The 144,179-nt window shown below is 45.6% G+C and overlaps 2 long non-coding RNA genes across 2 annotated transcripts; both read left to right on the plus strand.

The window, feature by feature from the left end:
* The first annotated feature begins 22,504 nt into the window (after positions 1–22,504).
* Positions 22,505–84,711, plus strand: LOC129382967 (uncharacterized). The gene is made up of 3 exons (XR_008610932.1): positions 22,505–22,598; positions 70,322–70,419; positions 84,595–84,711. It is a non-coding gene; the product is annotated as an uncharacterized lncRNA (long non-coding RNA).
* Positions 84,712–110,186: 25,475 nt separating this feature from the next.
* LOC126524682 (uncharacterized) lies at positions 110,187–139,945 on the plus strand. The gene is made up of 4 exons (XR_007598036.2): positions 110,187–110,330; positions 130,287–130,384; positions 138,446–138,526; positions 139,863–139,945. It is a non-coding gene; the product is annotated as an uncharacterized lncRNA (long non-coding RNA).
* Positions 139,946–144,179: the final 4,234 nt, after the last annotated feature.

Genomic DNA, 144,179 nt, shown 5'->3' on the forward strand with positions numbered 1-144,179 from the left:
TTCGCACCCATTCTGTAACCCTAATGATCCCCCAGTTATCTAACCCACGCATTACATGACATGCCCAGCTCCATCTTATACAGCGAAAGCTGTATATGAATAACTTTCTGTAGTTTTTTAGGCGTCCAGCAAACAGAGATGGACTTAGCGATTTCTAACAAACCCATACGGTTGCAGTGCGGTGGTGTAGGTGTCGAAATGCGGAACAGATTAGAACGCTCGCCATGATAAATAGCGTGACATCATGGTTATCGCAGTATATAAGCAGGAGAGTTATCGGCACTAAAAACAGCTGAGTTATCGATGGGGTGGACACGTATAGTTCGCACACCCGAAGAATCGCATGCGTGCGAGGAGCGCTGGAAGGATCAGCAACGAAAATACAAATGCCACCGGCGGGAAACGACCACCCATTGAAAACGTTCCTGCAATCCTGACTGAAAACGGCAATCGCGAGCCCGGGCACCTCCGAACGAGCAGCGATGCAAGACTCGTAACGCTAAAATGAGAGCCGTTCCACTCTGAAGATGGAGTGGTAACGAATGCACTTTGCTTTTCTTTGAGAGCTTTGACTGTCGTCAACTTTCGCCGCCATTCCATCTGCATAGAGTGAAATGGTTGTCATTTTCCTCTTCATGTCAATAAGAATATAGGCTATACCCATTTCCTCTCTGATCCTAAATGCTCTCTTTCTGTCTCTTAACGTTATGCCCAGCATTCTTTGTTCCATCGCTCCTTGCCCGGTCCTTTACTTGTTTTCATGCTTCTTTGTCAATCTCCAAGTTTCTGCCCCACAAGTCAGCATCGGTAAAATGCACTGATTGAATACCTTTCTTTTGAATGATAATGGCAACTATCCATTCAAGAGCTGAAAATGTCGGCCATATGCGATCCAAACTATTTTTATTTTCTGTGCTCGCAGGGGCGTCTGCGTCAGCAGGCGTTTGGTGTGTTGCGACACCACGTACCCGAGCACACGAGGGTTGGACCCTCCCGCGTGTAGCCGTGCGCGGCTTAGCCGTGTCTGGGGAAAGGAGGATCCTAGGGGTTGAGCTGATGCTGGGTGTTTGGATCTTTAAGGCCCCCCGGCGCAGGCAACACGCCCCTTTGGCCTCTGCTTCACATAGACGGCACCCCCGGACTGACTCACCTGGGGGAAATCGGTAGTTGCGTTTTCCTGTCCCCCTCTCCATTCTGCGTCTTTCTCTCTTCCTTTCAATCTTTCCTGTCTTCTCCTCTCTTCTATTGACTTCCGACTTTCCTGGCAGCGAGGGTTAACCTTGTGTGGGTGGCCAACCTTGGGTACTCCAGATTGGGTTATAGTAGCACCGTACAACTGGTGAGGGCTTGTCTTACTCGTAAGACTTGCTCCGTCCCCATGTTGGGCTCGGTGGTGGGCGGTTGGCGCTGCTGCCGAGCTCAAGACCCCTATATGGCTTCTAGTAAACCACTTTCCCTTGATCGCCCTCTAAAAACAGGGCACACCGATGCAACGTTTCAATTGTTTTTGAAGAACAATCAAGAACATTTCCCTAATTACCAAGTAATCCACAGTGAAGGCAACAAGAGCGTGCGTAAATTCTCCCCCTTCTTGGTGGCGAAATGCCTCGCAAACACTACGGGACCTGGCTACAAAGCTACAAAGTTGTCGAATGGAGACCTGCTCCTTGAATTGAAGGATAAAACACAACACGATAAAATTAAAGACTTGAAACACATTGGCGATGTAGCAGTCACTGTGTCGGCACATCGAACCGTGAACGCGAGCCGTGGAGTAATCTCTGAAGACGACTTCTTAGACCTTAGTAACGAAGAGCTGCTTGAAGGTTTCCAGGACCAAAATGTGATCAAAGTGGAAAGAATCCTAATCCGCAGGAACAATAAACAACTTCCAGCAAAGCACATAGTACTAACCTTTGGTACCAGTCAGCTGCCAAGTACATTGGATGCAGGCTATATCAAAGTACGTGCTAGGCCGTACATCCCAAATCTTCGACGGTGCTTTAAGTGCCAGAGGTATGGGCATGGATCCCAGACATGCCGAGGAAGGCAGACTTGTGCAAAATGCAGCTCGAACGATCATCCATCAGACACTTGCGACTCATCTCCACATTGCGTGAACTGTGATGGAAGCCATCCAGCCTACTCTAGAACGTGCCCTAAATGGAAGAAAGAAAAAAAGAAATAATTGCAATAAAGGTCAAAGAAAATATAACATTTCACGAAGCAAGGAAACGTCTGTCATATTTAAATCACACAAGCTTTTCCGAGGTGGCGCGACGGGGGGCAGCGCCGCAAATCCCTCAGAAGTCTACCGCGGTCACTGATAGTGGTCCGGTAATAACTCCGCCTGCCCCCTGGTGGCCGCAGCAAGTGCTGCTCCATCAGCATCGAAGTTGGGCCTGCCGACTCCGGTTCCGCGGGTCCCAAACCTAATCCGAACTCCACGGCCTGGGACGCGAGTTTCAGCGCCTCGTTCACGATCCTCCAGCGCCTCTGAGAAGGTCATGGAGGTCGATCAAAAATGCCCGGCGTCATCGACGCCGAAAGATCAGCGGCTTTCAGGAGCGCGCTAGGAGAGAGAAAATTCATGTAACGGCTCAAAGAAAGGGACCGGTAACCTAAACGGTTACCGTCCTTGTATACATATCTATCTATCTTCAACACATGCTTTTGAACACAGACAACAAAAACTTCCCCAATATGGCTACTCAAATAATTCAGTGGAATGCCAGGGGCCTATATAATAATCTAGATGATGTCAAAGATCTGCTAGAGGAATATCAGCCACGACTGTTCTGTGTTCAAGAAACACATTTAAAGTCCACACACAAGAACTTCTTAAGACAGTACATCATTTTCCGTAAAGATAGAAATAATTGTAATTCTTCTTCAGGTGGGGTGGCAATCATAGCCCAAAAGTCCCAAAAGACCCTAAACTGCATGCCAACATGTATCACTCCAGACTTCATTTGAAGCAGTGGCTGTTGGGGCTATATTGTTCAACCAACATATAACTGTTTGCTCCATATATATCTCGCCTGATGAACGGTTTTACACAGCAGAATTTGAAAAGTTGATTGACCAGCTTCCAGAACCCTGCATAGTAATCGGAGACTTGAATGCTCACAGCACATTCTGGGGTGACTCAATATGTGATGCGAGAGGGCGGGCAATTGAAATGTTCCTTCTTTCATCTGGAGCCTGTCTATTTAACAAGACAGAGCCAACTTTTTACAGTCCTACCCACAACACGTATTCGTGTATAGACTTAGCCATAGGGTCAGTATCACTTCTTCCATACCTGGAATGGAGAGTTATCAGTAATCCATGTGGGAGCGATCATTTCCCAACACTCCTAGAAACAACGAAGTGGCACGGTGGACCAGCGTACCCCAAAAAGTGGAAAATTCATAGTGCAGACTGGTCAAAGTTCAGAAACATATGTAAACTGTGCCTGGAAGATATGGACCACCTAGGTGTAGAGGAACTGGCCAGCTACATCACTGAACATATCCTCTGTTCTGCAAAAAACTGTATACCTCAGTCCTGCACAGATAAAGTCAATCCAAAGCCGTGGTGGAACAAAGACTGTGAAACTGCAAAGAAACGCCGGAACAAAGCATAGAGTAGATTTTCACGCTACCCAACCACAGAAAACCTAATAGAATTTAAGCGGTGCAAAGAAAATGGCCGCCGCATCCGCCGAACATCCAAAAGAGAAAGCTGGTCACCTACGTATCCTCCATAAAATCATATATGGATGTTAGTAAAGTATATAGCAGGGTACGTAAACTAAAAGGACAACGTGCAAATCGTTTTCCTCTCATACCTGGCTCTGGCGATACAATAGAAGATCAAGCAAACACTCTTGGTGAGCACTTTCAGAGGGTATCAAGCTCCGAAAATTATTCTGAAAAGCTTTTAAACCATAAAAGAATAGCAGAAAATATTCCTCTGCGTCCAAACAAGTCATCAGAAGGGTATGACCGTTAAGATTTTATGAACTCAACTTGCCCTAGGCTCTTGTGGTAGCTCGGCTCCAGGTTCTGACATAGTAACATGAAATAACAAACAATCTGCCTTATGAGACCCTAAACTGCATTTTAGGCCTTTACAATAAGATATTTGCTACTGTCATATACTCTCATTTTGGAAAGAAGCAATAGTCCTAGCAATACTCCAACACGGCAAAGACCCTTCCTTAGTTAACAGTTACAGACCAATTGCACTCACTAGCTCCTTACTTATGGTATTTGAAAAAATGATAAACCGTCGCCTTGTGTTCTTTTTGGAATATAATGGTATACTGGACCCTCGCCAATCTGGCTTCCGAAGAGCGAGGTCTACAACCGATAATCTTGTTCTCCCTGAATCGTATATACGTGGTGCATTTGCACACAGCCAATACTGTCTATCTGTATTCTTTGATCTTGAGAAGGCATATGATATTGCCTGGCGATACGGCATTCTGCAAGACCTGTCGTCCTATTGAATTTGTGGTAGTATGCTGAACATTTTGCAGAATTACTTATCTGAAAGAAAGTGCCGTGTAAGAATTGGCAATGTACTATCACGCACTTTTATTCAAGAAAACGGTGTACCACAGGGAGGAGTGCTAAGTTCCACACTTCGTATAATCGAAATGAACTCTCTCCGCTCTGTTATACCGCCCATTGTGTCTTATTCTTTCTATGTGGACGATATCCAAATCAGCTTTAAATCTTGCAACTTTTCAATATGTGAATGCCAGGTACAGTTGAGTGTTAATCGGCTCACGAAATGGGCAGACGAAAACGGGTTTAGATTCAGTGCAGAAAAGACCTCCTGTGTGCTGTTTTCTACACGAAGAGGGGTATGTCCGGACCCTTGCATTACGATGCATGGGATAAGCCTGATAAATAGAAAAGAACAATAATTTCTGGGTGTAATTTTCGATAGTAAGCTAACCTTCATGCAGCATATAAAACATTTGAAGCTGAAATGAATTAAAACTATGAACCTTTTAAAAATTTTATCTCACCAGTCGTGGGGAACAGATAGGCACTGTCTCCTATCTCTTTTTCAAAGCCTTGTGTTGTTCCGCATAGACTATGGATGTAATGTATACCAGTCGGCTTCAAAGACAACGCTTAAGGTACTCGATCCGGCCTATCACTTAGGTATCCGCCTCGCACTTGGTGCCTTTCGTACGAGCCCTGTCCAAAGTCTCTATGCAGAGTCGGATCAATGGCCACTGGATTATCAGCGTACATATCTCGGAGTCACCTATGCAATAAGAACCATGTCCCTAAAACAACATCCATGCAAATCACTCATAAATGATCAGTGTACATGTCAGTTGCATTCAAACAGGCCTTCACACTCCCCACCGTTCCCGTTAGCAGTGAAATCTGTTGCAGAAAAACTCGGAGTAGATTTCTTAGATATGCAGGAAAGCGACTACGTTGAACCCATCCCGCCTTTGGATGAATGTACAGTCACCGGTGACTTGTCCTTTATTGAACTTAACAAAAAGAGTTGTCCAAATTCCCTCATCCAGCAACATTTCTTGGCCCTTGAAGACAAGTATAGATTTATGGCATTTTTCACTGATACTTCAAAGTCTGCAACTTCGGTATCATGTGCAGCCCATGGCCCAAACTTCTCGAACCCTAAAACCTTACGTAAACATAGCAGCGTATTTCCAGCGGAAGCGTACGTTATTCTGATAACTGTTGAGCATATAGTACAGCACAAAATACAAAAGTCTATAATATACACAGATTCTTTAAGAGTTTTCACAGCCCTGTCCTGTGGCAATGCAAGCCGAAACCCTGTATTAAACATGCTCCTTAAGAACATTCACGTAGCGTATAAACAGCTAGCTCTTGGTGCATGCTGGGTGCCAGGCCACTCTGGGATCGCAGGCAATGAAATGGCGGACAAAATGCTGGACAAGCGGCTCATCGCAATACCGTTGATGTAAGCTGGATACCTGGTGTGGACATAAAACCTGTGGTACGAAAGGCGCTCCGTAATCATTGGCAAGCTGAATGGGACAAGGAAGTTGAAAATAAGCTCCACCTGCTTAAACCGCAGTTAACCAAATATTTCCCATTGAATTGATAGACACACTGAAGTCACACTGGCACGACTCAGAATAGGACGCTGCGGTGAGAACTTAACCGTCCTACATGTCCTCATTCAATGTCCTCAGCTTCACCGAGAGCGAGTGGCTCATTTTAGGGAACTTTTCTGAAATCATATACCCCCCATCCCTCAATGTCTTTATCAGAGGAAGCATTTTTTAACTTTAAAAGAGTGCTTAATTATCTTGCAGCAGTTAACTTCCTAGACATCACCTCATATCATCCTAACCATCCGATTTTACCTCACAGGTGAGGCACAATCTGATGCACAAAAGTATGTCTCAGCTCTCTTGCACTTCTTGCGTAAGCAAGAATTGTACGGCAAGGGACTCGGGCAATCCGCAATAATTTACCATGTGTGCCTATAAACAATACATTTAGGGCTTTATATTTATCTTCGTTTGTTTTATTTTAGAATTCATCCACTAGTATTTATAGATTTGTCTTACCTGTCTATACAGCCTCTATTTAAGTCATAGCACTAAACCCACAATTTTACTAAACCAAAACACATGTCCTGGCGCTCTTTGGCCGTAGATGCCCTTGCGCCAACAAACTTCAATCATCATCATCTTTATTTTCTGTAAATAAGGGATCTCCGTGAGTTCTTGACCTAGGTAACCGTACTCCTTCACAGACTCTAGAGGTTTACTGGCGATCCTGAACTATTCTTCCCTTGCCCGGCTATTCATCATTATCTTTGTCTTCTACATATTAATCTTCAACCTCACTCTTGCACTCTTTATGTTAAGGTCCTAAAACATTTCTTCTAACTCGTCTAGAGTGTTGCTGAGCAGGACAACGTCATCTGCAAACCAAAGGTTGCTGAGATATTCGCCGTTGATCCGTACTCCTGAGCCTTCCCAGTTTAATAGATTGAATACTTTTGCCAAGCAGCAGTGAATAGCACTAGAGAGATTTTTTGCTCCTTCCCTGTCCCCATCCTTTATAGTTATCTTTCTACTTTTCTTGTGAAGAATTGAGGCAGACGTGGAATGTCTGTAGATATTTTCCAAGATATTTACATAGGCCTCCTGAACTTCATTACATGCCTTTGTGACTGCTGGCATCGCTACTGAATCATATACCTTTTCGTAATCTATGAAACTCATACAGAGAGGCTGATTGTAGTGTGCGGATTTTTCGATTACGCAATTAATGACATGGATGTGATCCATTGTACAGTATCGCTTTCTGAGCCAGCCTGTTCCCTCTGTTGACTAAAGTCCAGTGTTGCCCTTATTCTATTGTAAATTATCTTTCTGAATATTTTATATAATAGTGGAAGTACGCTGACGCGCCTATCATTCCTTATTTCTTTAACGTCTGCCTTTTTGTGGATTCGTATAATGTTTGCATTCTTCCCGTTTTCTGGGACCAATGAAGTCGTTTGACACTTCGTATAAAGAGCCGCTAGTTTTTCAAGCATTAGGTCGCATCCATCTTTGATTATATTGTCTGTTACTCCACCTTCTCGGTCGCTCTTCCCCGTTTCATGTCTTGCAAGAGGCCCTTCTAACCTTTTCGCTAGATATAGGAGTCTGCAACCTCTTAATTATTGCTTCCAATGAAGGTATCGTGGCTCCTCTGGGTAATGTACAGATCAGTATAAAATTCTTCAGCTGCTTTAACTATGTCTTCGAGATAGCTGTGATATTACCCTGCTTATGTTTAAATGCATAAACCTTGGTTTGCCCTTTGCCAAGCTTCCTTTTCGCTGATTTCATGCTGCGTGTATTTCTTACGGCTTCCTCAGTCTTCCTCACATATAATTTCTAATATCTCATATTTTTTTCTTGTAAATAAGTTTTGACGATTCCGCGAATTCTAGCTTATCTGTTGAATTGGACACGTTAATTCTTTCTCGTTTCGTCACTGGGTACTTTGTTACTTGGGAGAGTTTGCCTACTCTTTGCTTTAGTGCCTTACTTCCCCCTTCAATTCCTGTCTCTGAAGCCATCCTAGGTACGGTTTTCTTCGTTACTTCAATGTCATCTGCATCTTTCTGTTCTAGGGTTGCAAGTTTGTTCTTCAAGTAGCAACCTGAATTGGTGTGTTTTTACCCTCACAGCATCTAGTTTGGCCTGTTTCTTCCTGACCAATTTTAATCTTTCTCTCTTTCTTTCTTTCTTCCTTTCTTTAAATTTTAGGTGAATCCTAGACCTAACCAACCTACGATCACTGTACTTTACTCGACTAAAAATTCAACACCCTTCATTATGCTGGGATAGGCGAAAGGATGGAATCTATTTAATTTGTTCTTTCACGATAGGGCTTTTCCAGGTCCACTTTCTGTTGCTACGTTGAGTGAATAAACTTTATTGTAGGTGCGGCGAGGACGCGAACTCGTCGCGCACCCCGCTATTCCCACGTCGGGACCGGCAGGTCCAGCCCACCGGCCCAGTCGCGGGTACGCCGGACGGCCAGTATTTGCTTTTCTAGAGCGGGGCTACGCAGTAGGGAGTCCCACTCCTCCTTGATGAACTTCGGGTATGTCGACCCGCCCTCCCAGAGCATGTGAGGTAGAGTGAAGGTCTGGCCGCAGGATGGGCAGGCGTCGTCGCGATACACGTCGGGGTAAGCCTCGTTGAGAGCGGACAGACACGGATATGTGCTGGTCTGTAGGAGCCTAAGTGAAACGGCTTGCGCCCTATTCAACTTGGGGTGAGGGGGTGGAAAGACCCTTCTGGACATGTAGAAATATTTAATAATCTCGTTGTGAGTAGCGTGAGCGTCCCTGTGACCGTAGAGAGGAGGGGAGTCAGTGCTCCTTATAGAGGAAGCGCGGTCGGTGAGGTAACGCGCAGCCTCGTGGGCAGACTCATTGAGGTTCCGGGGAGCACCCTCGACCGATCCTACGTGACCGGGAAACCAGTGAATTGAATGGTTTTTGAGAGCATGTGGACTCCAGCCGCTAAGAAGGCGAACAGCTTCCTTGGCGATGCAACCCTTCTGAAAAGCCCTAACTGCTGTTTTGGCATCACTATAGATTTCGGACCCACGACCGTCTATCAGGGCGAGGGCGATGGGGACTTGCTCGGCGACTCCGGGGTCTGAAGTGCGAATCGAGGCACTATTGGAAATGTTTCCGCTCGAGTCGACCACAACGACGGCAAAGGTCTTCCCGTCACTGTACTCCGCAGCGTCGACGAAGCTTGCGCTAATGTCGTGCCGCTTGATCTGTTTGAGGATGGCTGCTGTTCTGGCGTTGCGTCTGCCCTCGTTGTGGACGGGATTGACGTTTCAGGGCACAGGGGCCACTACGAACTTGTCTCGAATGCACCTAGGGATCGGGGTACTGACCTTCGAGAATTCCGCAGGGTGGTAACCCAGCTCTTCGAGGATGCGTTTACCTGCCGCTGTGGTGGCCGGCGACTGAGTTGTGCGCGTTCTTGGGCTTCGGCAATCTCCTCGGCGGTGTTATGTACCCCCAGCTTCAAGAGATCTTCGGTATGGGTCCTGATGGGAAGCCCGAGAGCCCTCTTGACTATTTTGCGGATAAGAACGTTGAGCTTGTCTCGCTCCGCTCTGAGCCAGTTGTGCATAGAAATCGTGTACGTGAGGTTGCAAAGTACGAAGGCATTGATCAGCCTGAGAAGGTTGTTTTCCTTCATGCCTCGATGCCGGTTTGCGATTCTGCGAACGGGGCGGAAAGCGTTGTCCGTCTTTGCGATGATCTTGCGGAGAGCAGTTCCGTTCCCGCCGTTGAATTCGACAAACATGCCCAGCACCCGAATAACGTCGACCCGAATAGTGTCGAAGTATCTCAATGAAACTCTTGGTGCAGGCTATAAAGCATCAAAAATGGCTAGCGGCGATCTCCTTTTGGAACTCCGTGATCCGAAACAGCTTGAAAATCTTCCTAAAGTTGAGTCATTTGGGGAAATCCCAGTAACAATAACTCCACACCGAACTATGAACACCAGCCGCGGTGTTGTTTCCGACGACGATTTTATGGAGCGAACAGAAGCCGAACTGTTAGAAGGCTGGAGTGAGAAAAATTTGATCAATGTTAAAAGAATCATGCTAAGGCGCGATGTGAAGGAGATAAAAACCAAGCATCTTGTACTGACTTTCTCCTCGAGCATATTGCCTGAGACACTCGAGGCCGGCTATGTAATGCTACGGGTCAGGCCGTATGTTCCAAATACTCTCCGCTGCTTCAAATGCCAGCGTTTCGGCCACAGTTGCCAGAACTGCCGAGGCCGGCAGACATGTGCAAAATGTAGTTCCCGTGACCATGCCTCTGAAACATGCGAAAACGCTCCACACTGCGTGAACTGTGATGGCGAGCAAGCCGCATACTCGCGGTCATGCCCGTCTTGGAAGAAAGAAAAAGAAATAGCCACAATCAAAGTAAAGGAAAACATATCATTCAAACAGGCACGCAGGCGGGTAGCATACCTTCCAAAGACCAGCTTTTCCGAAGTAGCGCGTCAGGGGGCAGCGTAACAACGGCCTCCGGCGGCTGTCCGACCCACAAGCAGTGAGTCGGCAGTTACGCCATCTGCCCCCGTGGCGGTTGCAGCTAGCGCTGCTCCGCCAACCGAGCAGAAGGGACCATCGACCCCGAAGGTGGGCGCAGCCGAGGCTGCCCCAACCTCCCCGGCCCCTTCCAGGCTGGCAACAGATGGCACAGCCAAATCCCTCAGGGAGCCTCATCGACCTCCGTGCTGCTGGGCGCAGGGGTCTCGCCCTCCAAGGCGGGAACTTCTCTGGTAACTTCTCGCTCGCAAGAGCACGTGTCCGGAGCCTCACTAGAGGCAATGGACGCTACAGCTGTCCTCAAGGCGCACCAAACGCCTGAGGAGCGGCGAGGCTCCCTCGACCGCTTCAGAAAAGGCAAAACCCCGGTTACAGGGCCTCGAAAGAGCTCTGTAATCTAAGGCATCATTTCCGTTTCCGTACACACAGCACGTATTTACTTCCGATATGGATACACAAATTATTCAATGGAACGTCAGAGGTCTCCTTAGAAACCTTGATGATGTGCAAGAACTCATCCACAAACACATTCCGAAAGTGCTGGGTTTACAGGAAACACAACTAAAACCAAAATACAGAAACTTTCTTCGATACCATGTTACTTTTAGCAAAGATCGCGATGATGCAATCGCATCATCGGGCGGCGTTGCCATTGTTATTCAGAAAAGCATTGCGTGTCAGCGCTTACAGCTACGAACGGCCATTGAAGCTGTGGCGGTCCGTGTTGTTCTCCTAAACAAACTCCTTACTATTTGCTCCGTTTACATACCGCCCCCCATTACAAATTAAACAAATATAAATTTCAGTCCTTTATAGATGAATTGCCAGAACCTTACATTGTTCTTGGCGACTTGAAAGCGCACAGCTGCCTTTGGGGCGACTCTCGTATAGATGCGCGAGGTCGTCTTGTTGACCAGTTCCTTTTTTTGTCTTGTGCGTGCCTTCTGAATAAGAAGGAATCCACATATTACTGTCTTGCAAGCAAAACCTTTTCTTCAATTGATATCAGCATAGTTTCCCCGTCCAGACTGCCTGAACTCAAATGGGAAATTACGAACAATCCTTACGGAAGCGACCACTTCCCCATGCTGCTACGAACACCTAAAGAAAATGAATATAAACCAAAGACACCTAGGTGAAAGATTGATACAGCTGATTTGGAGAAATTCCGAACTCTCACTAGTATCTCATGGCATGACATGTCCTCGTTAGGAATTGATGATGCTGTGGAGTATTTTACAGTCTTCATAATAGATGCCGCATATAAATGCATATCACAAGTAAATGGCTTGGCATGCAAACGGCGTGTCCCGTGGTGGAACGACGACTGTAGGATCTCTCGTAAGAAACAGAACAAATCGTGGGGGTTGCTACACACCTCTCCTACTGCGGAGAATCTGATTAACTTTGGGCAAGTAAAATTCCAAGGCAGCAGAACGCGCCGACAGGCTAGAAGAGATAGTTGGCAGAGGTTCTTATCGGGTATCAACTCGTATACAGATGAGGCTAAAGTCTGGAATATGGTTAATAGGATAAGAGGGCGACAAACATATTCACTTCCTTCCAGATTCACACTGAAAGATCATGCAGACTCACTTGGGGAGTACTTTGAGAGCGTATGAAGGTCAAACCATTATTCGCAATTCTTTCTGAAATATAAACAAAAAGAAGAATGTAAGCCACTCATAAGAAAATGTCGACAGCATGAACCGTACAACTGCCCTTTTAGTGTTGCCGAGTTGAGAGCTGCATTGAACACATGCAAAAGCACTTCACCGGGACCTGACAGAGTCATGTATGACATGATCAGGAACTTACATAATGATACACAAGTTACACTACTTACACTTTTCAACACTATTTGGGCTGCGGGATACCTCCCATCCACATGGAAAGAAGCCATTGTGGTTCCTGTTCTGAAGCAGAGAAAAGACCTTTCCTTGGCAGCAAGTTATCGTCCGATAGCTCTTACCAATTGTCTGTGTAAGGTTTTTGAAAAAGTGGTTAACCGGCGACTCATACATATTCTTGAAAGGAACAAAATACTTGATCCCTATCAGAGTGGCTTCAGAGAGGGCCGGTCCACCACCGACCATCTCGTGCGTATTGAGGGAAATATCCGCGACGCGTTCGTACACAAACAGTTTTTCTTATCAATATTCCTCGACAGGGAGAAGGCGTATGACACAGCATGGCGTTACGGGATCTTGCGAGACTTGTCGGGAATGGGAATCCGCGGAAGTATGCTGAACACCATTGAAAGATATTTGTCGAATCGCACTTTCCGTGTAAAAGTCGGTAATGCACTGTCACATCCTTTTACGCAGAAAACTGGTGTACGCCAGGGAGGCGTGCTCGGCTGCACTCTCTTTATCTTTAAGATGAACACCCTGCATGCTTCACTGCCACCGGCCATTTTTGATTCCGTATATGTAGACGATATACAAATAGGCTTCAGATCCTTCAACCTCATAGTGTGCGAGAGAGATGTACAGCAGGGTTTAAACAAGGTGTCCAAGAGGGCAGATGAAAACGGATTTAAAATCAACCCCCACAAAAGCACTTGTGTTCTCTTCACAAGAAAGAGAGGCCTGCTCCCAGATCCTTGTGTGGAACTGTGTGGACAAGAAATAGCTGTCAAGAAAGAACACAAATTTCTAGGTATAATACTTGACTCTAAGCTTACTTTTATCCCAGATATAAAATATCTCAAAGTTAAATGACTAAAAACAATGAACTTGCTCAAAATACTATCAGACACAACATGGGGTAGCGACAGGAAGTGTATAATGAATATTTACAAAAGCCTCATTCAATCACGGTTACACTATGACGCCATAGTATACAACCCTGCCGCCCCCAGTGCACTAAACATGCTGGATCCCGTCCACCACATAGGTATCCGTCTGGCCACAGGCGCATTCAGAACTAGCACCCTTCAAAGCTTCTATGTAAAATCGAATGAGTGGCCACTCAATCTGCAGAGATCTTACACCAGCTTCACATATTTCCTTGAAGTGCACTCTAATCCTGAACAACCGTGTTATGAAACTGCTAACGATTCGACATTTACTGAACTCTTCCGTAATCGACCCTCTGTGAGACAGCCTTTCTTACTCCATGTGAGGGAGCTTTGCGTGGAAATAGATGTTCCACTTTTCGAACCCCGCTTGATGCCTCCAGCGAAGCAACTACCGCCTTGGGGCTGGCAAGTGATAGAATGTGACACATCTTTTGTAAGAGTTACAATATACGCACCAGAACTGGAAATACGAATGCATTTCCATGAACTCTAATTGAAGTGCTGTTGTCCGGAATTCTACACCGATGCGTCAAAATCGCATGTTGGTGTGTCTTACGCGGCTGTTGGACCCCCATACAAGCATCTTTACCGCAGAAGCCTACGCAGTACTGTCTGCGGTGAAACACATAAATAAATTAAAGTTAGAGAAAGCGATAATATTCACGGACTCGTTAAGTGTTGTAAAAGCGCTAATGTACTTAAGAAAACACACACAAAAATAATGTTTTCATTGAGCTTTGCTGTCTCTTGCGAAATATTTATTCGTCTCGTAGACATGTGACAATATGCTGGGTCCCTGGTCATAGATGCATCGAAGGTAATCTGCTGGCCGACCAAATGGCTATATCAGTTACACCTCAAGCTGGTAATACCACCACTACTATTCCTGCCACAGACCTCAAGCCTTTCTTGCGAACGAAACGCTGAAGCTACCGGCAACGCATGTGGGACAATGAAACAAATAATAAGCTCCATTTGATTAAGCCAAGGATAGGTTTCTCGCCCCCGGTTACAAAAACAAGACGGACTGATGTCCTATTCTGTAGACTCAGAATAGGACACACATATGGTACTCACAATTTTCTGCTTCCTGGAAACGAACCTCCTACCCGTGGCAGATGTGCTGAAAGGCTCACCGTCCTCCACATCCTCGTGGAGTGTCGGGAAGCCGAAAGAGAAAGAAGGAAACATTTTCCTCTAGCATACCGGTAATGTATTCCTCTCCATCCCGGTATGCTTCTTGGTAAGGAACCCCTTTTTACTACCAAGCTGTTCTAGGTTTCTTGAATGATGTGGTTCTGCATATTAATAGCCCAATAGTATCGTAGCACATCCTCCTTCTAGAGGATGCTGCTATGATAGTAGTTCTGGACAGCACCCGCCTTCAGGTCCTTGCGGTTCAAGGACTCTGTTAGGGTAGTAGTGCTTCCTCAATTTTTTTATCGAAATGACCAATTTTAGCACATTGTCATTCTTTTACAATGCTTCTATCGCGTCCTTGGCACGCTTCATAGTCATTGTCATAGTTTTATTACATGTAGCTCTTACACATTTTATAGTGGCCGTCTTTTAGGCTCCTTTACAGCCTTATTACAACCATTGCTCGTAATTTACTGCTTCACTTTCATTTCATCACCATTGGCTTGGTGATCTTTGGCCATACCTGGTCCTTGCGTCATAAAACACCATACATCATCATCACGGGATTGGCGGAAGGTGAGTGACATCACAACGAGGACAGAAGGGTAAACAGATTAGCCGATATTGTCCGTTGTTCGGCACCTTGAAGTGAACGTTTCCGCTTCATTATTTTTATATGTTCTTCTGAATTATGTAAATATATAAAGCTGACTCACATGCCATCCTGCACGTCAGGCGGAGACCGCGATCCTTACTCCAGCACGAACATTAACTTCCCACATCTTCGGAACCGGGTGCCACGTTTGCAGACAGTGTTCTTTAGCAAATTAATGGTCGTCTGTCAGATGAATACGTTATGCCTACATGTTTACATATTACGCTACTTAGTTATATGAAAGGCACTTACAGCTTCGATATGAATACGATACGAACAGTTACGAGTATGAGTGAGCTACTTTAGTACTGGCATCGATTTTAACAGGAAATAGACCTCGCACCTCCACCAAACTTTTACGAGTACGGAGAAAATGTTTATTTAGGCCTTGCAATCTGCTACAAGTATTAAGAATGGCCGCTGCACAGTGTCGTTCTCCTCTTCCTTTCTTCCCGACCTCCACGTCTTTTTTTATACCTGGAAACAACAATATTTTCCTATGCTGTGGGAATTAAAAAAGATGTTCCACTGCACATTTTCTTCTGACTACACAAAGCATAACGAAATAACCTTCGCCCACTGTACTTTCCTTCAAGTGCAACACACCACCGCACTCGTCGGGCGCAAAAATTGAGCTACTTTTAACTTGTTCTTAATTACAATGAATAATTGGGTGACCAGTGTTAGTATAATATTACCGGTGCTAAGTGGGCAGACCAGAATAATTCATATATAAATCTGATTGTTCTTTTTACTTATGCGTTTTGAGATCGAAATCACCGCCACGACTGGCAGTGGGCTACTGTGTTCAGCGCCTTCGCAGAGGGCGGGGCATTATGAGAACGGTGGCATGATGAGCAACATAGGAGCCAGCTGTGGAATAAGACGATGACGAACGCGCGAGAAGTGACACGAGCCCGCTGGTGCAGTGAAGCCAGGGGACGCCGCCGCTCAACCCAGGCACGGGTGCCTAAAAAGTTGCTTTTTTAAAAGAAGCATTCACGTGATAGATGACAGAAATGGAATAAACATGAAAAAAGGGGGTTAACCGAGGGGCCCCATTTTCATTAGTCACATTATAAGAAGCCAATAAACACTGACCCCAAGGACAACTTATGGGAAAATGCTTGTGCTTAGTAAATTAAAGAAACGATAAATTATTGCAAATAAATTGGATTAAAAAACAACTTTCCGCAGTTGGGGAACGATCCCACAACATATTAGGCTCAATTGGTAGAGCATCGCACGCGGAGTGCGAAGGTTGTGAGGAAAATTTTGCGAAAGGTACAGAAGCGGCGGTAATAAATAAATAAATGGTAAATAGATTGTGGTTCATTACACAAAGAGCAGAGGTTAATTATGGATAGACCACATATGTGAAGGTCAAAATTCTTGCGGGGAACTCGACAGCTTAAACTGGCTAACGTCACCTCGCATTGACGCAAAAGGCATTCGTTCGTTTTCCACTGAAATTTTAGATGTTGGCAATTAACTACGTTAAGTATGGACGATTCATTAAAAGTCAACAATAAAAGGTGTTTCAATCTGGCTCCTGTTCTAAAACAGAAATAAGGAAAAACACTAAAGGCCGGACCATTTAGCCATGACGATGGGAGCGAGTCAGCTGATTCATTTAAAGATTCCACTATGTCCGGGGACACAGATACATCCGACTTGCGGCAAATTGTGGGGAACAGGAGTAGAAAATATGCTCAACAGGCGTGACCGATTCGTGGAAGGTAAATGTGTACAGACCATAGGCGCGTCTGCAACCACTATTACCTTATATGTCTGCGGACCGAATGTTTGGATGGACATAATTACTGCCAGGAATTGAGCAGAGAATATTGGAGTGCAATTGGCGAGATGGAGAGCAATATACTAGATAAGCTAAATTCAAAATATGCCAACACCGACTTTCTCTAAATTTTCTGATATGTCCGTCGAAATTATCAACTGAGACGGAAATTGATTAACACTATCTTGAAGGAGACCTTCAAGTATGAGCGCAGGAAGAAGTTTTGCGTGTTTTCGAAAACTATCAGCAAAGGTCAGTTTTACCTTGAACGAATTAGATTTTGCAGAAATCAGGTTTGGGAGACAATCTTGAAGTTTCGATGACAGCCCCTGACAAAAAAAAATCTTGTGGCTGTTGGTAACGCCGCCAACCTGTTATGAAAAATAGTTCGGGAGAATTGATGATAACGGATTGCAAATGGAAGAGGGATACATCATAAAGCTTCGGAAAGTTCAGGACAGTAAGTTGCTTGATTGTGGATTAAAGCGGGATAATTCCAGACTCCAAACAATATAACTTGTTAGCCACGAAACTTGGCAGTTGAAGGCAGAGGCGTAGCCTTTGCCTTCTAGCAATATTAAAGATCATACTTTGTATGCTGCATATTCTGAAAAGAGAACATAGCGTAATTCGAGAATGGGGTGGACGTAAGGTTTATGAATCATAAGCAACGCACCTCTACGTATTCTTGTATTTTGATTACTGAACCAGCGCAACAATGGCGTTGCACGTTCCCCTTTTCTAGCACTTGATTGGATTTGTTGCTGCCAGTTTAGCTTACGTTGCCATCATAAGTTATCCCTGAGTACATCATAACAGCAACTTGCAGTATCGGTTCACTTCGGTCATGAAGAGAAATAAAAACGGGATTTGGCAATGGAAACAAAAGTAACGAGGATTTCTTGACGCTAAGCGAAAAATACAGTCCTTCCAGCCAGGACTCTAGGTGAGACAAATATGATTGCTAAATTTTGTATAACGTATTAATATCCCCTGATGAGGAGAAAATTGCAATCTCAACAGCATAGACATAAAGTTGTACATCCTGGTGAACTGAGACAGAAGATAAAATATTAAACAAAAGTGGTGAAAGAAGCAATCCCTGTGGTACGCCTCTCCTCTGTGTATAGATACCCGATGTCACCCAATTCTTGACACAAAAAAAATCTCTACGCGAAAGGAACTCTTGTATCTGGGCCACTAAATAATTTCGAACAGCACGTCTTATTAATCTAGAAATTAAAATTCCATTTTCGACACTCGCATATGCGTTTGCAATATCTAAAGTTACCAATGCTAATACTTATCCTCATTGTCCTGCGAGGCGAAAGCGGCTTTCTAAATCAACGTGAGCTGACCACATGGAGAAATGAGGTCTAAATCGCCTTTGTCGCGAGCACAGAATACCCTGAGAAGTGAAGTCATTGAGCCAGACATGGATTATTTTTTCTACAATTTTGACTACATTTGTAGTACGGGCAATTGGGCAAATTTTGCCCCGGATAAATCCGACGTTTAGATTTTTAAGTAAAAGCACGAATTTAGCAATTTTCCAAGAGGTCGGGTTCCATGCATATTGCAGTGAACAGTTAACTATATTCAATAGTTCGTTTGAGGAAGAGTTAAACAATAATTTAATCATAGCAGTCGTGATATGGCCTGGTCCAGGAGCCGATTGCTGTGTAGTTAAGATGACACCGGATAATTCCTGACACGGAAAATTTTACAAACTCAGATGCGGAACATTTAAACCTCCTAGGTCTGGGACACTGTCAAGGAAAGCGTGCTTCAAGACATCTTTCGATCTCATTTAGTGAATCTGCCGCTTCTTTGGGGGATGAAGCAGCAGAATGGGACTATGCTGACTGTTGAACAGATTTTTTTGTTTCGTGGAAACGTAAAGAAAGTGCCGATCTTCTTTCTGGATTCGACAAAGTTGAATGTAGTGCCTGTAGCTCTCGCCACAACTCTTTTAAACACAGCTACGCTTTTGAACACAAATACGCTCCATGCATAGACGCGAAGTACAGCTTCACGTAATCAGGGTTTCATAGTACTATTGTTGGTATGTCCATATCTAACGCACGTCCTTGACGCAAACATAAACGCTGGGTATTTACAAGCGGTTATATGCCTCTGTAGACAACTTGGAGATAGGCAACCTGAGGCATTTGATATATCTGACTGGGAATTTACCACTGCGTGTGTGCCTGAAAAGGCAACTTGGGACATTGGGTGTGTGTAACTGGGCAATTGATGCTAAGTATGTGAGCAGTCGCGGCCAACCTTCCAGAGTGGGTATAAGCCACTCATAGGTTCCAGGGTAGAGAAGCAGAGCAAGGGATAATAAATGACGAATTCTCAGCAACACTAAATTGAACAATTCAGCTACAGAAAGTGAAAAAGTGGGCATCACAATCAGCGGAGTGTTGATCCGAAAGTGAACAGAGCAGAATCGGACTACCGCGCACATTGAGCTTCAGAGAAGTGACGAAGCTGTCGGAGGAGGAGAATGAGCAGGAGGAGGGGGGATGAGGAGGAGCAATAAACGTTTATTTTCGAAAGAGTATCCCGGGGTAAGCCCCGGTTCTGCTCTAGGTGGGAGCTCTCATTGCAGGAACGCTCTCGCCTTCGCTGCCTCTTTGGCCCTGACGACGAAGCGTCCTTGCTCTTCCAGATCGTCGGAGACGAGCTTAGCCTCCCACGGTTCGATGAGGCTTTGGCTTTGTTGTCGGCGTTACACTCTTTCCATGAAGGCGATGCGTCTGTGCCTAGATGCCATGGACACTCGAGAGTCAGGTGCGCCAAAGTGTCCGGTACACCACACATTGGGCAGTAGTATCTTTGTAGGGTTGGGTAGAGTCTGTGCATGAGCATTCCGTGGGTGTATGTGTTACGCTGTAGTTTTCTGAGTGTGGTACTTCCTTCTTCGTTGAGCTATGCGTGAGGTGGTGGGTACACCCTGCATTCTTGCCTGTGATGAAGGATCACTGAGTAGGTAATGGGTACGGTCTCTGCCCGTACTGGCACAGACCGTAATTGAAATTTCAAGTTATTTGGAGAGAACCGAATAAGTTCGCAATGCAATTTGTACTTTCGTTGCTTCCGTACTTATCCTATTAACGTCGACCTTGATGGTGAGGCGCGCTCTGGCCAATTTGTTTAATGTTGAACTGATGCGACCACAAGTGCTATTCTGGTGTTCATCTGTATCTATAGGGTAGGAATATGATTTTCGACATTCACAACCTCACCACCAGAGATTTACATGAATGCTGTTTACGGACAACAATGTAGCCTTGTAAGAAGCTGCATTTCTGGAGACCAATATTTGTGAATGGAGGCATAGATCTACATGTGTATTGTGCTTTTGTGTTCTGTATTTTCCGGGCAATTCTTCATACGCGAACACTTTCGACTCATTTGCCTATGAAAGTCATTGTTTAATTGACTATTGGGAGAATGTATATGCCGAACTTGTGCATATTCCGCTTGTTGCATTGTGTTCGTAGGAAAAGCCATCCTCTTTAGCTGTTACACCGCTTATGCTGTATTGGATCCCTCTCTGGGAAATATCCACCAATAATGCAGAATGAAAGTGAACCTTTATTTTTTCCTGTGCGAGGCCGAATACATTTAAGCATGTAAATGTCAATCATTTAGCGTCACCTCGAAAAATAGCTCTAGAATGCTTGATTTACGAATATCTGTTCTTGTGCCTTATTCCAACCGAAGACGACGCAATAAGCGCAGATAGAAGACATTAGAATGGCAAAACCTCCAACGCATGATTTAGCATGCAGGGATGAATCGCATCCGACTGCTACCGGGTTTCGTGGAAGGGGTGCGACGTTAAAGTGTAGCTGCATGCAATGCTCTGAGATGATCCAACATCGCGCGTCGACTGACACTCTCTCTACACTATAACCGAAAGTATCCTTGACTGGTGAAAAATGCAGAGTACCACAATGTCTGCGTTCGTGTACTCATCGGAAGGCTAAGTTAACCTGGAGACCATTCACAGGCAGTGAATGCAAAAGAGCACAATCACTGTCAGTGCAGGACTCGCCATAGAAGTTGCCCAAATAAGTAAATTCGTCTTCTTAATATTGCTGTGCTTCAATGTACTTTATTTGCTCCGGAACCTGCTGTCTACATTATAGACAAACTAAAACGTTCTTAAACGTTCAGTGCCCTAACTGTGCTGTCGCGTGTGGTGGAAACCAAGCATCCGCGATAAAAGACCACCGATGTGCATGACCAGTCGTCCAAGCACACCAACAGCACGAGAACTTATTCACGGCCATTTCTAGAACCCCCTGCCATCATTAGCATGTGCGCCCCGTGGACGCAAATAAAGAAGATAACGTAACGCATTGCAGCACATGCGCGACACGAGGAGCGCAGCAACGGTCGTAACTCTTCAAGCCTTATATCCCTGTGATATTTTCTGTTGTGTGAATATGTGACGATTACATGTTATATTTATCCCTGACATGAATTGCACTAGAGTTCTTGAAAGGTAACTAAAGACAAATAGTTATTCAAGATAAAAACATAGAATGGTATCCTAATCCTTCTAAAGTGTCACAATGTCACCAATAATACAGCTTTAGTAGGTGAAAACTGATGTACATGCGGGACAAAATGAGACTCAACTGCGACATTCTAGGTACTTGTCCAATTACTTAAGAATTCCTGATTATATTTCTGTAACTATTATTCTACCAACTATAATCAAAATCTGCAGCATGTGACATTCCTGAACATCCATCACAGCCACCCTGTAACACCTGAAGGCGAAGGCCTGCCGCGCACTTGGTAATACATTAAGTTATGCTGTCGGAGGCGCCAGATTTGATGCAACACATAACGAGCCTTAGTTTGAAGCAAACGTATGGTGGTGTAGGTCGAACTCCTCAACGACACATGCGAGCAGCGAATGAACTATCTGAACATTCTTGCATTCTTACTTTCATTTTCTATTTTTTTCTCTTTGTTTCTGTCATTCTTTCTTTGTTCTCTCTTTCTTTGTTCTTTCGTTCATGCTTTTTTTTTCGTTCCTTCTTTCGCTCTTTCTTACTTTCGTTTCATGCTGCATATTCAGCCATTGAATCTTTACTTGCTTACGGCGGTATGAGCAATTCCTGATGTTACATTTTTTCGGGTATTATCCATTGGGACGTGCCACTTAAGGCTTTCTTGTTATAACATAATTACAATTCATTATTAGACGTAAGAAAATGCTACTTAAGTTCTATTCGATCCGTAGAGGAAGAGGATAAAATATTTATTCCAGGAAATAAAAAAAAAACGCTTGTGTCGAGAGCTTCTGCTTCTCCTTGCTTCTGCGTTGCGCCAGCGAGGTGGACTCATCAGTCAAGCAGTCCTATGACAAGCTTCGCCCGTCGGGCCTACCACACCAGCTGTTGCTTGTGACGCGGGTTCGAAGTGGAAAGCTTGGCCTCTCACTGTTCAGTGGTTCCGTTTGAGATTAGCAGAAGGGTGGGAGTGTTGGGGCAAGCCCATGTGGTGTCATACAGCGAGGCATACTCTCCACAGTCCGGACACTTGTGGCAGTACAAGGTGGGTTGTATGTTTTAATAGAGGCTTATGTGAAGTGTTTGGTTGCCGTTTCAGCCAAACACATTTTTCATCCCCAGTTAGGGTTTTATGAGGAAGGGATCTTATGTAAGATGTATGGGTTCCATGCGGTCGCCAGTTTCCTCTCCGTTGCACGGGGCCGGGATGGTATAAACTCGCGCAAGAACGTGGTCCATTGGCTCCCGCTCAGAGATTCGTAGCCAGTAGTTCATAACAGAGTTACGTGCTGTGGGAGGCAGGGTATGTTGGCGAGGGTGCACTGGTCGCAGATGACTGCGTCGTATATCGTTCCATTAGAAACAGCGCAGATATTAATACTCTTTAAATCCACTTCAGCCTTATTGAGTCCTGGTGTAGCACATGGTAATGTCCTTAAATATAAAGAAACTTTCATTATTATCTTTCCACCGCAGGCCGCATTACCATCCGGCCCAATGTATCATTTCCAGCTCCGCAGTACCATCCATTGAATCTTATAAATATCTTGACTCAATATTTTCAAGCAATCTCTCCTGGTCAACTCACGTTACAAACATAGCTAAATGCGAGAATCGCGCTTTGGGCTTTCTTCGTGGGCACTTGACAGTCGCTCCCCCATAATAGCTTCTCTTGCATTTGTTCGGCCAAAGTTAGAATACGCATGCATTGTCTGGGATCCTCATCAATCTAACATGTCTAATATTCTTGACTTGTCAAAAATCGCGCAGCTCCTTTTATTTACTCTGTGTATTCTTACCATTCCAGTGTTTCCGAGCTCAAGGCTCGTGGTCGGCTTACCAACCTTGAATTGCGACGTCGCATATCTAGACCATGCCTTTACCACAAATTTTGTAATGCTCCCTTCGAAGTTCCAGCTATCTTGCCAGTTCCTCACTTGCCCAGCCGTACAATCTATCCCAGAACGGTTTACCCTCCCCGAGAGCAAACCACTACTCATCTTCACTCCTTTTTTTGTGACAATAGCACGGGACTGGAACCATTCACCTGCAATTGCCTTGCAGCACTCCGATTCACATGAATTCAAGGCAGAACTGGAGTAACTTTCACTGTAGGTAAAACACATCCCTCATGTAATGCCTCAACTGGGGCCTTCGATGTTTAATATATGAAATGATATGCGGAAGCGGAGAGCTGACCTAAGAGGTGAATTCTAGGAAACAAGAACTCATTGACGTTATTGGTGATAACAATGGGGCGCATAGCAAAAAGTTTTTTTTTCACTCGGTCACGCGCCCCTCGCGCTCTCCTGTTGAATTCCCCTGACGCTCCGCACGCGGATGCGACATCTGGAAACAAATAGCGGCAAGCGTTCATTGTTGTCTGAATAAATACAATTGTACGCCCGTGAAAAGTAATCTCGAATCTGCATGAGGCCAGATTTTACCAGAGGATACTAGATCTACTTTTATTATGCTGTCATCGGCAATATAATTGCATTTCGTAACGCCAGCGGTAAATGCTGTGGTGCCATGGGATAGCTAGAAATGAAAACGCTTTCGTGACTCGACGGTCTCACAAATTGAGCGCGCACGATCTCGGATACCTTGTACCCCGTGTGAGATAAGAGAAAGCGTAGGCTGACTCTTGCAAGCATTCCTTGCTGTCAAAGAGGAAAGCCAGCAGCAAGAGCGAGTTTGGATTGAAGTGGATGCACTGGTTGCAGTCATTTTGCTGGTTGCTCTGCCGTGCGGTCTCCCCGGCCACAAGGGAAATTTCTGCAAGCAGATGAAAAGTTATGACTTCAGATGCTGTCAGCTGCGCCTTTGCTAAGCTTCTGGTCGAGCTGTCGCGCTTTACGCGAGAAGCCGCAGTGCCGGCTGCTGGACGATGTCTAACTCACCGACTTTACTAATGGCGGTACAGGGTGGTGACGGCGTATGCAACGTCCCACCTGTTTGCTCGTGCCCGGTAAATGGAGCTGTGCTAGAGCACTCGGGACACTTCGGATTACATTTTCCCTAAATTAAGCGTTTTACTGCGGTGTTCGCCCTGCAGTGTTATTGTATTCGTAATTTAACCGTCCACGCTGACATAACATTTGTGCTTGGCGTCCTTAAGTAAAGGACCTAAATGAAATTAAAAATACAGTTATTATATCTTAAGCCGAGCACTGCAGCAGTACCTCCGGTGCAAGAACTAAACGAGCCTATTCATATAAGCAGGGGCACCTCTGGACTTTTCACTCCGTATTCTGATGTTTTGCGTCAATAGCATATCTCGAATTCTGAGAACACATAGCAGACAAATATCATTAGCCAAACTAATTTGCAAAGCAGATTGGGAGAGTTACAAATATGCCTCATTATTGCAGACATATTGAAACAGGTCCTAAGTTTCGCTACGATATACTTACTTCTCAAATGGCACAAGAAATAATGAGTATGGGAGACCTTGTGCTAATGAAATATTATAACTGCATTCGACATAATACGCCTAGGAGCACCTTCAATATTTTGCAGTCATAATTGTAGTAATGAGGCATTTCATACATAAAATGCATTCCCACTGCTACTTCCTTTTTTTTCCTTATTCTTTATTCAATAATTAGTCCTCTTAGCCCTAAGGCTCTATAGCAGGGGGTACAATTTAGAGAAAGAAAGACACATCTTCCTTGGCACAGCATACTTGTGGACTTGATAGGCGGTTCCATTCACTAATGGAAGGACCAGAAAATGAAATATTATACATATTAGTTCCAGCGTTGTATTCTAGAATCTTGAAACGATGATCAGTACGTGCAGACACATAATGAGGCCTGTGTATGTATATTTCCTTTCGAATGATGGTTTTACCATGAAATACTTTGAGTTTGAGAAGTTTGAGTCGCATTTTTTTAAAACTACAGGAAAGAATTTCTCATCCTATTTAATTTTACTAATTGGTACAGCTATCGGTTTTCCAGTACCGGCATAACACAAACCTTGATGCTCTGTTCTGGAATTTTTCCAGTTTATCACTTAGTGGTTTTTGCCAAGGGTCCCGCACGGCACAAGCATATTCGAGCATTGGTTGAACGTATGTTAGGTAAGCGGTTGATTTCAAACAAGGCGGTGCGTGTCTCAGATATCGCTGTATAAAATTTAAGATCCTGGCGCCCTTAGTAACCACTGTATCAACGTGAGCATTCCATGAACAATCGCACCTAAATATTTATAGCATAAATTTTGCCTCACTGTGCTATTGCTGATGACGTACTTAGGGATTAGCCTGCGTTTTTTACGTGTAAAAGCATCATTAACGGATGTTTTAGTATTTAAGTTCATTCTCCATCTTGAACACCATACTAGAACACATGACAAGTCACTTTGTAAAAGGGCACCGTCATCTTCTTTTCTAATTTTGCTATATAAGACTGTGATGTGTGGTGCGCGACATGGTGCGGTGATCGCGACGGTCAAGAGCAGACGACACTGAGTGCACGCGCGCCGAGGTGGAAGAAGGAAAACAACGACGACGAAGAGCGTCCGGCACAAGAACGCGCGGCGCATGAAAGACAACTAAAACAAGAAAAGCCTCACAAATCAAGAAAGACCACGGAGCGTCGGGCAGCCAATCCGAAAATGCCAAATCGGCCAGACCAAAAGAAAAAGCGTGGTGCGCCGGCAGAACGGGGGGACACGCAAAAGGACACGCAGGGAGACGCCGGGGAGACGCCAGGAGAGTCCCAGGAAGCGACGGCAGGAGGAGGTCAACCACCGGAGCGGGCGTTGAAGACGGGCCGTCGGGTTCCGGACCCGAGCCCACCAGGACTTCACCCGCCCGGGGCCTCCTGCCAACCTGTTCCTGTGCGTCGCCCGTCTACCCGAGCGTGCTGTCAGCTCCTCAACGCCGGTGAGCTTCTGCGCCAGTGGGCAGGACGAGAACAGTCGGGCTACGGGCCCGAGTTCTACGCCAGCTGCCCGGCCAGAACGCCGCCCCGTCTGTCGTGCCGCCTGCTGCCCGAGGCCGGCGTTCGAGCTTCCGCGCCGTGGGCGAGAGAGGAGCAGTCGGGCTACGGGCCCGAGCTCTACATCCAGCCGCCCGGCCAGAACGCCGCCGCCGTCCACTCCTGCCACCAAGCCGCCCACTTTACCTCGCCTAGCCAGAGCTGGCGCGCTCCGGTCGCCCGGTCGGTCAGCTTACACCGCGACCTAGGGTGAGACCGGCATCACTGCTTTCGCCAGCTTGTCGCCGCGTCGCCGCGTCGAGACTGTGACGCGTCCCCGCCCTCGGGGCAAGCCCGGACTCGCGCACTCGTTAACCACATGCAAGCCCTATATGTGTTCGTTGCCGCAATGTCTTCGTGAGTGTTTATTTTAGGCGTGTTTTCTATTTTCTTCTATTTATCTTAAGCCTTTTCTAGTTTGATTAAAAGTCTTTGTGTGTGTGTTCAAACCAACGGCTTTGTCCTCAATTGGGTTCTCGGAGGCTCCGCCTAAGAGAACCGTTAAAACATTGAGTACGCGAACCTTGGCCCCCATAAGTGGGTCATCACAAAGACACAGTCATTCGCAAACAACCGTATACCTGAATTAATTTCCTGAACAAATGCCATTTATACATAATAAAAACAAAAGTGGCCCGAAACCTCAGTGCTGTGGGACACCCTATGTGGTATCTACGAAAGTGCATTTCCTGCCATTTAATACTACCGACTGTCGGTGGAACGATAGATAGTGCATGATCGAAACTAGAATTGTATGGTCAATATTTAGTTATGCTAGTTTTCCTGAAGGCAAAGGGTGTGAAACAGTATGAAATGCCTTTTGAAAGTCCAGGTAAAGGCAATCAATTTGTCCGCGGCTGTCGATATGAGATAAAGGTCATGATAAAATTCAATCAGTTGTGTTGTGCAAGATGGACCGTTAAGGAAGTCATGTTGTTGTGAAGCCAGTACGTTGTTTGTCAATAAATGTGTGATTATCTCTTTATATAAAATGTGTTCTAATATTTACATGGTACGAACGTAAGTAAAATGGGTCTACAGTTATTCACGTCTTTTTTAGAGCCAACTTAATGAATTTTCGACCCACCACGGGGTGTTTAATGTGAAATTAAGAGTTTAGATATGGTGCCAACACTTTCCGAATTTGGAAAATAAATCGTATGAAATCGCCTGCAGAACCACGCTGAAATGATTTTGTATGGGTTTTGCGAAGATATCAGTGAAATATTGGTCACACGATAAGGATAGACATTCCATATGTGCTACTTGGGTTCCCCCATAGAAATTATAATTATTACACTGCTAAAAAGTCGAGAAATATTTCTTGCTTACTTGCAGAAATAAAAGGAAATCCGAGGACAGCTAAGCGCTCCTTATGAAGTGGGAACGCGAAAGAAGCATTCTCGAATTGAATGCCGCTGAGCGGTTCTTCGAGTCATTAACTTCTCGCAGGCAAGCGAGTACGTTGAGACGCTTGACCTAGATAGCACACAGCCAGTGCACTTTGGTCCGTGACGTTATGCTACCTTGCCCGACTTTCATAGAGTCAAATGGGGACATCCCGAGTAAGCCGCGGTGATGTTGACATCGCAGCTTTTGGCACGGTGCGCATGGAATTGACAATTTCGGTCCAAATAGCATGACCTCATAAGGCAGAGTGCATAGACCTGCTATCTGTGAGGCGTTAACTTGGCGCTACTTGATTTGGCCTTACCCATGCGCACTTTAGAATGCAGGCCAGAGCTTGGGCGGAAAGGGAACGCGTATAATGCAGGCTTCTGAGAGCGAGGATGACATGGTGTCACGGCGATTTTCTCTCCCCTCAAGCAACACGTCCATGGCGCTCTGTCGCAGCAGCTGGTGTTCACATTCGCCCGTTTGGCTCCGCGAGGCGCGCTTGTGATATGGCGTCACATCCAATGGGAATTCAGGTGCCCCGTTTCGCTTGTCCAGCCGACAGTCGGCGTCTTCTTCGCTCAACGGGACATTTGTTGTTTTTGCATTGAAACAATAAATGGAAAGAGTCAATTGGCTTCCTATACAGCACACGGCCAGTGCACTTCGATCCATGACGGCAGGCTAACATGGCCGAGTGCCATAGAATATAATGTGAATCTAATCTAACCTAATCCCCTGAATACGCCGTGCTCACTTCGACGTCCCAGCTTTCATCAGGACAACTATGGCCATGAAACTTTCGGTGCATGTAGCATGACGTCATTAGGTAGAGTGGACAGGCCTTCTATCAAGGGGCCATGCGGTGGAGGTAGACAACAAAAGTTTTGCTGTAAAGGTTCGCAGTTTAGGTGAAGTATTGACAGCGACAACAACATTGAGAATATTACAGAAAGGTTCTATTGCTATGGGTAATATTAATTAATGTAAACATCGATTAGCTAATCGCTCGGGGCGTCACGTGCCGAAAAACACATCTGGGAAGTGTTTATGCGATGACCGCGTGCACCGCCTTTTGAAGTGTCTTCGAGACAGATTTCGCAAACCATCATTTGGTGCTACAGCTCGCTTTCACACTTCACTGTGCTGTGTCAGCCAAACTACGACCATGACTCTGACTTTGACAATCGAGGCGCTAGAAGACAGCTAACAGTAGCTGAAAAAACACCTTGCCGTCGGTGGGGAACGATCCCACAACCTTTCATTTACATTAATTTATTTTTTCTTTATTTCATTTAATAGGCACAAGTTCTTTGCCCTATGTTGTCCTTGGCGTCAGTGTTTGTTGGCTTCTTATGATATGACTAACAAAAATCGGGCCCCTCGGTTGACACCCTTTCTTCTCGTTTATTACATAACGAGGGTCTGGAATCCGGCAGCATTGATGCCATCCAGTAGCATGTGTGGGCTTATTGACCAGTTGCCTTCACCCAAACGATCACTCTCTCGTGACGCCTGCGGCAGAAAGGACGTTCCACGTCCGCCGCCAAGGGCTATCGGTGGTGGCGCCCGCTAAGACTCCCAGGGCTCTACTAGCAAACATAAATACCCAAGAAAGTGGATCGGGAAACGGCGCCACGGTAGCTCAATTGCTCAAGCATCACACGCGAATTGCGAACGTTGTGGGACCGTTCGTCACCGGCGCCAAGTTTTTTCATCCACTTTCATTTCCATTAATTTATCGTTTCTTTATTTCATTTATTAAGCACAAGTTATTTCCCATATGTTGTCCTTGACATCAGTGGTTGTTGGCTTTTCATGATATGCCTATTATATATATATATATATATATATATATATATATATATATATATGTGTGTGTGTGTGTGTGTGTGTGTGTGTGTGTGTGTGTGTGTGTGTGTGTGTGTGTGTGTGTGTGTGTGCAGTGTTGTCACACAGCCTATGGCCGTCTATTGCAGCAACCACCAGGCCAAAAGTTGGAGCCAAGAAACATCGAGCGCGCTCACAGGATTGGCCGCATCCAAACAGCGCATCTTGTGAATAAGAGCGCAATTGATGGGCCCTGACAACAGTATCACAGCAGGTTTCTAACTAAATAACGACTTGCAAGCAAGAAACTCGCCGAGTACGGAAATACACTGCAAGAATCATTCAAGCTTTCTTATAACAAAGTAATAATTGGAAATACAACCTACATTTTGGATCCAATTGAACGGAAAGTCATCGTACAGCCACGACAGCTATCGCATGATGCTAGATCTACTGACAAAAACCTTACGCATAATAATTTACCACTAATTTATGCCAACATCACAACTATCTCGCCAAAGCGCGACTCTATTTTACACATAGCCGAAATAACTGATTGTAATCTTATAATCTTAAACGACACTTGGCTGAATTCGTCAGTCACAGATACTGATTTGGCTTCTTGTTTACCTTATTTCCATATCTTCCGTCATGACCAACTAAACAAACGTGGCGGTGGTGTGCTGATAGCCGCTCACAGCAGCCTTACGTGTAGGCCGTCAACGTTCTCTTCCCCTTAGAAATGTGATACGCATGCTGCCACACTTCTGACCCACCCATTATAATCAGCGCGTGGTACCGCCCACTGGACCCAGATGCCACTTTTGTCAGCCATTTCCACGACGCTGTTCATTCCGTTACGACAGCATATCATAACGCTCCGTAAATCTTACTCGGTGACTTGAGGTTTCCGGGCATAACATGGTCAATCAGCATAAAATCATAATAACAGTGATAGTCGATTCCTCAATTCATGCTTAACGTTTGGATTATGAGAGCTAATCTCTGAGCCGACCCGACAATCGTATCATTCTTCTAACATCCTGGACCGTTTACTCACAACTCATCGGGATAAGTTCTCTTATATTTCACATTTCTCTGCTATAAGCGATCACGACGTTCTTCACGCAACATTCAAATGCTACCTACTTAACCCCCCAAAGATAAAGAAAACAGCAACATTATTAGATAAAGGTAACTACGCTGCCATAAATAATGTACTGTCAATATTTCAAGAATCATTTGTCATCGATCTTGTCCTGCGTTCTATCAAAACTAACTGGCACCCCCTTGAAGCTAAGCTGTAGCAACTAATCCGAAGTCATGTCCCCATTATCATAATAAGCGTACGATGAGACTTCCCTTGGTTCAACGCTTCACTGAAACGACTTAAAAACAAAATGTAGCGTCAATTCCGATGCGCAAAGATAATAAGTACTAAATGCACTTGGGATACATTTCAAACCACAGAAACGTTATTCAATTCTCTAGCAGCTCAAGCCAAGCGCTCATTCTACTCATTAGCTTTACCCGGCATGTTACGCAACAACCTCCCAAAATTCTGGAAAACTATCAACCCATCATGAACTACGTCTTCATACAACATCCTGGTGAGAGACGGACGTACTAATTTGGTCCCAGAACACTAGGTCGCGCAAGTACAAAATGCGAGTTTTTGTTCAGTGTAACAGTTGGACCTGATAATGAACGATTTCATGCCTTTCATGTGAATCATCCAAATATGCCTGAAATCACGTTACATACCAATGGCATTGCCAAAATGATCGATCCATTAAAGCAGACATCTTTCACTGGTACGGTAGCATCAATGCTAATATACTGAAGAATACTAGAACCGTAACAAGTGTTACCTTATCGCATATATTGCAGCAGTATCTTTATCTGTAGCGGTGCCGCGACATAGGTAGGTGGGTAAACTCATTCCAATCCCAAAGAAAACTACGACATCCTTGTCTAAAAATTTTCGCGCCATATCCTTCACATGTGTCTGCTTCAAAGTAATGGAACGTTTGATCTCTTCTCACGTAGTCAAGTTTGTAACATGAATACCAAGACGTTTTCCAGAACGGTGTTTCCTGCGACACTGAACTTTAGCTGTTTATCAATGACATTACCTCTAACACTGACGTAAAGATACCGGTCGACGCCCTTCTTTTTGGGACTTCGAGACAGCATTTGATAAAGTTGCCCATAAACGCCTGTCTCTAAAACTTTCGTGCCTCAACTGTGATTGTTTTTGAATGAATTTGTGACTTCCTAACTTAGAGCCAGCAATTCATGCACGTCAGTAATAAGTCTTCTCCCTACCGTCCTGTCATCACAGGCGTGCCTCATCGCATGGTCCTAGGCCCATTATTATTCCTAGTATTTACCGAGTAACATTTCTTCTAACATCAGACTCTTCGCAGAAGACTGCGTCGTATATGGTCAAATTAACAACCAGTGTGACATTCAATCACTTCAGTCTGATTTTCATCAAATCAAAATCTGGTGCAACAAGTGGCTCACGTCATTATAAACGAATAAAACATCACTACGTATCATCGCCAGCGATATTTCGCATCAGCAAATAATCTGATACCTTCAAAATGTCATGTGTAAGTGATACAAATACGTAGTAGTTAATTTGTCGTCAGATTTAACATGGTCCCTTCACATAACACACGTTCCTAATGAAGCTAAACGCGTTCTTGGTTGTCTGCGTCGTAACCTTTACCTAGCATCGCCTTCTCTCCGGCTTCTCGCCTAACAGACACGAATCAGACCAAAACTTGAATACGCATGCGCACTTTGGGACCCTCACTAAAGTAACCTCAATAAAATGCCAGAATCTGTACAGACCCGCAGAGCCCGACTCATTTTCTCAGAATACACATGTCATTCAAGTGTCACCGAACTCAAATGTCGTGCAAACCTTGAATGTCTTTGATGACTCCGCTAAATAACATATCTGTACCTATTCTTCAAGTTTTAGCAAACGTCATAGCGTACTCCTGCCTTCAAGCTAGCTCATCTCCCATTCAGATCTCATCAATCACGGAAAAGCTGCATACCCGCCATCTGCTCCAACCACTGCCCGCCTTTATTCATTTTTTGCTAAAACATCACAAGATTGGAATCGGCTTGCCTCTGGCGTTGCGCTCCTCTCCAAGAGCGCCGACTTCAAGATAGCGATCGCAAAATTTTATAACATTTAACACATCTTAAATAGCCCGCCCCTCATGTAAAACCCCTTCACTGGGGCCTTTGAGGTATTCTAAATAAATAAATGTGAAAATAAATAAATAAATTATTATTAAGGAAATAAATAAATAAATATTGTGGTCACGAGATAGACGTACATACAAATAAACTTAACTGACATATTTGTGTTATGTTGATTAGTTGTTTTATTTTATGTTATTTTTAGTTATATACAGCTCCGCTGGTCTTGCACATTCATTGTGGAATGGCTCTGACTTATTAATAGTCAATTCAGAAGTGAAATACGATCTGAATAGCAAATACCCTTTCAATTAAACTATATGTTTCTACATCCTTTCGCCTGTTCACACCCTGAAGGAGATCGCCAGACAAGCCACGGAGATTACATTGGTTAAGAATTCCCGGTCTTCCTTATTCAGTCTGAGTATACACAGACAATAATATATTTTCCCTAATGCTGTTGTTCATATTAACTTCCAATAATTGCCTTGATTCATTTTCTCAGAAACTCGATTGGTTCAAGTGGTGCTGGTGAAGCTTTTAAAGGAAACACGCTTATTCCAGTCGGGAGTGTTCACTTTTGCAATCAGCGTATTTAGAATATTTGATAATTTTTCTCTTACATGTATAAAGTCGATATATATGTCTATATACCGTCAGATTTACCAATATGAACATTTGTCATCTGCATCTCTTCGCGTCACAAAGTTAAGAAACCTTGTGTATTTCGCTATAATATTCTTTTCTTTCATATTTAAAACAGCGCCAAAAAACACGGACAAGGGAGGACACAGGAGGAGCGCTGACTGCCAACAACACCTTTATTGGAGCCTGCGCAAATATATACAGTTTGCAACAGGCATAAAGAGAGTGAAAGAAGGGGAGGGGAAGGCGAGTCTTCTTTCTTCACTCTCTTTATGCCTGTTGCAAACTGTATATATTTGCGCAGGCTGCAATAAAGGTGTTGTTGGCAGTCAGCGCTCCTCCTGTGTCCTCCCTTGTCCGTGTTTCTTGGCGCTGTTTTAAATATGAATGATCCGTACCAACTAGCTCGCACGCAAACCCTTCTGATTCTTTTCTTTGCTCATTGTCAGTGATCAGTATTCCACCAAGAAACGCGCGTAAAATGGCATGATGTCAATGAAATTTCCTTACGTACCTTCATGTGGCTTTTAAGAAGTTTCTGTGGCAAAATTGCTTGTTACATTTAGAAAACAATGTTAAAAATAGGAACTCACATAGCTAATGTACAGTTGCTACCAGCTGACAAGAGTCGTAGGCGCACGAAACAAGTAAAATTTAAAAAAAGAATTTTGCTGCACAGACTTCCTGCGAGTAAAACTGAGTAAATTTTGTACTTTAGCGAAATTTTTGAAGAACGAAAACTGACCACGGAAATCTAGGATCTTCGTTAAGACCGGGCACCGGTGGCCTTCGCGAAGCCAACCAAGCCTGTGACACCGCTTAATTGACGGACATTGCATCATCAGTATCTCTGAAAATAGCTGCGAAGCATTAGCTATAAACGTTTCTCGAGTTTCGCCGGTCGTTTCATCAAAACCGTGCAGAATTATATTGTTTCAACGGGACCTGCTTTCTAATTCCCCATTCTTGGAAAGTAGCCATGTCGCAGTTGTCGAAAGCGAAGCTACCCCTGCCTGTATTTTCGCCACAGCTCAGTGACCGCAGGGGCGTTATCCGCTGCTGTCCTGCATTTGTCTATGTCTTCAAGAAATGAAGAAACAGACTCGAAGTTGTGTTGACAGAGACAAGCTTCGAGTTCACCATTCTGCGTGACAAGCTCGTTCAGTGTCGCTGCGAATGCCTGAATATTATCTTGCAGCTGATCAGACAGAGTTACAGACCGGGAATCAAGATTCGAGAGTAGCTAGGCGGCTTTCAAAAGTTTCGAAATGAGAGTCAACGGACGTCTCATGATCCTCAATATCTTGCGCAATTGGGTTCGGGCGCGCAAGTACCTGCGAAATCATATCACAAACGTTGCGATTGGATTGTTCTAAATTGTGTGGGCCAGTAGCCGCCGCTGGCGAGCTATCGACGGTAGGGGCGGATTCGGACCATGTGTTTAGCCCTGTGTTAGCTTCAGGGTTCTTTTTGGAGGGCCCGGGTTCGTCTGAACGTCACCAGTCAACGAAATGCTACTAAGAGGATGCACAAGCTTCGCTGAAGTCTACGCAAACAAGGAGCTGCAGCATTGTGGGGGCGGCAGCAGCAACAAGAAAGGGTCGTCAGATCGAATGCAGTAAGCATTATGAAAGTGGCATACCTACACAAAGAGTCGAATTCCTCTCAGCATGATTACGGCGTTGCTGTAACCTTGCCCACTGAAAAATTGGCCTGCGGTGAGGCTCTTTTAGTAGCAGACAGGGACGTCACTGCGTTGGGTACCAGCAGGATGGGACAGACCGTGATTACGTAATCGAGCGAAGAGAAGTTGAAATCGGCGACGGCAGGGACAAGGCTATCTTCAGTAGAGAAGATAAGGCACACCAGGCACGGGCAAGATGAATCTTGTAACCGTTGCTACGGAATAGACGATGCATCCTGGACTGCCGGAGGGGGCACACAGAAGCAGGGAACGCGGTGAAAAACTGCATTAAGAGCAGAAATCGTCTTCGCATGGTTACAGCGTTGCTGTCAAATTGTCCACATATGAAATCAAGCATGTACTCAAGTGAAATGTCCACTTCAGCCTTTTGACGTGCCGTTCACGTCTTAATGTGCGAGGGGGAATAGGAAGCTTCAAGAGAATTTTATTACTCTCAAAAGTGCATTGCTCCACACAATCGATTCCACATGATTTAAAATTAGATGAGTATACCTATTTGTAGCGAAGTCTCTATAAGGTTTCTCTCCATACCCTGAGATTTTAATGAGTGTAACCTGGAAAACGTTCAGAATTGTGAATGCGTATTGAAAAATATTCCCCTAGATATACAGACAAAAGACGGGGAATGCGGGAGATGAAAATTCAAGACGATGAGCAAAGCGTGAACAAGGTGAATGCAGGAGCCAACGTTTCAACAAGTGGACTTGTCTTCTTCAAGGCAAGTCCTGAAAAAGACAAGTCCACTTGTCGAAACGTTGGCTCCTGCATTCACCTTGTTCACGTTTTGCTCATCCCCTAGATATAGTGATATTTGTCTTTACCCTTGCAGAAAAGCTTATGCGTATCATGCTTGCCAAAAATTCTTGAAAATGCAACTTGTATTTTGTTCCTGGTACATTGATACAGCGTGTCGGTAATTTAAATTCTTTTCCCGCTAACAAGGAGAGCTGTTGCTGCTTGAAGTAGCAGTGCCTTCATATTTACATTGTGTCATCCGTGTTTGCACTGCTTATTACATGCAAAACGCGGCTTTTTGCGAGGTGCTTCGAACTACTCAGCGCTTCCGCTGGCAGAAAATGTCTTTTGCGACATATTTACTGCTATTCACAATGAATTCGAAGCGATTAGAGGAGATATATTTCACTTGTCGTGTAGAGGGAAGTCTGCTGCAAAAAAATGGACCTTGCTCATTATATTGCACGTATAGACTTTTAACAGTTGGTTCAGATTGAAGAGCTTTATCCAAGGAAAACTTCCCAATTGAAAAACCAATAGCTTGATGGGTTGACAGCTATTTGTCTATTGATTTTGCATTTGCATATGGGAAACATATAGGTCTACTTGGTTGTGCATTTGCGTGTTGTAACTGTAGTTACCTATTGGTTCAGCATTTTCCTATTGAAACTATATTTGCTTATTGGTAATGCATTGCTTCCATATTTGCCTAATGGATCACTGAGACCTATTGGTAATGTATTTCCCTATTAGAATTATTCTTTGTTCACGCAGATGGTCCACAATGTGGCCAATGAGCAATAAGCAGAGTGGATGATATTGTCGAAATCTAAACAACTACAAATGCTCCTTCTTGCCCTTCATAATGTCGGCTATTTTGAAAGCGACTATTTTGCCAAAGCAACCACGTCCTGTAGCAATTTAATTTATATAGGAAATCCTTAAAATAAACAGGGCGATGAAATGAGAAAATTGAAACACTCTCTTCAGTCCATTTTTTAACGGACAACATGTCAAGACTGGTCCATTTTAAAAGCATCATAAAGAAGTTTAACTATAAATATTATGCAGGCTTCATAGCTCTACTTTGGCATGTCCGAAGGCCACAAACGTGCAGTACGTCATTTGGTGAATCCGTGCTCCTCATATTTCTTGCAAATAAACCTAACAGCCTTAGGTTGAACAGTTTCTAGTTTTTCAGTGTTCATTTTCAAGGACACAAAGTACACTACGTTAGTAAGGATGTTGAACCCAAACCAATAGTAGTTGGGTTGTGGTTCAGCATGCTTGAATTTTGTTTGGTTGCAGGTTCATTACGAAGAAATTAAACATTAAATGGACATTAAAGCGAAACGATAAACCAGTTTAGACTATTGAAGCATTGTTTGAGATCCGTGCAGGCAGTCATTTCAAAAAAATAGTTTGATTATTAGATGAGAAAATGAAGGTCCAATTAGCAGTATTTGAATTTCGCGCGGAAACCCCAGTGCCGGTACGTCAGCATGACGTCAGGGATTCCAAAGAATGCTTTTGAATTTGGGCCGCGTTGGCTGAATAAGGATTCCCGAAACTTGCCATGTTTAATATTTAGTTCCTTTAGATTCGCAACCGATATTCACAACCAATATTTAAAAAAAAATGCGGCCCCTATGCAACCATATAGACTACTGGCGTATACTGCACAGTGGTTCCCCGATGACCTTGTATAAACTGAAATATCGTAGATTTTTCGGAGAATAAGCTAATGAAAACACCTCCAAATTGTTACGTAGCACGCCACGGCCATACATTGAAGTAGTGTCGCTCGGGCTTGTGCAATCCAGAGGAGGAAGGGGTCCTAGCGCGCCCTTCACTTCTAGACCGATGAAAAGTTCTATACCTGATGCCTCACAACTTGAAGTGTAGCAGAAAGCTGGAACAATGCCAACATTATACTATTCTATAAGAAGCGAAACGTTAATGAATTGAAAAAACAACAGGCCCATTACCGTGCTTTGATCATTGTATTATTACCCACCAAGATAATTTCAAGTAGAATGAGTACAATATTTGACTTCAGAGGAGATATTCCACAATCTATTGCGTTAATGTCATGGATCAGCTGATTGAGAAATATGCGGAGTACAGTCAACCCCTCTATATGGCTGAACGACATTTCGCTAATGCATGCCGTGCAGCGAGCTTCTTCATGCTGACTATGGTGCACAAGTCGCTAAGAACGAAGCAGCGTCATGAAGTGGGTAATATTCCGCTAAAACATGCCCGACTCTGACTTTTCACACCAAGAGGGGCCACCATCTTATCCTCCACATACACCCTATCGTACACGCACGGGATCTGCCTAACATTTGGGAAATAAGCAGTACAGAATCGCACCATAGGAAAGCAAGGTGATCACCCACCAAGTTCACGAAATGCTCAATAATCGTGTAACGCACGGGTCATGTAGCCCGTGGGCAGGTGCAGTGATTCTCGCTGAAAATAAAAATGGTACAAGGCAACTTATTATTGACGACCCGCGTCACAGCACCATCACTAAAGAGAACGTGTATCCTCTTCCACGTATTTATGGTGCTATCGAGTGCCTTTCATCAGCATCGTTGTTCCCGTCTGTCGACTTCAGCTCGGGGAACTGGCGATTTCCTATTCGTAAGGCAGACAGAGAGAAAATGGCATTAGTAGTATCAGCAGGACTTTTTCAATTTAATATGATGCCGTTCAATCTCTGTAAATGCGCCTGCAACTTTAGAGCGCTTCATGGACAGCATAAGGCGTAGTTTGAAGGGAAAATTGTGTATGTGCTTTCTAGTTGATGTAGTGATTTTCTGGTGCAAGTCCAATGGGCACAGCGCACGTCACGATCTTGTGCTAGACGGCTCAACTGGAAGAAATGCCATTTTTGGTATCTAGGAAGAAATGCGACGGAATAAAATGGCATTTTTTGGAGAGCGCCAAACACTGTTTCTGGGCCGTCTAGAGGGTAAGGAAGGCATATGACCCGATCCTGCGAAGACTTATGCTGTTGAAGCTTTCGAACAACCGCACTTAGCAGAACAGCTACGCAGTTTCCTGGGCCTTAGCTCGCACTTCCGCTGGTTTATTCGTGGATTTTCCAAAGTCGCGTATCCGGTGACATGCCTCCTTCAGAAGGGTGTGCCCTTTGAATTGAATCGTGAATGCGAGGCCAGTTTCTTGAGCTGGAGTTTCTTCTGACGTTTCATCCCATTCTCTGACGCTCAGACCGTGCAGCTCCCACAGAAGTTCACACGGACGCTAACGGTGTTGTAGTCGCCGCTGCCCTTATTCAGCGCGTTGCTACCAGAGGACACGTCATTGCCTGTGTGAACCCGCCGTGGTTGCTCAGTGGCTATGGTGTTGGGCTGCTGAGGATGAGGTCGCGGGATGGAATCCCGGCCACGGCGGTCGCATTTCGATGGGGGCGAAATGCGAAAACACCCGTGCACTTGGATTTAGGTGCACGTTACAGAACCCCAGGTGGTAAAAATTTCCGGAGTCCTCCACTACGGCGTGTCTCATAATCAGAAAGTGGTTTTGGCACGTAAAACCCCATAATTTAATTGCCTGTGCGGGTCGCTCCTAGGGCAACTGATAGAGCAACTACACCATTACAGGGTAAGCAGCAATGCCATCCAGTGATCTTGAAGTACAGATCTTCCGGTCGTGCCCGAACGGGAGCCCCTTCACCGTGTTGACGACCATTGTTCTCTCTGCTGGCCGGTTAATCTCCGTGATCCGTCAGGTCATACTATGCGTTGCAAGGTAGCACGCAAGGTTCGTCATGCAAAGTAGCGTTACGTCATCGATCGAAATGTTCTTCGATGGATAAAGTCGGGCTACCTTGCCCGATTGCCATAGAATCTAAAGGACAGGCTCCCGAGTAAAGGCTGCTTCAGATGACGCGATTTTGACTCAGCGACACAGCGAATTCTGACGCTCAGCGACCGCCGCAACGTCGCGGGCTCTCCGCGACTGGATTCTAAGTTGGTCGCGCCGACGCGGAGTCGCAGCGATCAGCGCGATGTTCGAGGGGCAATGTGTGACGAAACAAAGCGCCGTCAAAATAGGCGCTTTCCTGTTTTACCGCACGTTGGTAGCTCTGGGGAGCAATGTCGCGTGCCAGTTTTAGTTATGTTTGAATAGAGCGTATCCACCAGCACCTGCGGCTTAGGAACTTCACAACCATTTTTTTCTTCTCCTTACACAATTCGTTTAAAAGGAGAAGCTGCACGCTATCCAGGTCGGTAGAAGGATGGCGCTTCCACATGAGGGAGGTAATCACTTGACCACCACCGTCGGCAACCTCTTCATCGCTACAAATTGTGTCAGCTGCTTATACATGCACACTCAATAGTAGCTAGTACTTCTGCAAAACCAAATACTCAACCAGGAAAAAAGTTGTGGCTTTCATAGTAGCAACGAAACTAGAGTGTACTAAAAGAAACCACTCCACCGACGCCGCCCAAGCCGTACGCTCACATTTGCTGTGTTGTGCAGCGTCTCACTCACTGCATCTGGAAGTGGTCGCAAAGTCTCAACGCTTTTAAAGGTTGGAAAATGGTGTATTTCTTCTATTATCGAATTCTAATAGGAAAATTCTAATATTTGACTAGTTGCAATGTTATGTTTGTTTAACGATGCAGGCATGGATACTTCGTGAGCCGGGGACAACCTTGCGCATCGCTGTGATGGAAATCACGCTGCCTTAAAAGCATATGAAATCTATCTATCAGCGAAAATAGCTCTGCGACGTGCGCGGCAGAACAACGTTTTTTCGCTACAATCGTGCCATTTGAAACAACCTTAAGCCGCAGTGATATTGACGTCACCGCTTTCGCCCCGCCGGGTTTAGCAACAGCAATTTCGCTCCGTGTAGCGTGATGTCATCAAGCAGAGTGCAGAGGCCTGCTATCTAGGAGGCGCTGGTTGGAACCCAGTAGCTCAGTCACTGCGCTTCTGAGCGTGGGGTCGTAGGTTCGAAACTCATAACGGCAAACGTTTTTTTCTTTCGAATTTATTCTGTTCTCTATAGATTCATTTCATTATTGGGATTACTGAGGCGAAGTTAAAACGCTGGCAGAAGCTTGCGCGAAAGAAGACAACGAGGATAATACTCCTGTCACACAGCACCTGTCAGGTCATTCACAATAAATGACATTCATACCGAATGTCACTGCAATCTTGAGTTCCCTGTCTACACGATTATACAAAATGGCATTCGCAATTGATGGCGATGTTTATCGGCACCATGCGCTCGCAGTTACTCGGTATGCTATCGACATGTATATATTCAGGTTGCGCTTCGCCCTGCACAAATCGCTGAGGTGGTCTTCCCACACGTCAGCAGCGCCCGCGTCTTCTCGTGGGTTCAGTGCGCTTTTCCTTCCTATTCTCAGCTGACGAAGCTGCGGATTTGGCTTGCGTCGTTGGCGGATAGGCTTCAGCGCGGCACTACCTTGAAACCAATATTCAGAAATGAAAAAGAAAAGTTGACAAACGTTTATAAACATGGCCGACAAGAGGTGCTAGCGTCCAATCGGAGACTGGGAACAAGAATATAGCTGCACAAACTACTTCAACTATCGTGCTGTACGTCATAAAATTATAAAAAAGTTCATAACAGCAATTATGAAAACCTTTACTCTGATTGTATTTCGTTCTAACTTATCGATTTGGTAATCTTTTGCCAAGCCCATCGCGTCGAGATTACACAAGTCGCGCTTGCAAGAGTTCGAAAAACACATTTAAAGCGCGAATGCCATTAGCCGTGAATGTCGTAAGCCGCGTTTACACGAATGCGACAGTGGCGAATCGCATCACATTTCTAGCGCATCACATTCATGTAAACAGCGGTAATGCGCTAGGAAGGTGCATCGCATTAATGCGTCAGGCGAGGGTAGATCTGCGGGCGCGAATCGACTCACGCGTCTGGCGCGGCGTTCTCGGGAGCATTCGTGCGCTACATGTAAACGGCGTCGCATCTCCTTTCTTAAGTGCGCTTTGAACTTCGATGCGCCAGTGTCCCATTCATGTAAACGCGGCTATTGGCCGCGAATGACATTACACGTGCAGCGTTACATGGGTATAACACAGGCTTCCGAGAGCGATTGTGACTTGGCTTCACGGCGATACCTTCTCCCCTCACGCACTACCTGGCGTGTCAGCATTGTATGAGGTTTTCCCTTGCGCCCGCTCTGCCTGATCGAGGCACGCAGGTGGTGTGGCGTCGCAGCCAATCACAATTTAAGTGCCGTTTTGCTGCTACAGACGCCGGCTTTATAGTCCAATGGTCCATTTGATGCTTTGACATCAATAGAATTCGGCGATGGAGATCGCGGGAAGCACAAGAAGAATATTCATCGCATGTGCCGAAGGTACTGTGTATCGGATACCGCTATCGTGTGGCAGAACGAACGTAGGCCTGACGGACGGAGCGATGCCGAAGTGAGCGGTTAAAGAAGTACAGGAGGAACGTGATGAAGGGTGGACAGGGACACTGCCGTGACTCTGGCTGTGCTCTGTAACTTGACAACATTGCAGTCTTGTTCACATACAGACATTGCTGCACCCCCGACACTTTGGAAGCTGCTGTAATGAATGGTGATGATTGTGAGTGCGTCAGCTCACCGTCTCTTTCGTTTTCTGGCAAAGAATTAAGCTTTCTGGAGGGAAGCTGTTACCAAGCGCTTAGTAACGCAAACGTGTTGGAACAATTAGGTGATTAGTCATGTTCCTTCATTTCCTTTATCTGTTTTGCTGTATAGGTTCAGAACATCTGACACTGAAGGTTATTCGGAAGTTAACGCCTGTTCCGTTCCTGTCTGCGCGTTTTCTTTTTGTCGATTTTTTGATAAAGCACTAATAACAATAAAAATTGGATTTCTCAAACTTTCACTAAATTGATGTTTTTTCATGTGAGTACGCCCACTAGTTCCAATTTGTAGTGTCTTCAGTTAGAAACAGCTGGTATGTTCTTTTGCCTATTGCTCTACGTAAAGGCGAAGTAGATGATTATATTATTTATTTAGTGCAAATGTCACAAGGTGCTAGAACATTCTCTATCGTGAACTCCGATTGATGGTCATATAAAATATTTAATTGCTGTTTCAAAGAACCACACTTACTCATGCTGAAATTGCTCTTTTAAAGCTATTTAATGTCGACTAGGCACAGGCGTCCAATTTATGTCGCTGAAATTGCCTTCACGGTATACTTTTTACGTGTTCTTTCATCAATGAGATCGTTTAAAGAAGATAAGCCACACTTTGTATTGTCTAAAATAACACAGAGATGAAATTATAAAATATATTAAAACAATGCACATGGATGATAGAAATTCCCACCTCTCGACGCTATACAGTATATTAAGGAAATGCGCCATACGCTTCTTTTTGAAAAACAATTACAATCGCTTTACATTTTGCTGAATTAGCATTGGGCATGCGTCGCCCAACTCATATGTCACGCCGGACTGTCGGCTTCCTGATCAAAGTAAGCGGATGATGGGCCCCGTATGATTAAATGCCACGTGCATAAAAAAATGTACGTAAAACGAACCAGCCTGGATATTGTTAGCAGTAAAGCAGCAGCAACATCAGTAGGACTGCGGGAGTCCTATATAATCGTAACCTTTGATCCGAAGCTGAAGCCCACTGCGACAACGGTAAGTACCCAGGCACCGACCATTCGAATGAAGACGCCGTTAAAGCAATGCCGCAAAGTGAACTTAATGATAGCAGAGTGAAGGTGAGGGGCTAGCTTGAGCTTAATGCACCCGTTCTCCTATTTTAACACTAATCGCCTTTCGCCGGGCTCCACCAACAATCTCTCTCATATAGGCGTGTCGCGCTGTGATCACACAAATGAACAAGGTGGCTATACTTGGCCTGCGTATGCCTAGCAGATGATTAGGAAAGTAGGCATAGAGAGGATCGGAAGGTCTGCTTTAATAACAGACTTGTGCTCTTGATGATATGTATTTGTTGCAGTTAGGTTGTATCTTTCATTCGGTGGTATAGCGAAACGGCCCAGCTGCCTGGGCACATATAAGGTTAGTAAACAGGACAAGGTTTGGAAGTGTCTGGAGGTACAACGCAGTCGGCTCTACGGGTGACTGCTTCACAGGCGCTTTTATTGCGATAGCAATCGGACACTAGGTGAATTTTCGGCGGCGTCGTCACCGTGACGTTCCTTACATTTTGATGTATAAGTATGCTATATTTTATTATGTGTCGTATATGCGAAGTAGATGCTATATCATGCAGCCACAAAGTTACTGCGACCAGGTCTATGTTATGATTGAATTATTGCTTACAGTTTTTTCGAATTGCCGCACGCAAAGCAAAGTTGCGAAAACATTCATTCATACGCTCTTGCGTCGTGTCGGCATTCATCTGCTCCTGGCCCTGACGGGATCTCGTACTCGTCTCCCTCTCACCTTGGCAGGGCTGGTCGCACTGCGTTGCTCAATTATTACAACGACACATGGGTCTCCGGTATTGTTCCGCAGCAGTGGAAGATGAGCCGCCTGGTTGCTCTCTTGAAGCCTGGAAAGACTCCTTATGAGCTTACCTCATACCAGCCAGTTGCATTAGCCAGCTGTGTTGGAAAAGTTATGGAACGAAAGGTCCTGGCGAGGCTCGAATGGTTTCTGGAGAGAAATGATCTTTATCAGAACATGATGACCTGTTTTCGGCGGGGTCGTTCTTCAATTGACAGCGTCATTGACCTCGTTACGACAGTTGAACATGAAAAACGTCAACGCCGACTCGTCGCCGCTGTTTTCTTAGATATCAAAGAGGCCTACGACAACATCCTTCATGAAGCCATTCTCGATCCCCTAGATGACATGGGTATTGGCGGCCGGCTCTACCTGTGGACTGTGAGCTACCTCAGCGGCCGTTTCGTTTACATGTCCACGCCTGACGGAGAGACTAACCGTCATCAGATATGCCGTGGAGTTCCTCAGGGAGGAGTTTTCAGCCCAACATTATTTAATGTGGCACGGATTGGCCTGGTGAGCTAACTTCCACCTCACATCGACATCAGTGCATATGCAGATGACATCTGCATCTGGGATTCTGGTACAACACGCCCACAACTACGTGCGAAATTACAACTGGCTGTGTCATCTACCTCACGATACATACCCACTTGAAAAACACAACAGGAAATTTTCGCAGTCTGTCGTATTTTGGGACGCTGTTTCTGTAGTTCTGTTGTCTGTAGTGTGACGTCCTGTAGTAGAAAGTTCTGTAGTTCTTGGTCAATATTTAATTAAAAATTGACAGAGACCTCCTTAAGGCTACGTAAATTTGTTAGTACAAAAAAGAAACATAAAAGTAAAAAAATAAATAAAAAGAACGTCCGCGGCAGGATTCGAACTTTCGACCGCTCAATTCCGAGCCGGGCATCTTACCACTGCGCCACCGCTGACATGCCTTTCCGGCGTACATTTTGGCCATGTCAATAGTACGATGTGCTGATGCGCTGATGTTGAGATTTGCATTTTAAGGGCCAAGATCCGCTATCACTCCACCGCGTCAAGTGCCGCATCTCTAGACGAGCAAGAGTGTTCTTACCATCGACAGGTACATCGTGGAGTGCTAGAAGATCGATTTTGATGTACGATATCCATATTAAATAAGAAATTCAGAAATAGACAACGGTGACGGTTAGGGTTGTTACTGCTAATTTCGACAGCTGTCTCTCGTTCTTTACACTTTCGAGCGCGCATATAATTCGTGTGTTCAATGCAAAATAGCTACAAAAACATTCGTAGATGAGTGCTCTTTCTGACAGCATACTGGCTTCTCACGGCAGCGCTGTACCAGATTAATGTGACCCGAGCGAGACAGCTTTTCACGCAACTTTGTGGAACAACCCAAAACTTCTTTTCCGCTTCGCATAAGCTTGTGAAATATTCCTGGGAAATTAAATAATGTGTCAGTGTAACAGCACATGTAAGTCCACAGGCCTGTATGCCACATTTTACCAAATAAAACAAAACGGATACGCAGCCATTCCCGCAGCTGGTATGATTTTGATCAGCGGCCGATTTTGAGGAGGCCAGTAAGGCGTTGCTGGTGCCACGTAGTCACGGCACAATTATAACTATTGGCCACGTCGACTTCAATACCGGTGTGGGTGCTATCATCATTGCCGGCTTCAGAGAAGCGTGATTGAATACCGCGCAAGAGAAAAGTACAGTGTACATCACAAATTGACATACAAATTTAAAGTGCAGCGACGGAAAGCGCTTCTGTTGCGACTTCAGAACTCTTGGCCGTCGCGACCGAATGTTTCTGTTGCGACGTCAGAATTGGTGTCGTAACGTCGGAGTCGCTGTCACGATATAAAGCTGTTGTTCCGACTTCAGAACTCTTGTCGCGACAGAACGTTTCTGTTGCGACTTCATAACTCTTGGCCTTCGCGACAAAATGCTTCTGTTGCGACATCAGAATTTCTGTCTTAACGTCAGAAATGTCTCTCAATTAAGAAACGTCAGAAACTTCTGTCGTACAAAAGAATTTCTGTAGTTGCGACAGGAATTCCTGTTGTCGTTTTCAACTGGGCAGTACAGAAGCTTGTCGCATCGCACAATTTCAGTGCACTTCTGTTGCCATCATTGGGTACTTGTTGCGACGATAGGTTTCCGTTGTAGAACAACAGTTCTCTGTAGTACAACAGAAGTTTGTCGCATTACTTCAGGAACACTTCTGTTATGACAATTGGGGGTCTGTTGCAATGATAGGTTTCTGTCGTACAACAACATTTTTCTGTCGTACAACAGAAGTTGGTCGCATTACTTCATGAACACTTCTGTTGTGACAATTGGGGGCCTGTTGCCACAATAGGTTTCTGTAGTATTTCAACAGCTCTCTGTAGCACTACAGAAGTTTTTCGGGTTACTTCAGGAACATTTCTGTTCTGACAACAGGGTGCCTGTAGTGATGACAAATTTTTCTGTAGTACTACAAAAATCTGTTGTAGGGCTTCAGCTTTCTGTTGTAACAACAGACATACGACAGAGTGTACTTCTGTAGTCACAACAAGAAATGTCTGTTGTACATCAGAAAAGTCTGTTGCTCCGTCAGGAATCTGTAGTTACTACAGAAAAATTCTGTTGTACAACAGAAATTTCTGTAGTACTGAACAGAACCTCTGTTGTCATTTTCAACTGGGTACGGTGTCAGGGTTTGCTCTTAGCTGCCGAAAAATGTGCTGTGGTTGCATTCACGCGCAAATCCGTCTGCCGCTACCCAATCTCCATTAACGGTGTCATAATACCTTATGTCTCCCACCACAGATTCTTGGGCATAATCATCGACTGCGGTTTGTCATGGTCGAGGCATGTTAATATGTTGAAGCAAAAACTTAATCTGTCTAGCCATGTTCTTCGCTTCGCAGCAGGCATGAAATGGGGCCCCACGGAAGGCTCATTACTAAGACTTTATCAGTCTCTTTTCGTAGGCTACATTCGATACAGCCTTCCGATACTCTCAAACTTGAGCATTTCCTACTTACCGACATTAGAGAGCGTTCAAGCGCAGGCACTCAAAATATGCCTCGGGTTGCCACGGCGTGCCTCCAACAAAGGCACAATTAAGGAAGCCCGCGAATGCCCGTTATCGATATACCTGTCCCACGAACCACTTCGTGTGTATTTAAGCTTACTGACACGACACCATTGCCATCCATTGACGTCGGTTCTACATGAGCGGCCGGACAGCAGTTTCACAAGTGCACTCCGCTGCCATCTACCCCACGTAACATCAGGCTATGCCCTTCTATATCACCCCGTCAAACCACCGTGGGTGATGGTTCAACCTTCCGTATGTGTACATGTCCCCGGCATACTAAAGAAATCATCGGTTCCCGTCAGTGGACTACAAGAACTTGCTCTCGCGTACATCTGGTCAGAATACCAGACATATGTTCATGTTTACACAGACGGCTCCGCGTCACCAAAGGCATCAACAGCAGCTGTGGTGATACCAGCCCAACAGATGACTCGAGGTTTCATACTAGACCATAATTCTACATCAACCGCTGCAGAGCTTGTGGCTATTCGGGAAGCGATTCGCCACATCTGCGGGGAAAGACCTCAAGAGGGGTGCATTTTCACGGACTCGAAACCCGCGCTGCAAATTTTGCGATGCTTCCTGCGTCACACCGCATATCAGCTTCTGGCACTGCAGATCACCGAGCTACTTATATGCGCTCAAGAAAAACACCACCGCATAGTGTTCCAATGGATCCCGGTACACTGTGGGCTCAACGGTAATGAGATAACCGATGCTGCAGCAAGGCGCTCCCTCAGCAATGGCCTGCGAACTGTATTACCATTCTGCAGACCGGACATCACATGCCTCCTGTCGGAATTAATGAGGAGTGCGACGAGAAGATACTGGGCCCAGCAAGACGCTCGTCACGTCCGCCTTAAAAGGCTGGATCCCGATATAAAATTTCCTATTTTGCGTGGAATTCCACGACCGCATACATGCCTGATACACAGACTGCGATTAGGCATCACCTTCACGTGCAAATATTTGCACATTATTGGACGAACAGACTCCCCGGACTGTTCAGTGTGGCGCTGTAGATACTATAGAATATGTGCTCGTGGTGGTGCCCTGAGTATGCGCGTGAAAGACTAACAATGGCAGATACCTTGAGGCATTTACACAATGGACCACTGTCGGAGGACCCCTTGTTAGGCGCATGGCCACAGAGTTGGCAGACGACAGAGACAATGCGTGCTCTTTCGCGTTTCCTAGGTGACACGGGCCTGGACTCACGCCTGTGATACCAGTTGTGTAATGTGTCCTTCACCTCGTTCCTTCCATTATCACCCCCCATTGTGACCCTTTTTCTTCCCCTCTTCCGCTTACCTTACGTAGAGTAGCAGGCCAGATGCTCCATTATCTGGCCGACCTCTCTACATTTTCCAGTCATTAAAATACTTCGTCTCACTATTAAAAAGCGAAAAAGAAATCAATTGTACTCGTACTCTGAAAATTAATTTATTTCATTGGCACTGCCCTTTATGGGCAGCGCAGTGGCAACTGTGCGATGAGATTGCAGGCCATACAAGGCGTGTTAAAGTATTGAATGATTTGAAGCTAGATTTCAAAGTACAATTAAAAGATTCCAAGCGCAACGACAGACCTTGCTGTGGCTGGCAGTGTTTCGCCCTTCGGGAGAATCTTGCAATTATTTTTTCTCCGGTGATCCGTGATATAATAATAGTAATAATATAATAATAGTAATAATAATAATAATAATAATAATAATGATAATAAACTTGTTCGCATCCCGCGTGTACATGATGCTGGAGGCCTGCAGAAAAAGCTGTCGTATAGGCAGCTTGACAAGGCCACAGGCCCCCGCACTGGCAACTTCACGTAGCGGTCAGCAAATCATGCAAAATGTAGCATATAAATCCACAAGCATTGAAATTTCTGCATACAAAAGAAAAATAATAATTTGAACATTTATGGCATCTTGTTTCAACCCCCAGAAGTACGAACCACATAAATTCAAATTTCACGACACCTTACATCTAACAAAGTTTAAAATTAAAATAAAAAAACAGAAGTTACTACATTAACAAAGATAAATCCACACAGACCCTTTGCTAAAATGGAGAGCGTAACTCAGATAATAGATTACAGCGGGAATTATGTACCAAAACATTGTAAAGAATCTAAAGCAAATAGAACAATAGCGAAGTGATTTCGTGTTTTCTTTTTTGTTGTTTTTAACGTAGTCGCGAAGTTTGTTGCAAGGAATGTTCTCATCTGTCATCTCTCGGAGAGGCTGCGGCAGCCTACGCGGTGGGGTGAATGCGGAGCCACACGATAAGCAGCCACACGACACGTGCTCAAGTGAGCGCTTCATTGCGCGTAGCACAGTGTTCCAGATCACTTTCGGAAGAGACGTTGGTGATTAGGATTGTGGAACGATTATTCTCAACTTGCGCAAAAGAGTCAATCAGCGATCGAAAAATCTGATCCCGATCAGACTCGATCGCCATTAAGCGACAGCCATATAAAACTTTGATCACGTCCATGTTATGGCAGCGTTTCTGCGTTGGGTATCACATTTTTCGCCACATCAACCATCAAGCACCTCGTCCCGAATTTCTTCTTATGGTGCTTGAGGTTTGCTGATCAAAGTGCAGGCCGAGGCTGAGGCAGGCCACCAGAGTTGCATTACTGATAGGCTTGATCGCTTCTTTGCGACACGGAACCGGAAGGGACTCTCGGCGTCATTATCACTGCGGCGTGCCTTATAATGAAATTGTGGTTTTGGCACATAAAACCTCAGAATTCAATTCAACTCGTGCCATCTCAGAACAATTCCGAGATTTACTCGCACCGCAAGTTTACAGCTGGCCACGTGACGATGGCACAGAGGCTGCCACTTCGGTTGCGCACTCTCAAAGTGACGCTCAATATGAACCGCGGCCTTGCTAGATGCGTACGACAAGTGTGCACGCCCTCGCGGACGCATGACGCGAAGCCAACCGCATACGATTACCCACGTGTGGTTCGACCTTTAGGCATCCGACTTGCCACAGGTGCCTGAAGGACAAGTCTTGTGAGAAGTATCTAGGTAGACAAAAGCATTGTGACTCTATCTGCAGAGGTGTTACTTCAGCGTCGCATACCTTCTTAAAGCAAATGCCCAACTCTGAAGACGTTTGCTATTTAACATTAAACAATATGACCAGTGCCACATTATTTTATAAACGACCTCACTATGTGCTTATGAAGAAACTCGGGGAGGAAATACGTGTCTTTTTGAAGATCGTCTAACGGCTATAGAGAACTCTTGCCGACATGGCAATGTCAGCTCCTTGAAAGTGAGTCATCAATTGTGGAAATAATTAAATACGCTCCAGAGTTAGGTGTATGAATGTGCTTCCTAGAAATGCAGTTAAATTATTCTTGCCGCGAATTTTATATCGATGCGTGAAAGTCATATGCCGGTGCATATTATGCAGTCCAATGTTTTGGAAATCAGTCGTCGTGTATCTGGAAACAAGTATAGTCACTCAATGTGTGGAATATAACCAACCCCTATATATAGCTTTCATTTATTACGAGAAAGCGTTTGATTCTGTCGAAACCTCAGCAGTCATGGAGGCATTACGGAATCAGGGTGTACACGAGCCGTATGTAAAAATTCTGAAAGATATCTATAGCGGCTCCACACCCACCGTAGTCCTGCATAAAGAAAGCAACAAAATCTCAAGAAAGAAAGGCGTCAGGCAGGGAGATACGATCTCTCCAATGCTATTGACAGCTTGTTTACAGGAGGTATTCAGAGACCTGGATTGAGAAGAATTGTGGGTAAAAGTTAATGGAGAATACCTTAGTAACCTGCGATTCGCTGATGATATTGCCTTGCTTAGTAACTCAGGGGACAAATGGCAATGCATGCTCACTGACCTGGAGAGGCAAAGCAGAAGAGTGGGTCTAAAACTTAATCTGCAGAAAACTAAAGTAATGTTTAACAGTCTCGGAAGAGAACAGCAACTTACAATAGGTAGCGAGGCTCTGCAAGTGGTAAAGGAATACATCTACTTAGGGCAGGTGGTGACGGCGGATCCGGATCATGAGAAGGAAATAATCAGAAGAATAAGAATGGGCTGGGGTGAGTTTGGCAGGCCTGCTCAGATCATGAACAGCAGGTTGCCATTATCCCTCAAGAGAAATGTGTATAATAGCTGTGTCTTGCCAGTACCCACCTACGGGGCAGAAACCTGCAGGCTTACGGAAAGGGTTCTACTTAAAGGGAAGCTGAAAGTTTTCCACAAAAAATGAGTGAAGAGCAGTACGCCGTGGTTTTCAACCCTCTGGATTCGAATATCGCATCGAAATTGAGTGAAAGAAAGCGCAAACATATTTTATTTCGACGAAAAGTGCAGCAGCAGACATGCCCAGCTCGCGCGCCTCGTTTCTGCCTGTGATTGAACGGGCGCCTCGTGAGGTCAACAATGGTGTTCGTCCGGACTGACTGCTGTCGCTACACGCGAAGCACGGTGCAAGGTAGTTTGGTGCTGTTTTGCTGAGACGGTCATGGAAATTTTCGAGAGCTTGCGTTTCTCTGAGGAGTTCGGCGTTAAGTTCAAATTCTACGAGAGCGATCTTGCGCGCGACGTTGACGGGCGACGACTTCGAGCGACAAAACGGGCCGTCGCTTGAACAAATCGCTCAGTGTTGTTGCTCGATCACTCGTTTCTAGAAATTTGGAACTCGTCGCTCGTCGCCCGGAAATGCTATGAGCGACTAGCCAATTGTGCGAAGCCGAAACTGGATGTACATAACTCAAATACTACTGTTTGTCGCACGGAACGAGCAAGCTATAGATTTTTGCACGTGCAAGAATAAAAACCTAGTGCAAGACTTTCACAAATATTTTATGCTCCTTCTTCAGTAAAATACATCAACTTAAATTGATAGAGCATGCGTCACGCTAGTTTCGGCGCGTATATTGCTGCCCTCATACCGGGAAGTCGTCGCTAAAAGCCGTCGCTCGCGTGGAGTTCGGCTTGCAGACGACGAGTGAACGCGACAGCCATCGCCTCGCTTGTAGCGCTGTCGCTCTCGCGTGCAAGATCACTTGTAAGGGGTTTATACTTGTACATACTACACGTACGTACATACTTGTACATACTACATGTACGAGCCGATTGCGAAGAGCCGGCCTCTCCAAGAAGCAAAAAATGCTGGTGCAAGCCCGGCTTTCCACGCGAACGAAGGCGAAGTGTTAGCATTTCCTTGTCTTGAGAATGTTCTTTGGCGAGTATGTTTTTTGCTAAGCTGCATTCAGCGTTCCAGTGAGTACGTTTCCGGGCAAACAACTGTAGTGTTATGTTCCTGCATGCCTCCTCGTAGAACGTAAGCGGTGATGCGATCTTCAGCATTTGTGCGCTGCTCCAAAGCTGTCGGCAATCTACACAGACGGTTTAAACGCGGGAAAAGTTCACCAGCTGTTGTAGCACGTGTAGTAAAGAACCTTCATCAGCGCGCCATCCGCACGCTACTCGTAACCGGCGAATTCTGTCGACTACGTGAGATGGTCGGTTTCTTATGTGTGCGAGAGAAGGGGGAGCGCAGCGTCTTGGCGTGAGCAGGCTTTCCAACACATGCAAATTTTACGCTTGCACTGCGTTATGGTAGCTGCATGCAGGCTGTCTCACAACACACGTGCGAATAGAAAATTGGCGGCGCTTGGCGATGAAACCTGCGTCAGGGGTGGGCGATAAACATGCACCTTCCGTTCAGCGTGCTAACTATTTTTTTAGGAGAATCCAAAGCACGCATTATTGATAAACTCCTGTAGTAATCGTCACGGAAGTGTTTAGAGCACAACACTGTTGTTCTTGAGCGCTTGAAGTTGTTTCGCTTCACAGCAGCCTGCCACTTAGCTGGAAGCTTCTTGTCTTGCAGGAACTAACGGAACATCGGCACATCATCGCGGCCGCTCGTGTTCGTGCAAGCGTAGGCTGCACAGAACGCCGGCATGATCAGCCTACAAGTTCAACTAATGCTGCGCACGTCAACTACCACTCCTATATATACACAAATAAAGGAATGTAGGGTCGAGCGAAGCAGATTAGGACGGCACGCACGCAGAAATAAGCCCGGTCAGGCACGGTCGCGGAGAGTGCCAAGGCGCGGAACACCAGTGTTGACGTCAATAAGCCGCGGTTTCCGGTCTCCGCTCGCATCGTCAGCGTCAGCAGCAGTGCGTGGCGCTCGACGGGGGGCGGAGCTACAGCGCAATTTTAACCGACGATTGCGTCGCTCCTAAGTGAAAAATCCCCCCCCCCCCCCCCAAAATTTTACCTTCATGGTTTATAAGGTACCCGCATCCGTATATGAGCGTCTTATTGAATTCGACAGACTCTTCAATTTCCCTTTAAATTGAGGACGACGCAACGAGCTATGGAAAGAAGGATGATGGGTGTAACGTTAAGGGATCGTCTTATTGAATTCGACAGACTCTTCAATTTCCCTTTAAATTGAGGACGACGCAACGAGCTATGGAAAGAAGGATGATGGGTGTAACGTTAAGGGATAAGAAAAGAGCTGATTGGGTGAGTGAACAAACGCGAGTTAATGACATCTTAGTTGAAATCAAGAAAAATAAATGGGCATGGGCAGGACATGTAATGAAGAGGGAAGATAACCGATGGTCATTAAGGGTTACGGACTGGATTCCAAGGGAAGGAAAGCGTAGCAGGGGGCGACAGAAAGTTAGGTGGGTGGATGAGATTAAGAAGTTTGCAGGGACGAGATGACCACAATTAGTACATGACTGGGGTTGTTGGAGAAATATGGGAGAGGCCTTTGCCCTGCAGCGGGCGTAACCAGGCTGATGATGATGATGATGAAGTATCCTCTAAGGAGACGGCGCCTGTCCACCGTAGTTAGGAGATACACGCGTTCCCCAAACGTATTCTCAGTGTTTATGAGCTAGCTAATTCTCACTAATCTGTATGCCACGTCATTTCAGGAAATGAGGTGTGTTTACGGCGTCGAGGAGGTATATTGTTGTAACACATCCTATGGCGTCCCATTGTGTGTAAATAGTAATATGTTGCACGAAGTTTACTCTTGTCTAGGCTTTCTAAAACAAGGCCACTTTTGCTGCCGGAAATTTTGATGCTTTAGCTCTTCAATTAAATGGAACAGAATTTAACGGGTAATGCACAATTATGTTTTGTTTTCGCCTATAAGACAGCGATGCCTATTTGAACTGCAGTGAGTCCTGTAGAAAAAGGAATTCACAGGACTATTTTGTCATTTCGAGCCATTGCTCGCTTCGGCCCCACTGCCGCCTTCCCCACAGAAAGGTATGCAGGAACTCCACTGGAGTTGTCTAAGTATGCACATTTGGCCCAACCCCAAAGTGCAAGTTGGTGTACCCAAAATTTAAACCTTGCGCACACCCAAACTTTATTTGGCGCAGACACATTTAATGTTGGCTTATCCTCAGTGTTCAGGTTCAAGTTGGCCCACCCCCAAATTTGAGTTGGCCGATCCGCAAGTTTGATATTGGTGCACCCCCAAACTTAGATTGGCCCACCCCTGAATTTCTTTTTTTTCAATTGTTTTTATCCCTTATAAAGCTACCAATCATGCGTGTTTACAATATTATAACAAGCAAATGTCCTGACTTCCCAAATTACGAAGGTTTGTGCAGATAAAATAGATATTGCTGGGGTACTCCCCATAGAATGCTTGCTCATTAAAAACCGAGGTTTGTTATATCCTTTCTCTGCCACAATTCTAGAGGCCTCTATAATTTAAAGGACCTGTTTGTATTTTAGGCGCACAACATGCTAAAAGGCACGACAGTTCTTTTTTTTACGTAACACAGACGTACCCAAGCCTGTAGTTATGTTGTCGAAGGAATAAATTGTGATTATAATAGCCCTGACTTAACAAATAAGAAACAGATTGCTTGGTTCTAGGAAGTAAAAATAGAAAATATAATATCTGAAGAGCACTTCTTGAAAACGAAAGCCAAACCTTGAGTTTTGTGTTTCGGCCATCGGTGAAACTGTGGAGCTAATTCCTCCATGGCGCAAAAAAGCATGATGCCACAGAGCATAGTACCGAACCACTACCAGCATGACGCGAAACGAGAGGCGGAAGCGAATGAACCGGTGTCATTATTACAGAGAAACTGAAGAGTCTGTCGAATTCAATAAGACGCTTATGTACGGATGCGGGAAGCTTATAAACCATGCAGGTAAAATTTTAGGGGGGATTTTTCACTTAGGAGCGACGCAACCGTCGGTTAAAATTGCGCTGTAGCTCCGCCCCCCGTCAAGCGCCGCGCGCTGCTGCTGACGCTGGCGATGCGAGCCGACACCGGAAACCGCGGCGTAGTGACGTCAGCACTGGTGTTTCGCTCCTTCGCAGTCTCCGCGACCGTGCCTGACTGTTGACCTGACCGGGCTTATTTCTGCGTGCGTGCCGTCCTAATCTGCTTCGCTCGACCCTACGTTACTTTGTTTGTGTGTATATAGGAGTAGCAGTTAACGTGCGCAGCATCACTTGAACTTGTAGGCCGATCATTCCGGCGTTCTGTGCAGCCTACTGTTGCACGAACACCAGCGGCGGTGACGATGTTCCGATGTTCCATTAGTTCTTGCAAGACAAGAGGCTTTCAGCTAAGTGGGAGGCTGGTGTGAAGCGAAACAACTTCAAGCGCTCAAGAACAGTGTGCTCTAACCATTTTCGTGACGATTACTACCGGAGTTTATCAATAATGCGTGCTTTGGGTTCTCCTTCGTGTTAGCACACTGAACGGAAAGTGCATGTTTATCTCCCACCCTTGGCGCAGGTTTCATCGCCAAGCGCCGCGAATTTTCTATCCGCACGTGTGTTGTGAAACAGCCTGCATGCAGCTACCATAGCGCAGTGCAAGCGTAAAGTTTGCATGTGTTGGAAAGCCTGCTCACGCCAGGACGCTGCGCTCCCCCTTCTTTCGCAGACACAGAGAAACCGACCATCTCACGTAGCCAATGGAATTCGCCGGTTACGAGTAGCGTGCGGATGGCGCGCTGATGAAGGTTCTATAGTACACGTGTTACAACATCCGCTAAAGTTTTCCCACGTTTAAACCGTCTGTGTAGATTGCCGACAGCTTTGGTACAGCGCACAAATGCCGAATAAGTGCCGCATCGCCACTTACGTTCTACGAGGAGGCATGCATGCACATAACACTACAGTTGTTTGCCCGCTGTATGCTGCTTAGCAAAAAACATACTCGCCAAAGAACATTTCCAACACAAGGAGATGCTAACACTTCGCCTTCGTTCGCGTGGAAAGCAGTGCTTGCACCAGCATTTCTTGTTTCTTGGAGAGGCCGTCTCTTCGCAATCGGCTCGTACATGTAGGGAGAAAGTATAAGCCCCTTACAAGTGATCTTGCACGCGACAGCGACAGCGCAACAAGCGAGGCGATTGCTGTCGCGTTCACTCGTCGCCTGCAAGCCGAACTCCACGCCAGCGACGGCTTTGAGCGACGACTTCCCGGTATGAGGGCAGCAATATACGCGCCGAAACTAGCGTGACGCATGCTTTATCAATTTAAGTTGATGTATTTTACTGAAAAAGGAGCATAAAATATTTCTGAATGTCTTGCACTAGGTTCTTATTCTTGCACGTGTAAAATTCAATAGATTGCTCGTTCTGGGCGACAAACAGTAATATTTGAGTTATGTACATGCAGTTCCGAATTCGCACTATTGGCTAGTCGCTCATAGCACTTCCAGGCGACGAGCGACGAGTTCTAGATTTCTATAAATGAGCGATCGAGCGGCAATGCCAAGTGATTTGTTCAAGCGACGGCCCGTTTTGTCGCTCGAAGCCGTCACCCGTCACCGTCGCGCGCAAAATCGCTCTCGTGGAGTTTGCACTTAACACCGAACTCCTGAGAGAAACGCAAGCTCTCGAAATTTTCCATGACCGTCTCAGCAAAACAGCACCAAACTACCTTGCACCGTGCTTCGTGTGTAGCGGCAGCAGTCGGTCCGGGCGAAAACCATTGTTGACGTCACGAGGCGCCCGACCAATCACAGTCGGAAACGCGGCGCGCGGCTGGGCGTGTTTGCTATTGCACTTTTCGTCGAAATAAAATGTGTTTGCGCTTTCTTTCGCTCAATTTCGATGCGATATACGAATTCAGAGGGTTCAAAACCATGACGTACTGCTCTTCACTCGTTTTTTCTGGAAAAGCTTTCAGCTTCCCTTTAAGCAGAGCAAGCTCAGTATCGCAGGAAACACCTTTCTGGAGACCGTGTTGATTTTTATTAGAAAATTTCAAAGATACCAGAAATTTGCGTACGTGAGAATATTGAACCTGTTCAATTATTTTAGAGCAGACACATGCGATACATGTAGTTCGGTAATTTTTGGACGAGGTTGTCGTACGCTTCGTTGGGATTGGAATGGGACAGGGTCAAAGTTCTTACGGTTTTAGTATTCTTCAATACTTTGGCATTGATACCAGCATTGATAGCAGTTCTGGCATTGATAACAGTTTATCACGCCAGCTTTCATGAATCGATGATTTTGGTATTGGTGCCGAGCTTGATTTTACGCATTATTGGGTGATTCATATGAAACGCATCAGGTAGTTCCTTATCCGGTTCTGCAGTAAAAACTGAACAAAAAAGTCCAGTTTAGTCTTTGCTCGACACAACATGGCGGGATTAAAACATAGTCTTCGTCTAGCAGCACAACGTTCGATGAAGGTGTATAGGATTAGGGGTTGATAGTTTTCCAGAATTGTTTGGGGTTATTGCATAACATGGCGGGTAAAGTAATTGAGTAGAAAGAGCGCTTGGCTACAGCAGCAATGAAACAGAATAAACGTTGAGTGTTCCGGTCTGCATCTCAAGCGCATTTAGTATGAATTGACGGAATTCACCCTTCTTTATGTTTTTAAGTCGTTTCAGTGCAGCGTTCAACCAAGGGGAGGCTGATTGAATGCTTATTGCGATGCTGGGGACATAGCTTCGAATTTGTTGCTGCAGCTTAGTTTTGTAGTGGTGACAGTATCGAAAGGGCGGAGGGCAAAATAGGTGAGAAACCATTCATGACAAACTGATCGTTAAATACTTATGGCAGCGTAGTTACCTCTATGATATAGTGTTGCTGTTTTCTTTACATATTTAAGTGCTAGGTAGGTAGCTCTTGAATGCAACGTGAAGAGCGTTTTGATCGCTTATAGCAGATAAACTTATATCAGAGAAGCTATCCAGATGAGTTCTCAGTAAAAAGTTGAGAATGTTAGAAGAATGATCCGTTTGTTGCGTCGGCTCAGAAATTAGCTGCAACAATCCAAATGTTAGGTAACGATTGCGGATGTCACTGATTATTATGCTTTGATGTTGTTTGTGCTAGATCAGACCATGTTGTCGTTGGAAAATAATGTTACCAGGTAAGAGCGCCGGAGTGTTTTGACATGCTGTCGTAACGGAATGAAGGGCGTCGTGGAAATGGCTAATAAAGTTCGCATCGGCGTTCGGCGGGCGGTAACCCATGCCAAATAAAATTGGTGGCTTAGACGCGTGACAGCATACGAATAACATTTCTAAGCGGGAGGCAACCTTGGCAGAACTCGGATGGCGGTCGTGAGCGGCTTTCACCACGCGATCGCCACGTTAGTTTTGCTAGTCACGACCGAGAACATTAAAATCAGGAAACCAAGCCAAAGACGTATCGCGTATTGACGAATTCCCTCAAGTTTCGGTGAAAACGTTAAGGCTACAATCGCTTATTTTGGCTATACGTGAAAGTGTGTTGTGCTTTGGAAAGATACATCTGATGTTTGTACATATCAGTGATAATGCAGTATAAGTAACGTTTCTTTGAGTAAAAGCGTCAGGCGATAGATACCGTAGCTGTACAACAATTTTCTGTTCAATTGGATTCAAAAATAAGTTATATTTATAATTGTTTTTTTCTTATAACGAAGCTTGAACGGTTCTTGCTGTTATTTCCTGAATTGGACGTGCTTTTGCGTCCAAGTCGTCTCTTTGGCAAGAAGTCAGCGGTGATACTTTGGTCAGAGCCCTTCAGTTGCGCATTTATGAGAAGATGTTCGCTTTGTGTTTAAAATGGTCAAATCGCACGGTGATTGGCCCATTTTTCTTTGTTTGGAAGCGGGGACTGCTGTGGGCTCACTCCATGTCGCTTGGCTCCAACGAAGTGCTAAGCTTTGGACTGTAAACAACGAGGAGTAGTTTTTTAACATTGTTGCCATGTTTCACGTGCACTGATCTTCAAATTGAAAAATTCAAGATTTGAGAGCCTAGGTCTATTTTCGGAGTCGTCCATTCTCGTGGCCAAATCTGTGATTTGCGTAGTGCTCTGCTGAGCTACAGCTTCTACTTCGCCTACTTGGCTCCATTTGGAATGTACTGCACTCGACAGGGTGCCCGTGCCAGTCAATATATTGCGAAATGAAAACACGTATTGAGTTGCCCTGAACTATCGCTTTAGTGAATATCGTAATTGTCGGTGAATTTTTTTTACCTGCACCAAATTTTGCGAAATTGCCTTTGTGTAGGTAGGTAGGTATGTAGGTAGATTTTTACACGGCCAACCTCGAGATAAATTACTCAATTAGGCGGCGATTACGTCTGCGAGAAATCAAAATGCTCCATTTATTAAATACCATAAGCTATCTAATTAATTTTCTAAATAAATATTTTACAGCATATATTCCAATTTCGCAGTTCTAGCGGTGAGAAGAAGAAGTAGTTTAATGATTGAAAAATGTAGAGAGGTCGGCCGGAAAATGGAGCATCTGGCCTGCTACTCTAGGTAAGGGAAGGGGAAGAGGGGAAGAAAGAGGGTCACAAAAGGGGATTATAATGGGAGGAACGAGGTGAAGGACGCATTGTATAAAGGTTATCACAAGCGTGAGTCTAGGCCCGTGTCGCCTAAGAAACGTGAAAGAGCACGCATTGTCTCTATCGTCTGTCAACTATGTGGCCTTGCACCTAGCAGGAGGTCCTCCGACAATGGTCGCGAGGCATATCCACTTGGATCATATTGCCAGGATTGCGCTATTTCGAGATACTAATTTTCAATGTGTCCGACGAAACGCATTGGCGTTCCAGTTAATTTATTACTTCAATGGATGAAAGAGCGTCTTTTTTAAAATCTGGAACCACAGTTAATTATGCTGCAAGGTTGAAGGCGCATAGATGGAAACCAGTGCCATCCTCAAAATTAATTTCCAAGTCAATATGCCTTGCAAAGTCACAACTATGAATTCGTAAGTTAAAAAAATTATGGGGTTTTACGTGGCAAAACCACTTTCTTATTATGAGGCACGCCGTAGTGGAAGACTCCGGAAATTTCGACCACCTGGGGTTCTTTAACGTGCACCCAAATCTAAGTACACGGGTGTTTTCGCATTTAGCCCCCATCGAAATGCGGCCGCCGTGGCCGGGATTCGATCCCACGACCTTGTGCTCAGCAGCCTAACACCATAGCCACTGAGAAACCACGGCGGGTAATTCGTAAGTTGAGCATATGCCGTAAAGAATTTATTTAAGAACTCAAGTAGTGCAATTAAATTACTTATTTATTTAAATATGTTGATTTTTTTTAAAGAAAAGTCTCTTTCATTGAGTGATATACCTCAAGGGATAGAATTGTCGCATTTGCCACATCTATTTCAAATAAAATTTGGGTGCAGCAAAAAAAGAAGCCTTTATTTCGGAGGGGCTCGGCATATGCTGTAAGGCCGTCAGCGTCATCGGAAGTAATACGATTGGGCATTACACTGTGGTAACAAGTGTAACAACACTCGAGGCGCGTTCACGCTATTGACGCCGCCGCCACCGTCGCTGTCATGCCTCTGTATTGCAAGCACGTGCCTGCCGTAACCGATGGTCACACATTCTCTGCTTTCTTACGTGTTCTTCTGAACAATGTTTTTTTCGGTGCATAAATTGTAGAAATGCCCAACTAAATACTTCGGCCAATGTTATACGAGCACACAATCGTTAATAGTTTTTTTTTGTGGCAATGAGTTTGTGTTTTTCATGTGATGATATGTGTTTGGTAATATGCACCCGTAGTCCTGCAGGCAAAGTGCCGTCCATCAACAACGCCAGTAGATCAAGCAAACTGTATTATCAGGCCATTACAACCATTCAAGTATATTTTCTACGCTACGCACAATCGATCAGCAAATAAGTGCAAGCAGCCCGGATGAGTAACACATGTGTCATCGTGTTTACGACGGCTGAGGCCGGTCTATTAAGCAGCACTTCTGATTGAATGGTCGCGTATGTTTGTGTTTAATGTAATAAGCGATACTTGCGCATTTTGTCACTGGTTCTCTAACTGCAGAATACTGCTAAGACTTAACTGCGCACGACTCATCCTTGCCAGCAGACTTTTCACTGATACCATTGTTTCTTCAGATATTGTAACATGAACACCACTGAAACCACTTTCTTGTCTTTTGACATTTGATTTGCCACAAATGCTCCAGTGCCACTTCTCGTGCATTGTTACCTTCCGCTGAATGTTTATAAAATGCACTAGGAGCCTCAGCGTTCTTTCAAGAAATCAATAAATGTAGAAAATGAACTATAGGGTCTTATGTGCCATAAGCACCATTATATTACGAGGCATGCCGTAGTTGGGAATGCCGGAATAATTTTGACAGCTTGGGATTGTTTAACGTTGACAGATTGCACGATACACTGGTGTTAATGCATTTCGTCTCCAACGCAGCATCAAAGCCACTGCGCCACCATGGCGGGTGAAGTAAATGTAGAAAACAATAATTTATTACCTCAATTTCGGTCTAGCTCATTTTCTAGCCTTTATTATAGCTGATTGCAGCCAGCTTTTGTCTTTTTTTGCAATAAATAAAGACAGCTAAGGGTTGCTTTCCTTAGCATTTCACAGCAGCCCCCATGCAGGCAACCATTAAATTTACAATAATTATAAATTACAACCGCGTTATTTGGACAAGAAATTAGAAAGGTTTCTTTTGCGTATTTCTTTTCCTGTACTCACAAATTGCAGTGTTTAGATCTGAGGCTGACTTTTTCTGAGCCCTACGCCAAGATAAGGAGCATCTGCCGTTTCCGTCCGCCTACTCTAAAGTTGCAAAGATAGCTTAAGTAGCCAAAAGGGATCTTACCACCGTCAAAATGCTGTATTCACAACATCGTCGTCTTCCCTTAACTGCTGTCGTCATTACATCGTCGCTGCTCACAACTTGTTCTCGTAAACATGTACGCTCGCATCAGACCCAATTAGACATCTAAGAAATTTTCACCACCGAACTTTGGTTTGATTGCGATAAACATTTATTGGCGAGGTATCCAGATATCCCTGTGGCATTACTGTTCCTTATGTTAAGCGGTCTGTTTTTTAAGAGTACCGTAAGGCCAACTCGGTGGTCAAGAACCCAACACCGAGTTCGAGCATGACCTGAAATATTGTGTCTAACGTTGTACTGATTGTGCTTCGCCAGCGTTCGTCGTCTTCGCTGCTATTACCCTCGGGAACGAAAAGAAGGTTATGCTACTGACCTAACAGCTTGCGATAATGAGTGGTTCGTTGTATGTCTTGAGGCCCTAGGCATTGACAACGTCTACCAAGACGGAGCAGCGGGATCGATGGCGAAGCTTACGGGAGACGCTCGCAGTAAAACGGTGTAGGGTCCTTGATACATGGGGAGTAGTTTCGAACAGAAGCTAGTAGTATTGGAAAGGAGTGTCCGCCACACCAGCGCACCAGGAAGGAAAGGGCCATTCAGGTGTTGACACGGACGCTCCTCTGGGGCTCACGGTTAGTTGGACCGCAAAGGACCTTGCGTGTAACAGCGAGAATAAGAGACCTCGCTAGACCATACGAAGCGGTAATCTCAAGACGGAGAAGCATGTCGTTGATTAGCTCTTTGATGTCAATACGCTCTGTCGCAGATATGCGATACGGGTGTTGTCGCAGTGGCAGGTGTTAGGCAATGTTTACGTTAAGGGTGACCGTTGATGAGCGGCCCAGAGAAAGTTGTCGGACATCGAAAAAACAATTCTTCTGAGATGCATGGGAACGCTTAACCGGTGTAACACCTTCGGTGATGGAGGGGGCGAGCTCAACTGTGGACAATGTGTCAGCTGCAGATGGAATAGTCAGTGCAGGGTAGCTGTCGCAAGAATTTCGATTCAGCTAGTACATGATTTGCATGTGCATCCGCATGTGGTTGCTCAGTGGCTATGGTGTTAGGCTGCTGAGCACGAGGTCACGGGATCGAATCCCGGCCACGGCGGCCGCATTTCGATGGGGGCGAAATGCGAAAAAATCCGTGTACTTAGATTTAGGTGCACATTAAAGAATCCTGGTAGTCTAAATTTCCGGGGTCCTCCACTACGGCGTGCCTCATAATCAGAAACTGGTTTTGGCACGTAAAACTCCATAATTTAATTTTTAATGATTTGCATGTGGTTTCTGGTGTTCACATCACCAGGGCAACACATTCTAAGCAGGGTAACAATTGCGTAAAGAGGCTAGAAAGACTGTGGTGTTGGATGGAGACAGTGGTGGGGCGCTAAAGTTAGCAGAATAGCCTTAACAATGAGGAACAGGTCAAGATGGTGAGAACAGTGCATTTGCGTTGGAGAAGCTGCTCAAGCACAAGGGCAGAAACGGTAAGGCGTTGGGAGGAATGGTGATATCTTATTTACCGAAAATTTTACAGAAAATGCGGGTGACGATGGCGAATATCACGCCTGACATTGGCAAATTCTGCATCAGTACGTGCATAGTAGATGACTGAATTATTGTACCAGAAGAAACCCCAATACCGTAGAATGACATCGCAGCCATGAAGAAATCACACAGGCACGATAGTCTACAGGGTGTCCTCAGTGACAATGCGCACCGGATACACCAGTAAAGGGCGACATGCTGAGCGTTGGCTGTGTGGAAGAGCAATGAAATTTGCCTCCTGTATTTCCCGCGCAGGCGACAGTTTCGCTTCAATTACAACCGTGGCCCCTCCAATATGCGCTAGAGCGACGGCGGGAAGCCCTTCAACAAGAGCTTCAATTACATAGAATGGGCGACGATGCTGGCTTCTATTTTAGCAGCCCCGCAGCCCTTGCCTCGTGGATAGCGAAAACACTGTTCAATTTGTGGAAGTACAGCACGAAGCCACATAGCCGATGATGAGCGGCAACGTCGGTAACGTGAACGCCGGCTAATGGACGTTGGGTGAACAACTGCTCATGGAACCGAAGGCGTGTCTTAAGAGAGGTGAAGCGGACGTAGCGCAACTGCAAGGCTTGTCGCGGGTGATGCTGCGACAGAAGGTTGCGCGCGTCGATAATAGCTGGCGGTAAGGAAGACGTAGTCACCCGCAAAGCATATAGGCACGTTGTCGGACGCATCTGCTTAAACAATGGGACAGCGTCTTGTGGTCGGTACCGTCTTAAGAGTTGGCGATAACTGAGAACTAGTGCTGGATGGAACGGTCCGAGCCTGTGATAGCATCGACATACCTGAGTGACGCTGCTGCGGGGAGCTGCTCGTGATGTTCACGAGCTGTCCACGGCTCTTTGTTACTCAATTCGATGACAGTAAGAAATGCAGTGCAGGCAGCTGGGGCTGCTGCGGCTGAGCAATGGCAAATGCTTGTTGCATTATTTGTAGGTTTCTCGTGATGTAGTGTTTTTCACCACATTGTGCGGGATCTTCACAAGCAGCCTATAAAAACGTTGTCTTGTATTCCCTTCAGAAAAGTCTTGCTTTTGTACAATTCGACATAGGCATGTTTACTGTCTGGCGCTGGTCGAGAATGTACTCGATGTGGTTCGTGAATCATTCGCCCGGTGGCTGTACTTGTTTCCACAAATACTGATCTGCTTGCTGCTTGCGAAGAGCCAGACGGCGAAATGCCCCTAAAACCAGGCTTTGAATGGTGGCAACGTCGTAAAACAATTCCCTTAGTTCTTCAGTGTTCTGGATCCTCCGACTGTTTGTGCGCGATTATCCTCTCGTTCGTCACAAAAACCAGTCCTCCACGCTATCTTAATCCATGCCGCTGAAGCCGGCGTCGTCGATTTGGATAAGGATACGGCAGCAGACGAAGAATGGGGAAGGAAGAATTTGCCGGGATGCGTTCTCGGCATGATTGATGGCAGTAGAGCTAAGAGTGTTTTCAAGGTACCCTGCACCTACTCTAATTCTTCAGCTATATATTAATGGAAGTGTTAAGCGGCTTAAAAGGAACAACACAACAAGCCCAATCATTAGTGGTAATCTCCCGCATCGCGCTGGATAATGATCCTTCGTCAGCATTTACTTTCTTCGCTACACTCGTAACTCCACGGTTAGTTGTAAAGCACCGGCCCCTAATAAATTGCAGCTCGAAGACTCGGAAGCTACGGTAAAGTGTTTTGATGAATTTGTTTTATAGAGACAGAAGTGTGACGACAGTGCGCAATAGAAAGGGGGTTAACCAAGGGGTCTGATTTTATTAGTGATATCATAAGAAGCCAACAAACATTGACACCAAAGAGAACATAGGGGACATTGCTTGTGGTCAATAAATGAAATAAAGGGATGATAAATTAATGGAAATGAAAGTGGATGATAAAACAACTTAACGCAGCTGCGGAACTATCTCACAACGTTGCCATTACGCGTGCGTTGCTCTACCAATTGAGTTACGCGGCGCCGTTTGCACATCGACTTTCTTGGGTATTTGTTTCGTAGTAGAACCCTCGGAGTGTTAGCCAGCGCCACCATTCGCAAACCTTGGCGGTGGATGTGGAACATCCTTTCTGCGGCAGGCGTCACGGGAACGTGATCGTTTTGGGTGAAGGTAACCAGGCCAATAAACCCACACATGCTACCTGAAGGCATCAATGGTGCCGGATCCAAACCCTCGTTACTTTATAAACGAGAAGAAAGGGGGTTAACCAAGGGGCCAAATTTTTCACCTTTAAAGAATTGGGCAGTATTTTGTTGCCAGGACGCGGTATTTTCAAGCCCAGGAAGTGTCTATTTTCCAGAGAAGTAAATACGTGACCATAAAAAAGACAGAAAGAACGCAGGCAACCACTTACGCGGACGCATCCGCTTCATGGGACGAGCCATGTATCTATTCGTCGCAGCATCTCGGGATATGTGTTCCAATAAACTCGTTTGTCGTTGGGGTGCCTTCTCAACATTTGCTCGGTTTTGCACTTTTCTCCTTAGTGCGCGGTTTTCAAGAATAAAACGCAGGCACAATATTGTGTCTAGCCCTACGAAGTCAGAGCCATTTCAAGCATCTGCGCTAATGTTTCTTCCTAAAAAGAACTTGGTTATTTCACCCACTTTCTGCTTCGGTTTTAAGAACGCACATGTTCACCTGACAAGTTCGATCCAAGACATTTTCCGCCATGTACTTTTGGCAACGTCGACGCCATTACCGCCACTCACTACTGAAGACCACCTAGGCAAGCCTTTTCTGACGATGTTTTCGACAAGGCGCACAGGGCTGTCTCCTTGCTTGCACATTTCTCTTTCCACTCAAACCCCTTACTATATTTACCGTGTCTGGCGACACGCTGTCGCAGCAGTGCCACATTGTTCCGCTGAACGATTTGCCGCATTAACGCTTCGTCTGGTACGGCACCATTTTCACGCTTGCGCATGACAATGGTCTTAATAACAACAAGAAATAAAGCGACATTACGGTCCTTGTTTGCCGTTGTATGATGCAAATGCACGGAGTCTCCGGTATCAGTCCTCGAGTTAAATAAACACGCATCATTGTATGCGAATATAAGACCTATACTGCTTCATTCTGCTGCTATCAGTGTGCACGGGGGCGCCAGCGACATAGCCTTATTATGAACTGCACAAACAGGTCTTTCTTCGCCTGGAAGGCAGAAGAGCACCACATAACACAGCGATGAAATACTCGGCGGGAAAAATACGTGGCCGTGCTAAGCAAATCTCGCCCAATTTCTCTAGCTCACTTATCTGAGCCAAATCCCATGAGAGCGGCGGCACAAAACTGTCCATAAAATATAAACCCGTTCAGCCCTACGAGTTTCTTCTGCGTCCGAAGCTATAGCTCCGCCCCACCTGTGCATCAATCAGGCTAACGGTGTATCCGGGTTCCATGTAGCAATTGCGCGCCGATCAGAAATTCCGTAGGCATCACTGCTTCACTTATTATGGAAGAAGACGGCTAGCTGGCCACCCCGCAGGTGCCATGAACGCCAACACTATTTCCGAGAGTGTCTTTCGTATACGAGACGTTGCCTTCCATCATGTGGCTATCACGTGTTCTTCATGTTTGATCTTGTCAAGGTCTAATCGCATATCCCTGACAACTGGGACAACGTCCCAAATAATGCGATCATGTACTTCGCTTTGTTTGCGTAGGAAAAGGGCACAAGAACCTTTAAATCTCTTGTTGATTAAGTCATCCGTTTCCTCAACTTGTGCTTTGTCTATCTCTGGAATACACTGGCTTTCTCTCAGGTATCTGAAGTCCCCAAATAACTCCTTCGCCTATTATTGGAGCTCCTCGATCGCCCAACCTCGTTCATGAACATAATGAGCACACCTGGGGTACCATCTGTCACTTTTGAATGCTACCGTGTCTCAGCAGAAGGAATACTAAATCTTTGTTTCAGCGCATCTTGGCCGTAGAAGATTACCCTCAGGTAATCATGAAGGATTTCCGTCGTTTCCTCGACCTTTGAACATGTAGGTTAACACGTAAGTAATCTGGCTCGAAAAGTGCAGAGTGACATACTGTATGTAGATCGCGCTATTTGATCAGTGTACATGCATTGCTTTTCACTTCTACAAGGGAGCAATATTGCTCATCTGCCCAACTAAACCATACACTCGGATCCAGCAGGTATGCTCCTAAGTCATCGTTTTAAGTTGCTTAGTGGTTATGGTGTTGGGCTGGCAAGCACAAGGTCGAAGGATCTAATCCCAGCCAGATCGGCCGTATTTCGATGGGTGCGAAATGCGGAAACGCATTTGCAACTAGCTTTAGGTGCACGTTAAGGAAACTCTGCTGGTCAAAATTATTCTGGAGTCCCTCAGCTAGGCGTGCCTCATAACTGGATAGTGGTTCTGGCCCGCAAAACGACATACAATTATATTATTTTGGATTTTAGATTATGTACTGTCATATACATGTAGGCCACTTAATATGATACCTCAATGTACGTCAGTCGATTTTTACCATGTTCATTGGGAGTAATGCGCATAGGGGAAGAGGACACATATGAGGAGAAATAATGACAGGGATGCAGCATTAGTCATTATGGTTTCATTCCAACTTGCCCAACTTGCAATAATTCTACAGTACAACCGATTGTGCTTTCTACCATACCTTGACTTGTGGTTTCACTGGTGAATTCACCGCTTAGGGCGGACGAAGCCCGTTGTATTTCATACTTGACGCCAATGCGTACTTGTGGAAGAACCTATACGTGTGCTATACCTAGTATCCCAGAGGGGATGTGTCAAGCGCTAAGTGATTCCACATTGTTTACTCGCGCTTTACAGGAGGTCAAGGCCCCAAGTGAGGTCGAAGTTGGTATCGAAAATGGCCTGAACTCCGAGGGAAAAAAACCGGTCTGCATTCGTGAAAAATGCTTTCCGCTAAACAAACGTGATGATACGCTAGGGCTAAAAGCACTTCACAGAGCAAACAAACTGTGAACCATGAGTCCTGCCGACTGCCGCCGATTGCCTACGCCCAGCTCAGGGTTATGAAAAGTGTTGACGTGGCCTTTTGGCGTGAGCGTCTTTTAAAATTCGCTGTGGGTGGCTACTAGATTTTAAAAACAGCGTTAAATCATATGTCGCTTTTTCGCCCCGCAGGTTACGAGCGGAGTAGAATGGTATGTTGCTCTATTGGTGCCCAAAGCGAAGCAACTAATAGTTGCACTGGAGAACTTCATATGCCTTATCACCTTTTACAAACCAGCATATAATCTAATTGTTCCTTACACTGCATAGTATTGCACATGGCTCACTCACTGAACACAGCACATTACTACATGCACGCTTTGTCCGTTGTTTTGGTACTGTCCGTGTCCTGATGAAGCAGATAGGACCATATTTCAGCTGTATCTCATTTACAACGTGAATAGAGAGACAGTGCATCGAGAGACTCTCTGCGTCCTCGATAGCGAGGCAGCATGATGGCGACGGCTTCAAGAGCGTGAATGCAACCGGAGCGCCCGCATAATTGACATCGCATTAATAAATGGTTTGCCGTCACTTGCACTTTGCAAACACTGTACCATAAACAGTATATTATCGGAAGTGACATACTGTTTTGCATGTGATCCAGTTTACCCGCGACATAACTGTGCGCTTATGAGCCTTTGGGCAATTCCTACCTGGTATTTCCGCCACGAAAATTCACCTTTCACATGTTACTATGCTCAAATCAACTTTGTTTTCTCCGCAAGCCCATGAAAGGTCCGGCGCCATTCCCGAAAAGCAGGCTACGCGGAATTCCGCGGATTGTGCAGAATTTCAGGCATCGCGGAAGTCTAACATAGATATCCGCAATAGGTGAAAGCTCTGTACCTTTCCTTTTGAAGGAATTCACGTTTTGTATATCTATATGAATGTGCTTTCTGTTTTGGCATTAGTGTTGTGATTTTTCTTTATCTCTTTTCTAGAAATTCACACACCCGGTTCTGACACTACAGAATGAAGCTCCCGCTTTACCGAGCATTTTTTTTCATCACATGGGCGCACTTCGCCTCTTGCACAACACGTAAGTGGCCATTTTTGAAACATCTCACCCCGCTCATCAAACGATCATTTCGTGCCGTATATACTTTTACAGCAAAAGCTGTATATGACTAACCTTCCGTAGTTTTTTCGACGTCCGTCAACAGAAAAAATTATCATTGGGCCGATGTTAGTGATAGTGCAGAATGGCTCCAAGCTCAATGGCACACACCCCTGTTGTCTGGGTAAAACGGCCTGCGAAATTTTCGGCATGGGCCACGTTTGAGGAGTGTTTAATGCCTGCTTCGGGATCGGCCCACGTACGCAGGGTGCTTAACGCCTGCTTCACCTCCGCCGCGGGTCGGCCTGATATTGCACTATTTTCGGGCCAAAACACGACGGAGGAGAGGCACATTTCTTTTGATTCGAGAGCTTTGAATGCCGTCCGCCTTCGCTGCCATTTTATCTTAACAGAGTGGAATGGTTGGCAGTTTTTTTGTGTGGTGTATATTTCTGTTCATGATTTGTCTTGAGCACGCTTCCTGCAATACAGTAGATTTGAAAGTAAGCCTAACTAATGAAACTTCGTTCGCACTTTACCAATGTTCCCGAACACTGTCAGTGGGAGAAGAGGAGCACGTTAAACATTATATTTTATGTAGGTTAGCTTGTAAACTCTTTAAAACAGGATGCGCATCGATGACACCTAAGCACCAGATAATTCTGATTGAATAAATAATTTGAGGATAACACGAGCAGAAGAACAGCCGGGAATAAGCTCAAGCCAGAAACCAGAGCAGCTTTCATCTTCTGACACACTACTACTCTGTAAGCAATTTTGTCACGAAGTTCAAATTTTAAGTAACATAGTTCGGATGACGTGCGCTTTACCGTGGATATTTCGACCGTATTATTATTGCTCCTTTGACCCAAGAGTAATTTTGTTCACCGTTACATGTTCTTAGCTCATTGGTGTGATTTTATATCAACTCGTTTCCGGTGCTGCCGTTAAACTAAGGCACATGATAGTTTTTCTTTGTATGCTTCAGTGAATTATCCCACTAAACCTCCTACTGGCACGGGAGCTCCTGTTTTTAGGTGCTGTATTGACGCCCATTATGACCAATGCTTTGTTTAGCTACTGAGACGTTTAAAAGGTCAATTCAGTTTCCTTGTACCACCCCACTTCCGCCCATGCGGGACGAAACACCGCAAAATATGTTTACCGCCGTAAGTATTGCTGCCATCTCATCACTGAGTACTTATCGCATTATCGTGATAGCTGTGCGTCCTTAACGTCAAAAAGCTTCAGGTGTCTTGATTGAATTGGCAATGTGTTTTCACATTACATGAGGTCATTACTGACGCACGACAACTTAATGGCAGACGCGGGAGAGGGTGTCGACACGTTGGGTGGCACGCTTGGTGTCGGTGTTAGGCTGGCCGATGAAAGACAACTGGTTTTAATGGACTGGTGGAAACTTATCCTCGCTCTGTGACAAGATTTAGTATAGAAATTTGTGGTAATTATAGCTGGTACAGCACTCTTCATCGAGGGTGTGGGGAAAGTCTCCAACCGCTTCGTCGATTACAAGAAGCGGTCTGCAGTGATCAGGCTAGTCATCTGGGTCTAGTTAATAGTTGCGTTGATGAACTTATAGCGGCGGAAAGGGCGATTCCTGGCCAGCGCGTATTCTGCAGAAGAACCTCAAGGGGCTCAAATTGCCCCAAGCGTTGCATGATGGAGGCGTCACATCGTGAAGAGCCCCAAGTGAGCATCTGGTACTGAATGAGACAACAGACTGGCGTCTAGGGCAGAAGTTTTGCAGTCCTAGAGGGCTTTTGTTAAAGCTGCTGTCCAGGTAATGTCTTGGTTACCTGGTAGAACAGTCGAGCCGTGTTATGAAAGAACGTGGCGCACCACAGATTTGAGAAAGGTGCAATATTAGAAGTTCTGAGGTAGAAAAAACGACGGAGGCCCATCGTTGTGATTACTTGAGGTTAATCTTCCAGGGCCAAGATGCAATCAGACAAAGTTTGAATCCCTTCAGCTGAGCCATGGTAGCCTAGAAATGTTACGTATGGTGCCCCAGGTATGTTTAGTACGTTCAAGAATGATGTTTGGGCATCGGGGGGATCGAACAATAGGCGATGAAGCTGCTTCTGGACTTGAGCTTTCTAAGAGGAAACCAGTATTTAGGCGACATAGACGAAGCACAAGTCGAGGATGCGGACGACTTAATCACTAAAGCATTTGAAGGTTTTTGTGCCCCTTTCCTACTCACACAAACCAAAGGACATGATTGCGTTATTCGAGACGTCCGGGTTGGCAGGAATTTGCAATTGCACCTTGACCAGATGAAGCATAAAGAACGAATGTCAGCCGCGTAATGGAGGGCGAAGTTCTGTATGTGGCAGACGGAGAAGCTTTCTGAAATGGTGCAGGCGTTCATGGCACGCAAAGCCCTACGTTGTGGCCAGCTATCGATCTCTTTCGATAATAGATGAAGCGGTGATGCCCATGGCCCATCTGAGCGGCGTGCGATTCCTGCGTGCACACAGGATACAAAATTAGCTTGGTCGATGTAAAGGTGATCCGGACGTAGGCCGACGGGCATGGAAGAAAATCGTAGGGCTCGTACTGGGTTATTTCTTGCGGACAATCTTATGACGCAGTTCCCATGGAAACTCGCTGAGATAAGTGAGGTCGGGAAATTCGGTGAGATTGGCTTAGTACGGTAATGAATTTTTCGCGGTGAGCATTTTACCGCTGGGCAGATTGGTGATCGTATTGACACGTGTACTTGTTTGTCTGTATTGGGCGAGACGTTTCACCGCCTAACAAATGTTATCGCTCAACACAGGACGCGCCTACATGTATTGGAAGTTTCTAGAATGTTATCGATGATTGTATCCGCTGTCTGTTGTCGCCGAACCTTTTATAGTCTCATTACATGTATGCGCGACGCGAATGGTGTAGAACTTTGTGGAAGGCACGCGGGTCCCAGCGATTACTGTGGAACATTTGACGACTGATATATAAAAGCCGACGCGCTTGACCCGCTGATCAGATTTTCGGGGATCACCGACTGTATACGCTGCTATTGTTGCGCTATATGTGTAGCCTGTTTTTGTGGGCAGAGGTTCGCCCAATAAAAGTTAGTTTTTTATTTCACAGTATTGCTGCTGTGTTCTTCAAGCACCTCCACCGCGTGACACCTGGTGGAGGTGCTTTGCGTTCACGTACCGGACGCCCCCACAAAGCCGTGACCCATGCCCGCACGCGGAAGACAACACCAACGTCGCCAAGAGCCAGCGAGATAGCCGCCGGCTGCAAGGACTCTCCCGGAAGCACGGAATTTTGCGTGAGACGACCAAGAAGATCGTCGCCCAGTCAACCCCAATGGCGGCCCTAGTGTCCCCCATTGTGCTGCAGCAGCCCAGGGAGCCTGCGACGTTCCGCGGTTCAACATTCGAGGATCCGAAAACCTGGCTTGAGACATACGAGACGGTCGCTGCTTTTATCAGCTGGAACAGCGACGACAAACTTCGACATGTCTTTTTCGCCTTGGAAGACGCCGCCAGATTATGGTTAGAGAACCGAGAAGCCGCCTTAACGACATGGGACCTGTTTCGAAGCGGCTTCCTGCAGACATTCTCAAGTGTCGTACGCCGAGAACGAGCCCAAGCACTACTAGAAACCCAAGTGCAACTGCCTAATGAGACCACCGCGATCTTTACAGAAGAGATGGGCCGTCTATTCCGCCACGCCGACCCGGAAATGTCCGAGGAGAAAAAAGTCCGCTTCCTGATGCGGGGCGTCAAGCAAGAACTATTAGCCGGACATATTCGTGACTCGCCGAAGACTGTAGCTGAGTTTTCTGCAGAGGCATCGACGATCGAGAAAACTCTGGAAATTCGCACCCGGCAATACAACTGCTAGGGGCTCACGCCGCAGTACGCCATCCAAGGACTGGGTTCCGACGACCTTCAAGAGACCATCTGTGCCATTGTGCGCAAAGAAATGCGCAAGGTCCTGCCTTCGTCACAGCCTCAAGTGGCCTCGATCGCCGACATCGTGAAAGATGATGTTCAGCGATCGCTTGGAGTTCCTGAGGAGCAACCTCAATTACCGCAGCCCCAGCCAGAAGCGATCACCTACGACGCCGTCGCATGCCGTCAAGGCCCCCCTCCGCGACCGTGCCAGGGCTCTGTAACGCCGCAGTTCCGTCCTCCGCCGCCGCCAGCACGCCCACCCGTCGCCCAGCGCACCTACGCGTTGAAGACGGACATTTGGCGAGCCCCCGACCACCGCCCCTTCTGCTATCACTGTGGAGAAGCCGGCCATGTGTACCGCCGATGCCCATACCGCGACTTGGGACTAAGGGTTCGCCATCAACGCGCATCGTCCACAGCTTGGGGAGCGCCCACGTGACATCGCCGATTACCTGGCCGCCACTCAGTGGAACTCTCGACGACCGTCCCGTTCGCCGTCTCCAGGCCGCTACCTGTCGCCGCAGCGCCGTCCATACACTGGCCCAGCCCTTGCCCGGTCCGTGAGCCCATACCCGGAAAACTAAAAGAAGCAACCGATGGAGATGCGGTTACTGTTCGTTGAACTGACGAAGATCCTCCGCCGTCGACGAAGACACCGAAAGACTATCTCGACGACATAACGACGACACACCGCCGTCCCGAAGAAGTCTGGCAGCAAAGAACACATCGATGAAAGACCACCTGACGAAGCGACGTCCCAGCCACAGGTCAACGCGACGCTGCCGTGATCCGACGCCAAGACCTAATTGAGATGCAAGACAAAGAACCACCGTCCTCGACGTGCTTCTCGATGGCCACGCAGTCACCACAATATTCGACACAGGGGCCGATTACTCCGTCATTACTGGACACATCGCCGCCCAGTTGAACAAGGTTAAGACTGCACGGGAGGGCCCTCAAATTCGGACCGCTGGAGGACCCCTCATTACGCCGACTGGAATCTGCACGGCAAGAATTACCGTTCAAGACCGGACTTACCCTGCCACCTTCGATATCCTCCAATAGCATTCACGAGACGTCATTCGCGGCATGGACTTCCTGAACCAACATGGCGCAATCATCGACCTGAAGTCGAAATGGAAAACGCTGTGGGAAGATCAAGCGATACCGCCGGAGAGCTCTAGTAGTCACCACACCTTGAGTGCGCTCGAGGATCAAGTGAGCATCCCGCCGCGCTCCAGCATTGTCATTTCCGTCGGCACCGAAACACGCGCTGACGTAGAGGGAGTCATCGAGGGCAACCAACATCTACTGCTCGACAGTGAAATTTGCGTCGCAAGAGGGATCGCTCGACTCCACAGAGGGCAAGTGGAAGTTATGCTAACCAACTTCAGCCAAGAGTTCAAGCACATCAACAAGGGCACGACAATCGCATATAGCGAGGAAATTGTGGAAACCAGCAATGACTTTGTCCTCTCGGATTCTGCCGCATCTACCCCGGTGACCGTAGTTCCCGAGCCAGACTTCGGCATAAATCCAATTCTCCCCACGATTAAGCAACAACAGCTCAGAAGTCTTCTCCGACGATACAAGGACTGCTTTTCGAAGTCATCGAGGAATAGACAAACACCAGTTGCAAAGCATCGCATAATAACCGAAGAGTGCGTTCAACCACTCCGCCAGAGCCCTTACCGAGTTTCGACGCGAGTACGTGTAGCTATTAGGCAACAACTCGACGGAATGCTCCGCGATGACATCATGCAGCCGTTGAGAAGCCCGTGGGCATCTCCTGTTATCCTTTTGAAGAAAAAGGAGGGAACCCTACATTTCTGCGTCCATTATCGTCGACTGAACAAGATCACGAAGGAAAGACGTATACCGCCTTCCACGGATAGACGACGCATTGGATCGGCTCTGCAACGCTAAATACTTCTCGTTGATGGACCTCAAGTCTGGCAACTGGCAAATAGAAGTCGACGAGAGAGATCGCGAAAAGACCGCCTTCATCACGCCAGACGGCCTCTACGAATTCAAGGTCATGCCATTCAGACTGTACTCGGCGACTGCAACGTTCCAGCGCGTCATGTACACGGTGTTAGCAGGATTGAAGTGGCAAACGTGTCTTGTTTATTTGGACGACGTCGTCGTCTTCGCCAAAAATTTCGACGGTCACCTTAGGTGGTTTGCGACGGTACTCGAGGCATGAAATCATCAAGGCTCACTCTGAAGCCGCAAAAGTGCCGCTTTGCTTACGATGAGCTTCTGTTCCTAGGCCACGTCATCAGCAAATCTGGAGTCCGCGCCGACCCGCAGAAGACAGCTGCCATCGCAAAGTTCCCGCAGTACATCGACATCAAGACAGTGCGTAGATTCCTTGGCCCGTGGGCCTACAACAGGCGTTTTGTCAAGGACTTTTCAGGCATCGCTGAGCCACTAACGCATCTAACCAAATCTTATGTCGAGTTCAAGTGGTAAACGCCACAGGCCGACGTATTTCAAGAACTAAAACGACGCATGCAATCGCCACCGGTACTTGGACATTTCGACGAAGACTCCGATACCAAAATCCACACTGACGCCAGTAGCCTAGGCCTCAGTGCCGCCCTAGTCCAGAAGAAAGACGGCCATGAACGGGTGATATGCTAGCCGGTCGCTGTCAAAAGCGGAAGGCAATTATTCTACGACTGAACAGGAATGCCTCGCCATCATTTGGGCTACAGCAATATTCCGCCCTTACCTATATGGCAAGCCATTCAAAGCCGTCAGCGACCATCACGCGTTGTGTTGGCTAGCTAACTTAAACGACCTTTCAGGACGGCTGGCGAGGTGGAGCCTCACACTGCAAGAATACGGCGTCACGGAAATCTACAAGTCCGGATGAATACACTCTGACGCCGACTGCCTATCACGCGCCCCCATCGATCCCCCGCCGAAAGACGACGAGGACGACGACACCTTCCTCGGAATAATAAGCGTGGAAGACTTCACTAAACAGCAACGAGCAGATCCGGAGCTAAAAGGTCTCGTCGAGTACCTGTAATGGAGCACCGACGTAGTCCCTAGGGCATTTAAGCGCGGATTGTCTTCGTTCACATTACAAAACAACCTGCTCGTAAAGGACTTCTCACCAGTCCGCGCCAGCTACCTTCTTGTTGTTCCGTCAGCGCTGCGTCCAGAAGTACTGCACGCCCTACATGACAATCCAACCACTGGGCACCTCGGATTCTCCGGAACGCTGTCGAGGATACAGGAATGGTATTACTGGCCGCGTCTGACCGCCGACGTCGCCCGTTACGCCAAGACATGCCAAGACTGTCAGCGACGCAAGACACCACCGATAAGGCCAGCCGGATTACTACAGCCGATGAAACCTCCTTGCCGGCCATTTCAGCAGATCGGGTGGATTTGTTGGGACCGTTTCCGGCGTCAACATCCGAAAATAAGTGCATCGTCGTGGCGACGGACTATCTCACCCGCTTCGCTGAAACTAAAGCTCTACCGAAAGGGAGCGCAGCCGAAGTCGCGAAATGTTTCGTCGAGAACATTCCGCTGCGATATGGTGCCCCAGAAATGCTCATCACCGACAGAGGAACAGCCTTTATAGGAAAGCTCACCCAAGCCATTCTGTAATACAGCCATACAAGTCACAGGAGGACAACTGCCTACCATCCGCAAACGAATGGTCTCACGGAGCGCCTGAACAAGACCCTCGCCGACATGCTAGCAATGTGCGTCGACGTCGAGCACAAGACGTGGGACGCGGTCCTGCCGTGCGTAACCTTCGCTTACAACACGGCGGTGCAAGAAACAACACAGAATACGCCGTTTAAGCTGGTTTACGCCAGGAACGCGACGACGACGCTCGACGCCACGCTGCCGCACGTCACTGACGAAGAGAATGTTGACGTCGCTACCTATCTCCAGCGCGCCGAAGAAGCACGACAGCGCGCTCGCCTACGGATCAAGAACGAGCAGCGTACCGACAACCAACACTACAACCTCCGACGACACTTCGTCGAGTACTAGCCCGGTGAACGTGTTTGGGTTTGGACCCCGATACGCCGACGAGGACTGGGTAAGAAACTGTCGCGACGCTATTTCGAACCCTACAAAGTGATTCGACGTATCGGCGCACTGGACTATGAAGTCGTGCCAGACGGCATTTCGCATTCACAGCGGCGCCGCGCTCGATCTGAAGTGGTCCACGACGTGCGTCTCGAACCATTTTACGGACGCTGACGAACTTCCTTATTTTGTTGTTATCTTCGCTACGGGTGTTTTTCTTTATTACTTTCGTTTGCAGCATCGGGTCGATGCCTTTTAAGAGGAGGGTATTGACACGTGTACTTGTTTGGCTTTATCGGGCGACACGTTTCACCGCCTAACAAATGTTATCGCTCAGCGCAGGACGCGCCTACATGTATCAGAAGTATCTAGAATGTTATCGATGCTTCTATCCGCTGTCTGTTGTCGCCAAACCTTGTGTAATCTGGTTGCACGTATGCGCGACGCGAATGGCGTAGAACTTTGTGGAAGGCATGCGGGTCCCAGTGATTACTCTGGAACATTCGAAGACTGACGTATAAAAGCCGATGCGGTTCACCCGCTGATCAGATTTTCGACGATCGCCGACTGTATTCGCCGCTATCGTTGCGCTATAAGTGTAGCCTGTTTTTGTGGGCTCAGGTTCGCCCAAGAAAAGTTAGTTTTGTCTTTCACAGTATTGCTACTGTGTTCTTCAACGTCAGCACCACGGGACAGTATGCTGGCCTGGCGAAATATATTTATTTGTTGCGTCGATCACACGGCTATGGCGACTGCTCCTCTGTGCACACCAAATAGCGGCGCAATGAAGCAGTATTGGTGTTGTATTCGCGTAGAATGGTCCATGTACATTTTTTAACTCGAGGCATCGTGCCTGAGGCTCCCTGTAAGTGCATGATGCACCTTCGAAGCACGGAAAAGTTCCTTTAGTGGCTGGTATTGGGACCATTGTTGTGCGTAGGCGTGGAAGCGATGCCTCACTGGACGAATTCGTAACGCGGCGAATCGTTCGGCATAACTATGTAGCATTGATGACGATAGCTTATCGCCCGACACCTTGAAGAACTGTAAGTGGTCTGCGTGGAAAGAGAATTGTGAAAGCAAGGAGAGAGCTCTGTGCCTGTTGTCGCAAAGATAATGAGAACAGAATTGCCTACGGGAAGTCATCAGCATTGAGTCGCAATGATCGCGAAGATGGCGTCGACTTTGCGAATAGTATATAACCGAAGAACGGTCGTATCTAGCCTCTCAGGCGAAGATCTGCGTTTTTGGTAACAAACGGCTAAGCGGGCGAAATCGCCAAGTCCTTGTGACGAAGAAGCATTAGTAGCATTAGTGCGAGTGCTTGAAAATGCTTCAGCTTCATAGGGCTCGATAAAATATTTTACTTGCGCTCTATTCTCGAGAATTATGCACCAAGGAGAGTAGCGCGAAACCGAGCACGAGTAGAGAAGAGACCCCAGCGAGAAACGAGATTTCCAATCAAATAAACAAAGGTGCTGTGGCCAATAGATACACGGTCCATCCCACGAAGGGGGCGAGTAAGTGCGAGTGGTTGCCAGCGTATTTTTTTTTAGCAGCCACGCCGTACACTCCCCTACAAAACGAACGCCTCCAGGGCTTGAGAATACCGTATAATGGCAGCGAAGTTCGCACCTAATATTTAAGCTTCAATGTAATACGCTGGCAGTTGAAGACGGAATCGAGGGTGGGCTGACATAATAGACGTACGCAAAAGAATGCTACAGTACTCATTTAGCACAACTTAGCAAGTCCCGAGGCACGACGAAAGAGAACCAAGGTGACACGGGAAGTCAAAATTTTTGCACTGAGGTCATTCCTATGTATTACAAGCATCATTTCAAGCATTCTTCTGCTCTAATGTTGCCTGAAAATCGGGCGTCTGACCTGAAATTGTTACATTTTAGGGAAAAAGAAAACAGAAATACAAGTACGCATTGATAAGTTGGGATCGTTTATATAGTGCCCGTGTAGGCATCGTCACGACCCTACCCCGCTGCCAAACACTTTTTATAAGAACATGCTCAATAATTCTTTCTGTCAGGGTATTATTCAGTCAAATAACCTACCTTCTGATGCATCTCATGCAGATGCTTTTCAGCAAGCTTTGCTCTGTAATCATGTCACCGGATTGTACACGAATTTCTGTTTGTTTATCGCTTTCCTAGTTCTTACAGCGCAGCTCTTAGGCGCCCACTCCAGGGTTTAGCGTCGGCGTCCGGCGGCGTAACCGCGAGAACGCGCTCGTGCCACTGCTCGCGCCTCCGTCATCTGCTTCAACAGCTGGCTCCAATGCCGTTAATCACGCTAGCGTTTCCATACTGCGTCTCCCTCTGCAAAGGCACTGGCGGCACTGGCCCACTGTCACTCAGTGGGCTGAGATCAGTCTCAATTTCTTTAACTAAATGTATCGCGAATTGAAAACACGTATACAGCAGCGTTCAAATTCCGCATTAGGGAGTATCGTAATAGTCAGCGATTTTTCATCATCCTTACGATTACCCAAAATGTTTATCATGCATTTACCTTTAGTGACTCGGAAAAGGTCGAGCGAACTGGTGTTTCTTCTGCTTTTTCCGTTTATTCAAAACTTATCCCATCTGGAGTCTTTCGTGTTTTATGTATGCTAAATCACTAACATTTTATTGCCACACCTACTGGTCTCAAAGAGTGCACTATTTTTAAATAAAATAAAGAACTAACCAGATTCAATTCATATGCTGGAATCAATTTGAAACAAGGATTTAGTGAAGCAGTTAACTGACTATTATGCAACTAATTCGTCTGCGCGCACCAGTTTCACTTGCATCCTTTCCAGCGTGTAAACTCATTGATTATGTACGTTTATCCACCCCACAGTCGACAACTTTATTTTCGTGCACTTTCTTACGTTTGTGCACTTCGTAAGGTATGCCTATATTCCAGCTCTAAACTAGGCGGATGTGCAGTGCGACATGCATACGTAGCGACGCCGCAAGGAGAAGCGCGACGTATGAAGCATATCGAGCGATGAGTGGTGATGATGAAGAAACGTGTCCAGGAACAACAATTAAGCATTTTCTACCTGATGTGTTTTAGAAATACTCACTAAGGAAAATTGGCTGAGAACGGGTACACCACCTTGGCATATACACACTGCCTAAACCAAACAAAATAAAGTTAATCAACGAGGCCATCAAATAGAATTCAGTATTATTTTATTTAGAGGTATTCGTGAGCCGACATTATACATGTGAGTTTTATGTGGGAATCATAGTGGACATGCATACTCACGGTGATTCGCCAAGAATGCGCACACACATAGCATATATTGAGTGCCCAAATCAAAGAAAATAAAGTACATCCAAGAATTTGAGAAATATATTTCACCACTCCGTACACATACTGGTCTAGTGAAGAGATTCCAGTGAGCCGACATTACATGTTCATTCTTTATGAATGAACATGAACATGTTCACTTGAACATGTTCACTTTAATGAACATGTTCATTCTTTATGAATGAAGGCAGTTCTTTGCTTTTACGAGCCACAGAAGTGCGCATGCTTGGGACCTCATTACGTAGAACTATTCAAAACTGCTTTTATTCGAATTCTGCAATCGGCTGTCTCCAATTGGTCAGACACTTTTCAGGACACCTCCATTTTCTCGTTATTTCATGCGACGTCACGAAAACCGGGCGAACTGCCCCTCGCAACCTATAATATGACATATACAGACTGATTATGCATGATTAGACCGTACAAAATAAAACTACGTATTTATGTACTTAAGGAAGGGAACTGCGCTAAAAAAGACACGGACGAGTAATGACATGGACGGGCGCCCGTCCATGTCATTACTCGTCCGTGTCTTTTTTAGCGCAGTTCCCTTCCTTAAGTATGTACGACCGACTCGCCCAACAACGTGCTCTCCTGAATTACGTATTTATGATTCGACACCTTTTTCCCATCAGCACTCTGCAGTTGGTCAAATGTGTCGCGCTGTACAAACTGTACTTATCTGGGACGCAAAGGCACAAAAACACGAAGGGCGACCGCGTCAAAGTGACGTGTGTGCAATAGAGATGCAATAACATGCCGAATATAAGTTCATATTTTCTTCAGTAGGTGGAGACTGCCCCGTTCCGAGAGGAATAGAAGATGACTTCCGCCAATGACTTTGGCAGAGGCTACAAGGAGCTACTGGGCAGCATGGATTTGTTTGCATGGAATAACATTTTCGCGTGGCAGTATAAAGTTGTGAAGCCCGTTCGCCCCGAATAGGCCATTGCGCCGCCAACTCTTCCTGCTAATTATGCGTTTTAGCAGCATTTTGAGCTTTCTTTGTAGGCGACCGTCATTTTCAACCAGTGACTGGAAGCTAAGAAGGAAGAAATGGATCAATCGCAGACGCCTGCACCTTCCCCCCCCCCCACCCCCCCTCCGCATCCGGTCATCCACCCGCACTGAGCTTACTCAGGCCCACCAAAACCTTCTCCACGAAAGCGTTGTCCTAGCCTTTTGTTAGCCAATTTGATAAGAAAAACCATTCAATATAGACAATGCTCTTCGCTTTCCAACAAAGGTCCCTCCTAAAAATGAGCAGAGCGTTTCATTAGCCTCTTCAAAAACGATGCGGGTTAAAGCCTGATGCTTCCGTCTCTGGTTACATAAATTTGCGTCAGCAAATTGGAATAATAACAGTTTGTTATAGTTTTACGTTATACGACCCTTGCTCAGCATACAAGCATCATATAAGCGTGTTCTCTGTCACTATCATTCTTAAACGCTCAACCTTTCTGTATATCACCAAAAAATATATCAGTTCATTCACCTACCGACCCAAGAGCAACCACGCAGTCACGAAAAACACGGAACTCTAGGCGAAAAAAGCTTCGCCTTGAAATCCTCGTTATTGCAGACCAGTAGGAAAAGTATGCATGGCTTTAGCCGCTCTGGTGAACTTGCTCACATTCCAGTGAATGCCGTATCTTTCAATGAACACCGATATATCAGTGCAACTGCTGCCTGTGTGATGAATTGTCACACGGTAAATCAGTATATATCTGAAGCAGGATTTTAACAATACTTCTACAGCAAAGCTATGAAGGGCTAGTTCATGGAGGATTGTGTCCATGTGTACACACAAAAGTATCATCCTCAGGATTGTGTCCAGCGTGCTGGTCTTCTTCCATAGCTACGTCGTTGGCACCCCTTGGCGCTTCCGCGCGAACGCGCCCCTGCCACTGCTGCTGCGTTCGTCATCGTCATTAACAAATAAATTATTTATTAGGTATGTAATTAAGAAACACGAAGACGTAACCAATTTTACAGTAAAGCAGTCAAGGGCTAATTTCCCCAGGATCATGTCTGTGAGTAGACACAAAACATGGGCCGGTCAAGAAGATCGCACAATGCCGGGCCGACCCATGGCGCAGGTGAAGCAGCCGTTAAGTACTCCCCAAACGTGGACCGATCCCGAAGATAGTGCAATTTTGGGCCGACCCACGGCAGATATGAAGCAGGCGTTAAGCACTCCCCATACGATGGCTCATCCGGAATATAGTGCAATACCGGGCCGACCCGCGGAAGAAGTGAAGAAGACGTTAAGCACTCCCCACATATGCGCGAATCCCGAAGACGGTGTAATGCCGGGCTAACCCGCGGCGGTTCAGTAGTTAGCCATTAAGGGGCCAACATACGCAGTTTAGCTGGTCATCCTTCCTCACAAAGTGGAAGGCACTGAGCTTTTTTATCCCTACGTGCCTATACCACTTAACAAGCTTCTTGGAGCTAGGCAGGACTACGTTTAAGAAAGCCAAATAATATGGAAGGATCAAAGCTTTAGGAGGGCATTTGCATACCCATAAAATAGGTCAGAACCCTCGTTGCAGGAGCTCCCAAATAAGGAGAAACCATGCAGTGCATAGTTCTATTAATCTGTAGTCTCTTAGAACACGAAATTGGTGACAGAGAAAGCGAAAGACAGTCATGGGCGACTCGTGTGATGGGTCCTGGGAATTCACAGGTAAATGAACGCATCATCTAAACCCAGACAAACACTTATTGCGTGGAAAAAGCCTCCCTCTTGCAACGGTCACCACAACAGTTACCATACAATTAAGAGAGAGGCTAGGCAAAGAAGACGCAGCAATTTATTTGTTATTGTTTCTTGCAGCGTGCAAGGATTCCTGCATACGAGAATGGTGCCCAGCGCATAGGGATCCAGCAACCAACGAAGCAATTAGTGATGCCGGTGTTGATCCAGAGATTGTGTTGATTTTGGAGGAGCGAAAGAAAAGCAAGTAATACCTAGCTATGTTCATTTTAACGAGATGCATCACGACGCTCGGTAGCAGAAGGCTGACAGAAATCTTTCGTTTATGAGTAAAATGTGGAAATAGTTATGCTCGATAGCTGTGGACGCCTGTCCGGCGTCTAACTGTTGCATAGGACTTCAACCACTCGAGGCCGCCGACTGTCGGTCTAAAAGCGAGGTACAGGCTTAGCAGTTCCAAGCAGATCATTGCAATATGCCCCTTCGCATGACATGCCAGTCACATAACAAAACTAATATTTACATAAACAAAGCTCAAGATTGGTCTTTACTTGAATGCCGCCGTGCACTGTCCTAACTGTTGTGTCTCTGTAAAAGAAGTTCATGAAAACAATTTACCCTAGTGTCCGAGTCCTTCAGCGGAACTTTACTAGAGCCGGTGTTTTACAACTAACCGTGAAGTTACAAGTTTAGCGAAGACAGTAAACGCTGGCCAAGGATGATTGTCCAGCGCTACGCTGGAGATAAGCGCTAGTACTTGGACTTGGTGTCCTGCGGGTCGCATTAGCATTTTGGAACTTGCATTTAATAAACCGCTTAGAAATTGCTTGAGGTGCAGGGTGGCTTGAAAACACCCTCACCTGTACTATCGTCAAATATAACCTAGGACGTATCCTAGCAGTTCTCTCTTCCCCATCATTCGTCTACTCCGGTATGCTCATCCAGATGACCCTTCTGGCTTCAGCGGCGCGGATGAAAAGGACACCAAGGACTGGCTTGCGGTAACCAGAGGGAAGGCGTAGACTGACGGTGCGATGATGTAGCGACACTGAAGAACCTTAGCATCTATCTCGCAGGTATAGTGAAACAATGAAAAGATTTGCATGCCGATGTTGTCAGCATTCAAGACGTGCTTCGTAGGAGTATTTCGCCGACTTGCTGTTTGCAAGCTGGGCACAGAGCGGCATTCGGTGGAGCAAGCACCGCCACCGGGTGAATGATTCGCGAGCTTCATCGAAGACATTAACAACCAGTTCAAAACAGTCCACATGTGCATGTGGCAGTGCACAAAATAAAGAGTGTTGTGAAAACCATACTAGACAGCGTGTTTTACATGCTGCTTACGAAGAGCCCCCACATTGCGGTGGAAAATACTACTCTGTGTCAAAGCTACAAATAATGGTAGAAGCAGCCAGCTTTGATACATGGCCCTCCTTCACACGGTAAACAATAAGCTCGATTTGTCCACTTCCGATCAGTCAACGCTGCTCGTATAGATCAAAGCGTTTTTGTGTGTCGAATATTGCCCGCCAGATCTCCTTACTGTCATTCGCTCAGCCGCAGCAGACACACCAGTCTGCTCTGCATCTCGTACTCACTCTCCATCAGCCAAATGAGAATAAAGAGGCATGGTTTTGCCTGAACATTGCGACGAGCTCCCCGTAGTGGCGTCTCTCAGTTCTGTCGATGCAATCACAGGCTGGGACGTACGATGCAGCGCTATGTCTCAGTTACCGCGAAATTGTAAGTCGGTACCGACACAAGACCTTTCCCATTGTTTTACCAGATGCCTTCGACGACAGGCCTCTATGCATGGCGGTTCACTACGTCGGTCATACCACCAGCTATTACAGTCAATCTGTATACCTCTACCGTACAAGGAAATTTTCGTGTCGTTGGCATAGTAAGCAATCATTCCCCATACGTGGGCCGGTCGCGGAGATAGTGCAATGTCGGGCCGACACGCGGCGGAGGTGAAGAAGACGTTAAGCACTCCCCATACGCTGACCGATCTCGAAGATAGTCAAATACCGGGCCGACCCGCGGTGGAGGTGAAGGAGGCATTCAGCGCTTCTCATACGTGGACCAATCCCGAACATAGTGCAACACAGGCCCGACCCGCGGCGGAGGTGCAATTTGCCAATAAGGGGTCCCCATACACAGCTTCGCTGGTGATCGTTCTGCATAGAGTGGAACGGCACCGAGTTTTATCGGCACGGTCAATCTCCCGGCGCAGCATCACTCGCCACAAGACTTGATACATTTGCGCTACGTCTATTTTATCGCTTTTGATACCCACCTTCCATGCCCTGAGCAGCAGCTATTCGCTTAACGTCCATTAACCGGTGTGTTGAAACGCATGGGAGCGGACAAGAAGAGAACGAAGACGGCGGGCTCGAGAGGTGCGCGCGCTACGAAAAGCAATAAAGAAAAAGAAGAATCTTGATTTCGTTCGCATCGAACGCAGCTGTCTCGTCTGGTTTCCGCGACATGGTGCCGTGACCAGGATAGCGGCTACTCCTCTTCCGACTGGCCACGGACTACCAGAACGAGGGACTGGCCACAGAAGACGGACGAAGAGGAGGCCCGCAGGCGAACCAACGGCAGCGAGGCGAGACATCGACAGCAAGGAGCGGCACAGACACAGAGGGCGACCACGACTCCGATGACCTTTCGCCGCTAGAATCTGTAAGCGACCAGCAGTTTCCTCAATTAGTCAAGATGAACAGAGAAGTGATTATGAAAAAGCGAAACACGCTGAGGAGGCAAATAACTAACTTAGTGAGCGATGCTGAAAAGAAACTGGAGGAAAATCAGGATCCTACAGCGATGTCGAAGATAGCCAGCCAAATCAAAGGTATTGCAGACTCGCTAAAGAAAGCGGACGAGCAGGTGGAGCAGTTCATAACACCCAAAACAGCTGACTCGGAATTTGCGAAGACCACTGAGTACGAGTTAAGGATAATAAGTGCTCTGCACAGCATCAACGCGTACCTTTCTCAACAAGAAATACGGGAAGCAGCGAGGGAGCAACCCAACTTTAATGGTGAAGCTAGACAATCGCAGCAAGCAACGATAGTGAAGCTACCAAAGCTAGAAATAATGAAGTTTGACGGCGATAAAATGAAATGGCAGAGACTTTGGCGGCAATTTGAAACAGCTGTACATGAAAGAACTGACTTGAACAAAAATCACAAATTTATGTACCTTCTGTCCTCACTAACCGGAAAAGCGGCAGCTGCCGTGGAGGGACTACAGTTTTCCGACAGTAACTATGGTAATGCCATTGATCTACTCAAGGAGAAGTACGGAAAAGATGACGTGCTGGTAGAAATGCATATGAAGGAATTAACTAACTTGAATACAGTGGCAAGCTGCAATGACCATGACGGTTTAAGAAAGCTGTCACAAAAGCTACAGGTGCACATACGTGGATTGGAATCCTTAGGATTGAAAAACGATTCCTATGCATCCATGTTGCTTCCGATCCTGAAAAAAGCTTTGCCAGTGGATCTGTACATTGGATTCCAGTTAAAACAAAGAGAAGTGATCAGTAGACCCTCAGTACAAGATGAGAATGTGGCTTTATGTCAAGAAGATATTCTTAGGCGCTTGATGAAATACATAGAAGATCAGGTAGAGTGCAGAGAGGAATTGTCGGCAGAGAAGAGAGAAAGCTACGGCAACAGCACGGAGAGTAAGCAGTAGGCAAGAACTGTTAATTTTCAAAGTACAGCTGAAAAGTTTTGCATATATTGCGAGAATACTACTCATTATACTGATGATTGTAGGAAAACGATGCCTTATGAAGACAAGAAGATGAAGCTCAAAGAGGCAAACAGATGTTTCCGCTGTTCGAGACCTCGCCATACTGCTAAAATATGTAAGGCCAACATTCGGTGCAAGATATGTCAAAAATGGCATGCGACGTCTATGTGCCGAAGCAAAGAACTGACAGCACAGTGTACAGCATCTACTCCTGGTGAAATTGAAAATCAGACAGAGGAAACATCTACTGCCCAGTTTATGAACTTGTCGTCAAGTGTTTTTCTGCAAACTGCAGTTGCATTAGCAGAAGGTAGAAGGCAGTCATGTTACTATCGTGTTCTGCTGGACACTGGCAGCCAAAGATCATTCATACTGAAAAGCCTATGCGAGAAACTAGGCTGTAAAGTTAAAGGAAAAGAAAGGCTCACGATAGGATCATTCGGAGGAGGTCAAAATGAAAGAGCCATGAATTCGGTTGAAGTTAAACTGAAAAGTGTCTACAGCAGTGAAGAAGTGTTATTGGAAGATTACCGTTCCTGCCTATATCACTACTGAAGAAGTATGAAGACGAGGGATTCAAGCTGGCTGACAGTTTATGTAGAAGCACATCATGCATGGAAATCGGACTACTTATTGGATCAGACCAGTACTGGAAAGTAATGAAAAGTGGGATCCGAAGACTAGAAGAAAGGTTGACCGCAACAGAAACTATATTCGGCTGGACAGTGCAAGGCCAAGCTAAGATATCGGCAACAATAATGGAGAAGTCAACCGTGATGGTACTCAACGTCCACGTAGATAATTCTGAAATGCAGACAGAACTCAGACATTTCTGGGATATCGAAACTCTAGGCATAAAATGCCCTGAGAAAGAAACCGATAGAGAAGAGGAAGTGATTCAGTACTTCAAGAGGCACTTAAAATTTGAAGAGAAGCGATATTCTGTCAGACTTCCATGGAAAGAGAACGTGGAACTTGATGAAAACAAGAATGTAGCTATAAACAAATTGCGACAACTCACTCGACGGCTACAGAAGGACGAAAGTACACTTCAGCGTTACGACAGTGCGATTAGAGATTATTTAAATGGTGGAGTAGCAGAAGTGGTCGAAGAAAAAAGAAAACCGAAGACACACTGTTACTACATGCCCCATCAGGCAGTAATAAGGGAAGATAGACAAACTACAAAGATGAGAATTGTATTTGATGCGTCTTCATCGTTGACAAAAGGGGTTTTCTTTAAACGATAAGCTCGAAACAGGGCCGAATCTCAATTGTGATTTGGTACATATGCTGATGAACTTTCGACACCATCAAATAGCAATAATAGCTCATCTAGAGAAAGCATTTCTGCAGATTTTAATACAGGAAGAGGATAGAGATGCATTGCGTTTTCTTTGGTGGGACCGAATTCCAAGTGGTAGCGACGCAAAAGTTGTGACATGGAGAATGTCAAGAGTAACGTTTGGAATAGCTCCGAGTACTTTCTTACTGGCAGCAACAATACAAAACAACCTAAGCAAGTTGGAAGATAGCTTTGCGGAAACAATTAAGCAGCTAAAGAACAACATTTACGTCGACGACGGGATACTGGGCGCCAACTCACCAGAAGAAGCCGAAAAACTTTATAAAGAGTCAAAAGGCATTTTTCAAGAGGCGGCAATGACACTCAGAAAGTTTAAAACGAATGAGCCCCTATTGCAGCGAACTATAAACATACAGGAGGAAAACACAGGCATGAAAACCTCCAACCAGATAAAGATACTTGGCATCAGATGGAATTACGAGGAAGATAGGCTGTACATCCCATCTTTTGACATAAAGGACATCGATAAGAGCGGTCCAATTACGAAGAGGCAAATGTTGCAGCTAACAGCAAGAATGTACGATCCGCTGGGACTCTTCACTCCATTCACAGTGACAGCTAAGCGAGAAATACAAAACATGTGGAGAAAGGGAACATCTTGCGGCAACCCACTACCAGAAGATGAAACGGCGTCGTGGAGGAACTGCATTCAAAACTTCGATCGATACAAGACTTCAGCATACCTAGATGGTTTGATACTAACCAAGGCAGACAGCCTCTTCACACGGATCTCCATTTGTTTTCCGATGAAAGCCCGTATGCTTACGGAACAGCAGCCCACTTGATAAATACCTTCGAAAACCAAAAACAGTCTGACATACTCATAGCAAAAGGACGAATAGCTCCAATGAAAGAACTATCCTTGCCAAGACTCGAGCTAATGGCTGCGACGCTATCTGCACGCCTCTCTGAATATATCAGAAGAGGATTTGTAAGAAAACTAAACGAAACGAGATATTGGACAGACTCGACCATTGTTCTAAGTTGGTTACGTGGAAAGAAAAAACGCGACAATTTTGTTGAAAACAGAGTGAAGGAGATATAGGAAAAAACGAAATTGTCAGAGTGGAATTACGTTGCAAGCGAAGAAAACCCAGCCGATTTGATGACTAGAGGTGTAAGCGCAGAGCGTCTGATAAACTCAGAACTATGGTGGCATGGTCCAAAATGGTCAGCTCTGAAAAACAAAACTATAGAACAAACCGAAGCAGAAGAAGACGCTGAGCATGATGAAAGTTATGCGATTAACACATGCACGTCAAATGCAGCAGTGATTAACGCGAAGACGTATGGCACATACATACGATTACTCAGAGTAACAGCTTGGGTTCTCAGGTATCTCCGGAAGTTTTGAGGAACTGAAGAATGCTGAGACGACAATAATAAAACTCGAACAACACATACGAGAAAACATCGTACAGAGCAAGAGCATTCCAACGAAGGCAACAAGGATGTCTCTTCATGGTACGCAACTCTTTCAAGACGATCAAGGTCTGACAAGACACAAAGGTCTGCTACTTCAAAGTGGATTAACATACAACGAAAGACATCCTATTGTGCGGCCAAAGTGGACGGCTGGTACCAAGCTGCTGGTACGTCATATTCATCAACTCACGCTGCTTGGAGCAGTAAGCGTCACATTATCGCAGCTTCGAACTAAGTACTGGATAATACAAGGAAGACAGCTGGTGAAGAAGATAATTCATGGATGTATAAAGTGCCAACGATTTGACGCCAGACCGCTGCACCAAGAAACAGCCCCACTTCCTGCTGACAGAGTCAACAAACGACAACCATTTGAAGTGATCGGTGTAGATTTCGCAGGTCCGTTACTTATAAAAGACGCAATGAAAGGCACTACAGCACAGTATGTTGCAATATTTGTATGTGCTACTACCCGAGCTGCACATCTCGATGTTGTGGATAACACGACAGTAGAAGCATTCTTACATGCATTCCGAAGTTTTACAGCGAGACGAGGGCTATGTTGAACAATTTACAGGGACAACGCAAGGACGTTCAAGAAGGCAACAGAGACATCAATCGTATGATTAAAGAACTACAGGAAGAAGTCTCCAAAAGAGCAAGCCAAGGAGATCAAATCAAGTGGAAGTACATCGCAGAACAAGCGCCTTGGTGGGGAGGCTTTCTGAAAGGATAGTACGAAGCATGAAATCTGCAATGAGGAAAGTTATTAGAAAAAGACTATTATCGAGAGAAGAGATGAAAACAATAACAACTGAGGTTGAAGCTATCCTTAATAACAGACCGTTCACCTATGTATACAGCGAACTGGATGAACCTCTACCTATTGTGCCGGCTGATAAAATAGGTGGAAAGCATAGGATTAAAGACATTACCGAAGGTGAAAAAAAAGTCAGCATAGAAGAAATGTGGGGAAATAAGCAAAACATCACGAAAGATTGGTGGAAAAGATGGAACAAGGAATATCTAAAAGAACTGAGAGAGCAATGTAACGCAAGAAAGCAAGAAATCACAGTGAACCAAGGAGATATCGTTTTGATCGGCGCACGCACTCCTAGATCTTTCTGGAACCTGGCTAAGCTCATTCAGGTGTATTTTGGAGTCGACGCGAAACCGCGCTCCTGTCTCTTAAGAACGAAAGGAAGACTCGTTCGGAGACCTGTGCAACATCTCTACACACTTGAAGGCTGCTTCCAATCATGAGAAGAAAACTTTTCGTGGCCGGAAGCTGTTGAAACTCATGGGAGCGGACAAGAAGAGAAAGAAGACGGCGGGCTCTAGAAGCGCGCGCGCTACGAAAAGCAACAAAGAAAAAGAAGAATCGATTTTCTTCGCATCGAACGCAGCTGTCTCGTCTCGTTTCTTCGACACGGTGTACACGTTTCCAACGTCACCCCTCACCATCACCGATGTGACATCGTTTTGTAGCTAAAAGGAGTAAGAAAAAGTGGATGTTGCAATCCACGAGGAAAGTGCTGCGGCGCGTTGAAATGCATTTCACCATTGTCGCCCCACTCCAAACTCATCGCTACGCGGTATTTAAAAAGAAAGAAAAAGAAAGAAAAGCTGGGGGGGGGGGGGGGGTAAGCGCGCTCCTGCTTGAAGCAATAACGGTCATGAAAGCCAAACTAAAATAAATGAAAAGGGGTGTGAAACGACCCAGAGCAGCAATTTAGGAGAGCAAGCCAATTGGAAAAACAACAGTTTGGCAGGGTAAATACTGGCGTCCCAAACGTCTGGTCAGGGAGCACAGAAAGCGCTCGAGCCCATTGTTTTTAATGACAGTAGCTGATAAAAGAATAAGAGGGTGAGTGACAAATGACCCAGACTGGAAGTGCCGGATCCTAGCGAGAAGGCCTCTGGGTGAATGTTGACAGGAGCCGGTTGAGGTGACAGGTATGAAGGCAAGCCGGAGTCAGTAAACGGGGATCTGAAATGAAGTAAAAATAATTACAGAGGCAAAGCGATGACCGCCAGGCGCTGAAACAAAAGGCCAATCGGGTAGCCATCGCAGAAGAAGCACCCGAGCCCACACGTACGCAAAATCGGCCGGCGGAACCAATAAGGCTCAACATGAAACAGGATTATCAAAAAAGAAAAAAAAAATTCTGGGTATATCAGAAATCAAAGTAGACACTTCCCATTCCAGTCATGCAGTAAATGGTGAGAGAAGAGTAGAGGTGATGTGAAAGAAAAGTATGCAAAAAGGCAAGAAAAGTGAAAAGGAAATAAAAGGGATGAAGAGAAAAAGGAAATGGAAAGGGACAAACAAGAGTAAGAAAGAAAGAGAGTGAGTTAAAGGAACAAAAAACGAAAAAAGACAATTATCTAAATGTAAATATGTCAACCTCGGGTAACCGGTCACCCGTGGCAGACAGGACTAAAAGCACATGATCATGTATATACAAGTCCGCTCAGGGTCTATGTAAAGGAATGGAGAAGGTGAAAGCAACGGCTAAAAATTTATGTGGCAAGCGCCATGACATCGGCCATGCAGTGAGTCTCGCAATCCAGGAGGAATGGCTATGCGCCGTTGAAATACATTTGACCATCATCTCCCATCCAATATTATTAAGACTCTCGCTGAAGGTGCTCGCGAATTCGCTCTCATGCATATTTCAGGGACCACGCTTGTGACGGAAGCAAACCGTTGTGTCTTGTCTGGGAAAGACTAGACGCAGCCTTTCATTGTTCTTTCGCACAGTAAGCGCTCAGCATGGCGACCCTTCAGTTGTGTTTACGGCGCGCGTTATCATTGGCGATTCACTATACATCATCGTGCTTATTGTGATTTTTTCATAACTCTGATGACATTTTACACGATTGGGTTTTTTCTGCCGTGCCTCAATGCCAACATCCCCTGTGCAGGTAATGATGCGAGATTTGCCAATCTCAGACTTCGACGTTACCCACATTTTCTGTAAAATTCTCGCTAGAAAGATAGCAACATTTGTGCCAACACTTGAGCGCTTCTGCGTTTGTGCTGGAGCAGCTTCTACAATGCAAATGCACTGTTTTCACTATCTCGACCTCCTCCTCACTGTGAAGGCTTTTTTGCTAGCTTTCGCGTCCGAGCACTGTTTCCATGATACAGCACAGTGTGCAGGAGCTAACTGTGCTAACGGAGCTAACCGGCTTCCGTACTTGTTACGCTCCTTCGAGTCAAGTGCCCTATTCATGTGGAAGCCACTAACGACATGGAAAGCATAGACTAGCCGAATGAAAATCTGCCCGCCAGCAACTCTAAGCTGAGTGTTATATCTACAAATAATACGGTGTCTACAGATGAGTTTGGTCCCTCTTTCACTGAAGCTTTCAATCAACCAATCAATCTTTATTTCTCGACATAAATACAATATAGTAGGTATGTCCGCGAGGCTTGGGAAAAGGAAACACGTATGTTTCCTGACAGGGCCTTCGCCTCGGGAGCACACATCAGACAGCATATGCACTAAATGAAATACAGCGCAATCATATGATACCATATAAGTAGAACAATACATGTTATAATACATAGGGAACACAAGCAAATGTACGCTTGAGATAAGTTATAATGAACGGAATAACACACAAATAGTAACAAGTCATACAAAGTAGTGCAATACGATTATGTCACTATATAAATATGAATATAAAGGGATGAACGCACTGCATATATGCACTACATACAACGCTGAACTTCATTACCTATTACACACAGGTCAAGCACCAAATAAAATCAGATAGGATCGGGTATTTTGAACAATAGTAGTGTTATTTTCTTTTATTAATGCCAAATAGTTTTACTGTTGAGAGCGTGATCAATTATGGAAGGATGTCTGTTACAAAGGGATATTATTTCTGTATTGTTTGGGTACCATAGTTGGTCCGGGGTCTATGTCCAACTAAAATATTAGTACGTAAATTATAGAAGAAACTGTAAAGCTCGGCGTAACCTAATATTTTTAGAATCTGGAATATACAGCTGTCTGGTACAGATATTGAAAAACATACTAAACGCAAGGCACTTTCTTGTAGTGCGAAGAGCTGGTCCGAGTCATTCTTGTTGCCTAATCCCCAAACTAAATGACAGTTTCCCAAGGTGTGAATGAATTAGTGAAAAATACAATTGTTTCTTCAAACGCATTGGTATAAGATGTTTCAGCCGCTACATCAAGCTTATGGACCAAGATACCTTCAAACGTACATGGTTGACATGGTCGGACCAGCTTAAATCTGATTTGAAGCAAACCCCAAGGAATCGACAGCCATTTGTTAACATGATTTCCGAATTGTTGATGCATAACTGAGATTATGGTGTATAGGTTTATTTTCTTGAGTGAAAATCATATATTTTGTTTTGTTTACATTAGGTGCTATTTCATTATTATTGAGCCACACATACAACTCGCTATGCCAGGCATTAGCTTGTGAATCCAGCAAGGCATGATCAGGTCCGGAAAAGAACACATTTGTATCGTCTGCATAAATAACTATATCTGGGGTTAAAGGCATATTTACAATATCATTTATGTAGATAATAAAGAGCAAAGGACCAAGATTTAATCCCTGAGGAACACCATATTTTATATTGCCGGTCTCAGACCGAGTTTCGTGAAGTTGTGTGCACTGTTTCCTTCCAACCAAGTAATTTTCTACAAGTTTGTCGGACTCCCCGAATACCGTATATTTCTAGATTTTTTTAGTAGTATGTCATGTTTAATGGAATCAAACGCTTTTTGAATATCAATAAAAATACCAAGAGTATACAGCTTCTTTTCAAAGTTTGAAAGTATGTTATCCCTAATATCTAATAGAGCTGTTTTAATTGATTTTCCCATTTGCTTTCCGTACTGCTGTTTACAAATTACGTTTTATCCTTCAAAAAGCAGTCGATTCTTTTGTAAATTACTCTCTCAGCAATTTTAGACAAACGTGGCAATACAAAAATTGGTGTATAATTGTTAAAATCGTTTTGGTACCACCTTTAAAAATCCCTGTAAAACGTGCAAGTGACAATCTGTCGCGGAATATGCCAGTAAGAAGCATTCTGTTACATATATAGATAAGTGGACTGACAATAAAATCAATAGTGGCTTTGATCGAAATAGGACTGATGCCGTCGTCGCCAGGCGAACAATCGTTTTTAACGCTTTTATTAGATCTGTAATTTCTTCTTCAGATTTAGGCGTTAGAAACAACGAATCACTGTAAGTTGGAAAAATATACCAGTGTATAGACTTCCATGACTGAACACATTCAGAGTTATTGATAGCGCCGGCATCCGAGAAGTGCTTGTTAAACTGGTTGCCAAGAAATTGGCCAGAGCAAACAGTTCGATTTATTATTAACTCAGAAGGCAAAGATGCTTTTCTACTGGATACAAGTTTATTAAATTCTTGCCAAACCAATTTGGGGTTGTGCATTACTAATGAAAACTTGTTTTCGTAATAATCAGACCTTGCTTTCTTGAGGTACATATTGAGCCTGTTGCGAAATTTTTTAAATTCTAGGCAATGATCAAATTTTTTTTGTTTTTAGGAACCGAGAGAATAATCGATTTTTTTATTAATACGCTTATACAAATCTTTGGTAATCCATGCCTTTTTCGCTTTTCTGTGCTTTTTGACAAAAACGTGTGGAAATTCCTGGTCATAATTATGGAGGATTTTTTCTAAGAACACATCATACGCCTTAGACGGATTCATTTCTCTGTACCCCTCAGCCCAGTTAGTCTCAGCTATCAAAGAACAAAATCTGGCCACGTTGAACTCATTGACAATTCGTCGCTTATAATTGCTTTCACTCAAATGTTCTTTAGTGGAAATTGTGCAAAAAATGAAAAATAAATACCCCGGATAAGATGAAGTCTGAGGGAAAACTTGTAAAACACAAGTCGATTAACGTTTCAGAATGCACTTTAACTCGCGTGGGACAATCAATGACATTTTCACAACCGTATGAGAGTGTTAATTCAAGAAACTTCACCTGGTTAGAGTTATTTTTCTCGAGATCAATATTTAGATCACTAAAGATAATTGTTTCCCTTTTATTAATGCTTGGGCGTTCAAGAAAAGACTGTACGAATTCAAAAACTACGTCTGTTATGCTACTAGGGGGACGGTATATTAGAAGTATCGCGACATTGTGGTGTAATATGGCGACAGCCTCAAGATCTTCCTGCAAGGCAGTGTAATCAAACAAAACATCGTAGGACAGGCTTTTGTTGACATATAAAGTAACTCCTCCTCCACGTTAATCTTCTGTGAACACAGAAATGTTCTCATAGCCCGGAAACCGCGTAACATCGGCATCAGAGGAGTACCAAGTTTCGGAAAAACCAATAATGTCAAATCTGCAACTTCTTTGCTGAAGATTGGCTTCAATTTCATGTACTTTGTTTCGTAGACATTGTGCATTGAGGTGATATAGGGAAAGTGGTTGTTCAGAAGAATAATTATTGCTGCTTATCAAGTTATTAACTGAATTCGGTGCAAAATAGGATCCCATGATAGTGACAGGTTGCAAACAAGTGTGCAAGCGGTGCGTCTACATTGACCCAACCATTTCTTCAAGATCACTTTCACAAGCAATCCGTATGGCTCGAGTGCCTTGCTCTTTCTTTGCGAAAACCTTTCCCTGAGAACACCACACAAAAGTGTAGTTCAATTCACGTGCCTTAGCCTTAGCAAGCCACAGAAGGCTCTTATTCATGGCAGTAAAATTATCGAAAAAATGTAAAGCGCTTGCGCACTCCTTCAGGTTATCCCGTTTTGCCAGCCGCGCTGCTTGCACCGTTCGCCTGGAAAAACGAATTAGCGTGATCGGTAGCTCGTTCTGGCGCGGCGGGAGGCGATGCACACTGACAACGTCACTATCTGACAAGGGCGGGAGATTGAGCTTCTGCGCAAGGTTGTTAATTTTGTCCAATAGGTTGTCTTTCTCTGTGAATGGTAAGCCATGAATTTTCATGTTCTCGCGCCTAGTGTACTGTTGAAGATCGTTCAGTTCATGAGTTAGTTTTTCAACAGTTTTTTTGGTCTTGGCTGTTTTGAAGAGTCTCGACTCTCTCGCGAAGCTTTTCGATTTCGCTATCATGTTTGGATGACGTCTGCAGTAGTCCGTCAAACTTGTCCGACATGTGCTGAACAGAGTCCTCTACGGCAGTTACTGTCTCTCTTAAGGTTCACAATTCTGAGACTTTCGTGGTAAGGATAGCCCAACTCTTTCTTATTTGTGCTAGTTGCTTATCTATGTCAATGGGTAAAGTAGAGGGCATTTGTTGTGACCCTTGAGCATTACGAGAAAGCCGACATGTAGGGCATCTTATATTTTTTTTTAGCTTCCTCATCTTTGGTTTTGAAAACCCGTTCGCTTATGCCAGCGCATTTGCCCAGGTGGTAGCATTGAGCGCACTCAGAACATGTCAGAACTTCTTCACCTTTGACGAAATCTTCGTAACACGAGAGGCAGGTATCGGTTACCTCGGAGGCCATTTCTAACACTCAGTGTGAGAGGACAAACAACCCAACAACGAACAGATAAATATATGCATAGGGCAGCAGGGGCAGCAGCAACAAAGCAAAATAACAACGTTAAAATAACAACGTAAAATAACACGTAAGACAGTATCAGCGTGGCCGGAGAGGCACGTTGCTGCCACTGCTGCCCGCGATGTCCGAGACGTTCCACGATGCGTGCGCTTATATGGCAGTCAAGATGGGTGGGGCAGTGGTCGCAGGTCGCTTGCCGCAGGCTATAAGTAGCGACGGCGATGTCGGTGCCAATGCAGACAATTTACAGAATCGGGCTTCATATGATGATGCCGCGTGCATGTAAAACGGTATCAAGGCGGCCGGAAAGACACGCTGCCACTGCTGCCCGCGATGTGCTTTCGGAGCTGTTAGACCTATTCAGATTTCCCTTCTTCTATGCATCTCAGAAGAATTGAGTTCTTTTGGTGTCACGCAACTTTCTCTGCACCACACATGAACTGTTGCGCACAACGAAAACAGTGCTTAATACCTGCCACTGCGGCAAGGCCAGTATCGCATATCTGCCACAGCGCGCCACAACGAGCAAGTCAGCGGCACATTTCTCCGTTATGTTAGTTCACCTTAGTGTAGTCCATGGATGTCTCTTGTTGTCCTTGTTGCACGCAAGCTTCTTTCAGCTCCAACTAACTATGAGCGCAAAAGGAGCATCAGCGTCGACTGCACCTGAGTGGCCCTTTCCTTCTTGCCGCGCTTATGTGGCTGTCAGTCATTGCCAACGCGATTGATCTCTGTTCCAAAGTACTCCCCATGTATGAACGAGTTTACGGCGTCGTACGCGATCGCCTCCCACAAAATTTGCCTGCGTACTACGAACCACTCATTCTCCTTTTTATTCCCCAGGGTAATCGTAGCGAAGGCGACGAGCACTGACGAAGCACAATAAATTCAACGTTTGGCACATGATTTCCGGTCGTGCTCGAACTCGGTGTTTGGTTCGTGTTCACCGAATTGGCCTTTCGGTAATCCCATAAGATAGACCGCTTAAGACAAGGAACAGTCATGCTACAGGGAGACTCCGATACCTAGCCCATAAATGCTTATCGCCGTCAAGCGATGAATCCGTGGTGAAAACTGCTTAGATGTCTAATTGGGCCTGACGCGAGCGTACATGCTTACGTCAAGAAGATGTGAGCTCTGACGCTGGAACGACGAAAGCGGTCACACAAGGAGGACCATGGTGTGAATACAGCGTTTTGAAGACGGTAAGACCTCATTCGGCTACTTAAGCTCCATTTACATCATTGGAGTAGGTGAGTCAAACGGCAGATGCTCCTTGCGTTTACGTGCGTAATACGACCGAGCAAGTGTACGTGCAGCTCACTGTAACCGCGCACTCTAACACTGAAATCGGTCACTACAAAGAAAAAATTCTTAAAATAAAGATTTCTACGATGTTACCTAAAGAACCTTAAAATTTCACCCACTGCGTTAGTGTGGGCCACATAAGGGTTTGTTTTGAAGAGTTAACAATCCTAAGCGCCTCTGCATTGCCAAGGGCCTCAACCATCTGTGGGCCAAGAGCGGAGAATATATGATACGTCAAACTAGCGTGACACGCGAACCACTGCTGATGTCTTTACGTCGAATGAAAATTTGATGATTGTAATAAACCAATGCCGAGGGTACCTAACATTGCAACAAAGTTACGGAAATGTGAACAAAATACCTGAAGCCCTCACAACAAGCATGAACATCATTTAGTTCGCCGCAGGTCCTCACAGCTGTATTTTGTTTTGAATGACCCCAAGACAGCCTAAAAGAAATCTTCTATATTCACTGAAAGTCAGAACACCTGTCATATTCTAACCAGTTAACGGATCGTTCCACTCAAGCACATTGGAATATCTTATGAAATCGACTAAATTATGCTTCTAGGAAAGCTCATTTCCTCTATGTACCTACAAGGAGTATGTGGTGCATGCGTCTTAACAATGGAAAACACCGACAGAGCGCCATTCTCCGAATCACTGAAGGGTTTCTATAATTTCGCATGAAGCCTTTTACACAGAGATATGGCCTTGGGGCGTTGCCTTGTTGACGTTCGCTTTGGCTAGTAGGAAGTTCTTAGCTAATGCTCGCGTTGCTTCCTCACTAAATGCGTGGGAGGACATGACAACAAAACAACTTTTTTATCCGCTTATAGAAGTGCATTGTTGTGTCGTTAAAAGTATGCGAGCATTTCTCGAATCAAATCCTTAGGGTGGAGGTGTGTACGCTGAATATTCCTCAAAAGGCTTCGTAAAAGAGGCAGCTTTCGTAGACCTCATTATTCTGCCGTTGATCACACCCACCATGAGGGCCGGTATTTCATGCCCCAGAGTACTTGGTAGAACAACAGCTATGCAGTACTTAGGTACGTGATTGTCAATGTAAGCCAATATCCCGAAGAAGGAGCAAACGAAAGAAGGAGACAGAGCGACCCAATTAACGTTTCCCGTGCTGACTGCGGTACCGCGACCACCGACCGACCACTAAAACGGCCACAAAAGGTGAAATTCGCTATTCGCTTTAGACTACCTTGCGCCTTTGTTGAGCGCGGCATAAATGTGTTCATATCGGACAACATCGTCCGGCTCAGGAAACTTGGAAGCAGCTGTGTAGTCGCGGTTCGGGGTAGGCGGGCACAGCAGGTACGTCTCTCTCGCTGTCGGATTTTCTTGTACGAAGATACTTCACATGAAACGACGAGCCACAACAACCGCCGGCCAACATACTCACCTCCGCTTAAATGTGAAAGCTGCCTTGCCCGATCTCGTTTCCCGTTGATATAAAAGGCGCGTGTGCATTCAGAAGACCCCAACCAAATATATCGCCGCACCGGTCACCCACTTGGAGCTTCCATCCTGCGCTCGTAAACTACTACTTTTATCATGTTTTATTCCCTTCTGTCCCAGATTCGAACGAACTTCCTTAGGTTACGGTTACCATCATCAGTCTATTATTGTTTATTTGAAATATTGTGAGCACTACCCATGACTAGCTCTTCTTCATGTCTACACAACATCATCACTTGTACAAGATCTCTACATGTAGTTATAATTTTCAGCCTCACAGCTTCTTCTCCATCGTAGCTCGAGCTCTGCTGGAATAAAACGGTCCCTTATAAGTGGTGGAGGTGCTTATCGTTCCCCGCGAACTCTCGCCCTTCTCACTGGAACTCCGCTCGGGTGGCCTCATACCATGCTTGCTCAAGACAATTCGAGCACGCCCGTTACTACCTTCCCAGCACAGCCTTCGCCATCTGTAGTGGCCATCCACAGCCGCCACCGTGACACACCAGTCTTCGCTGGGCTGCGGGGAAATGACGTCGAGGAAAGGTTCCAAAACTACAACCTGGGAAGCGACTGCAATGAGTGGGATACCTCACAGAAGTTGCACAATGTGCCCTTCTACATCACGGATGTCGCGAAAACCTGGTTTTGGAACCATCAGCCTGATCTCCCCGGCTGGAAAGCATTCACGCAGCAACTTCGACAGATCTTCAGTGCTTTCGCTGTCGGCACTGAGGTCGCGAAGAAGTGGCTCGGTGAGCGCGTTCAGTTCCCCGCGGAATCGTACACATCCTACATTAAGCATGTGCTAGCATTGTGCAAACGTGTCCACGCCACCATGTCTCAGACCGACCACATAAGGCATATTATATAAGGCATAAAAACCGTCGCCTTTAGCGCACTCGCCAGACAAAAGCCTGCCACCATCCAAGATGTAATAGCCATTTGCCTGCGCCTAGCAGAACTTCAATCTCTACGGCTATGCACGGCTAACGCAGGCTTTCGTTTGCCTTCAGCAGCAGAATTGCGCACGATCATACGTGATATTGTTCGGGAGGAACTTCACGGGTGGTGCCCTTACTGCGTGCCAGAACGTGGCGTCACACCTTCTCCGACCGGCTTACGCGAGATAATGGAACAAGAGATCGCCACTGCGTCACGTCTAACGTGCCCCGACGGCCCCTGCACTGGACAGGTGCCAGGATACGCCGTCGTCGTGGTGCTACCCTCTGGTCACCGCGGCCCCTCTACAGACGGACCACTACGTCCCTGTGGCTTCACTGTCGCCACCAGTGCGTGTACAGCCTTACCGCTCCGCTTCGCTTCCCGCTCGACCCATTTGCTACTACAGTGGCTACTGCGGGCATATCTCCCAGTTCTGTCGATGGCGTCAACAGGATGAGCAACATGGTTATACACCCGAAGTGCGAACAGGTGTCGGTGGAGCAACGGGCTACCAGAGAACCTCGTACCGCTTTTCATTTCAACGATCCCCTTCTCATCCGTACACAACCAACGCGCCTCTGAATTCTCGAGAATCTGGACACAGGTAGCCTTCTCCACGTCGTCGTTCTGTATTGCCTCTCCTGCCTGCTTCTCACGTCTCCAACGCTCACTCGCAACATTCTCCGATGCAGTTTTAGGAGGGGAAACTACATCCACCGGACAGCCCACGACTCCTCCAGAGTGACCGTCGAACTTGTTGTCAGTGGTTGTGGAAGGTGTGTCCGTCGAAGATCTGATTGACACAGGTGCCGCCATTTCGATTATTCGGGCAGATATGTTCCCGCCTCCTGAAAGAGATGATGCGTACTGCGGCCCGTCTCTAAGTGCAGCGACCAACGCTGTTCTTCGACCCATCGCGCAAAGTACAGTTCGGGTATTCATTGACGGAATACGTGGTCACATTGTTTTTGCTGTGTTTCCCGAGTATTCCCACGAAGTTATTTTAGCATGGGAATTCTTCGTTTTGGCGTCCACTGATATCTCTTGTCGTGAGCGACTCGTACACCTGAATGCTACCGGTTACTCTCTTCCTGATTATAAAGAACGAATTCGCTTCGTCACCTTCTCCAATTATGTTTTCTGGCCATCAAGAGAAGAAATATGTAAGTGTCAGTTCCAGCGACATTCGGGATGCCGACGTTCTCGTTCTTCCCTACAGTCATACGCAATCTAGAGGAATTCTTATGACACCTGGCCTTGTTCGCTTCTCTCATGGCTCTGCATTCCTCACCATGGTAAAGCGAACTACAGAACCTCGACAACTACCCCGTACATCAAGTGTCACTTGCGCTGTTGATACACAGCCTAATGCAGTTGTTGCCCTTTAGACTGTGCTACCAGAGTAAACGTCATCGCCACTCACTGTCTCTTCCACAGCGCTGTCGGCAAACATAAGCCCTGACCTGACCTCTGCCCAGAGGCGCGATTAGAAACATACTGTACTTTCTTCGACATCTATTCGCCAGCCCTCGGTATGACAACTGCTGCGAGTCATCGCATACACATTGACGGCTATCCTCATTGTTAACTGGCGGCCATATGGCGTGTCTCACGAGTTGCGCGAAATCATCAAGAAATATGTATTGGACATGCTTCGACGGAATATACTGCAACCTTCCTCGAGCCCCTGGTCCGATACAGTTGTTCTAGTGGGGAAGAAAGACACTTCAGTGCGTTTTTATGTCGATTACTGTTTCCTGAACAAATTCACGCGCAAGAATTTGTCACGTGTCGACGATGTACTAGATATTTTACTGGGTGCCGATTATTTTTCTAGTGTTGCTCTGAGATACGGCTACTGGCAAACACTGGTGTCAGAGTCCGACAACGAGAAAACCGCTTTCGCCATCCCAGATGACCTATAGGGCTGAGGAGTTCTATAGAGATTTAATCAAGAACACCTTAGACTGTGTCCACCAAAAGACAAGGCAGGATTTCGTAATGGCTACTCAAAAATACACCATATTCACACTATCAATCAGGTGATAGAGAATGTGCGGAATATAACCAACCCTCATATATAGCTTTCATTGATTACGAGAAAGCGTTTGATTCACTCGAAACCTCAGCGGTCATGGAGGCGTTACAGAATGAGGGTGTAGACGAGCCGTATGTAAAAATACTGAAAGATATCGATAGCGGCTCCACAGCCACCGTAGTCTTCCATAAAGAAAGCAACAAAACACCAATAAAGAAAGCTGTCCTGCAGTTAGATACGATCTCTCCAATGCTATTCACAGCGTGTTTACAGGAGGTATTCGGAGACCTGGATTGGGAAGAATTGGGGATAACAGTTAATGGAGAATAACTTAATAACTTGCGATTCGCTGATATTGCCCTGCTTAGTAACTCAGGGGACCAATTACAATGCATGCTCACTGACCTGGAGAGGCAAAGCACAAGGGTGGGACTAAAAATTAATCTGCAGAAAACTAATATACTGTTTAACAATCTCGGAAGAGCACAGCAGTTTACAATAGGTAACGAAGCACTGGAAGTGGTGAGGGAGTACATCTACTTAGGGCAGGTAGTGACCGCAGAACCGGATCATCAAACTGGAATAATCAGAAGAATAAGAATGGGCTGGGGTGCGTTTGGCAGCCATTCTCAGATCATGAACAGCAGGTTGCCATTATCCCTCAAGAGAAAAGTGTATAACAGTTGTGTCTTACCAGTACTCACGTATGGGGCAGAAACCTGGAGGCTCACGAAAAGGGTTCTACTAAAATTGAGTACGACGCAACGAGCTATGGAAAGAGGAACGATGGGTGTAACGTTAAGGGATAAGAAAAGAGCAGATTGGGTGAGGTAACAAACGCGAGTTAATGACATCTTAGTTGAAATCAAGAAATAGATATGGGCATGGGCAGGACATGTAAAGAGGAGGGAACATACCCGATGGTCAGTAAGGGTTACGGACTGCATTCTAAGGGAAGGGAAGCGTAACAGGGGGCAGCAAAAAGTTAGGTGGGCGGATGAGATTAAGAAGTTTGCAGGAACAACGTGGCCACAATTACTACCTGACTCGGTTAGTTGGATGAGCATGGTAGAGGCCTTTGCCCTGCAGTGGACGTAACCAGGATGATGATGATAATTATGATGATGATGACGTGCTATACGAGTTTAGTATGATGCCCTTTGGGTTCTGCAATGCACCTGCCACCTTGGAATGCATGATATATAATGTCCTGCGCTGTTTAAAATTATAGCCTGTCTTTGCTATCTCGACGAAATCGTATTGTTTTCAACCACGTTACCAGAACACATGCAACGTCTTGAACAAGTACTGACCTGCCTCGCAAACGCGGGCCTACAGCTGAACGCAAAAAAATTACTTTCGCAGGATAGACTCTCACAGTTCTGGGTCATTTAGTCAGCAAAAATGGCACTCGAACAGCCCCTCAGAGGCGTTCCGGCGTCCTTGAGGTTCCTCGTCCTCTGCGCCCAAAAGGCCTGCGCAGTTTTCTCGGATTGGCTTCGTTCTTCCGCCGCTTCATATGCAACTTCGCTGCGCTTGCATCTCCGCTCCATCACCTCCTCTCAAATAACGCGCCCTTCGTTTGGCCGGCCAATTGGGAAAGTGCCATTTTGTCGCTCAAGCAGACCCTGAGGTCCGACCCGGTGCTGTACCACTATAACCAAAGCGCAGCTACTATCATTCACACTGACGCCAGCAGTCATTGTCTCGTTGCTGTTCTGCAACGTGACACCACCTTGCCTGAATGAGTCATTGCTTACGCCAGTCGGACGGTGGCTGTGCTGAGAAAAATTACACTGTCACCGAACATGAGTGCCATGCTGTTGTTTGGGCAGTGCAAAAGTTTCGACCATACCTCCATGGCCGTCACATTACAGTCGTCACCGACCATAACGCACTGTGTTGGCTATGGTCGCTAAAGAAGCTATCGGGTCGCCTTGGTCGCTGGGTGATCCGTTTTTAGGAGTATAATTTCGATGTTACCTACAGGTCTGGCAAGAGTCACCAAGACGCAGATGCTCTATCTCATTGCCCTTTGCAGAGCAATAATGACTTAGCATCGCCTAGTCATACAGCTGCAAAGCCCGACCCCACTTAATCATCCCTGTCTGTCTCAACGCTTGACTGGCTGAAACCTAATCACCAATCTGTCCTTGTTTCGCACAGACGTGCCCACCCATAATGCCGAACCATTCTCGACCGCATGCAAGGCTCGGCTTCACCTCCTAACATCCCGAATCTATCGACAATTTAACCAATTCAAGCTTGACGATGGCGCTTTGCATCGCTACATTTATCACGGCGATGGCACCAAGTGGGCACCCATCATGCCACGTTCTCTGCAACGTGAGGTGCTTGAATCCTTTCATGATGATCCAACGGCAGGTCAGCTCGGATACCACAAGACATACGACAGAATACGAAGTCGGTGCTCTTGGCCTGGCCTCTCTTTTGCGGTAGCCAGGTACGTCGCTTCATGCGCTCTATGTCAACGCCGCAAACGACCTACGACTCCTCCTTCTAGTCTTTTGCAACCTCTTGCTTTTCCCGCTTGCCGTTTAAAGGTCGTTGGAATAGACTTGTACGGTCCCCCTCTCAAGGCCTCCTACGGCAATCACTGGATTCTTACGGCCGTAGAACATCTGACACGCTACGCCGCCACAGCCTGTATAGAATGTCCGAGGGCTGCTGAAGCCGCCGATTTCTTTCTACGCAACATCCTCTTACGTCAAGGAGCTCTGCGTGTTCTCCTCGGCGACCGCGGCAAAGCCTTCCTCTCGTATCTTCTTACCGAAGTTCTACACGCCTCAAACACCGTTCGCAAGACCAGTTCAAGTTACCGCCCGCAGACCAACGGCTTGACACAGCGTTTTCATCGTACACTGTCCGATATTATTGCACTGTGCATCAGCCCCGACCACACCAACTGGGATGCAATTGTGCCATTTGTGACATTTGCTTGCAATACGGCTCTACAACACACCACCAGCTTTTCTCCATTTTTCCTCGTCTATGGCAGCTCACCTACTTTCGTCCTGGACGTCTCGTTCCTTATGGCTCCCGTGTCCTCAGCAAAACCCTTCTCAGAAAAGTTTTTGTCTCGCCTCGAAGACTGCCGTCATCGAGCCCGAATTAACGCCGGTATAGCTGAGGATGCGCTGAAGCATCGCTACGACTCAACTCACCGTGTTGTCATTTTTTTAATCGAGAAGTCAACACCGCGCTTGGCGCGAGCCGGCGTATGTCGGAATTGGCTCGGTAAGCGCGTTCGGAGTCGGAATTGGCTCCGTAAGCGTGTTCGGAGTCGGCGCAGGTGGCCACGGCCGCGCGCTATGCGCCATCGTTTGAAGTTCGCCGCAAACGCGTGTTTATCGTGGAGGCCAACTATATAACCGCTTGTCAGAGAATGGGCGTGAGCATTCAACATGGAAGGAGAAGAGAGTGATACTACCGATACAGAGAGCTGTGTTTATACCTGTACAGAAATCGCAAGACAGTGTGCCCAACAATGATGAATAAAGAAGTTTAATAATCGTGCATAACTTATGGTATATATCATTGATAAGAAATTTAGAATTAGAATCAGGAACACCTTAGACTTCTGTCAAGCAAAGGACCAGGCAGGATACCGTAAAGGCTATTCAACAATAGACCATATTCACACTATGAATCAGGTGATAGAGAAATGTGCGGAATACAACCAACCCTTACATATAGCTTTCATTGATTACGAAAAAGCGTTTGACTCAGTCGAAACCTCAGCAGTCATGGATGCATTACGGAATCAGGGTGTACATGAGCCATATGTAAAAATACTGAAACATATTTATAGCGGCTCCACAGCCACCGTAGTCCTCCATAAAGAAAGCAACAAAAGCCCAATAAGGAAAGGCGTCAGACAGGGCAATACGATCTCTCCAACGCTATTCACAGCGTGTCTACAGGAGGTATTCAGAGACTTGGAGTGGGAAGAATTCGGGATAAAAGTTGATGGAGAATACCTTAGCAACTTGAGATTCGCTGATGATATTGCCTTGCTTAGTAACTCAGGAGACCAACTGCTATACACGCTCACTGACCTGGAGGGGCAACGCAGAAGGGTGGGTCTGAAAATTAATCTGCAGACCACTGAAGTAATGTTTAACAGTCTCGGAAGAGAAAAGCAATTTACGATAGGTAGCGAGGCACTGGAAGTGGTAAGGGAATACATCTACTTAGGGCAGGTAGTGACGGCGGATCCGGATCATGAGATGGAAGTAATCAGAAGAATAAGAATGGGCTGGGGTGCGTTTGGCAGGCATTTTCAGATCATGAACCTCAGGTTGCTATTATCCCTGAAGAGAAATGTTTATCACAGCTGGGAGCTGTGTCGTACGAGAACTCACGTATGGGGCAGAATCCTGGAGGCTGACGAAAAGGGTTCTGCTTAAATTGAGGACGACGCAACGAGCTATGGGAAGAAGAATAATGGGTGTAACGTTAAGCGATAAGAAAAGGGCGGATTGGGTGAGGGAACGAAGGCGGGTTAATGACATCTTAGTTGAAATCAAGAAAAAGAAATGGCCATGGGGAAGGCATGTAATGAGGAGGGAAGATAACCGATGGTCATTTAGGGTGATGGACTGGATTCCAAGGGAAGGGAAGCCTAGCAGGAGGCGGCAGAAAGTTAGGTGGGCGGATGACATTAAGAAGTTTGCAGGGACAACATGGCCACAATTAGTACATGACCGGGGTAGTTGGAGAAGTATGCGAGATGCCTTTGCCCTGCAGTGGGCGTAACCAGGCTGATGATGATGATGACAACTACGCAAGGTACACGTATAGCATAACCGTAAGCTAACCAAAGCATATCCATAAGTGAAACCGTAAGCATAACCATAGGCTAAATCATAAAGCATAACCATAAACTAAACCATAAGGATATCCATAGCTTAAACCATAAGCATATCCATAAGTTAAACTGTAAGCATATCCATAGGCTAAATCATAAAGCATAACCATAAGCTAAACTGTAAGCACAACCATAGGCTAAATCATAAAGCATAACCTTAAGCTAAACCATAAGCGTCACCCAACCTTTTCGCTTCAAGATATCCAGGCTTAACCTTAGCTAAGCCCCAGCCAATTTTGTTACCCTGGCAACAAAGTTCTATGGACTCCTATGCGCGTTCCCGGTTTATGCTAAAAACTCGTCAGTCGTTTTATTAGAGCCTACACGGTCATTGACCAGACATTTCCGGTTATTACCGCGTCTGACCCCTCAGAATTTCTCCCAACCACCGTCGGCCCCGTACAAAAATTGTGGCCGTATCGCGCTTAAAACCGTACACTCGCCGCGCTTCATCATAATGCCACGCGACCAGGAGGCTGCTTCCACCGCGGGAGGTAATTGGTGTGAGCGCGACCCATGGCTGATTCTTATTCATCACTACACATCATCACTTGTACAAATTCCTCATCTGTAATTATGATCATCAGCCGCGCAGCTTCTTCTTCGTCGTCGTAGCACGAGCTCGGCTGGATTAAAATGGTCCTTTGTAATTTATCTAGGGATCTTTCCAAGTGACAGTACGTGGTAATAAGCTTGCACTGTTTGTACGTTTCCACCCCTTCTAAACAAACCCATGTGGCATCTTTAAGGAAGTTAAAATAGAATGAGTCGTGTTCACGCAACACAATGCGAATCTTCCCGGATCTTTTTTCTTGGTATTTGTGCCGAATACATGCGCCATATCTTGTACCATCAATGATGATTAGGAATGAGCAGTGGAAGAGGAATTTCTCTTTTTATTGCGCAGCTTTTCAGGAAACGTGTGCACACACTTGGTGCCCTGCATTCCATATTCCTTGCTCGAACAGATGGCTTCAAGATGCGGTTCAGGATCCAGAACTGCTAACCACTGAGGCGACCACTGAGGCGACCACTGAGGCTACAACGACACCCCAAGGTAAGGAAGCTTCGACTTTGCTATCCAGTAAGAATGTGGCGTAGATTGTTGGGAGATATAAAATAAATAAAGAAGTCGCCTTGAACGTGCCTATGAGAGTTAATTTGAGAACGACTATTGCGACTGCGAGTAACGAGGGGTTTTCGTCGCACTAGAAGCAGTTCATCTTTCATATAGCATTTGCTTCCCGCGTCAAGAGGATTCAGTGCAACACGTTAGGGGGATATATGTGTTTTGTCCGTATTAAGCTGCAAAATTAAAAAATTCATGTAACACCTTGTGATAGCTTTAATACACTAAGATAAAATCAAGAAATATTTTACTTAGGAAAGGTTAGTTAAAAAGAGGAGACATAACGTAGAAAATAAAGCTACGCAATATATAAATTTTTTGAACACAACCTATTGCTAAAATTATTAGCATAAAACCAGGTGACCTCAAACGCAATAGTTTCATTACTTGTCAAAGCATGCCTTATGCCATTGGTTTAATTTATTTCCCGGTGGCGGAATAAAGGATTATAGGATAATCAATTATTAGGCGCACAAATAAAGCACAGTATTATCAAAGGAATCAATAAACAAATAAGACACAGCGATATGAACAGTAATCAGCGCACCGAAGGCGATTTCTTTGGCGATGGGCTTTCTTTTTTGTTCTATTGGCTATCAAGTTGGGGGTGCGGCACTTACGGATTTACAGGGTAATAATTTATGCGGTTTGCCCTAAACTTAGCATCGCCTTAAACTTAAACACTTACTTCGCCTTTCCTTCGATACTGTAGCCTCTCTCTCCATTTTTTCTACTGTGAGTCCGAGTACAATTGCTGCTGCGCATGACTGCTAATACTGACATGACTGAGTAATATGAAAGAAAACAAATGGGCTGGAAGAGTGTTGAGGTATCTTGTACAGGAAAAATATTCACAGTGGAGTAGGAGAACTAGGAAGTTTAGCAGCAAGTACGCGGCCTGTAGGGTGGACAGCACAGCACCAAGGAACTTCAGGCGGAAAGTCAGAGATGCTGAAATAATCTCGTGGGTGGTGGTAATGGAAAAAAAAAACCTGCCATGAGTAACTACTTAAGAGGAAGAAATGAAATCAGGAAAAAAAACAATTTATGATAACTCAAACGGAAGCTCATTATTTTTCTGCATTTCGTGGGTCGCAGTAATGTAAAGAAAGCTGCCATGAGTAACTAATTAAGAGGAAAAAACGAAATCAGAAAAAAAATTATGATAACTCAAACGGAAGCTCATTACTTTTCGAAGCGAGGTCGGGATTCCTTAATGCCGGTTGGCCACTCGTCTCACGCGTGCACAGTCCGCACTGATAGTCCTGAGGTCGCCGAGCAGGCGTCCTTCAGCCTTGCACTCCCAGAAGACGACAAAAGCTTGATATACTGCGACTCCAAGAGGGCAATTCTGTCCTTCGGAAGAGGGAGAATATCCCCGGCCATCAGCAGAATACTTCATACTCATCACCTCACCCCAGACTGCATCAATTGCTTCCCGGCACACATGGGACCATTGGAGGGGCCGCTCCCTAATCTCAAGGAGACGGCACACGAAGCCGCACGAGACCTAACTCACCGTGCGAGCCACGACTCCTTCTGGTTAGGATAGGAGAGCGAGCACGACCCGCTTGTCACTTACAACGATTTCACCTAGCATTATAAATTACTCAAGAGAACCACGCCCCTACCGTACGAAGCACTCAATAAGGCACAAGAAGTCACGTACAGGCGGCTTCAGACGGGCAACTACCCATCCCGGCCTTCCTGCACAAAATCTTTCCGGATGCGCACCCTCACAATGCGTGTCGCTACTTTTCAGGACATTGCTCACATGCTTTGGGGTTGCCCCCTGGCGCCGGGAGCCAGGAGCACCAAGGAAGAGTGGGACCGGGCTCTACACAGCTCGGCCCTTGAATCAAAGCTTTGGACTGTCCATCGGGCCCGCGGCGCGGCGGAGGGGCATGGCCTCTGTGTCCCGAAGTGGGAGCGGCATGCTGCACACTAATTGCGCGCAACGACGGACCTCAAGAAAGTTATTCATGCATCCATCTATCGGGATGCCTTAGAACACGCACCTATAAAGCGAGATATAAGAAGGAAGAAGAAGCATGTGCTTGCTGTGGTAAAGCTAGGGAAACTATGGGGCATGTTTTATTAGAATGTGAAGATAGCTTCACATGCCCAGCGGTTGATTTAGGCACCACGGGACTCCTTGAAGCCCTTGGGTTCAGCGAGAGCAGTGGAAAAGTAAAGAAGTGTGCAATAGGGATTAGTAAGAGGCAGTTGGAGGATTGGTGGAAGAAAAGTAAGGAAACGACAAAAAACGGAGACGTACAAAAGCAAAGTTCGCAAGAAAGGATCAGAAAATTTGGTAGTGGGAGTTCATACTAGCTCTTTTTCTTTTTTTCTTGTTTAACCTAGGTAGAACATTAAGCAGTATAACAGCAAGAGCTTGGTGACGCAGCCCACCGCCTCGTTCCAAAGGGGACGTTCATAACATCCATCCATCCATCCATCCATCCATCCATCCATCCATCCATGAATACAGGGCCTATGTGTGATGGGCAGACTACGCGGGCAGTGGAAAATAGGCAATCGACCATTGATTGCATTGATTATTGTCTGATGACGAAGGAATATATGATAAGTTAAGAGGAAGGGTATGGCATCATAGGGAGTGGCGTTACCCACATAACTTTGACAATGGTATACAGAATTGGAAAAAAGAGCAAGGAGGCAAGATTGGCCAGTTGATATTTGAACGCTTAACAAATAGGAAATATATTCATAAGACTAGAGAAAGACGTTGTCAAATGGGCAGCGAAAGAGTGTGTATATAGTGAGTTTCTAAGTGCAATCACGACAGAGATACGGAAAGAGAAGCAACATGCTTGTTGGAAAGGAAAAAAAGGTAACCATAAAGCTAGTGCAAAAGGGAGGCAAGAGGAGCGATCGACGGACAACAGAAAGCACCACGGGTACATAGGCAGGCAAGAAAAGCTCCGCCACCGCAGGATGAAATACAGAGAATATGGGAAATATACCGGAATAAACGATCTATGGTTGAAGTTCTAGTTCAAGTATAGTTAAAAGGAGAAAGTGAACGTTGATTGTCAGAAATACGAAAAAAAAAGGCTGCACATAAAATATTTTGGATCCACATATACTTATTAGGCCGAAAGTTTGCAACCATACAACAATATATCCTAGACCAAAATGGAAACGAGCTGGAAGGGGACGAGGTATTAAATTATCTAAAAAAATGGCAGCCGAATCATTCTAAGGAAATGACGAGGTAGTACTGGAGCAAAAAACGAGCATGCAAAACAACCAGATGAAAAAGGAGCTGTTGCTGAAAAATTTCACCTGAATTAAAGCGGAACAAAACATTTGTAATCGCACAGCCTAAGGGCTAAGGGTTCTCTTTGGGCTAATTATTGAACTAGAACCAAAAAGTACGGAAGCATTGTTGAACGTAAAAGAAAAAGGAAAGAAACCTGAAAAGTTAAAGGAATGCCAGACAGTTGGTGACAAAGTAGAATGAAGGTAACGTATAAAGGAGAAAAATTTCACGAGCTATTTCACTTTTTTACGGTGAATGACCAGTGAAGCTGTTGAAAACCACCGCTACAAGTACTGAGGGTGGTATGCAATGCTTTGTGGCTTTAGAGTAAGGAGGAGGACGATGGGAAACATTTATTAAAAAAATAAAGACAAGCAGGTGTCTTTCTGCTCGTGCGCGGAGGCGCCCTGAGTCCAGGGCTCTCCTGTGGCTCTTGCTGTCTCCCGAGCGCGCCGCACCAGTTGCTGCTGGTCACGAGGGTCCGATCTGACGGGCATGGTATCCGACTGCTCGGGTGTGGGGTGGTTATTTCGGCTGCTGCATTTGGTGGACCACGCCCATGTGGTGAAATATAAGGAGGCGTATATAGTCATTACAAAGGGGACATTTGTACGAGTATAGTGTAGTATCTATTGCGTGTAGTATGCTTAAAAGGGGGTATGTGTTGGTTTGTAATTGTCACAACGATATGGCTTCTTGACCCTAGAGTGTATTGTGTGGAGATGGGTATTTTCGTCTGTGTTGTAGCACAGCGTTGCATTGTAAATATACGGGCTCCATAGCTGCGGCTTTATCCCTCTCTTGTGGGGTCTGGGACTCACTCGCGCTGCAGCGTGCAAACGCTGATTTCCACGGAGCGACTCGTGTCCTGGAGTCCGTACTATTTCAACGACCGGAAATTGGGAGGCTCGTTTGAAGTGTCGGTGCGCGATGGAAGATATTCTGCCTCTCGCGGAATACGGCAAGCTGCCTGGGAGTCAGTAATATGTGTGACGTGCTCGTTGGTTAGACTAGCGATGCTGGCCAATGTGATGGCTGTCTCCTCTGCTTCGAGGGCCTTGACACTGCGGATCGTCATCCAGACCACCTCTTGAATGTGATGGTTGACAACGCTGGCTATCTTGGCTGCTTTCTGGGGCACTGCGTGGCATCTATGTATAGTTTGGTGTGGTGGTGGCCATAACTTGTCTGGACGGTCCTTGCTCAAGCTTGATGATGGCCGGCTTGATGTTGCGGGCGCATGTTTCTGGGGAGAAAGGCTACCTTGATGTGCTCCCGCATTTTGCAGGCGAGATAGATTGCTTGTTCGTGGCATTTTCCCTGCGTCGGCTAACCTAAGTGCACTAGGACCATTCTTCATGTAGGTGTGAAGGTCAGGCTTTGTCGTTGGCTTGCGAGGTGGGCGTGTATTGTTTCTCTTATTATCTTATGAACGCCTAGGGATTCAAGCTTTAGTGTGGGTGTCCCTGGTAGGCGGAGCACCTGCTGGTATGCTTTCTGCAGAAGTATGTCCATACGATCTTTCTCTTTCGGGGTGAGGAGTAGGTACGCGGCAGCGTAGGCAATGCGGCGGATTATAAAGGCCTGGAGGAGTGTGCTATATCGTCTTCTCTTCAGTCCGTACTGTTTGGTGGTGATGCGGCTCACCATTCGCATGATTTCGAAGGTGGTCTGCTTGAAACGTTGGATGGTGTATTCGTCCACGCCGTCCTGTCTTATGTGGAGGCCGAGGATGTGGACACGGTTTACTGTGGGTATTCTTTTCCCGTCGAGGTCGAGTGTGATGTGGGGTGTTTCAGTAAGTTTTCTTGGTGATTTCTGGTGAACGACTGACACTCCCGACTTGTCGGGCGAGTATAGCAGGCCATGATATTTACCAGTCTCGGAAAAGAACAGCAGTTTACGACAGGTAGCGAGGCACTGGAAGTGGTGAGGGAATACGTCTACATAGGGCAGGTAGTGGCCGCGGATTCGGATGATGAGACTGAAATAATCAGAATAAGAATGGGCTGGGGTGCGTTTGGCAGGCATTCTCAGGTCATGAACAGCAGGTTGCCATTATCCCTCAAGAGAAAAGTGTATAACAGCTGTGTCGTACCATTACTCATGTACGGGGCAGCAACCTGGAGGCTTGCGAAAAGGGTTCTACTTAAATTGAGGACGACGCAACGAGCTATGGAAAGAAGAATGATGGGTGTAACGTCAAGGGATCAGAAAAGAACAGATTGGGTGAGGCAACAAACGCGAGTTACTTACATCTTAGTTGAAATCAAGAAAAAGAAATGGGTATGGGCAGCACATCGAATGAGGAGGGAAGATAACCGATGGTCATTAAGGGTTACGGACTGGATTCCCAAGGAAGGGAAGCGTAGCAGGGGCCGGCAGAAAATTAGGCGGTGGATGACATTAGGAAGTTTCCAGGGACAACATGGCCACAATTAGTACATGACCGGGGTAATTGGAGAAGTATGGGAGAGGCCTTTGCCCTGCAGTAGACGTAACCAGGTGTTGGTGATAGGAAAACAATTGATTTCGCATATAGCTGGACAACGTTAGTCGCTTGTTGAAGGACATCTTGTTTCTCTCCTTGGGGACCACTGGTGTTCCAGATAATAATATCATCGGCGTATATTCCATGCCGTATTCCGGGTATTGCGTTGATTTTATCAGATAATTTCATCATAGCAATGCAGGAAACGGTGGGTGATAGAATAGCACCTATTGGGGTTCTTTTGCTCCTAGTAGGTAACCTGGAGGTTTTGAATCAGCCAATGCCTCTTCAGGCCGTGCGGTTGCTTAGAAAGGCGCGTATGCAATTGTAAGCATTAAGACCACAGTTGGTGAGACTTAGCTTTGTAACGATTGTATGGTGAGGCACTCTGTCGAAAGCGCATTTGATGTCGAGTGCTAGGATCGCTCCGGTGTTGTGGGGTGAGATGTTTTCAAGGACTTGTTCCTTCAGCTGAAGAAGAATGTCCCTGGTAGGAATGTGGGACCGGACTCCATTCATTGTTTCGGTACAGAAGTCGCTGGATTCTAGGTAAGGTTGAAGTCTGTTCAGAATGATGTGTTCCAGGAGGTTTTGTAGGCATGAAGTTAGCGATATTGGTCTCAAATTTTTGCAGCTGGAGGGTTCACCTGGATTAAGAATGAGCGTGAAATCCGCGTGCTTCCAGTCTGCTGGTAGCGTACCCACTTTCTAATGATGATTAAAGAGGTCAGTAAGAGATGTAATGATGCCGTCATAAAAATTGCACAGGAGCTTGTCATTTATTTTCTCCTTGTCTAGTGATGGTGTTTTGTGTCAGTGCATAGATTGCTTGTTGTACTTCAGAGAAGGCCATCGGCTTGTCGAGGTCGTGGTTGTCGCCCCACTGAGCGTGGGACGTTCTCCTTGAGCTGCTTTGAAATCGCCTATGTTTCGCCCCCGCAACTCCTCCAGGATGTCGTCATCAGAACCCGGATGATTGTGGTCCAGGAGGCGTTGGATTGTTTGCTGGCTAAAGGCTTTGCTTTGCGTGGGGTCAATAAGGTGGCGCAGCAGCGACCATGTTTTGTTCATGCTTAGAGTGCCCGGCAACTTGTTGCATAGTGGTCGCCAGTTATGACAGGTGAGCTCCCCAGTATCCAATTCTGTGCTTGCCGCGACTTCCACTATACGCAGTTTCACTTTGCCATTATGTTTTTGGCGCTGGTTGATCAGTTTTGACACCTCCGCGAATAATATCTGATCTCTCTAGTTGGACACTATCATCCTTTGTCGTTTCTTCATTAGGTCGTCTGTTACTTGGGAAGGCTTGCCTACTGATGGCCTTTTTGGCTCCCCCTTAAATTGCTGCATCTGAAGCCAGCCTAGTTAAGGTTTCATTCATTACCTCTACGTCATCTTCACCTGTCTGTTCTAAGGGTGCTTTTGTATGCAGCCCACACACTGCATTTATCTGCCATTACACTTACTGCCTCTAGGTTGACCTGTTTCTTGACCAATTTTACTCTTTCTCTCTTCAAATTGAGGAAAATCCTCGTCCTCACTAACCATGATCACTGCACTTTACCCTACCTATCTCTTCAACATCCTGTACTATGCTGGGATCGGCAGAAAGTATAAATTCAATTTCATTTCTTGTTTCACCATAAGGGCTTTTGCAGCTCCACATTCTCTTGCTACGCTTTTTGAAAAAAGGTATTCATTATTCTCAGCTATTCCATTCTGAGAATTCTACCAGCATTCTCCTAGAGCGTTCCTAGAATCGACACCGTAGTAGCCAATTGGTTCTTCACTAGCCTGCCTTTTCCCCCCTTTTGCATTGAAGTCGCCCATTACTACAGTATACTGAGTTTGCACTTTTCTCATCGCCAATTTAACATCTTCATAAAACTGATCTACTTTATCGTCATCGTGGCTGGATGTTGGAGCGTAGGCTGTTACTACCTTTATTCTATACATCTTATTAGGATTCATTATGACTACTGCTACCCTGTCATTGATGCTGTAGAATTCATGAATGTTGCCCGCTATCTCCTTTTATATTAGGAATCCGACCCCGTTTTGCTTCTTATCTGGGCGACCTTTATAGCAGAGTAGATGGCCGTTAGTCAGCACTGCATAAGCCTCACCAGTTCTTCTAGTCTCGCTAAGGCCAATGATATCCCAAACAATGGCTGATGCTATAAAGCTGGTACAGCGCAACATAAAAAGGAAGAAGCAAGCCGAGCCTGCCAGATAAGGGAACAGAATGCTGCCTTCCTTTAGCTGGCCGGCTCGGCTTGTTTCTTCTTTTCTACGTTGCGCTGTACCAGATTTAGAATGCAATACCAACTCGCCCAATCTTCCACCCTAGTGAATGTCACATGGTTCCTCTGAGTCCTACTAAACTAGCCTCACTCAACAGAGTTCTGCTCTTAAAGGTTGCCAAGGTCAGTTTGCATTTCCGGATACAGCTATTCTGATCACTTTCTGCTACGTTACAGGTCCGACCACCACCTTGGTCAGGTGCACGGCAGCTGCTGGGGACCGAGGGCCATAGCTTAATTGTAAGAATCCTGAGGGACGGGCTGGCCAAATACTGCACCAGGGAGGCCAATTCCTGTTCTGGTGAAAGAGTGTCTTTGTTGAAGTTTACTACGTCTTCCTAATTTGGTTGTACCAGGATTATTATAGCCCCACTCTCCTGTCGGCATCTTTTGCCGGTGTCAGGCGTCACTCCAAGCTTGCAAATGTAGTGCACTGGAGGAGTTCTAAGTGAGGCACCATCCATCTTGTAACAATGCCTCGACCTGCTTCGCAGAGGGGAAGAATGTGCGGGTCTACTGCACGTATGTCTGTGGTGAATGTGATCTGTTTTGAATGTCTGTCAGCGTCTCGCTGAAACTCGCGTACGGACTGCTGGAGATCCGTAGTTTCCGTTGAGGTGTCATCCGCTGGCTTTCTGCGAAACGCTGCCCAATGTGTGAGTGTTGTCGTTTTTATCAGGCGGCGTGCATGCGTAACGTTCAATGTGTTGGCAAGTATGCAGTGCTCACCGCCCAGGGTTTCATCCGTGTTGTGTAAGGTGTTTTGTTGTAACCTTTTAGTGAGGTTATGGCATGGGAATGTACCTCTGGAGACGCTGTTTCCTAGACGTGTGGGGTATGCGGGGCCTGTGCGGATGGTGCGACAGCGCTACTGTATGATGTACTTGAGTGCAGTGCCTTTTGATGTGGCTGTCGTGAAGCCTGATGCCTGGTGAGCCACGTAAAATTCGCCTACTATCAGCAGGCTATTCTTTTTGTCTGTTGCAATCGCTTTGGCGATAAAGTAGTCAAACTTGAGCTGCTTCTGCTTGGGTGGGCTATAGATATTCAATATGAGAAGGCGCTTCCGGCCTTGTTGAAGCGGTAGGATGCTAATTAGGTTGTGATCGACGTCCCTGTCGTCTATTGTCTGTTGTATTGTCGTGAGTGTTTTAGCTGTAAGTGCGGCCATGTGGCTTTCAGGCGTGTCGGTATGTGTGTTGTAGCCCGTTTAAGTTGGGTGTGCGCCTGTTTCTTGCAGTGTGATTACACTTGTTGTTTTCGTGTTACTTATGTACAGGGGACTGCACAAACCGCATTTTCAATAAATGTAGAGGACTTATATTATTCTGTGCCGTGCGATGATTTGATGTGCGCTGTTCGCGATAGGATAGAAGATTGTGGAGAAGTCAATTTTCAGAATTCTGTAGTTGTCAACAGCTACAACTTTTTAACCCTTTTAGATTGTTATATTCATTCAACTGCTATTAATTATGATGGCCAATTCTACGTCCAATGCACTGGTATCTGTATAGGATCAGCCATAGCCTCCATTTTATGTGACACTTTTTTATTCTCGTTTGGCAATGTAATTTCTGCTATGTTGGTGGACATGCCTGTAACGCGAGTATTTAGATACGTTGACGACTAGTTAATTGTTATGAAGAAATATACCAGTATGCATTTTCATGACGCGGTCAAAGAAATTTTGGACTTGTTCAATAACTCATTGGGAGAACTTAAGTTCACGTATGAATTGCCAATTAACAACCGCATTAAGATTCTCGATATTAATCTCTGTTTTTCTTTGGACGAGCATGTATGCTGGCGATATCATCCCAGATCTAAGAAAACCTTCTTGCGCTACGACAGCGCACACTCTAAATTGATTAAGAGAGGCATAGCAACCACGTTCATTAAGGCAGCACTGAGTAAGTCGTGCGAGCGTGAGTGCGATCAAAGTTTTTAAATCAGATAGCGCGATTATAGAACGCAGGCTTCCCAGTTCTGTGATAACTACAGTAGGCGAAGCCATCTTGCAGAAAGAGAAAAGAATGGGTTCTGAAACATCACAAAAAGAAAAGAATAAAGACAAGAGACAAGCGCACGTGGTGGCATACTGGCACAAGCTGTCACACAATCTCAAGAAAGTTTCCAATAGACATAATATTAATTTGCTGTTCAGTGCCCCATGTAAGCTATTCTCGATATGTAATCGTACGAAAACGCGCGAAAGGCCCCTGTGCACCACAAATCATAAATACCGTTTCACTGACTGCAGGTGCAACGTTATCTGTCAGATACCGTTGAGCTGAGGAAAAACTTGTATAGGTCAAACGGGTCAGTTTTTCAATGAAAGAGCTCGTCAGCACAGCAATAACCTAAAGAATGGCTTTGAGTCATGTAGCAGGACATTGTAACAAGTGTCATTGCACTCCCATATTCGAAGAAAACAAAATTCATATGGAAAGGAAAAGGTGAGAGGGAAAGGGAAATAATAGAGGCTTACTACATTCGAGGGGAAGAAGATAAATGTGTAAGCGCTGCCCCTCTTGCCTTGTCGAGAAAAGAAATAGCTTTCTTGAGGAAAGATTTGGATGCTGCTGATGCGCAGATTTTTTTGGGACGGGTGTACGCATGCCTATGCTGAAGAAGCTATAACATAGCTGGAGAATTTCAAATAAACTTCCAGTTGACAGGCTGCACTTGTCTGCGGTATTTCGTTCCTCGTGTTCTTGTTTTATCGCGCTGTTCAACCTCAATTCGCATTGATATCAGGAGCGCCTTATCATCAGTTATGAGGCTTGCATACCTTTTTTGAGCTAGTTCTTTATTGAAACGTATGCTGTACTATATGTTGTATGCGTAATTCTAAAGAATGCATGCACTGTTCGCTACACTCTGCTGTAGCTTGAAGCCTCTGTCTTGCGGGAGGTATGAGTCGTTGCATTGGTTGCTTGCGTAAATTTGTGAGTCATTCATGATAGTTCTTTTGGCTGAAAGGTAAAATACATGGAACCCTAGCCACAAACAGCTTCGCTGTAAAACATAGAATTGAGTAATGTAGACCGTTGACAATTAGATGGGCAATATACAGGTCACCAATGCAGGCGAATAAATTAAAGCAAGAAACATGAACAGACAATAACATCATTAGGAGAACTACAGTATGGCTTCACAATCCATACGTCTGGGCCATAACTTATTTCTCCCTACTTAGTGTCGTGAAATAGCGTGACAAGAAAGCAGATCACCATATGGGGCTTTTTTAGAGATTACCGAGGTGTATGATAGCGTGCACCGCAATATACTGTGCATATTCAGGAAGGGAAAGGCTTAGACAACGACTGTATGCAGCTTCTGAGGGAGATTTACCAAGACAATACAGTTTCGGTTGAACGCGAACGGACGAAGACCGAGAAGAAAGTTGATATCGACAAGGGATTAGGGCAGGGGCGCCCTCTATCCCCAGTTCTGTTTAGGTAGCACATTTCAACGATGGAAAGGGCGCTAGAGGGAAGCAGTATCGGGTTCAATCTCGCATAGAAGCAGGCTGGCAGAATAACAGAGCAGCAGCTTCGAGACTTGTTGGAAGCGGACGGCATTGTGTTGACAGATAACAAGCAATGTGATGTGCAACGTCTGACTAATACCTATGGCCAGAAAGGCTAGAATTTAGGATTTATTCCTCGTTAAAATAAGCGTTAAAATTAAGGTGTTATGGTATTCAGTGAGAACAGTCAACAGAAAGTGTCAATGTAGGGCCAGGAAATGCCTCGGGTAAAATAATACAAATACCTTTGTATATCGATAAACGAAGGCAGTAGCAATATGGAAACACAGGAATAAACTATAGCAGCAAAGGGGAAGAGAAATGTGGCCATAATGAAACCTGGAGCCCTATCTGGCTACGATAGGTACGAGCTGGTGCGGGGCATGTGGAAAAGTCTAACGATTTCAGGACTCACATTTGTAAATGGAGTTGTTTCTTGAACTCAGAGGTACAATCCGAAATCGATGGAAATCAAAGGTCAGCATTGAGCGCCCACCCCGTGAGCACTCAAAACTGCGCAGGATGATATTGGCTTGGCGAGATGTGCAGTGCGCGAAGCTCAGCATAAAATTTATTTTGAAGAATAATGAATATGGAAGAAAAGAAATGGGTTGCGAGGGTGATCAGATAATTTTACAGGAAAAACATTGAACACAGTGGAGGAAAATATTGGAAGCTTATCAGCAAACATGCGAAGAGTATAATGAGTAACATGGCAACAAAGAACGTCAATGCAAAGTCAAAGTGGCTGAAACAATCTCATAGGTGACGGGAATGGAAAATGAACCGCCATTGAGCAACTACATAAGAGGAAAATTCGAAATAAGGAAAGAAACAACTTACGATAACTCAACGGGAAGCTGTCTACTTTTCGAAGCGATATCACGATGCCCTAGAACACTCATTTATAGAGCGAGGTACAACAAGAAAAAATAATCATGTGCTTGAGGCTGTAAACTAAGAAAACTATGAATCGTGTTTTATTAGAATGTTACAATATGAGCCCAACGATTAAATTGTGCCCATCAAGCCTCCTTGAAGTCATCCGGTTCACGATGCTGGGGGAAAGTAAACATGTCTGCTGTAGGAGATCTGCAAGAGGCAATTGGAAGTTTTGGAAGTTTTGTGGCAGAAAAGTAGCGAGATGCCAAACAACAGAGGCGTCCAAAAACGAAGTTCCCACTAGGGATACAGGAAGTTAATTCTGGAAATTATTTGTTTTTCTTATGAATATAGGTAGGGAATTGGGTAAAATAATGATAACTTGGTCGCGCAATGCACCGCCCCATTTCAAAGGGGATGCTCATAGCATCTATCCATGCATCCTAGGTAGCGGCGGTTTCAGTTGGAGGCGCAAGCCGCTCGAGCCGCGTGTGCCGCTGGGTTTTTCGCAGAACCAGTAGATGGCGCTCGCGCCTGCGCATCGCGGCAGCGGTGGTGCCAGCCGTGCGGGGGAAAGAAAAAAAGAACACAAAGCTACAGCTGCCGAGAAGCGGCAACTATAGCTTATGGAACCGACAGAGGAGCGGCAGAAACCGGTGCTCGTCAAAAACGGACTTTTAAAGAAAATGCGGAAATAGGATTGCATAAAAGAAAAAATACCCCTAAGCAACCAAATAAGGTGTTGTTGCCTAGACCTCCAAATTTAGCATAGCTAATAGGTTCTAAAGTTCCCTTCGAAACGTTTATGCCTATTGTTTGCAATGTCTTGAACATATGGGTGAGGTATTATCCTCGGTATTTTCTTTCTCGTTCAGAACGGAAATTTGACTGTAAGATGCAGAATTTCAATTAATCAAAGTTATGTACTGCTTGGTAGAAATGCTGGCGACGGCTTTGTCAACTTTTTTAGCTGTGTCCGCGCGATCTCCGTTTAATCTGACGTTCATTCGTTGTCCCGTTTGCCCGATATATTGTTTCTTACGGAAGGAACATTGGAGCATATAAATCACGTCCGAACTTGTACAAAAGCTAGATTTGACTTCGTGTGGATAACTATTTGCGATGCTCTTAATTTTGATATCACTTCCAAGCGGCCTGCAGGCTTCGCACCTGGGGCGACAACATGCTTTTATTACGGGGGATTGGTGTTGGCTGACTTTTGCGTGCACTAACGTGTCTTTAAAGTTCCTATTGAGGTGAGAGGTAACCCTTGGTACATATCCGGGAACGCTTTCCTCAGGCGCTCGTTACTTCATAATATTGGGTGGTATTTTCGTAGAATGTTGTTTAGGTGTGGGAGTGCTTTAGAATAATTTGTTATGAAGGCGAGCGTTCTATCACATTCTGGTGTAGGCTGTATTTAAGCTATTTCCAACTGTCTCTCCAAACATGACGAGACATAATGAGCTCTATCGAGAGCAACTTGTGGATAGTTTCGGTCTGCTAACGTTCTTTGAATGTCATTTAGGAGGTGGATATAATCGTGGTCATTGCTGCAGATTGTTCTTATTCGCTTTGCTTGACCGACAAATATTCCTTGCTGGCAGTGTCACGGTGATAACCTTTGTAGTCTAAATATTGCTGGCTATCCGTAGGCTTCCGGTAAATTGTCCTTCTCAGTTTTCCGTTTTCTATGTAGGCCGTCGTGTAGAGGAAGCTGATCTAACTAGGACAGTGGGGAGCAGTAAATTTAATACTCGGGTAAAGCAACTGAAATGGCTAAATACGTATGTGAATGCGCTAGTACCGTGTCGTCAATATAACGAAGATTGGTGTGGGGTTTTAAAGGGTAGGATTTCAACAGGTCTGCTTCAAGCTATCCCCTGAAAATGTTCGCGTACGTGGCAGCAAATGGTGTTCCCATGCTAGTGACGAAAATTTGCAGGTAGTGAATAGAATCGCATTCGAAATAGTTGAGCGTGAGAACTAACCTAAGGAGCGACAGGCAAGCTTCAGGTGCGTGCGCTTGGGGATTGATTGCGAACGATTTAGAAACGACTTCGATTATTTCATTCATGGATATGTTGCTGTAAAGGGTAGAAACATCTAAACTGACTTGAATAGCGAGGTCAGAAAGGATTTGTTTGGCGTTCATGTCATCGATAATGCGAGGGAAGTGCGGTGTGTCTTGAACAAAAATGGGAAGGGGGTGGGGATGTTTCACAGGTGGAGATTTCAGAGTTTAGATACCGACTATGTAGGTGCGTTGTAATTAGAAACAATAGGCCGACCTGGTATTTCTTCTGTAAATATTTCTTCGACGGGAACATTATATATTTTAGGGAGAAGATAAAAGCGGCCTACATTTTGTTCTTGGGCATGACGAAGTGATATCCAGATTGCGTGATTAGTTCCCTGTACAGGAGCTCCGCTGTTCTGTTTTCACAGTATTGCTGTAGTTTGAAATTAGGTTAGCGTAGAGTTTTCTGTAATGGGTGTAGTTGCCCAGTTGTTTGGAGGAAACGTGGCCTAACATTTTGTCCCACGAACAACGCAGTAAATGAATACTAACTCCGCAAATATATAGCAGACTTTTCAAGACGCATGGGCATCAAAAAGTTGTTTCTCGATAGGCCAGACGTAAAAAAAAGCAACATAGAGACTCTCTTAGGCCACCTAACCCGTGGACACCGGAGACCTAACAGTGCCCAGACCTGCATTTATACATATTGCTGATCTCAACGGAAGTGCTAGAGTCAGCGCAGCATTGCCGGAAACTCAAAAAAGTTGTTCCCTGCTCAGCACCAAATCCTTAAAGAACTCGCACAAAGGAAATATATTGTAATAAGACCAGCAGGCAAAAAAAAAAAAATTATGGGGTTTCATGTGCCAAAACGACTTTCTGATTATGAGGCATGCCGTAGTGGAGGACTCCGGAAATTTCGACCACCTGGGGTTCTTTACCGTGCACCTAAATGTAAGTACACGGGTGTTTTCGCATATCGTTCCCATCGAAATGCGGCCGCCGTGGCCGGGATTCGATCGCGCGACCTCGTGCTCAGCAGATTAACACCATAGCCACTGAGCAACCACGGCGGGTAACCAGCAGGCAAAGGCGGTTACACACATTACCGAAAACTCGACTCTAACCGAACACAAGACTACAACAATGCTGTGGAAAACACAATAGTGGAGCTCCTGTCCAGGTAACTAATCACGCAACCTGAATGTCGCTTCATGATGCCCAAGAACAAAAAAATCAGGCCGATTTTATCTTCTTACTAAAATACATAAAGTTCCGTCAAAGAAATATTTTGAGCAGAAATCCCAGGTCGGCCCATTGTGTCTAATTACAACACACCTACTGACCCACTATAGAAATTCTTAACTTACCACCTGCCTGTCAAACATCCCCGCCACCCTCGCATCTTTTGTTCAAGACACGCCGCACTTCCTTCGAATCAAAGAATACAGCAACGCCTAGCAAATCCTTTTCGACCGTACTATTCTAGTCACTTTGGATGTTTCTGACCTTTACACTAACATACCCATAGGTCAAGTAATTGAAGCCCTTTTCCCCCGCAATCAATAACCGAGCGCACGCTCCCGAAGTTTGCCAGTCGTTCCTTAGGTTAGATCTCACGCTCAACTATTTCGAATTCTATTCTATTCACTACCTGCGAACTGTCGGCACTAGCATGGGAACACCATTCGATGCCGCGTATGCGAACATTTTCATGGGACAGCTTGAAGCAGACCTGTCGTAGTCCTAGCATTTAGGCCCCACACCTATCCTTGTTACCTTGAAAACATATGTATTAGGTGGGAGCATGGCTAAAGCGCGTTAAGCGACTTAATTCGCCATTGCAGGAGGTTTCACCCGACTATTAAATTTACTGCTCACCACTTTCCTACTAAGATCAACTTCCTCAAAACGACAGTCTATATAGAAAACGAAAAACTGAGAACGACCTTTTACTGGAAGCCTACGGATAGCCAGCAATATTTCGACTACAACAGTCATCACCCGCGACACTGCAAGCAAGAAATTTTTGCCGGACAAGCCTAACGACTAAGAATAATCTACGGCTAAGACCACGGTTATATCAACTTCCTAAATGACCTTAAAACAAAGCTAGCAGAAACTATCCATAAGTTGCTCTCAATAGGCCTCAATATGTCGCGTCAAGATTGGAGAGACAGTCGGAATCAGCGAAGGTACAGCCTACATCAGAACCTGCCAGACCGTTAGCCTTTATAACAAATTATTCTAATGAACTCCCAAACATAAACAACATCCTACGAAAATACAATCCAATATTATGAAGTAAGGAGCGTCTGAGAATACCACTCCCGGATGTACCAAGTGTTACTTATCACCGAAAAAGGAACTTTAAAAACACGTTAGTGCACGCAAAAGTCAGCCAACACCATTCCCTCGTAATAAAAGCATGTTGTCGCTCCAGGTGCAAAACCTGCAGGCAGCTTCAAAGTGACATTTAAATTAAAAGCACCACAAATAGTTATACACACGAAGTAAAACCTTGTTTTACTTGTACAAGCTCGGATATGATTTAAATGCTTGAATCTTCCTTCTGTAAGAAACCATACATCGGTGAAATGGGACAATCAATGAACGTCAGATTAATCGGACATCGCGCGGACACAGCTAAAGAGCTTGTTAGCCGTCGCCGAGCATTTCAACCAACCAGGTCATACCTTTCAGAAACTTAAACTTTACATCTTACAGTCAAATTTCTATTCTGAACGAGAAATAAAATACAGAGAATCATACCTTATGCATAGGTACAAGACATTGCAGCCGATGGGCATAAACGTTTCAAAGGAAGCTTTAGAATGTATTAGCTATGCTAAATTTCTAGCTCTAGGCAAGAACGCTTAGTTTGGTTGCTTAGTGGACTTTCTATTTACATTTGTTTTTTCACGAGAACCGCTTTCTGCTGCTCCTTCTGTTATCTCTTATAGAGGCACGATAGCCCACGACCACCAGTGAAACAAGTAATAGAGGGCTGCTGTGCACGCTGTTGACACTCCGGCTGATATGCGGCTGTTAACACGTGTTTGACAGATGGTCGTGCCAGTGGCTTTGTGCACAGCACTCATTTATTCTCAATTCTACACTCTTGCCGCTTACACATGTTCGCTCGTTGCCGCACCCAGCCACCTTACGCCCTCTTCCCTCTTGAAGAACCCCACCTATATATACTGTGGCGAGGAAAGCATACGTCGCCTTGAAGTAGACAAGTCCATTTGCCGAACATTGTTGTCCTTTTGCTCATCGTTCTGAATTTCCATCTCCCGACTTCCCCCTGTTTTGACTGGATTTGTTTATAAGCGAGGAGTATTGCTTGCTTGTCGCGCTTATTGCACATCTGCTAACGCTGAGTTTGTTTCTCGTTGACTCTTGTACAATAATAGCACATTTGGCCTTTAGAGGCCTCGATAAACATCAGCAGGAGTAGGGTATCCATGAGATAACGTAATTAATGGAGGGCATCTATCCAGCAGTGCTATTCAACTTGGCATATCACGTTGTTCGTTGGACCATCAATGAACATACTGGAGGGCAAATCCTCAAATGAAAAGAACGAATGAAAACGACAGGCTTTGGGGATTATTTCGAGTTCTAGCTCATTTCTGCCAGTATTTTTCAACTGTGAATGCAACGATCTCGTTATTGCATTTATATTTCTTCGTAAGATAATGGTGCCCACACTCTACGGGCAACTAGACAGCAACCCCGCGGTATAGGACTGGTAGTTAGCGGTGAGGGCGGCTTTGTATAAAACTGTAAAAGAAAAAAAAATGACACCAGTAAGAAATAATATTACTCTATCACAGTTCACGAAGTCTACTATGATTTGGAAAACGGTTCTTAGCTTTTTTTGTGATTTATGAAACTTCCTTTCCCTATGAAATAGCAGTGCGCCTTGTGGAATCAGATTTAGTACTGTCAGAGAGATTTTAGCACTGTCAAAATCCCCATGTTTAACTACGGTAGGTTTATTTGTAGCTTAGAGCTTGTAGCTTGTAGCAGTAGCTTTTTTGTTCACAGCTGTTTGGTCAAAATCCTATGGTGATAATCTTTTTGTCGCTCGAGACGTTTCAACGTTGTACTACTTAATCATATTTTATTCAGGTGATCTTCGTGCAACATGTTTACTTGAGGATTGCCTTTTATGCATACAAGTGTATATATGAACGAGAAAAAAAGATGCATTGCGGACAAGTTGAAGATCCTCTGGCGGTAAAAACTTTTGCGAAGTCTTCCTCTACGGCATGCCTCACAATTACATTGCCGTTTTGGCACGCAAAACCACAGAATTCTAGAATTCAAGGGAACAAAGGACACCGTGGGGCGCAATTTTTATTAGTCATATCGTTAGAAGCCAACAAACAGCTTAAGCCACGGCCTCGAGGCAACTCCAGGCCACCATATGTCGTAAAAATTGTAACAGCGCAAACACATGCAACCACAAAGTACTAAGCACGAGACACAAGCGCTGACAGTCAGCGCTTGTGTCTCGTCCTTGGTACTTTGTGGTTGCATGTGTATGAGCTGTTACAATATTCAAATCAAGTATGCACACCCGCCGTGGTTGCTCAGTGGCTATGGTGTTGGGCTGCTGAGCACGAGGTCGCGGGACCGAATCCCGGCCATGGCGGCCGCATTTCGATCGGGGCGAAATGCGAAAACACCCGTGTGCTTAGATTTAGGTGCACGTTAAAGAACCCCAGGTGGTCAAAATTTCAGGAGTCCTCCACTACGGCGTGCCTCATAATCAGAAAGTGGTTTTGGCACGTAAAACCCCAAATATTATTAAATCAAGTATGCACGAACTCGCCCAGAAAGAAGTTTTAATGAAGCACCATATGTCGGCCCCTCACGCTCTTCAACGCGACGTTCCCCACCCCTTGAAAACAATTTTTTTCTTTTGTATTCGGAGTAAGCTACCCAACACCATTCCGCATCGACCTGCCGAAGTATCCGTAATAGCCGCTCCCCCCCCCCCTTTGTCCAAACCCAAACTCAACGCCCGAGAAGTGGGAGATGGTGCTTACCAGCTCGGCATTGGAGCATCAGCGAAAGCTCATCGCCGGAGCCAAAAGTGCACCCACTGCCATGGGGCTCTTAACTGAGCGCACGTGATGTGTTAATAGAATAACAATACTTGCCACATTGCTTTTAAGTATGCCATACTGTCTGACTTTAAAACCCATGTTTTGTAATATCCCACAGCTGCAGCATTTGAGCTATTATTATTAGTATAAACATTGTGTTCGAAACAGCCCATAAATGTACGTTAATATAAGCACGCATATTCTTTCCCTTTCTCATCGCTCTTTTTAATGTCTTCACCATCAACAGAAACGGAAAGCTCAAAGAAACAAGAACCGCCGAAAGAAGGACCAGCAAAAGAAGAAGGTGAAGGACACGATGTTTCGCACGCTATAGACTATGGAAACGTGAGTGCATTTATATTAGTTTTCTGTCTAACTCATTTGCGTTTATCGATTCAAGAATGAGTGCCGTTATTATTCATTGTGTTTGGGCAAACTCACGGAGTAGAGGCTCATAACATAATTTCTGGCGAGAACTGGCTAAATCGTGATAAATCAGATCGCGTAATATTTTTCCCAATACAAATAGGATTTGGGTGCAAGAGCAAAAAGCTGATTTATACAGCTTGACGTGGCGCTAGCGACCCTGATGCTGTAGTAGTTTCAAGATATCGTCATTATTGTAAATATAGAAACGAACGTAAAAGCATATTATATAGGATAACAAAAACTTTAATATGTTAATAACATAGTATGGTGAACGTACCATAGGGAACTTATTATGACGGTAAAGCAGACAATGATCACAAAGGCACCAAAAAATACGAATGAATGCAGAAGAATACGATAAGAACGGATATAGTTTTGAGAAGGTACTGTGACAACACAATACTGATTGTATACAATAGGATAAGTAAAGCAAAGTAGCATCACCAACCACATTTCAGATATATTAAGAATACTTTGGAACATAATAAAGGCACAAGAACTTATCCCCAGCATCTTCCGAAGCGCAATGCCGAAATGTATTTTCTCAGGTGATGTAAAAATGGTTGCACAAGAAGAGAGAAAAGTGATGAGGACGTTATGCAGCATCACGCAAAGAATGAGGGAGAATAACGTAGCGACAGCAGTTGTGAACTCCACATACAGATTTTCATCCGATCAAAAACGGTCGTACTTTGCTCCCATTTCTTTCTTCTGCGTTTGCACTTACATTCGTTTTCGCGTGCTCTCGTGAATCATGAGCGTATGTTCGATACTGTTGTATTGCAAGTGTTGCAAGTGCAGCGGTTAAAGGGACGTCGATGGTTTCCCCGCGTGAAATACATAAACAATGTGTAACTGATCACAGACGTGTTTCCAGTAGCTTAATGTAGGTATCGTATAAGCGTTGTCCAAGCATTTACAAAGGCCGTTTTCAAGGTCACCTGTATTAGGCGCGGCACAGAACCACTTTGTACTGGTCTCCACACTCGAAGGATTTGCCCGTGAGGGAAAGTTTCGGTACATATTTCGGTATATATTGCGGTATATGCATATGCCAGCTCACCTTCCTCACACCCGATGACTCGGCCTTCGGCGGCGCAAGAGACGGGGTATACCAGTTACGTTTATTTCTGAAAGGACTTCCCCAATGCCAGAGGCAGGCAGACGCGACAGTGCGTATTCGATTATGCCTCCTCGGGTGCCGACAGAAAAAAAGAGCGCGTCATAGCAAGTCGCGCTGTGGCCATTCTCAAAGAGAAATAGCTGAGAGCCTTGAAATAACTCAAGTGTTGTAAATCAAGAATAGTTGAGGCTTTTCGTGAGGAACACCACATTGGTGACACCCCTCGGAATTCGAATCGCAAAACAAGCGAAACCAACCGAGGACTGGCTTCTTGCTGTCGCGGCCTGCAATGCGCCCTTGATGACCGCGGGTCAACTGAGAAAGGCTGTAGGTGTACAGTGTGAGCCATGACACGGTGCGCAGACGGCATCGAGGAGGTGGTGTGGGAAATCGAGCTGCTGCCCGCAAGACGAAAATGTCTACGGCTTCTACTTTGAAAAGGCTGCAGTTGACCCGCGATCATCTCCGGTGGACCAATGGTGATTGGCAAGATGTAGTTTTCAAGACGACTCGTCGATTTGCACACAATGGAGCCATAAGTTTAGAGTGTACTGGCCAGGGCTTACAAGCTACTAAGAAATTTGTATACATAGCTTGACAACACTGTGATGTTTAAAACAAGAATATTAACGAAAGAAGTGCAGTGCGACAATCTCATCGTTGGTCACATACGTAAATATTTGACGTGTAAATGACATCACGGAATTTTAGCTACAAGTGGATACCTGTGTACCTACAAGGCATAATTATTATTTCTGACAGTGTTGCGCGTGTAGGAAATCCCATGCTGTCGCTAGCGAACTAGAGGGATGTAGCTGCTAAGAAGTTCTGAGCAAGCTACTCGAAACGATGCCATTCCGGTGCATGTAAAGTCGTTAAACGCACACCGGCGTGACATCTTTCCTTAACCTATCCCAGCCAAGCTCCTTTTATTCCTCTATCGCTGATAATTGCCTGTCTTTTCTCTTCTTCCCACAACTTTGTTCCCAGGATTTTATCACGGTAGTAGAGTGATACAATATAACTGCCATAATAAGGTAATATAATATGATTGCTGGCGCATGTCGGCGCGTGTAGACACGCGGAGTTCGGCAAACCTTTGAATGAGCGTTGATGAATCCAAGAAATAAAGCAAACATATTGCATTTTCATTATTTAAACAATTATCCTTTTTTTGTAACAAAAAAGCAAGTGTTTTTGATCAACTGACTAGTGCCCTGACAAATGCATTGTACTCTTATAGGTTTACTCCTCAGTAAACTCTCGAGGTAGAGTAGCTGAAATAACATCTAGGAAGTCGCAACTAAAGACGGCCTCCGCCCCCTCTGTCGGATAAAGCGCAGCTTCTGTGCTGAAGCCTACATCGAAATGGTTGATAACGAACTTCTCCCTCCCCTCCTGGATGGCCCCTTAAGGATGGAGTACCTATGACAAGTGTAGTAGTGTAGAAGTGTAGTAACTTAGTAAGTCGTAAACGAAACAAGTTGTAGCTTCATTTTCCAAGGCTGTACACGATAGTTTCCTAATGAAAAATTTTTATTTCTACCGCATGGTCTCTGTTGGTTGGTTCCACATAAATTAGGTACCCACATTGACAGCAGTGCATGCTATTGAGCGCAAACTGGGAATAAAAAAGATGTAAAACGTTCGTGACGTTTCTATCTGCCGTTGTGCACATTTCAGGCACCTCTAACGAAAAATGATGAGTTTCGTCCTCAAAGGAACGACGTGGCAGACGACGCTTTCGCAAGCGCTGCTTTGTGCGCCTGCGCGCACTATTGCCGGTCTCCCACACTATCCCCGTTGTAAGGCGCTGATACTGCGTGCAGTCGACGCTCGCGCGATATCGTTAAAAATGCGGGAGACGGCATAAGTTCATGTTTTCCCAGAAATGGGCGATCATTGTACTGCAACCCTTTCAAATAAATCAGGTATGAAATGGCCTTTATGTGAACCTAAGTATATAGAAGGCTATAATGAGGAAGCTTCAGTTTTATTGGTGACCTGGCAACATTTATGGAGGTGTACATTACCGGCTAATATAAACTCACGGTCATGAAAACTGTTTAGTGTTAAAAAATGAACTCGTTAGTGAGCATACATTTACCCTTGTGGGTCATCCAAAGCAAGCGAAGGCTACCTTGGTTTAATTGGTCTTTAAATCTTTTTCAATACAATCATAACAGATATATTCCGGAAAATAAAACTCGGAAGTAGTGAATCTGATTTGACTGCTTATTGCAGGATCTAACCGCGTGCTAACCGCGTGCTACGGTACCTGCGTCGTCACTTCCAGTCGCTCCTTATTCTCCTAAACTCCTTCTTTATAAAGCTTTTGGTCGTTCCAAACTGCAATACAGATCATCCATATGGAATACGTTCATAAAAAATTTCGCTAGTCACATTGAAGGTGTATAAAATACTAGCCCATGTTTCACATTCACATAGTATACCCTCTTTACAGCGTTTCATTATTGCGAACAGCGTAATTTAAGCGAAGGCTTTAAGTGGCTCATATGCCCGATGACCTTGAACAAAACGCATCGTCCGGTCCAATGGTACAAAAATTGTCATCATCAGGAATGGCTCACACCCCCCTTAGCAAGTAGAAAGTGGAAGCGCTCATTCATCTCGTAATTCCGAGGCGAGAAACACTCAGCAAAGTGAGGCGTGCAGTGCCTACATTCATTCAAATCACGCGTACAACATACACAAACGCGGCGTCTGGTTGAGTGGTGCTAAAAAAAAACACGTGGCCTTCTCAATGGCTCTACCCCCTAAGCAATGACCTATACCCCGTAAGGTTGAGTCTACAAGCGTTATGCTAAGTGAAGCTAAAAGTACATAAATTCATTGTAATCATCCATACAAGTTAGAACTGCCGCCGTTTCAATCCCCTGGTGAGAGGATGCGAGAGGGCGCATTACCGAACGTTCAGCACGCTTTCACCTTCACGTGTTACGGGAGTGTAACGTTCTGGCGAATTTTATCCCCCATCACTTTCTCCACGTAGGAAGATAGCACGTCTGGCCTTATCTCAGAAGATTCATTACCGCAGTGCTTAACTTAAGGAACAATTACTTTCCCCTCCTTTACTCATATCACCGACCATCGCCGGAAATAATCTGTTCCTCGTTATCGTACCAGCCAGCAATTTCGTTCTTTCGTTCTTCAAACACGCACTGATTGAAACCGCTTGCCCAATTCCATTCGACCTATTACTAATGCGATAGAAGTTACATAAACATGGATAAAGTGCCTCTGAAAGGCTGGCCAACTTTGGATAGGTGGGTCCAGCTTCGTCACAGGCGGCCTCACCATTCTCGGCATTTGCGCTTTCGAATGCGCTTGGAGAGAACCTTGTGACCTGAGATTCGTACTTGTATTTGTGATCTGTGATGTCTCCATTCTCTTATGCAACGCCCTGCTGCCGCCGAAGGTAGTGAAATAAATCAATAAGTAAATAAATAAATAAATGGACGTGCGCACGCCAAGTTTTATCCTAGACGCCAGCGCTCGTTTCTCCCCTGGCGGCACGATTTCATCTCCAACGGGTGTAGGTTTCCGCCGTCGCTTCCCTTCACGGTCGCGCCCGCGTTCAGATCGCGCTGCGCGCGAAACGTCTCTTCTTTGCGACGGCGCCTCTTCGGACGACCGGAAATTATTACTGCGTTGTTAACGGTCACAACAGCAATGTAAGCACAAAATGGTTGATGCGACCAGTGAAATTCTGCCGATTCACAAGAAAATGGTACGAAAAAAGCAGACGAAAGACATGGATTACTGCGGTGCGCCGAACGAAGTAAACAACTGTCAAACGAAGCGAGCTCGTTCATTGATCACTCCTTTGTGTATGACAGTTTTTTTATGTACACTACATGAATTTAATAATTACTCGGTATATAATCCTTTTATTCATATAAAAAAAACTTTCAGTTGTTCGACCAGCGCTTTCGTGCCTTCTTTCTCGTGTTTATTTTGTGTGTGCGCTGCCCAAGAATAGAAACCACTTCTGTTGTAGACGCTAGCAGTGGCCGAAGATCACGCGTGCCGAGAAATTGAATATGGGCACGATGCACTGAACATGACCGGAGTTCATTCTTGCATCACCACTGCACCGACCGATCGAGTTACTGGACGATACACGCCCGCGTCTTGGTCGCGCCGGCATTGCTGAAGCAGAAATGATTACTTATACTTTCAACTTCCGCCTCTTGAGCACTGTTCAAAAATGGCCAAGCTATTTACATTGCTGCCTCTATTCTATATTTTAGGGGACGTACGAGTTAAAATTATGTGCGCATGTCGTACTTATTGTGCTATGCAGCGATATATTTTGTTTATTTCCGCACAGTGTCGATGGAAGTCCGTTGTCGCCATCAGAGACAACACGGATTTGTAGCAAACATTTTGTGAGAAACTGCAAAAATGACTTTAGCTCGTATGTGCCGTATGTATGTGCCGCATCTTATGTGCCGAATCGTATTTGCCGACAATTTTTCTGGCGGCACATACGATGTCGTTTCCAATTACCTGCTCAGCGTCACTTACATGGCTAAGCAGACGCTGCCCTTCCGCCGCATTGCAGCCATAAAAATAATCGTCAAGCGTACCGATCTTTTTGAAGGCAAATAGAAGCGTGTACAGTCTGTTTAAGACTTTGGGGAAAACTCGGAACGTATTTAATTGCTGTGCGGCAGGCAATGGAGTCGTGCGGCGGCAGCAGCTCGAGCAGGCGCAGACGCTCGAGGGGCGGAGTCGTGATCTGCGTCGTCTGCGACGGCGGCGCGCACTGGCCGCATTGTCGGGAAGTGTACTACTGTCAGAGGCAGTGTAGCTACATCGGTACTACGGGAACTGAGCTGATATTCTTTACTAAACGTTGTGCGACGCCAAACTCTGGGCCATCGTTGGCGATAATGGTATCCCACAAACTTCTTTTGACAGCATGCTTCGTTTGTTCTTCCGAAAGGCTGGGGTACTGAGCACGTGCACGTATATTTCTTCACTGTGTTTGCTACCGTAAAAAGCAGCGACAAGGCACACCAAGATGTGTGCGCAACGTGCTCAGTTTTTATTTGACTTGAAAGGAAAACAAAGCACTCAAGAAGGATAACTATGGGGGTCGAACACGATGAAACAAACGGATACGATTAAAGGAATGTTTTAGGTTAAAACAATGAGCTGGAAGTGATTTTCTCGAATATCATTCACTACACCCGACAGACCCTGCCCGCCGGCGGGGAATTGGACACGTCATGCTCGGAACTTCAGTTAGTATCTCGTCATCTCCCCAGCGGCAGCGATAACAGCGCTGATCCTGGAAGGCAGTGAAGTGTAGAGTGTTTTGATCAGGGATGTGTTCATTCGCAGCACGTGTCAGTCGCTGACGTTGGTGGATCGAAGCCAGCGATACTTTCAACGAGCCCCAGACATTTTTAAATGATGTTGGCACCCGGGGATTGAGGGGGCCACTCCAAGAGAGTGAGGGCGTGCTGTTCCAGCAGTTTTTGCACCGCAAGAGCAGTGTGGATCAGCGGCCTATCGTGTTAGAATATATAGCCGCCTTCCAGGAACGGGCCGTCAAGAACGTATTGAATCAGTACGTCGCCTATGACTGCCCTGCACCTTTCAGCAATGAACTTACCTTCGAGGCGTATCAGTGGGCGTCGCACAACGCTTAGTAAAGAATACCGGCTCATTTCACGCAGTAACGATGAAATCCGCGCACTGCAACTGACAGTAGAACGCTTCCCGACAATGCGGCCAGCGCGCGCCGCCGTAGCAGACGACGCCGTTCAAGACCCCGCCCCTCGAGCACCTGCGCGAGCTGCTGCCGCCGCCTGACTAAAGCGCTCGCCGCATCGCGATGTAATGGGCTCCGAGTTATCCCCTAAGTGTGAAACAGACTGTACATCGTCCTTCGAATAAAACGTCCACGCACACACACATAGGCACACACCGCGCGCGGTACGAAACGTGCCCAACACGCGCAGTGCAAGAGGCAATCAAGGCGGTGCGAACGAGAGATGGGGGAGGCGTACGACCCGCTAGTTGAATTTTGCCCCGCATGCGGCACTCTCAACGCCGGCGCAGCAGCGCCGCTCGCGGCGCCGTTCTTGTCTATAAATGAATAAATAAACAAGTAAATAAATAAACAAATAAATAAATAAATAAATAAATAAATAAATAAATAAATGTACGTGCCATTGCTAGGGTGCCCCAATAGACAAATTCAGCAAGTGTCCATGAGTGAACAGTTCGGGAAGAAAAGAAGCTAACGGTTGGGAAAAAGTGAAGAAAATAAAATTAAACAAGAGGGTGCATTGAGTGAGAAGCGTTGACCTGCATGGAACGTAAGAATCAGAAGCGAAGACATTTAGAGAAACATGAAAGAATTGCTTATCATGAATTCCCGCATACGCGTGGGATACCCTCATTTTTTTTCCACTCAACAACTGTAGGCATTGTGGGGAACCCATACCATGAGAATCAGCCAGCTAACGACAGTCAAGAAAGGGCGCAACACAGCTCCATTACGCAGTGGGCGCTCGGCTGGGTTCGTCGTGTCATCAACACGGCTCAGCTCGACGTACGAGGTCTCCGATTCCCCACTCTATGCCAATCGCGTCTTGTTGCCACACGCTCTACGAAGATCGATCAAGTTTAACTCCAGCAATTTCTTTTATGCATTCACACTTTTTAGCAACCTGAAGTACAATAATTGGCTTGTCCAAGCAAAAAAGCCGTAGAAACAACATTATTGGAGATAAAATTGTTCTCGTGTTTCTTCTTTATCTCGATGTAAGAAAATTATTTATAATACTTACAAGTTGCCTCTTGCTTTTCAACAGGCGGGGTTTTATCTCGGCTGCCGTGATGCTAGCGGCAAACCTTACGAAAACGGAAAGGGTTGTGTGCATTACATGTATGGTGTAAGTTTCAATTCTATCTTTTTTGGCCTAGAACAGCCGGATTCATATATCATTTTGTGTCTTTCCTCGCATAACCTTGGAACACTCAAGCAGAAATGGGAAACACCTCCCCCCCTACACACACACGCACACACACACACACACCAAGCACTCACGCTGTGCAGTGTTGCGGCTAAAGTATACCGTACGGTAGGTGCTCGAAAGTACAAGTACAGCGAATATGCCCTACATTGTCAAATCGCGAACACTTAGTCTCGCGCAATTATAGAGTGTTGCAGTAGTTGTAGCTAAAGTGCTGTACCTAAATCTGCTACCGGAAACAGCCATGCATGTCAGGTCACGTATTTAAAACCAATTTCTCGAAAGTGCTTTTAAGCCATAAAATTAAGCCAACGCTGTACTATCAGCACCGGCTCAGCTTCATTTTGCAATTGAGACAATACGCCCAAAGACTATAAGAAAAAGTTGATTAGAAAAACATTATTGTTAACACTATTAGAGCCGCACATCATTTAAATTCCTCAGTCTTGCTTTTTTTTTTAGACAAATGAGTTAGCACTTGTCTCAGAAGGGTGGCGAATATAAAGCTATATTTCATATGTGGTTGATAGCTCTACCAGCGGAATGAGTCATTATACGAAAGTGAAACCCGTATTCGAAGCAGTGGCAGCTCAGTTTCAGATTCCTAAAGAAGAGTCCCTATGTATGCGCAGTCTTTTACTAATTACATTTTCGCTCGAACGGCAAACTAAGCACAGCGTAGCAGGCACGCGAAACGAGTGCCGCTGCTTTCCTCCCTTTCGCGTGCGACATTCAGCCGCGATCTTCAGTTCCATTGGCGCCCTGTTGCGTAATGCGCAGTTGCTGCCGGAGAACAACTCCGCCCCCCTCCCTCCCATCCGTCTACGCGTTTCGCGCAACCGAACACGGAGGGCGCCAGATTGAGCCGCCATCGTCGGCTCACCTCGTGTGCTTTCAGTCGCACGTACAGCATACGCCACGCAGCGACAGTTTTATCGTCCATGGACCTCATACAAAATATCAAGGCGGCGCTGACGGCATAAATACACCTAGAGTGTCTTCGTAGTTTCTATCGCAATACGAAAGTTGGAAGTCACTGCTTGTTGTCATCTGTCCTGTCTTTATCCCAGTGTGCATTGTAATTCAAGGTAACATGGATATTAGAATGTGTAGCACATTTAGTATTCATCGTGGAAAGGCCTTCTTTCTCTGTACGCTCCAGGCGATGTTATTTAGAGTCGGTTTGAACTTAATGAACACATACAACTTTTCAATATAACACATTCAATTCAATATTTCAAATTTTGCTTTACAGGCCCGTAGCGATAAGCATACATCGAAGCTTCGTAGCTGCATAGTTGGAAAGTGCCGGAACGGAAGATGCATACATGATGGGGGCGCCCGTTGCGGTATATACTAAAATACCCTGCCGAACGGCTGACAATAAAATATTTTTATAACCTAATTGATAACATTACATGCGATGCGAATATTATTCAATTAGCGTCAACATCATTGCCTTTGTCAAGGATGTGGGAAGTCTGGTTAGTTGGTATTCCATGACCCAACTTTTTTGAATAGCAGAAATCGTGGATACTAAAAAGCTAACACAGGCGCAGAAGCTCGTGCTTGTTTGATTCTTTTCTTGTGTATATCTTCTGCGCGCTAAAAAAAGTTTTCAGTACCAACTACTTGTGGATGCGATGCTGTAAGCACACACCCAGATTTTAAGCAACCAATTTATCACCTCCATTTCTTCTCCCATCCTCGGAACACTTACCTCAAGAGTGGACACTCCCTTATAAGCGACGTGGAACGCTACTAATCCTCTTCTAGTCACTGTTGTTTGGTGTGAACCATGTGCACGTGCGCAGCAGTAGTGATCTGGAATTCGTGGAAACCGTGTTAAGCGGCCTCTTATGGGTTACCCTTGAGGTTCCTGTTTCCGGGGCTGCCTGATGCGTGTACTTTGGAGAAGCGCCTTCATACGCTTCATTCGGGTCGAGGAGCTCATCGTAATGACACTTTTTAGTAATAAGATTTCATTTGTTTTACGTCTATTCGTATTGTCTTAACCATGTTATTTACAGTTAACAAGTATGGAGGAACGTGCATTTGCTTTTTTTCCTCCAGTAAATGCGATATAAAGAAATGTGTTTGCTATACAGAGTCGTGCGAGCTCGAAATTTCGTCACACAAGTTGTATTTTTTATTACTATTGAAGTGCTTTCTCTAACTGTTGCAACAGTGCCTTTTGGTTTCTCGCTAGAAGAAAGCAGATACGATGGCGTGGTTGTAGAGCATCGCCTTTTGTACGCGTGGAACCTACTGAACTGGAAACTCATTGCTGCCAGCAACTGAACAGCTGCCTGATGGGTGCAGATGTCCCCCCGCCTTGTGCTTCTTTAAGGGTGGGTGGGGGATTAGGATCTGGAGAGAAGGCCGATGGAAACTTCTAGGTGCGGCTCGTGGGCGTTGCTGGTCCAACCACTGATATTCTCGGTGCAGAGAATGACCCGCACCTATTGGAAGCTGCCTAGAGCTGGCAACCGGTACTTACCTGGTAAGTAGGTGCAAGCTTGCTGCAGGCCTGGTGATCGGCTATCACGAGACCTCAAAGCATGAAAATGGGTGTTTCTCATCAACCAGAGGGCATCAACTTCCTCCTTTTTTTCTTCGAAAAGGAAACATATCGGCCTCCGTCTCACACTGTCTTCTTTATGCTCTTCATTTTATTTCTTGCCTCATGACAAAGTGGTGAGCTTTTAGATATTTAGGCACGACAGATGCCGCTTCACTGCTATAACTGCGATTATTGTTACACCGACAACAGCGTAGCGTTCCGAATGTAGCATGACTCGATTGACTAACACATGTATCCTCGCACATCGTCACTGACGATACTCGCACGTATCACTTCACGCGTACGTGCACAATAAGGATTATACTGCCCAAAATATGTGCAACAATATTTCAGAATTCCGTTGACAGAGTACACAAGACTTCAGTACTAAAAACTGTAGCACCACTCCTAAACTAGCACTTTCGTAGGGACGACGTTCCTTTCAAACAAGTACACAGGACAATGATTGTTATTAGAAGTTGTAGGAGCTAATAGGGGTATATTTGAGTATATTTGGACTTGTTAATTTGTAGTGCTCTTGCGATAATGCGTCAAAAGGTAGCCTAAACTAGCCAACTAGCCTAAAAGCTATTCCGCCAGTAGCCTTCATACGCAGCCAAATTGGTTCCAAGTAGCCAAACCTTGCAACCCTACGAGGGTTGCAATGTGGGCTTGTTGGTAATGCATCTTCAAGGGGAGTACGGTAGTGCGATTAAAAGACGGGACAAAAGAAGACACATAGGGACACACACAGCGCTGTGTGTGTCCCTATGTGTCTTCTTTTGTCCCGTCTTTTAATCGCGCTACCGTACTCCCCTTGAACTTGCAACCCTAGCCTCCGTGACCGCGATGGTCATCAGCGTGGGCAAGGGCCAAGGCGTCCCCTTTGGAACGGGGCAGAGAAAAACAGACACCTAGCCTGCTTAAGTTAAGCAGGTATGAAGTAGGTATGCTACTCATACTTTTTATTTTATGATTTTATATACAGCTCCGTAATTTCTCTTTCTTTTCCTCAAAACTGTTCCTCAGTCTTTTCTTGGACCGTGTAATAGGAAACTCTTCTTCGGCGCGAATTTTCTATGGGTCCGGTCGGATGCCATTTGCATGGACGACACGTCCAAGAACAGTAATCTAACGATAGCCGAAGTTACATTTCTTGTTGAGCTGTAGAACAGCCTTGTGAAAAACGGCAAGTATAGCTGAAAGGCGCTCAATGATGTGTGCCGATTGAGAGCGAGAACACAATAACATCATCTAGGTAGCAGAGACAAGTCGTCCACTGGAATCCTTGGAGTAATGAGTCCATCATACGCTCAAAGGTAAACGGAGCGTTGCATGGCCCAAAAGGCATAACTTTCAAGTGGTAAAGACCATCAGGCGCTATAAAAGCGGTTTTCTCACGACCTAGATCATCGACAGCAATTTGCCACTATCCGTACCGTAGGTCAATGGACGAAAATACTGTGCACCGTATAGGCAATCGAGGGCGTCATCGATACGAGGTAGCGGGTAGACGTCCTTCTTCGTGATGCGGTTGAAGTGTTGGTAGTCGACGCATAATCTCCATGAGCCGTCCTTCTTTTTGACCAGCACGACAGGGGACGCCTAGGGACTTGATGGTTGCTCTATGATATTTTTCGCTAGCATCTTGTCTACTTCAGTTTTGATGACCTAACGCTCCGACGCTTAAACTCGGTGGGGTATCCAATGGATAGGTGGACTATCGCCTGTATGTATACGATGTGTGACACGTGACGTCTAGCATAAGGGTCGGTTGTTCAGGTCGAATATATCCTTGTAGGTAAGTAGTAGACTGCACAGCTGTTCACTCTGCGCAGAAGTGAGATTTGGCGTGATTATTCTCCAAATGTCGTTGTCAGCACACTTGGCAGACTGGACAGACTCACAGGAAGCGTCGACGGCAAAAGTCTCAACGCAACTAACTTCTAAAGCACTGATTGTAGCCAGGGTGATATGTTTAGGCAGAATTTGCTTAGAGAGCCCGAAATTCACCACAGGGAGGTACGTGCGATTATCCGTGACCCTTAGTATTGTATGCGGGACAGTAACGCTGTGGGTGAGAACGATGACACGGCCGGCACCACCACTGCCGCGGATGCGCAGAGGCGAGCGCCATCTACTAGTTCTGCGAAGCACCCAGCGGCGCACGCGGCTCGCGTGGCTTGCGCCTCCAACTAATACCACCACTGTCGCGGATGCATGGATAGATACTGTGAGCATTCCCTTTCAAACGTGGCGGTGCGTTGCGAGACCAAGTAATAATTATTTTACCCAATTTCCTACCTATATCTATAAAAAAAAAACCAAACAACTTCCAGGATGAACTTCCTGAATCCATATGGGGAACTTTGTTGTTGGACGCCACGTTGTTGTGGCGTAAGCAGCCGCTTTAGAAACACTCGACCACTCCGAAGCATCTGGCGGGTAAGGTAGAATCGTGCCCATAGTGCATGAAGGTTCGTGTCCATAAAGGAGAAATAAAGGGGAGAAACCAGTGGTGCTTTGATTGGCGGTATTGTAAGTGTAGATGACGAATGGCAAAATGCGATCCCAATTCGAGTGGTCAGATCAAACATACATGGCCAACATGTCGCCAAGGGTGCGGTGGAAATGTTCTGTCATCCCATTAGTTTGCGGATGATATGCCGTGGTACTGCGGTGAATGATGTGACACTCCATTAGCAAGGCTGAAAAGTCGTCTAAGATGGAAACACGACCGCGGTCGCTCAGTAGTTCTCAAGGTGCTCCATGGCGTTAAGACCAGGTTTTTAAGGATAAACCTGGCGACGTCTTTTGCTATGGCAGATGCTAGGGCTCAAGTTTTAGCGTATGCGTGAGGTGGTCGATGGCAACAATAACCCAGCGGTTGCCGCTTGGAGTGCTGGGAAGCAGACGGTATAGGTCAATGCCGACGCGGTCGAACGCGCACACAGGACATGGTAAAGGTTGCAAAGCGCCGGTGGAATGTTGAGGTGGTGTCTTGCGTCG

The sequence above is a fragment of the Dermacentor andersoni genome, chromosome 3 (genome assembly GCF_023375885.2).
Source record: "Dermacentor andersoni chromosome 3, qqDerAnde1_hic_scaffold, whole genome shotgun sequence".
Classification (NCBI taxonomy): Eukaryota; Metazoa; Arthropoda; class Arachnida; order Ixodida; family Ixodidae; genus Dermacentor; species Dermacentor andersoni.